The sequence below is a fragment of the Cervus elaphus genome, unplaced genomic scaffold, assembly GCF_910594005.1.
Source record: "Cervus elaphus unplaced genomic scaffold, mCerEla1.1, whole genome shotgun sequence".
Lineage (NCBI taxonomy): Eukaryota > Metazoa > Chordata > Mammalia > Artiodactyla > Cervidae > Cervus > Cervus elaphus.
The window spans coordinates 155,744-295,745 of NW_025316711.1; the positions used below are offsets into that span (position 1 = coordinate 155,744).

The following is a 140,002-nucleotide window of genomic DNA, read 5'->3' on the forward strand; positions in this document are numbered from 1 at the left end:
CGGTGTGAAAAATTTGAGGAGCAAAAAAAAAAAAAAACCAGGAGCATGAAAACGTGTGAAAAATGCGAGGAGCAAAAAAAAAAAAAAAAAGACCAGGAGCATGAAAAGGTGTGAAAAATGCGAGGAGCAAAAAAAAAAAAAAAAAAAAAGAGACCAGGAACATGAAAAGGTGTGAAAAATGCGAGGAGCAAAAAAAAAAAAAGAAAGACCAGGAGCATGAAAAGGTGTGAAAAATGCGGGGAGCAAAAAAAAAAAAAAGAAAGACCAGGAGCATGAAAAGGTTTGAAAAATGCGACGAGCATGAAAAGTTGTGAAAAAGGCGAGGAGAATGAAGAGGTGTGAAAAATGCGAGGAGCATGAAAAGGTGTGAAAAATTCGAGGAGCAAAAAAAAAAAAGAAAGACCAGGAGCATGAAAAGGTGTGAAAAATTCGAGGAGCAAAAAAAAAAATAAAGACCAGGAGCATGAAAATGTGTGAAAAATGCGAGGAGAAAAAAAAAAAAAAAAGACCAGGAGCATGAAAAGGTGTGAAAAATGCGACGAGCATGAAAAGTTGTGAAAAATGCGAGGAGCATGAAGAGGTGTGAAAAATGCGAGGAGCATGAAAAGGTGTGAAAAATTCGAGGAGCAAAAAAAAAAAAAAAAAAAAAAGACCAGGAACATGAAAAGGTGTGAAAAATGCGAGGAGCAAAAAAAAAAAAAGAAAGACCAGGAGCATGAAAAGGTGTGAAAAATGCGACGAGCATGAAAAGTTGTGAAAAATGCGAGGAGCATGAAACGGTGTGAAAAATTTGAGGAGCAAAAAAAAAAAAAAACCAGGAGCATGAAAAGGTGTGAAAAATGCGAGGAGCAAAAAAAAAAAAAAAAAAAAAAAAAGACCAGGAGCATGAAAAGGGGTGAAAAATGCGAGGAGCATGAAGAGGTGTGAAAAAGGCGAGGAGCAAAAAAAAAAAAAAAAAAAAAAAGACCAGGAGCATGAAAAGGTGTGAAAAATGCGAGGAGCAAAAAAAAAAAAAAAGACCAGCAGCATGAAAAGGTGTGAAAAATGCGAGGAGCAAAAAAAAAAAAAGAAAGACCAGGAGCATGAAAAGGTGTGAAAAATGCGACGAGCATGAAAAGCTGTGAAAAATGCGAGGAGCATGAAGAGGTGTGAAAAATGCGAGGAGCATGAAAAGGTGTGAAAAATTCGAGGAGCAAAAAAAAAAAAAAAAAAAGACCAGGAGCATGAAAAGGTGTGAGAAATGCGAGGAGCAAAAAAAAAAAAAAAGACCAGGAGCATGAAAAGGTGTGAAAAATTCGAGGAGCAAAAAAAAAAAAAAAAAAAAAGACCAGGAGCATGAAAAGGTGTGAGAAATGCGAGGAGCAAAAAAAAAAAAAAAGACCAGGAGCATGAAAAGGTGTGAAAAATTCGAGGAGCAAAAAAAAAAAAAAAAAAAAAGACCAGGAGCATGAAAAGGTGTGAGAAATGCGAGGAGCAAAAAAAAAAAAAAAGACCAGGAGCATGAAAAGGTGTGAAAAATGCGAGGAGCAAAAAAAAAAAAAAAAAAAAAAGAAAGACCAGGAGCATGAAAAGGTGTGAAAAATACGAGGAGCAAAAAAAAAAAAAAAAGAAAGAAAGAAAGACCAGGAGCATGAAACGGTGTGAAAAATGCGAGGAGCAAAAAAAAAAAAAAAAAAAAAGACCAGGAGCATGAAAAGGTGTGAAAAATGCGAGGAGCAAAAAAAAAAAAAAAGACCAGGAGCATGAAAAGGTGTGAAAAATGCGAGGAGCAAAAAAAAAAAAAAAAGAAAGACCAGGAGCATGAAAAGGTGTGAAAAATACGAGGAGCAAAAAAAAAAAAAAAAGAAAGACCAGGAGCATGAAAAGGTGTGAAAAATGCGACGATCATGAACAGTTGTGAAAAATGCGAGGAGCATGAAAAGGTGTGAAAAATGCGACGAGCATGAAAAGTTGTGAAAAATGCGAGGAGCATGAAGAGGTGTGAAAAATGCGAGGAGCATGAAAAGGTGTGAAAAATTCGAGGAGCAAAAAAAAAAAAAAAAAAGACCAGGAGCATGAAAAGGTGTGAAAAATTCGAGAGCAAAAAAAAAAAAAAAAAAAAAAGACCAGGAGCATGAAAAGTTGTGAAAAATGCGAGGAGAAAAAAAAAAAAAAAAGACCAGGAACATGAAAAGGTGTGAAAAATGCGAGGAGCAAAAAAAAAAAAAAAAAAAAGAAAGAAAGGAAGACCAGGAGCAAGAGACAGTGTGAAAAATGCGAGGAGAAAAAAAAAAAAAAAAAAAAGAAAGACCAGGAGCATGAAAAGGTGTGAAAAATGCGAGGAGCAAAAAAAAAAAAAGAAAGACCATTAGCATGAAAAGGTGTGAAAAATGCGAGGAGCAAAAAAAAAAAAAAAAAAAAAGACCAGGAGCATGAAAAGGTGTGAAAAATGCGAGGAGCATGAAAAGTTGTGAAAAATGCGAGGAGCATGAAACGGTGTGAAAAATTTGAGGAGCAAAAAAAAAAAAAAAACCAGGAGCATGAAAAGGTGTGAAAAATGCGAGGAGCAAAAAAAAAAAAAAAAAAAAGAGACCAGGAACATGAAAAGGTGTGAAAAATGCGAGGAGCAAAAAAAAAAAAAGAAAGACCAGGAGCATGAAAAGGTGTGAAAAATGCGGGGAGCAAAAAAAAAAAAAAGAAAGACCAGGAGCATGAAAAGGTTTGAAAAATGCGACGAGCATGAAAAGTTTTGAAAAATGCGAGGAGCCTGAAAAGGTGTGAAAAATGCGAGGAGCATGAAAAGGTGTGAAAAATGCGAGGAGCAAAAAAAAAAAAAGAAAGACCAGGAGCATGAAAAGGTGTGAAAAATGCGACGAGCATGAAAAGTTGTGAAAAATGCGAGGAGCATGAAGAGGTGTGAAAAATGCGAGGAGCATGAAAAGGTGTGAAAAATTCGAGGAGCAAAAAAAAAAAAAAAAAAAAGACCAGGAGCATGAAAAGGTGTGAGAAATGCGAGGAGCAAAAAAAAAAAAAAAGACCAGGAGCATGAAAAGGTGTGAAAAATGCGAGGAGCACAAAAAAAAAAAAATAAAGAAAGACCAGGAGCATGAAAAGGTGTGAAAAATGCGAGGAGCATCAAGAGGTGTGAAAAAGGCGAGGAGCAAAAAAAAAAAAAAAAAAAAAAGAGACCAGGAGCATGAAAAGGTGTGAAAAATGCGGGGAGAAAAAAAAAAAAAAAAAAAAAGACCAGGAGCATGAAAAGGTGTGAGAAATGCGAGGAGCAAAAAAAAAAAAAAAGACCAGGAGCATGAAAAAGTGTGAAAAATGCGAGGAGCAAAAAAAAAAAAAAAAAAAAAAAGAAAGACCAGGAGCAAGAAAAGGGGTGAAAAATACGAGGAGCAAAAAAAAAAAAAAAAGAAAGAAAGAAAGACCAGGAGCATGAAACGGTGTGAAAAATGCGAGGAGCAAAAAAAAAAAAAGAAAGACCAGGAGCATGAAAAGGTTTGAAAAATGCGACGAGCATGAAAAGTTTTGAAAAATGCGAGGAGCATGAAGAGGTGTGAAAAATGCGAGGAGCATGAAAAGGTGTGAAAAATTCGAGGAGCAAAAAAAAAAAAAAAAAAAAAGACCAGGAGCATGAAAAGGTGTGAGAAATGCGAGGAGCAAAAAAAAAAAAAAAGACCAGGAGCATGAAAAGGTGTGAAAAATTCGAGGAGCAAAAAAAAAAAAAAAAAAAAAGACCAGGAGCATGAAAAGGTGTGAGAAATGCGAGGAGCAAAAAAAAAAAAAAAGACCAGGAGCATGAAAAGGTGTGAAAAATTCGAGGAGCAAAAAAAAAAAAAAAAAAAAAGACCAGGAGCATGAAAAGGTGTGAGAAATGCGAGGAGCAAAAAAAAAAAAAAAAGACCAGGAGCATGAAAAGGTGTGAAAAATGCGAGGAGCAAAAAAAAAAAAAAAAAAAAAAGAAAGACCAGGAGCATGAAAAGGTGTGAAAAATACGAGGAGCAAAAAAAAAAAAAAAAGAAAGAAAGAAAGACCAGGAGCATGAAACGGTGTGAAAAATGCGAGGAGCAAAAAAAAAAAAAAAAAAAAAAGACCAGGAGCATGAAAAGGGGTGAAAAATGCGAGGAGCAAAAAAAAAAAAAAAGACCAGGAGAATGAAAAGGTGTGAAAAATGCGAGGAGCAAAAAAAAAAAAAAAAGAAAGACCAGGAGCATGAAAAGGTGTGAAAAATACGAGGAGCAAAAAAAAAAAAAAAAGAAAGACCAGGAGCATGAAAAGGTGTGAAAAATGCGACGATCATGAACAGTTGTGAAAAATGCGAGGAGCATGAAAAGGTGTGAAAAATGCGACGAGCATGAAAAGTTGTGAAAAATGCGAGGAGCATGAAGAGGTGTGAAAAATGCGAGGAGCATGAAAAGGTGTGAAAAATTCGAGGAGCAAAAAAAAAAAAAAAAAAGACCAGGAGCATGAAAAGGTGTGAAAAATTCGAGAGCAAAAAAAAAAAAAAAAAAAAAGACCAGGAGCATGAAAAGTTGTGAAAAATGCGAGGAGAAAAAAAAAAAAAAAAGACCAGGAACATGAAAAGGTGTGAAAAATGCGAGGAGCAAAAAAAAAAAAAAAAAAAAGAAAGAAAGGAAGACCAGGAGCATGAGACAGTGTGAAAAATGCGAGGAGAAAAAAAAAAAAAAAAAAAAGAAAGACCAGGAGCATGAAAAGGTGTGAAAAATGCGAGGAGCAAAAAAAAAAAAAGAAAGACCATTAGCATGAAAAGGTGTGAAAAATGCGAGGAGCAAAAAAAAAAAAAAAAAAAAAGACCAGGAGCATGAAAAGGTGTGAAAAATGCGAGGAGCATGAAAAGTTGTGAAAAATGCGAGGAGCATGAAACGGTGTGAAAAATTTGAGGAGCAAAAAAAAAAAAAAACCAGGAGCATGAAAAGGTGTGAAAAATGCGAGGAGCAAAAAAAAAAAAAAAAAAAAAGAGACCAGGAACATGAAAAGGTGTGAAAAATGCGAGGAGCAAAAAAAAAAAAAGAAAGACCAGGAGCATGAAAAGGTGTGAAAAATGCGGGGAGCAAAAAAAAAAAAAAGAAAGACCAGGAGCATGAAAAGGTTTGAAAAATGCGACGAGCATGAAAAGTTTTGAAAAATGCGAGGAGCCTGAAAAGGTGTGAAAAATGCGAGGAGCATGAAAAGGTGTGAAAAATGCGAGGAGCAAAAAAAAAAAAAGAAAGACCAGGAGCATGAAAAGGTGTGAAAAATGCGACGAGCATGAAAAGTTGTGAAAAATGCGAGGAGCATGAAGAGGTGTGAAAAATGCGAGGAGCATGAAAAGGTGTGAAAAATTCGAGGAGCAAAAAAAAAAAAAAAAAAAAGACCAGGAGCATGAAAAGGTGTGAGAAATGCGAGGAGCAAAAAAAAAAAAAAAGACCAGGAGCATGAAAAGGTGTGAAAAATGCGAGGAGCACAAAAAAAAAAAAATAAAGAAAGACCAGGAGCATGAAAAGGTGTGAAAAATGCGAGGAGCATCAAGAGGTGTGAAAAAGGCGAGGAGCAAAAAAAAAAAAAAAAAAAAAAAAAGACCAGGAGCATGAAAAGGTGTGAAAAAATCGAGGAGCAAAAAAAAAAAAAAAAAAAAGACCAGGAGCATGAAAAGGTGTGAGAAATGCGAGGAGCAAAAAAAAAAAAAAAAGACCAGGAGCATGAAAAGGTGTGAAAAATGCGAGGAGCAAAAAAAAAAAAAAAAAAAAAAAGAAAGACCAGGAGCATGAAAAGGTGTGAAAAATACGAGGAGCAAAAAAAAAAAAAAAAGAAAGAAAGAAAGACCAGGAGCATGAAACGGTGTGAAAAATGCGAGGAGCAAAAAAAAAAAAAGAAAGACCAGGAGCATGAAAAGGTGTGAAAAATGCGACGAGCATGAAAAGTTGTGAAAAATGCGAGGAGCATGAAGAGGTGTGAAAAATGCGAGGAGCAAAAAAAAAAAAAAAGACCAGGAGCATGAAAAGGTGTGAAAAATTCGAGGAGCAAAAAAAAAAAAAAAAAAAAGACCAGGAGCATGAAAAGGTGTGAGAAATGCGAGGAGAAAAAAAAAAAAAAAAAGACCAGGAGCATGAAAAGGTGTGAAAAATTCGAGGAGCAAAAAAAAAAAAAAAAAAAAAGACCAGGAGCATGAAAAGGTGTGAGAAATGCGAGGAGCAAAAAAAAAAAAAAAGACCAGGAGCATGAAAAGGTGTGAAAAATGCGAGGAGCAAAAAAAAAAAAAAAAAAAAAAGAAAGACCAGGAGCATGAAAAGGTGTGAAAAATACGAGGAGCAAAAAAAAAAAAAAAAGAAAGAAAGAAAGACCAGGAGCATGAAACGGTGTGAAAAATGCGAGGAGCAAAAAAAAAAAAAAAAAAAAGACCAGGAGCATGAAAAGGTGTGAAAAATGCGAGGAGCAAAAAAAAAAAAAAAGACCAGGAGCATGAAAAGGTGTGAAAAATGCGAGGAGCAAAAAAAAAAAAAAAAGAAAGACCAGGAGCATGAAAAGGTGTGAAAAATACGAGGAGCAAAAAAAAAAAAAAAAGAAAGACCAGGAGCATGAAAAGGTGTGAAAAAAGCGACGAGCATGAAAAGTTGTGAAAAATGCGAGGAGCATGAAAAGGTGTGAAAAATGCGACGAGCATGAAAAGTTGTGAAAAATGCGAGGAGCATGAAGAGGTGTGAAAAATGCGAGGAGCATGAAAAGGTGTGAAAAATTCGAGGAGCAAAAAAAAAAAAAAAAAAAGAACAGGAGCATGAAAAGGTGTGAAAAATTCGAGAGCAAAAAAAAAAAAAAAAAAAAAAGACCAGGAGCATGAAAAGGTGTGAAAAATGCGAGGAGAAAAAAAAAAAAAAGACCAGGAACATGAAAAGGTGTGAAAAATGCGAGGAGCAAAAAAAAAAAAAAAAAAAAGAAAGAAAGGAAGACCAGGAGCATGAGACAGTGTGAAAAATGCGAGGAGAAAAAAAAAAAAAAAAAAAAGAAAGACCAGGAGCATGAAAAGGTGTGAAAAATGCGAGGAGCAAAAAAAAAAAAAGAAAGACCATTAGCATGAAAAGGTGTGAAAAATGCGAGGAGCAAAAAAAAAAAAAAAAAAAAAGACCAGGAGCATGAAAAGGTGTGAAAAATGCGAGGAGCATGAAAAGTTGTGAAAAATGCGAGGAGCATGAAACGGTGTGAAAAATTTGAGGAGCAAAAAAAAAAAAAAACCGGGAGCATGAAAAGGTGTGAAAAATGCGAGGAGCAAAAAAAAAAAAAAAGACCAGGAGCATGAAAAGGTGTGAAAAATGCGAGGAGCAAAAAAAAAAAAAAAAAAAAAGAGACCAGGAACATGAAAAGGTGTGAAAAATGCGAGGAGTAAAAAAAAAAAAAAGAAAGACCAGGAGCATGAAAAGGTGTGAAAAATGCGGGGAGCAAAAAAAAAAAAAAGAAAGACCAGGAGCATGAAAAGGTTTGAAAAATGCGACGAGCATGAAAAGTTTTGAAAAATGCGAGGAGCCTGAAAAGGTGTGAAAAATGCGAGGAGCATGAAAAGGTGTGAAAAATGCGAGGAGCAAAAAAAAAAAAAGAAAGACCAGGAGCATGAAAAGGTGTGAAAAATGCGGGGAGCAAAAAAAAAAAAAAGAAAGACCAGGAGCATGAAAAGGTTTGAAAAATGCGACGAGCATGAAAAGTTTTGAAAAATGCGAGGAGCATGAAGAGGTGTGAAAAATGCGAGGAGCATGAAAAGGTGTGAAAAATTCGAGGAGCAAAAAAAAAAAAGAAACACCAGGAGCATGAAAAGGTGTGAAAAATTCGAGGAGCAAAAAAAAAAATAAAGACCAGGAGCATGAAAAGGTGTGAAAAATGCGAGGAGAAAAAAAAAAAAAAAAAGACCAGGAGCATGAGAAGGTGTGAAAAATGCGAGGAGCAAAAAAAAAAAAAAAAAAAAAGAAAGACCAGGAGCATGAAAAGGTGTGAAAAATTCGAGGAGCAAAAAAAAAAAAAAAAAAAAGACCAGGAGCATGAAAAGGTGTGAAAAATGCGAGGAGCAAAAAAAAAAAAAAAGACCAGGAGCATGAAAAGGTGTGAAAAATGAGAGGAGCAAAAAAAAAAAAGACCAGGAGCATGAAAAGGTGTGAAAAATGCGAGGAGCAAAAAAAAAAAAAAGAAGAAAAATACGAGGAGCATGAAAAGGTGTGAAAAATGTGAGGAGAAAAAAAAAAAAGAAAAATACGAGGAGCATGAAAAGGTGTGAAAAAAGCGAGGAGCATGAAAAGGTGAGAAAAATGCGAGGAGCAAAAAAAAATAAAAGATGATGAGCATGAAAAGGTGTAAAAAATGCGAGGAGCAAAAAAAAAAAAAAAAAAAAAAAGAAAGACCAGGAGCATGAAAAGGTGTGAAAAATACGAGGAGCAAAAAAAAAAAAAAAAGAAAGAAAGAAAGACCAGGAGCATGAAACGGTGTGAAAAATGCGAGGAGCAAAAAAAAAAAAAGAAAGACCAGGAGCATGAAAAGGTGTGAAAAATGCGACGAGCATGAAAAGTTGTGAAAAATGCGAGGAGCATGAAGAGGTGTGAAAAATGCGAGGAGCAAAAAAAAAAAAAAAGACCAGGAGCATGAAAAGGTGTGAAAAATTCGAGGAGCAAAAAAAAAAAAAAAAAAAAGACCAGGAGCATGAAAAGGTGTGAGAAATGCGAGGAGCAAAAAAAAAAAAAAAGACCAGGAGCATGAAAAGGTGTGAAAAATTCGAGGAGCAAAAAAAAAAAAAAAAAAAAGACCAGGAGCATGAAAAGGTGTGAGAAATGCGAGGAGCATGAAAAGTTGTGAAAAATGCGAGGAGCATGAAACGGTGTGAAAAATTTGAGGAGCAAAAAAAAAAAAAAACCAGGAGCATAAAAAGGTGTGAAAAATGCGAGGAGCAAAAAAAAAAAAAAAGACCAGGAGCATGAAAAGGTGTGAAAAATGCGAGGAGCAAAAAAAAAAAAAAAAAAAAAGACCAGGAGCATGAAAAGGTGTGAGAAATGCGAGGAGCAAAAAAAAAAAAAAAGACCAGGAGCATGAAAAGGTGTGAAAAATTCGAGGAGCAAAAAAAAAAAAAAAAAAAAGACCAGGAGCATGAAAAGGTGTGAGAAATGCGAGGAGCAAAAAAAAAAAAAAAGACCAGGAGCATGAAAAGGTGTGAAAAATGCGAGGAGCAAAAAAAAAAAAAAAGACCAGGAGCATGAAAAGGTGTGAAAAATGCGAGGAGCAAAAAAAAAAAAAAAAGAAAGACCAGGAGCATGAAAAGGTGTGAAAAATGCGACGATCATGAACAGTTGTGAAAAATGCGAGGAGCATGAAAAGGTGTGAAAAATGCGACGAGCATGAAAAGTTGTGAAAAATGCGAGGAGCATGAAGAGGTGTGAAAAATGCGAGGAGCATGAAAAGGTGTGAAAAATTCGAGGAGCAAAAAAAAAAAAAAAAAAGACCAGGAGCATGAAAAGGTGTGAAAAATTCGAGAGCAAAAAAAAAAAAAAAAAAAAAGACCAGGAGCATGAAAAGTTGTGAAAAATGCGAGGAGAAAAAAAAAAAAAAAAGACCAGGAACATGAAAAGGTGTGAAAAATGCGAGGAGCAAAAAAAAAAAAAAAAAAAAGAAAGAAAGGAAGACCAGGAGCATGAGACAGTGTGAAAAATGCGAGGAGAAAAAAAAAAAAAAAAAAAAGAAAGACCAGGAGCATGAAAAGGTGTGAAAAATGCGAGGAGCAAAAAAAAAAAAAGAAAGACCATTAGCATGAAAAGGTGTGAAAAATGCGAGGAGCAAAAAAAAAAAAAAAAAAAAAGACCAGGAGCATGAAAAGGTGTGAAAAATGCGAGGAGCATGAAAAGTTGTGAAAAATGCGAGGAGCATGAAACGGTGTGAAAAATTTGAGGAGCAAAAAAAAAAAAAAACCAGGAGCATGAAAAGGTGTGAAAAATGCGAGGAGCAAAAAAAAAAAAAAAAAAAAGAGACCAGGAACATGAAAAGGTGTGAAAAATGCGAGGAGCAAAAAAAAAAAAAGAAAGACCAGGAGCATGAAAAGGTGTGAAAAATGCGGGGAGCAAAAAAAAAAAAAAGAAAGACCAGGAGCATGAAAAGGTTTGAAAAATGCGACGAGCATGAAAAGTTTTGAAAAATGCGAGGAGCCTGAAAAGGTGTGAAAAATGCGAGGAGCATGAAAAGGTGTGAAAAATGCGAGGAGCAAAAAAAAAAAAAGAAAGACCAGGAGCATGAAAAGGTGTGAAAAATGCGACGAGCATGAAAAGTTGTGAAAAATGCGAGGAGCATGAAGAGGTGTGAAAAATGCGAGGAGCATGAAAAGGTGTGAAAAATTCGAGGAGCAAAAAAAAAAAAAAAAAAAAGACCAGGAGCATGAAAAGGTGTGAGAAATGCGAGGAGCAAAAAAAAAAAAAAAGACCAGGAGCATGAAAAGGTGTGAAAAATGCGAGGAGCACAAAAAAAAAAAAATAAAGAAAGACCAGGAGCATGAAAAGGTGTGAAAAATGCGAGGAGCATCAAGAGGTGTGAAAAAGGCGAGGAGCAAAAAAAAAAAAAAAAAAAAAAGAGACCAGGAGCATGAAAAGGTGTGAAAAATTCGAGGAGCAAAAAAAAAAAAAAAAAAAAGACCAGGAGCATGAAAAGGTGTGAGAAATGCGAGGAGCAAAAAAAAAAAAAAAGACCAGGAGCATGAAAAGGTGTGAAAAATGCGAGGAGCAAAAAAAAAAAAAAAAAAAAAAAGAAAGACCAGGAGCATGAAAAGGTGTGAAAAATACGAGGAGCAAAAAAAAAAAAAAAAGAAAGAAAGAAAGACCAGGAGCATGAAACGGTGTGAAAAATGCGAGGAGCAAAAAAAAAAAAAGAAAGACCAGGAGCATGAAAAGGTGTGAAAAATGCGACGAGCATGAAAAGTTGTGAAAAATGCGAGGAGCATGAAGAGGTGTGAAAAATGCGAGGAGCAAAAAAAAAAAAAAAAGACCAGGAGCATGAAAAGGTGTGAAAAAATCGAGGAGCAAAAAAAAAAAAAAAAAAAAGACCAGGAGCATGAAAAGGTGTGAGAAATGCGAGGAGCAAAAAAAAAAAAAAAGACCAGGAGCATGAAAAGGTGTGAAAAATTCGAGGAGCAAAAAAAAAAAAAAAAAAAAAAGACCAGGAGCATGAAAAGGTGTGAGAAATGCGAGGAGCAAAAAAAAAAAAAAAGACCAGGAGCATGAAAAGGTGTGAAAAATGCGAGGAGCAAAAAAAAAAAAAAAAAAAAAAAGAAAGACCAGGAGCAAGAAAAGGTGTGAAAAATACGAGGAGCAAAAAAAAAAAAAAAGAAAGAAAGAAAGACCAGGAGCATGAAACGGTGTGAAAAATGCGAGGAGCAAAAAAAAAAAAAAAAAAAAAGACCAGGAGCATGAAAAGGTGTGAAAAATGCGAGGAGCAAAAAAAAAAAAAAAGACCAGGAGCATGAAAAGGTGTGAAAAATGCGAGGAGCAAAAAAAAAAAAAAAAGAAAGACCAGGAGCATGAAAAGGTGTGAAAAATACGAGGAGCAAAAAAAAAAAAAAAAGAAAGACCAGGAGCATGAAAAGGTGTGAAAAATGCGACGAGCATGAAAAGTTGTGAAAAATGCGAGGAGCATGAAAAGGTGTGAAAAATGCGACGAGCATGAAAAGTTGTGAAAAATGCGAGGAGCATGAAGAGGTGTGAAAAATGCGAGGAGCATGAAAAGGTGTGAAAAATTCGAGGAGCAAAAAAAAAAAAAAAAAAGACCAGGAGCATGAAAAGGTGTGAAAAATTCGAGAGCAAAAAAAAAAAAAAAAAAAAAAGACCAGGAGCATGAAAAGTTGTGAAAAATGCGAGGAGAAAAAAAAAAAAAAGACCAGGAACATGAAAAGGTGTGAAAAATGCGAGGAGCAAAAAAAAAAAAAAAAAAAGAAAGAAAGGAAGACCAGGAGCATGAGACAGTGTGAAAAATGCGAGGAGAAAAAAAAAAAAAAAAAAAAGAAAGACCAGGAGCATGAAAAGGTGTGAAAAATGCGAGGAGCAAAAAAAAAAAAAGAAAGACCATTAGCATGAAAAGGTGTGAAAAATGCGAGGAGCAAAAAAAAAAAAAAAAAAAAAGACCAGGAGCATGAAAAGGTGTGAAAAATGCGAGGAGCATGAAAAGTTGTGAAAAATGCGAGGAGCATGAAACGGTGTGAAAAATTTGAGGAGCAAAAAAAAAAAAAAACCGGGAGCATGAAAAGGTGTGAAAAATGCGAGGAGCAAAAAAAAAAAAAAAGACCAGGAGCATGAAAAGGTGTGAAAAATGCGAGGAGCAAAAAAAAAAAAAAAAAAAAGAGACCAGGAACATGAAAAGGTGTGAAAAATGCGAGGAGCAAAAAAAAAAAAAGAAAGACCAGGAGCATGAAAAGGTGTGAAAAATGCGGGGAGCAAAAAAAAAAAAAAGAAAGACCAGGAGCATGAAAAGGTTTGAAAAATGCGACGAGCATGAAAAGTTTTGAAAAATGCGAGGAGCCTGAAAAGGTGTGAAAAATGCGAGGAGCATGAAAAGGTGTGAAAAATGCGAGGAGCAAAAAAAAAAAAAGAAAGACCAGGAGCATGAAAAGGTGTGAAAAATGCGGGGAGCAAAAAAAAAAAAAAGAAAGACCAGGAGCATGAAAAGGTTTGAAAAATGCGACGAGCATGAAAAGTTTTGAAAAATGCGAGGAGCATGAAGAGGTGTGAAAAATGCGAGGAGCATGAAAAGGTGTGAAAAATTCGAGGAGCAAAAAAAAAAAAGAAACACCAGGAGCATGAAAAGGTGTGAAAAATTCGAGGAGCAAAAAAAAAAATAAAGACCAGGAGCATGAAAAGGTGTGAAAAATGCGAGGAGAAAAAAAAAAAAAAAAAGACCAGGAGCATGAGAAGGTGTGAAAAATGCGAGGAGCAAAAAAAAAAAAAAAAAAAAAGAAAGACCAGGAGCATGAAAAGGTGTGAAAAATTCGAGGAGCAAAAAAAAAAAAAAAAAAAAGACCAGGAGCATGAAAAGGTGTGAAAAATGCGAGGAGCAAAAAAAAAAAAAAGACCAGGAGCATGAAAAGGTGTGAAAAATGAGAGGAGCAAAAAAAAAAAAAGACCAGGAGCATGAAAAGGTGTGAAAAATGCGAGGAGCAAAAAAAAAAAAAAGAAGAAAAATACGAGGAGCATGAAAAGGTGTGAAAAATGTGAGGAGAAAAAAAAAAAAGAAAAATACGAGGAGCATGAAAAGGTGTGAAAAAAGCGAGGAGCATGAAAAGGTGAGAAAAATGCGAGGAGCAAAAAAAAATAAAAGATGATGAGCATGAAAAGGTGTAAAAAATGCGAGGAGCAAAAAAAAAAAAAAAAAAAAAAAGAAAGACCAGGAGCATGAAAAGGTGTGAAAAATACGAGGAGCAAAAAAAAAAAAAAAAGAAAGAAAGAAAGACCAGGAGCATGAAACGGTGTGAAAAATGCGAGGAGCAAAAAAAAAAAAAGAAAGACCAGGAGCATGAAAAGGTGTGAAAAATGCGACGAGCATGAAAAGTTGTGAAAAATGCGAGGAGCATGAAGAGGTGTGAAAAATGCGAGGAGCAAAAAAAAAAAAAAAGACCAGGAGCATGAAAAGGTGTGAAAAATTCGAGGAGCAAAAAAAAAAAAAAAAAAAAGACCAGGAGCATGAAAAGGTGTGAAAAATGCGAGGAGCATGAAAAGTTGTGAAAAATGCGAGGAGCATGAAACGGTGTGAAAAATTTGAGGAGCAAAAAAAAAAAAAAAACCAGGAGCATAAAAAGGTGTGAAAAATGCGAGGAGCAAAAAAAAAAAAAAAGACCAGGAGCATGAAAAGGTGTGAAAAATGCGAGGAGCAAAAAAAAAAAAAAAAAAAAAAAAGAAAGACCAGGAGCATGAAAAGGTGTGAAAAATACGAGGAGCAAAAAAAAAAAAAAAAGAAAGAAAGAAAGACCAGGAGCATGAAACGGTGTGAAAAATGCGAGGAGCAAAAAAAAAAAAAGAAAGACCAGGAGCATGAAAAGGTGTGAAAAATGCGACGAGCATGAAAAGTTGTGAAAAATGCGAGGAGCATGAAGAGGTGTGAAAAATGCGAGGAGCAAAAAAAAAAAGAAAGACCAGGAGCATGAAAAGGTGTGAAAAATTCGAGGAGCAAAAAAAAAAAAAAAAAAAAGACCAGGAGCATGAAAAGGGGTGAAAAATGCGAGGAGCAAAAAAAAAAAAAAGACCAGGAGAATGAAAAGGGGTGAAAAATGAGAGGAGCAAAAAAAAAAAAAGACCAGGAGCATGAAAAGGTGTGAAAAATGCGAGGAGCAAAAAAAAAAAAAAGAAGAAAAATACGAGGAGCATGAAAAGGTGTGAAAAATGTGAGGAGAAAAAAAAAAAAGAAAAATACGAGGAGCATGAAAAGGTGTGAAAAAAGCGAGGAGCATGAAAAGGTGAGAAAAATGCGAGGAGCAAAAAAAAATAAAAGATGATGAGCATGAAAAGGTGTAAAAAATGCGAGGAGCAAAAAAAAAAAAAAAAAAAAAAAGAAAGACCAGGAGCATGAAAAGGTGTGAAAAATACGAGGAGCAAAAAAAAAAAAAAAAGAAAGAAAGAAAGACCAGGAGCATGAAACGGTGTGAAAAATGCGAGGAGCAAAAAAAAAAAAAGAAAGACCAGGAGCATGAAAAGGTGTGAAAAATGCGACGAGCATGAAAAGTTGTGAAAAATGCGAGGAGCATGAAGAGGTGTGAAAAATGCGAGGAGCAAAAAAAAAAAAAAAGACCAGGAGCATGAAAAGGTGTGAAAAATTCGAGGAGCAAAAAAAAAAAAAAAAAAAAGACCAGGAGCATGAAAAGGTGTGAGAAATGCGAGGAGCAAAAAAAAAAAAAAAGACCAGGAGCATGAAAAGGTGTGAAAAATTCGAGGAGCAAAAAAAAAAAAAAAAAAAAGACCAGGAGCATGAAAAGGTGTGAGAAATGCGAGGAGCATGAAAAGTTGTGAAAAATGCGAGGAGCATGAAACGGTGTGAAAAATTTGAGGAGCAAAAAAAAAAAAAAACCAGGAGCATAAAAAGGTGTGAAAAATGCGAGGAGCAAAAAAAAAAAAAAAGACCAGGAGCATGAAAAGGTGTGAAAAATGCGAGGAGCAAAAAAAAAAAAAAAAAAAAAAAGAAAGACCAGGAGCATGAAAAGGTGGGAAAAATACGAAGAGCAAAAAAAAAAAAAAAAGAAAGAAAGAAAGACCAGGAGCATGAAACGGTGTGAAAAATGCGAGGAGCAAAAAAAAAAAAAGAAAGACCAGGAGCATGAAAAGGTGTGAAAAATGCGACGAGCATGAAAAGTTGTGAAAAATGCGAGGAGCATGAAGAGGTGTGAAAAATGCGAGGAGCAAAAAAAAAAAAAAAGACCAGGAGCATGAAAAGGTGTGAAAAATTCGAGGAGCAAAAAAAAAAAAAAAAAAAAAGACCAGGAGCATGAAAAGGTGTGAGAAATGCGAGGAGCAAAAAAAAAAAAAAAGACCAGGAGCATGAAAAGGTGTGAAAAATTCGAGGAGCAAAAAAAAAAAAAAAAAAAGACCAGGAGCATGAAAAGGTGTGAGAAATGCGAGGAGCAAAAAAAAAAAAAAAGACCAGGAGCATGAAAAGGTGTGAAAAATTCGAGGAGCAAAAAAAAAAAAAAAAAAAAGACCAGGAGCATGAAAAGGTGTGAGAAATGCGAGGAGCAAAAAAAAAAAAAAAGACCAGGAGCATGAAAAGGTGTGAAAAATGCGAGGAGCAAAAAAAAAAAAAAAAAAAAAAGAAAGACCAGGAGCATGAAAAGGTGTGAAAAATACGAGGAGCAAAAAAAAAAAAAAAAGAAAGAAAGAAAGACCAGGAGCATGAAACGGTGTGAAAAATGCGAGGAGCAAAAAAAAAAAAAAAAAAAAGACCAGGAGCATGAAAAGGTGTGAAAAATGCGAGGAGCAAAAAAAAAAAAAAAGACCAGGAGCATGAAAAGGTGTGAAAAATGCGAGGAGCAAAAAAAAAAAAAAAAGAAAGACCAGGAGCATGAAAAGGTGTGAAAAATACGAGGAGCAAAAAAAAAAAAAAAAGAAAGACCAGGAGCATGAAAAGGTGTGAAAAATGCGACGATCATGAACAGTTGTGAAAAATGCGAGGAGCATGAAAAGGTGTGAAAAATGCGACGAGCATGAAAAGTTGTGAAAAATGCGAGGAGCATGAAGAGGTGTGAAAAATGCGAGGAGCATGAAAAGGTGTGAAAAATTCGAGGAGCAAAAAAAAAAAAAAAAAAGACCAGGAGCATGAAAAGGTGTGAAAAATTCGAGAGCAAAAAAAAAAAAAAAAAAAAAAGACCAGGAGCATGAAAAGTTGTGAAAAATGCGAGGAGAAAAAAAAAAAAAAAAGACCAGGAACATGAAAAGGTGTGAAAAATGCGAGGAGCAAAAAAAAAAAAAAAAAAAGAAAGAAAGGAAGACCAGGAGCATGAGACAGTGTGAAAAATGCGAGGAGAAAAAAAAAAAAAAAAAAAAGAAAGACCAGGAGCATGAAAAGGTGTGAAAAATGCGAGGAGCAAAAAAAAAAAAAAGAAAGACCATTAGCATGAAAAGGTGTGAAAAATGCGAGGAGCAAAAAAAAAAAAAAAAAAAAAGACCAGGAGCATGAAAAGGTGTGAAAAATGCGAGGAGCATGAAAAGTTGTGAAAAATGCGAGGAGCATGAAACGGTGTGAAAAATTTGAGGAGCAAAAAAAAAAAAAAACCAGGAGCATGAAAAGGTGTGAAAAATGCGAGGAGCAAAAAAAAAAAAAAAGACCAGGAGCATGAAAAGGTGTGAAAAATGCGAGGAGCAAAAAAAAAAAAAAAAAAAAAAGAGACCAGGAACATGAAAAGGTGTGAAAAATGCGAGGAGCAAAAAAAAAAAAAAAAAAAAAAAGAAAGACCAGGAGCATGAAAAGGTGTGAAAAATGCGAGGAGCATGAAAAGGTGTGAAAAATGCGAGGAGCAAAAAAAAAAAAAGATGATGAGCCTGAAAAGGTGTGAAAAATGCAAGGAGCATGAAAAGGTGTGAAAAATGCGAGGAACAAAAAAAAAAAAAGAAAAATACGAGGAGCATGAAAAGGTGTGAAAACTGCAAGGAGCATGAAAAGGTATGAAAAATTCGAGGTGCATGAAAAGGTGTGATAAATACGAGGAGCATGAAAAGGTGTGAAAAATGAGAGGAGCATGAAAAGGTGAGAAAAATTCGAGGAGCATGAAAAGGAGTGAAAAATGCGAGGACCATGAAAAGGTGTGAAAAATGCGAGGAGCATGAAAAGGTGTGAAAAATGTGAGGAGAAAAAAAAAAAAACAAAAATACGAGGAGCATGAAAATGTGTGAAAAAAGCGAGGAGCATGAAAAGGTGAGAAAAATGCGAGGAGCAAAAAAAAATAAAAGATGATGAGCATGAAAAGGTGTGAAAAATGCGAGGAGCAAAAAAAAAAAAAAAGACCAGGAGCATGAAAAGGTGTGAAAAATGCGAGGAGCAAAAAAAAAAAAAGAAAGACCAGGAGCATGAAAAGGTGTGAAAAATGCGACGAGCATGAAAAGTTGTGAAAAATGCGAGGAGCATGAAGAGGTGTGAAAAATGCGAGGAGCATGAAAAGGTGTGAAAAATTCAAGGAGAAAAAAAAAAAAAAAAAAGACCAGGAGCATGAAAAGGTGTGAAAAATGCGAGGAGCATGAAAAGGTGTGAAAAATGCGAGGAGCAAAAAAAAAAAAAAAAAAAAAAAGAAAGACCAGGAGCATGAAAAGGTGTGAAAAATGCGGGGAGCAAAAAAAAAAAAAAAGAAAGACCAGGAGCATGAAAAGGTGTGAAAAATGCGAGGAAAAAAAAAAAAAAAAGACCAGGAACATGAAAAGGTGTGAAAAATGCGAGGAGCAAAAAAAAAAAAAAGAAAGACCAGGAGCATGAAAAGGTGTGAAAAATGCGAGCAGCAAAAAAAAAAAAAGAAAGACCAGGAGCATGAAAAGGTGTGAAAAATTCGGGGAGCAAAAAAAAAAAAAAGAAAGACCAGGAGCATGAAAAGGTGTGAAAAATGCGACGAGCATGAAAAGTTGTGAAAAATGCGAGGAGCATGAAGAGGTGTGAAAAAAGCGAGGAGCATGAAAAGGTGTGAAAAATGCGAGGAGAAAAAAAAAAAAAAAGACCAGGAGCATGAAAAGGTGTGAAAAATGCGAGGAAAAAAAAAAAAAAAGACCAGGAGCATGAAAAGGTGTGAAAAATGCGAGGACCAAAAAAAAAAAAAAAAAAAAAAGACCAGGAACATGAAAAGGTGTGAAAAATGCGAGGAGCAAAAAAAAAAAAAGAAAGACCAGGAGCATGAAAAGGTGTGAAAAATGCGAGGAGCAAAAAAAAAAAAAAAAGACCATTAGCATGAAAAGGTGTGAAAAATGCGAGGAGCAAAAAAAAAAAAAGAAAAACCAGGAGCATGAAAAGGTGTGAAAAAAGGGAGGAGCAAAAAAAAAAAAAAAAAAAGAAAGACCAGGAGCATGAAAAGGTGTGAAAAATGCGGGGAGCAAAAAAAAAAAAAGAAAGACCAGGAGCATGAAAAGGTGTGAAAAATGCGACGAGCATGAAAAGTTGTGAAAAATGCGAGGAGCATGAAAAGGTGTGAAAAATGCGAGGAGCATGAAAAGGTGTGAAAAATTCGAGGAGCAAAAAAAAAAAAAAAAAAGACCAGGAGCATGAAAAGGTGTGAAAAATTCGAGGAGCAAAAAAAAAAAAAAAAAAAGACCAGGAGCATGAAAAGGTGTGAAAAATGCGAGGAGAAAAAAAAAAAAGACCAGGAACATGAAAAGGTGTGAAAACTGCGAGGAGCAAAAAAAAAAAAAAAAAAAGAAAGAAAGGAAGACCAGGAGCATGAAAAGGTGTGAAAAATGCGAGGAGCAAAAAAAAAAAAAAAAAAAAACCAGGAGCATGAAAAGGTGTGAAAAATGCAAGGAGCAAAAAAAAAAAAAAAAAAAACCAGGAACATGAAAAGGTGTGAAAAATGCGAGGAGCAAAAAAAAAAAAAAAAAGACCAGGAGCATGAAAAGGTGTGAAAAATGCGACGAGCATGAAAAGTTGTGAAAAATGCGAGGAGCATGAAACGGTGTGAAAAATTTGAGGAGCAAAAAAAAAAAAAAAACCAGGAGCATGAAAAGGTGTGAAAAATGCGAGGAGCAAAAAAAAAAAAAAAGACCAGGAGCATGAAAAGGTGTGAAAAATGCGAGGAGCAAAAAAAAAAAAAAAAAAAAGAGACCAGGAACATGAAAAGGTGTGAAAAATGCGAGGAGCAAAAAAAAAAAAAAAAAAAAGAGACCAGGAGCATGAAAAGGTGGGAAAAATGCGAGGAGCAAAAAAAAAAAAAGAAAGACCAGGAGCATGAAAAGGTGTGAAAAATGCGGGGAGCAAAAAAAAAAAAAAGAAAGACCAGGAGCATGAAAAGGTTTGAAAAATGCGACGAGCATGAAAAGTTGTGAAAAATGCGAGGAGCATGAAGAGGTGTGAAAAATGCGAGGAGCATGAAAAGGTGTGAAAAATTCGAGGAGCAAAAAAAAAAAAGAAACACCAGGAGCATGAAAAGGTGTGAAAAATTCGAGGAGCAAAAAAAAAAATAAAGACCAGGAGCATGAAAAGGTGTGAAAAATGCGAGGAGAAAAAAAAAAAAAAAAAGACCAGGAGCATGAGAAGGTGTGAAAAATGCGAGGAGCAAAAAAAAAAAAAAAAAAAAAAGAAAGACCAGGAGCATGAAAAGGTGTGAAAAATTCGAGGAGCAAAAAAAAAAAAAAAAAAAAGACCAGGAGCATGAAAAGGTGTGAAAAATGCGAGGAGAAAAAAAAAAAAAAAAGACCAGGAGCATGAGAAGGTGTGAAAAATGCGAGGAGCAAAAAAAAAAAAAAAAAAAAAAGAAAGACCAGGAGCATGAAAAGGTGTGAAAAATTCGAGGAGCAAAAAAAAAAAAAAAAAAAAGACCAGGAGCATGAAAAGGTGTGAAAAATGCGAGGAGCAAAAAAAAAAAAAAGACCAGGAGCATGAAAAGGTGTGAAAAATGCGAGGAGCAAAAAAAAAAAAAAAAGACCAGGAGCATGAAAAGGTGTGAAAAATGCGAGGAGCAAAAAAAAAAAAAAGAAGAAAAATACGAGGAGCATGAAAAGGTGTGAAAAATGTGAGGAGAAAAAAAAAAAGAAAAATACGAGGAGCATGAAAAGCTGTGAAAAAAGCGAGGAGCATGAAAAGGTGAGAAAAATGCGAGGAGCAAAAAAAAATAAAAGATGATGAGCATGAAAAGGTGTGAAAAATGCGAGGACCAAAAAAAAAAAAAAGACGAGGAGCATGAAAAGGTGTGAAAAATGCGAGGAGCATGAAAAGGTGTGAAAAATGCGAGGAGCAAAAAAAAAAAAAAGATGATGAGCCTGAAAAGGTGTGAAAAATGCAAGGAGCATGAAAATGTGTGAAAAATGCGAGGAACAAAAAAAAAAAAAGAAAAATACGAGGAGCATGAAAAGGTGTGAAAAATGCAAGGAGCATGAAAAGGTATGAAAAATTCGAGGTGCATGAAAAGGTGTGATAAATACGAGGAGCATGAAAAGGTGTGAAAAATGAGAGGAGCATGAAAAGGTGTGAAAAATTCGAGGAGCATGAATAGGAGTGAAAAATGCGAGGACCATGAAAAGGTGTGAAAAATGCGAGGAGCATGAAAAGGTGTGAAAAATGCGTGGATCATGAAAAGGTGTGAAAAATGCGAGGAGCATGAAAAGGTGTGAAAAATGGGAGGAGCATGAAAAGGTGTGAAAAATGCGAGGAGCATGAAAAGGTATGAAAAATGCGAGGAGCATGAAAAGGTGTGAAAAATGTGAGGAGCAAAAAAAAAAAAGACAAGGAGCTTGAAAAGGTGAAAAATGCGAGGAGCAAAAAAAAAAGACGAAGAGCATGAAAAGGTGTGTAAAATGCAAGGAGCATGAAAAGGTGTGAAAAATATGAGGAGAAAAAAAAAAAGCAAAAGACGAAGAGCATGAAAAGGTGTGAAAAATGCAAGGAGCATGATAAGGTGTAAAAAATGCGAGGAGCAAAAAAAAAATACAAGGAGCATGAAAAGGTGCAAAAATGCGAGGAGCATGAAAAGGTGTGAAAAATGCAAGGATCATGAAAAGGTGTGAAAAATGCGAGGACCAAAAAAAAAATACAAGGAGCATGAAAGGTGTGAAAAATGCAAGGAGCATGAAAAGGTGTGAAAAATGCGAGGAGCATGAAAAGGTGTCAAAAATGCGAGGAGAAAAAAAAAACGAGGAGCATGAAAAGGTGTGAAAAATGCAAGTAGCATGAAAAGGAGTGAAAAATGCGAGGAGCGTGAAAAGGTTTGAAAAATGCAAGGAGCATGAAAATGTGTGAAAAATGCGAGGAGCAAAAAAAAAAAATACAAGGAGCATGAAAAGGTGTAAAAATGCGAGGTGCATGAAAAGGTGTGAAAAATACGAGGAGCATGAAATGGTGTGAAAAATGCGAGGAGCATGAAAAGGTGTGAAAAATGCGAGGAGCATGAAAAGGTGTGAAAAATGCGAGGTGCATGAAAAGGTGTGAAAAATGCGAGGAGCATGAAAAGGTGTGAAAAATGTGAGGTGCATGAAAAGGTGTGAAAAATAGGAGGAGCATGAAAAAGTTTGAAAAGTGCGAGGAGCATGAAAAGGTGTGAAAAATGCAAGGAGCATGAAAAGGTGTGAAAAATGCGAGGTGCATGAAAAGGTGTGAAAAATGCGAGGAGCAAAAAAAAAAAAGTCGAGGAGCATGAAAAGGTGTGTAAAATGCAAGGAGCATGAAAATGTGTGAAAAATGCGAGGAGAAAAAAAAAGAGAGAAAAAGACGAGGAGCATGAAAAGGTGTGAAAAATGCGAGGAGCATGAAAAGGTGTGAAAAATGCGAGGAGCATGAAAAGGTGTGAAAAATGCGAGGAGCAAAAAAAAAAAAAGAAAAAGATGTGGAGCATGAAAAGGTGTGAAAAATGCGAGGAGCATGAAAATGTGTGAAAAATGCGAGGAACAGGAAAAGGTGTGAACAATATGAGGAGCATGAAAAGGTGTGAAAAATGTGAGAAGCAAAAAAAAAAAAAGTAAAAGACGAGGAGCATGAAAAGGTGTGAAAAATGCGAGGAGCATGAAAAGGTGTGAAAAATGCGAGGAGAATGAAAAGGTGTGAAAAATGCAAGGAGCATGAAAAGTTGTGAAAAATGAGAGGAGCAAAAAAAAACAAAAGACGAGGACCACGAAAAGGTGTGAAAAATGTGAGGAGCATGAAAAGGTGTGAAAAATGCGAGGAGCATGAAAAGGTGTGAAAAATGCTAGGAGCAAAAAAACAAAAAGACGAGGAGCATGAAAAGGTGTGAAAATTTCGAGGAGCATGAAAAGGTGTGAAAAATGCGAGGAGCATGAAAAGGTGTGAAAAATGTGAAGGCTCTTGGTCTCGGGTGGTGATTGCATTACTATCCTTTCAGGCACTCCCCAGGTCCGAGCCTCCCTCCCTGGGGTCCACTGTGAGCAGACACCACGACCATCTTCTTGGGGGTGGCGGTGGGGGATTCAGGGCCCAGAGAGGCCACCCCAGCTCCACCTCCACTGCACTCTGACATGTAAACATGGATGGGCTCCTGCAGGAAAAATCAGATGTGACCATGGAATTCTTTGAGTCTAGAGAGTGCTGTGGGCTGTGGAGATCATGGCAGCATGCTGGGCCCCTGGAACTTATTTCTGATTTTGCCAAGTGCTGGTGAGAAATGAAGAGACCAGCTCCTGCCCACTACTGCCGGGGGGCAAGTATATGTGGGGGACATACCCCAGCCTCTGCCCCTGAAACCTGAGTAGGCCAGATGGGTGCAAGGGTCCAGTGAAGCCGGATATTAACATGAATCAGCCATGGATTTACATGTATTCCGCATCCCGATCCCCCCTCCCACCTCCCTCTCTACCTGTCCCACTCCTTGTGTCCCCATGGACTGAAGCTCACCAAGCTCCTCTGCCCGTGGGATTCTCCAGGCAAGAATATTGGAGTGGGTTGAGATTGTTTTTATTTTTTCTTACTGATTTTTTAAGTTGCTAGTTCTCAGTTTGCTGTATGTTGGTTGCTTCTTATTGAAGCAACATCTTTTCTCTGTTGGTTACTTTTCTTATTGAATTGTTTTTGAAGCATAACACCACATAGTGACAGCATAGCTCAAATGTGTAGCTCCATGAATTCTCCAGAGTGCCTACGTCGGTGTCACCCACCCAGGTCAGAGCACTGCTGGGTCCTAAAGTCCCTTTGCACCCCTCCAAACACTGTCCACCATCTGACCAATTAAAGAGTGGACTCTGTTAATACCCTTTCTACCAGTGTATTGCCTTGCTTACCAGAGGGATGGGCCTCCTGGTTGTGGCATATTATTTTATTTGCTAATAATTTAAGGTTTTTTGCATCTGTCTTCATAGAGGAGAGTGGTCTATGGTCTGGTGATCTCCATTGTTTTTTTTTGCTGTTTATTGAGTTATGGTATTCATGTTGGGCTGGCTCTGTAACTACCTTTCAAATATGACTTTGTATTGATAATTAATCCCAGAAGCTGTGTTAGGGATAAGAAAAAGCAGCAAAGAAATGCCCGTTTAACTCTGGGCATCGAGTGAAGGATCCATCCCATAAGCAGAAGCCTGCAGCCTAGGGCAGGTCAGGCTAGGAGCTCAGGGACTAGGGATGTCCGAGAACAGAGTGACAGATGCATCCTGCCCATTGGCTCATGCACTGACTCGTCCCCAGGCAGAGGCCCAGAGCTTGGCCCATGGGATGGAGCCTGTGATTCTGACTTCATCACTACATCTGTGGTCCACTGGTCCAGCTGGGTAGGGCTCTGGAGGGATGGTGACCTGGTTACTGGACCCTTTTTCATCCCACCTCCCAGCAGGGCCTAGGGGAGGGGCAGGTAATGCATAGCCCCTCCCTGGAGCAGAATAGCCTAGAGACTCAGAGAGGCAGGGGATTGGCCCTGTCCCCAGCCCTGCCATCACAGGAGGTGTCACAGAGGAGGCTCACCTGGGGACATAGAAGGGACAGTGCTGATGGTGCCTAGGGCCTGGGTACATGTGAGGCTCAGAGAATGGGGTGCCCCAGAATTGCAATGGGAGGGGCCAGGGTCATGGGTTGGCCAGTGGGTAGGGACTTTGTGTGGCATGATGGGGTGGCCTCCCCAGGGTCTTCATCCTGCCTGTGTGATGACAGTCCTTCTGTGCAGGAGCACTGGGCCTCAGAGGTGGTGGGAAGCACAAGGCCTCTGTCCAATGCTCTGTGGTGCAAGAGGAGGAGGATTCAGAGGCTGGTGCTAGTCTATGGCCCAGGCTTTCCCTCAAGGAGTCCCACCAAGCAGAAGGCATGGCCAGGCAGCCTCAGTTTGGCAGCTGGGTTGTCTCATGCTCTGAGGGGATATGCCCAGGTCATGGGAAACATGGGGTACTAGGTGCAGTGTTCTCCAGCTTCCATCCCCTTAGATGGCATATGCACGTGAAGAGCTAGAACAATCCATGATCAGGGAAAGCCAGCTTGGACAGATGCCAGAAAACACAGGAAAAACCCAGCCCAACTCCGGAGGAGGAGAGCACAGAGGTAACCCCGTGCTGGCACCGCGAATCAGAGGGGAAACTGAGTTAGAGGGCAAGGCTCCGGGGCTGCCCACTGGGCACAGATTGCAGTGCTGCAGGCTGAATTTCTGGTTGGCTACACACAAAGGAATAAACTGTTCATCATCTCATTACAGGGAGGCATTCAGCTCAGCCCAGAGCCAGGGGAGTTAGCAGAACTAGGACATGGAGGGTAAAATAACAACCTGTGCTGGCTTGTGTTCATTATTTTTATTACTTCCATCCTTTCACACAGCACTGTCACTTGGACTTCAGGTGGCCCTGGAGCAGGCAGGGCAGACCAGCTCCCATGACATGGCTGAGGCCTGGGAGGTACAGGGGGCTTCCCCCACCCAAAGGTCCCCACCCTGGGTGGCTGGAGAGCGTTTTCTGACACTGCTCTTGTTTTTTGTTTGTTTAATAGAGTGTAATTGATTTACAATGTTTTGTTAGTTTTGGGTATACAGCAAAGTTATATAAACAATCAGTTATATGTATCTTTGTTTTAGACTTTTTTTCCCACGTAGATCATTACAGAGTGTTGAGTGGACTTCCCTGTGTTATATAGGAGTTCCTTATTAGTTATCTATGTTATATATAGTTGATTGGGATTGGTCTTCCCTGGTGGCTCAGATGGTAAAGAAACCGCTTACAATGCAGGAGACCTGGATTCGATCCCTGGGTTGGGAAGGTCCCCTGAAGGAGGGAATGGCAACCCACTCCAATATTCTTGGAGAATTCTATGGACAGAGGAGCCTGGCGAGCTATAGTCCGTGGGGCAGCAAAGAATTGGACATGACTGAATGATTAACACAAAGATGCAGATTGGGATTAACTGCTCTTGTTTTTAATCCTCTCCACATCCCAAATCTGGCTGCTGAAGGAGAGCACCTTGGAGAGCAACATGGACCCTGAACCTCCAGAGGACTTGCCCTGGAGGCCTGAGACAAGAGGTGACAGGAGGTGAATCCTACGAGAAGGAGGGTGTGTGGCCTCAGCTACCCCATCTCTGCCCCAACAGCCCCAGAAAACCCACAAACCTGGCTGGAGGAGTGGGTGCACCCTCCCTGTGTGGTAGAGCACAGGTGCTGAAGCTTCTTGCCCCTTGCCAGCTTCCACGGAACCCCTGGGAATCCCCAAGGGCTGGCACTCTTCATCTTCCCAGGCTGGAAGATCTCAGGAGGCTCCAGAGGAAAAAGCAGAGTCCCCAAATAGGCCCACACCCAGCAGTGGAGGCCTGAACAGAGCTCAGATTTCAGTCATGAGCGTGACGGTCTCTCTAGCTCCTGTCACCCGGGCCGGCTTTCTTGGGCCTATATCCTCTCATGGACCTTCCCAGCTACCTCCTGAGTAGTCAGGAACAAGGTCGCCTTTGAGGTTCCCGGCTTCCCCAAGGTCCTGCCACTAAGTGTGCTGGACCCCAAGGTCTCCCTCCCGCCCCACCCCAGTCCTCTCCATGACACTTCCCAGCACCTACTCGGGGTGGGACGGGCCTTCAGCACTTGTCCTGCATTTTCATCCTCATGGTGAGCCTGAGGGTGAGGTAGAACTGTTGCCCTGTTTTATAGATAAGTATACTGAGACCCTTGAGAGGTTGAAAGGGGTGGAGCATCAGGAAGTGTGGCCTCTGAGATTCCAAAGCCTTTAGACATCCCATGACACTATTTCTTTAAAAAGCAGACCCAACTGTGCTACCTCTCCACCCCAGACCTCTCAGTCCCCGAGGAGCGACTCTACACACTCACATGCACATGCATACATGCATGCACACACACACACACACACACACATACACACAGGCGCACGTGCCCGCACACACATACCTGCAGGGAAGCCCACCTTCTGCCCACCTGCAGCCGACCACTCCCCAGGCTCTGGGGAGCTAATTACGTCACAGGGAATTGCAGTGTGAGTCTCACATCACCAGGGGTGTCCCCAGTGCAGGGTCTGAGACAGAACACATGTGGCAGAGCTGCAGGCCAGGCCCAGCTGCAGCAGATGTCCGCTGCAGCTGGAGGGCCACCAGGCGTTGGGCCATGTGTGGCTGGTCAGGGTCAGGGCCTCGCCTGAGGGTCAGCACAGGCCTTCCAGCCAGTGCTGGCCCAGCTGCCGCTCTGCTCACTGGGGAGCGCCCCTCCAGGGCACGGGGTATGGGAGGCAGTGTTTCCTCGTCTGTACAGAGGGAAGAAGATCAGCACCATGACCCAGTGAACGGAGCCCATGCAGGTCAGGGCATCACACCGTGTACCCGGCTTGGAGGCAGAAGGAGTACTGCCCTCAGTAAGCTGACAGCCTGCGGGGCAGAGGGGGGCACTCTTGTGCCTGAAGCAGCAACCATTCAGAGCATGGGCCAGAGAGGTGAGTCCCCTACTTCTGTTAGCAGAGAGAAGGCCAACAGGTCAATAAGGAACATGCTTGCCAACTCTGACCAGCAGGTCCGTGAAGGGGGCAGATGGGCCAAGGGGACAGGGTTTGCTGGGAGGTGATTCACGCAGGATGGCTGGGAGTGCTCAGGAAGGACCTCTCCTGAGAAACGACAGTTGAGCTTGAGAGAGACAAAAAGCCAGACAGGTGAGGAGACAGGGAGCCCAACAGAAATATAAATGCAGGGACCTGAGGCTGGAAGGATGGATAGGTGGCAGCGTGGTCCCAGGGAAGTAAGTGGCTGAAGAAGGAGAGGAGTCAAGAGGCCATGAAGGGCCCTGAGGGCCATCAGAAAGGATGTGGAATTTATTCTGCTGGCAACAGGAAGCTGCTGGGAGGTTTGCATGAAGGAGTTTCAGGGTCTGACTGTCATTTGGAAAGCTCACTCTGGCTAATGCTTGTGTGAAGGAGGGTGTTGGGGGACCCGAGGGGAGCAGGGAGGCCAGTGAGAGGCGTCTGCTCTGGTCTAGGACCCAGATGCTGCTGCTATCCCCTCCCCCCTTTCCCCTGCCCTCTTCCCTCTGTGTCCCCTCCCTTTCCCTTTCTTCCCCCTCCCAACCCACCCCTCCCCGCAACTCACCACCCCCTGTGAGGAGGCCCAGGCCTGACCCCTCAGATAGGCTCTCAGCATCCGGGACTCTGCTCACCCCTATATGCTGACAAGACTAATACTTGACCCACAGGGGCTTCCTGGCAGGTGGGATCATCCACACCTCCAGTAAGTAGAATCTGGGCTCCCCCACCCCCACTCCCACCTGCTCAGCCCCACCCACTGGGCCACTCTAGGCCTGGCGGCTCAGTCTCCTCTCAGGAGGAAGGCAGTTGTACTCTCCTAATCCACAGATGTGCAGCCCTTTCATGATGAATTAGGCCAAGGATCCCTAATTGTCGGTAGTTGATTTTGGTTAAAATGGAAACACCTCCTGTGGTTTGCAGGCGGGAGCTGAAGTGGAGGTTGTGGGGTTGTTTGCATAGACATGGAAGGTTGATGCTTGAAATGGGTCCATGGGCGTGATAGCAATTTATAACTATGAGCTGGGCTGAGGGTGATTTAATTAAGGCCAAACCAGCCCCGTGTCACTGGAAGACAGTGCCGAGCCTGTCCTTCTTCTCTTTTCTCCAGGACAGGTAAGAACACAGTGTTGGAGTGCACCAGTGTTCCATCTGCTTGCAAAGCCAGGTTCCAGGACCTCATACCTAGACTGCATTCCAGCCATGGTGAGGGAGACGGGGACCCCCAGGGTGCTGCCCTGGGGAAGGTCCAGCATGCACAGCAAGCACCCAAGGGCCCCCCACGGGGCTGCTCAGCAGGCCCTCATTGGCAGCTGTGCAGGGCTGGGACTCACACCCCAGTCAGTGTGACTGTGACACCTTTGTCTGGTGCTGGGGGAGAGGCAACACCCTAGTGCGGCCACCTCAGAAGTGCTTGGGTGATGGCTGATGGGGAAGGAGATTCCTCTGGCCACAGGTGCCCCTGGCACCTTGAGACAGATCCCACAGAATAACTAGGATTGTTAGCTCAGAATGAAGGCTGCCAGCAGTTAACTCAGCCCTTTGACTGCGGGGGAACCCCTAGCAGATGCTGATAACAAAGACACAAAGGAGAGCAAAGGGCACAGTACACAAGATCCAGAAACAGACTAATACAGGGCACAACTGATGGAGCTGGCCGGGAGTCCCCAGTGGGGTCATTGACCACAGTCCCACCGAGAAGGAAGCCATGGTCTTGCCTGGTCTCTTTCTGTCCTGCCCCTCAGAGCATGGGGCCAAGCAGAGATTGGAAGGATCCCTGCACCTGTGTGTGGCTGCCTACCACCCCTCCTTTCTCAGGGAAGAAGGGTGGGGGAGAGGCTGGCCGCCTTACCCGCTCCTGGGCGCTGGGGACCAGAGGCGGAGGGTATAAGCTGTGTGCAAACATCCCGCCTTCTCCCCAGGATATTTTCTTTAATAAAATACCATGGAAATGTCAGCTAGTCTAAACAAATAGCCAGGCTTTACAGAGGACGAACAGCCTGCATAAAGCACCCCCAGGGCCCGCTTTCCGGGGTGGCTTTGCAAAACTGTGTGCCAGGAAGGAAGCTCAGAAGCCTTCGTGGTGGGGCAAGCCTTTAGGGCCCAGACAGGTGAGGTTTACAGGGTTCCCGGGGAGGAAGGGGCAGCCGGACTGGGGCCTGGTGTGGGGGTGACTGTCCCAGGTGGTCCTGAGGACCTGGGCTCCCATCAGACCAGGGATCCCTCCTGAGGACCCTCAGGCAAGGCTGCACCCTGTGGGCAAGGAGGTGGAGGAAGGGACTGACGGCAGAAGACCCTCAGGTTCAGTTCCTCCTCTCCCCCTACAGGAAGCCCCATCTTCCTGGCCCATTACACAGATCTCTTAGATGTTAGGGGAGGCACCCATGGAGTCTGATCCTGAGGGGCCTCCCAGGATGAGGTGAGCCTCCCTGCATCCACTGGACTAGGGGACCAGGAGGCCCAGAATGGAGGAGAGAACTTACAACAGAGCAGTTAAGTGATGGAGCCACCAGATCCCCACTCCTCATCTGTGGAGCAGGGCAGTGATTTCCACTGCATGTGCCATGAAGAGGAGGCAGACACAGGGCAGGGCACTCAGTCAGTGGAGGTTTGTTCCCCCCTCATGATCCCTCCACAGTGGGCACCAAGATGGGTGCTTCTCAAGGCCGAGGACACCATCCTCAGGCCTCCAGGAAGGGATCCAATGTAGCAGGTGATATTTTCCAAAACTGGCCACAAAAGTGCTCTTGTTCCACATGCTCTCTCAGAAATCTGCCACTCCCCTGCCAACAGGGAGTCCATTTCCTCTCCCTTTGAACTTGAGTTGGGTGCTGAGCATAGGAGGCTGGGCACCCACATTACCTGATCCACCTCTGGTCAGACAAAACCCGGCAGAGCCCTTGCCTGTTGGCGAGGCCTGACTCAGAAGACCAGGCCCCCTGACCGTTCTGTCCCTCCTACCCTTGGCCCCAGGACAAGACTGAACTTGAATTCCTTGGCCTAGAATTCCTTGACAGTCAGGAATACAGCCCCACCTGTCATGAACCCTTAGAGCCATGCCACTCACCATCCAAGTTCTGCTTCATTTAGTCCACGAAAGAATACCATGTTATCAGCCCTGTTGTTTTTCACATGAGAAAATGGAGGCTCCAAGATCGACTGACTCCCTTGTCTAATATGTCCCAGTTTGACCTTGGGAGAGGCACACTGGGGAGTGATTCAAAAGTCCCCACTTAGGATCACTTCCCGGTGCCCCCATGCCAGCCACCGCCCCACACTGCTGGGGAGAAGCAGCCACTTTCGGCCCCTGGTGCCCCCATCAATCAATATTTTTAATTACTTACATGATTGACTAATAAAATTCTCTACCAACTAATTGATTTTGTGGTCAAGCAAGAGCCTCTGTTTTTATTAAAAAGCTACTTAGATGAATTTTTTCCCCCACTGAAATGGGAGGCTGTATTTCTTTTGGTCATTTTGGAAGAAGAAAAATGGGAGGGGACAGCGACAGGAGGAGACCCAGAGGCCAGGAAGACTCCAGGCCCAAACCAAGAGGCCTTGGGATCCATGAATCGGCAACTGGCTCACTTCTGTGTCCTGCCAAACACCCAGAGGCTCCGCAGTGGGTCAGGTGCTGGCCAGAAGACCCCTCAGGCGCCTACTTTACCCAACTCAACTTGGCCAGAGCCATTTCTATTGTTTTTATAAGTAAACTATAAACTTTCCTCTGAATCTTAATGGAAGCATTGGCTTTTCAGTTATAAAGGTAACTCACGCTTGGTGCACAGATCAGAAAAGACAGGCTAATCTAGCAAAACAACAAAGTGATGAGAAGGCTCTCACCCTGGAGACTCAGCTGAAAAGGAAGTTGATGGAGATGCTGTGAGAAGAACTGAAGCACTGATCCCCACATTTCCAGGGGTCCAAAGCCCCAAGGAACCATCACCATAGAAACCACCCAGAGCCCAGGGTCCAGAGAAAGCTGCTTATGGTTACTGCATTAGCAGACTTCTGGTTTTTGATTTTTTGTTTTACTGCATTGATTTTCGACTGGCTTGGAGTTGTCCTGTGATGTGTTTATAAATGACTCCAGTGTGGCCTGTCCTGTAGAGGAGCCACTGCCTGTGACCTGTCCCTGTGGTACAGGCCAAGGTCACCATTCCTGGGCAGCATGCCAGGTGGGGCCAGGGGCTCAGCATGGGCAGCTAGGGTGAGTGAGCATGGAATGTTTTGTGAAGGAGTGGCAGTGAGTGGGCTGAGGCTGGGAGAAGGGCACTCACTCACGACGCTGGGCAGCACTTTCTGCCCCAGTCCTCAGACTCCTCGCCTGGTGTGGGGCTGCTTCTGCAAAGGGCTCCCAGGCCTGGCCACTGTCAGTTCTCCACTAGGAGAGGCACTGCAGACTGGGCTGTAGCAGCAGCTCAGCTCAGGCCCTTGGGCCTGCCTCTGCTCATTGCATCCACAGTCACAGTCATCCTCCTGTTCCTGACCTTTGTTGTTTTTGTTCAGTCACTCAGTCATGTCCCACTCTTTGCAACCCCATAGACTGCAGCATGCCAGGCCTCTCTGTCCTTCACTTTCTCCTGAGTTTGCTCAGACTCATGTCCATTGAGTCAATGATGCCATACAACAAGAGGATGAGATGGTTAGATGGTCCCTGACCTTACTCTGACTGCATCTTCCCTTAACTGCTACATACCTAGCAACCAGAATGGTGGATGGCACAGAGTGGGTGCTCAGTTACCACGTAACAGGTGAATGCTGAATAAATCTATTTTAACCATGGATACTTGTGATGGCAGTCAGATGGCCCTGCTGAGCTGGCCTTGGAGCCAGGAGACAATGACCTCCATGCCTGCCCTCTGAGGAAGGTCATGGCAGACAAACAGCATGGCAGGCAGTGTTGCCCCTCTGCCCCTTGCCAACCCAGTGTGCAGAGGCCACTTTTCCGTCCTCATGGACAGAAGCAGCAGCACCACAGAGGGGACAAGAGACTCTACACAGGCTGTCTGAAATGGGAGTCTGGTTCTCTCCAGGGGAAGCTGCTCGGGATCACCTAGAAGTCCAGCCCCACTGAACCAAAACCCAGGTGAACTGTCCTCCCCTGGGTGTAAAGTCCCGAGACGCACTTGGTAGCCATGAGGTTATCACTAGCCCACCACTGTGCCTAAAGGATCTAGATTATGTCTGGAACCTAACTTACTTTTTTTTGGCTATGGACATTGAATTTGAAAAAATAAAAAGCAGTATTTGTGATACACAGTACAGCAAAGGATGCTGAAAGGAGGTATGTCTGTATTTAGGTCCTTTGCCCATTTTAAATCAAATTTCTTTCATTTTTTCTTTTTTTTTTTTTGCTTTTGAGTTGTAAAAGTTTGTTGTATATTTTGGTTATTAACCCTGTAGCTGATACATAATTTACAAATATCCTAACTTACCTTTAAATTAAATAAGATACACTGGTTTTTCTTACACAAAAAAATAACATCTGCTCAAAGTAGAAAACAGATTTTTAAAAAGTCATAAAGGAGAAAAGCTCAGTTGTCCTCCTCCAGAGTGCTAATGACATATCAGAGATGCAGCAGCTCCAGAGGCAGCTGACCCCTCCTTCCTGAATCTCGGGATGTCTGAGGGATGCGCTCGCATCCAAGCTGTCATGCCCTCCACACTGCTGTCTGCCCTTGACGGGGTGAGTCACTCCCTCCTGGCAGCACTCCTCTCCCTGGCTGGGACCCGCAGAGCAGCAGCAGAATCCCGGCTCACACAGCTGGCTTGGAGTCTCACCTCACCTGCCACCCACCCTCCTTGGTTCCCTGGCTGGCCTCACCCTCTTGTCCTGATGTGTGGATTTTGGAATGTCCCAGGAGCCTCCATTCTTGGTAGCCTCCTCTCTTCCCCACTCCTTCCATGGTGAGCTCATTCAGGCAATGGCTTCATGCATCTGTGCACTGATGTCACCCACAAAGGTCACTCTGACGCTCTGGAAGGCACCTCCAGGGTAACTAGCAGCACTTGCACAGCTCTGCCTGGAACTCTCCCGCATAGCAGCAGGTGGCAACCTCGTCCTTCCAGTGCTCCATTCCAAAGCCTGGGAGCAGAGCCACCATGACTGTGCTGTTGTCCCCCATGGTCTATCAGCAAACCCGCCAGTCCCAGCCACAGTGGCCCTCAACTCAACCGTGGCAGATGCTCCTGACTGGTCTCCCCAAGCTGCATGGACACCCTGGGGCTCAGCAGCCCACCAAGCAGGTTGCCTTGGTCCCCACCAAAGCAGGGCCTGAGATAGGACTTGGGGTGGGAGTTGGTTGGGGAGGTGATGGCAGGAGGCAGGAGTAAGAGAGGAGAAAGTCCAATAGAAGGGTGGTCATCATGGGGACCGGGGGCTGCTGGGCCCCCCGAGAAGCTTTCAGAATCATCCACTAGGAGGATGTAAAGTTGGAACTCTGTCTATCCTCCCCTCACCTGTAAGGACTACTATAACTTTATCTCCCAGACCCCCACTCTGCCTTGGGAAGGCCCCAAGTTACTACTTTTCCTTTTGTAATCAACAAGTTCATCTGCTGCTGATCCTCGTCTGTATCAGTTATCATTACAATTGTTGCCAAATGATAATTTTTCTAAGTTCTATCTATACTTCTTAGCTGACATTCTACTGTGAAGGCTAGCCTTTCCTTTTTTCTTTACTAGGCTTCTCAGGTGGCTCAGATGGTAAAGAATCTGCATGTCATTGCAGGAGATGCAGGTTCAATCTCTGGATTGGAAAGCTCCCCTGAAAAAGGAAATGGCAATCCACTTCAGTATTTTTGCCTGGAGAATCCCATGGACAGAGGAGCCTAGCAAGCTACATAGGGTTGCAAAGAGTGGAACATGACTGAGCAAGCATGCAATCTCATAGGATGCATGGAGTTTTTTAATTCTAGTGGTTATAATTCATTTTTGTAATTACTTATTTTGATGCTCAAAATATCCCAGTTGGGTCAATGGGAGCCTTCAAGTTGGCTCCTGTGTCCCTTTGACACACCCCATCATAGTTTGATTACTTTCTTACCTTCTGTCACAGCAAGCTATTCTAAGCCCATTTAAAAAATTATGTATTTATCTGGCCATGCTGGGTCTTAGTTGTGGCATATGGGATCTAGTTCCCTGATCAGGGCTCAAACCCTGGCCCCCTGCATTGAGAGCACAGAGTCTTAGCCACTGGACCACCAGGGAAGTCCATCTAAGCCCATTTTTAAGTTCCCTGCCCCAACCCTGGAATCAATCATTTCTCCAAGGAGCCTTGGTTCCTGGTTCCTTTTAGTGGGGGCTGTATTTAGAAACCAAGATCAGGGAACTGCATGTTGTGATGGGGTGTTTGCAACATTTTTAAGTATTGAAAGTATCTACGATTAGCAAGGCATGGATGAGGAGCACTCTTGTCCTCAGTCAGTGGAAGAGGGCCTGGGACAGGAGTGAGAAAGGGCACTTGGCCATGCCTGTCATACCTGTTTGATGGTGATAGGTGTGCACATGCACACAAGTGTGCCATTTATAGGAACCCCTTTAACCCAAACTAGCACACAAGTACACGAAAGCAACACATTGGAAACAATCAGTGTCCATGGACACAAAGTTAACTAAGGAAATTGTAGTACTTCCTTCCTAAAATGAACCAAATTTAAGTCCATGAATTATTTTTGGAGAAGCAGAAATTTACAAAATGCCATGTATAGTCTGATTTTTTTTAAAATTTAAGATAAGAGATGTGCATCTTACAAAGGTGACTGTGTTTCTGTAGAGAAAACTAAAAGGACACACTCCAATCTCATAGGCAACATTATCCTTCTGAGTTATGGGGAAAGACCCTGGAGGTTGAAAACATAGGAGCAGAAAATCATACTTTGCATTTCACACACTTCTGAACTATGTTAAGGGTTTATAGCAGCCATGTATTTCCTTCACAATTGAAAAAAAAGCTGTAAGGACTTCCCTTCCCTGGTGGTACAGTGGATAAGGCAGGTAGATACCTGCCAATGCAGGAGTTCAATCCCTAGCCCAGGAAGATTCTGTATGCCTAGGAGCAACTAAGTCCATGCACCACAACTGTTGAACCAGTGTGCCTAGAGCCTGTGCTCAGCAACAAGAGAAGCCACCGAACTGAGAAGCCTTCACACCTCAACAAAGAGTAGCCTTGGTTTACTGAGACTAGAGAAAGCCCACACAGCAACAAAGCACATTAAAATAAGTAAATGAATAAAGAGAAAAATGCTCTAAGTGATAATAGGTGAAGAAGAGACAGCCAGCTCCCCATCCTATAAGACTCACCAGTATTACTGAATACTGCTGCTGCTGCTGCTGCTGCTGCTGCTAAGTCGCTTCAGTCATGTCCGACTCTGTGTGACCCCATAGACATCATCCCACCAGGCTTCTCTGTCCCTGGTATTCTCCAGGCAAGAACACTGGAATGGGTTGCCATTTCCTTCTCCAATGCTTGAAAGTGAAAAGTGAAAGTGAAGTCACTCAGTCCTGTCCAACTCTTAGCGACCCCATGGACTGCAGCCCACCAGGCTCCTCTGTCCATAGGATTTTCCAGGCAAGAGTACTGGACTGGGGTGCCATTGCCTTCACCATTACTGAATACTAAAGTAGCTTTAAAAATAAATGAAAAAGATGTTCATCAGAAGTGGGGTTAATCAACTTGGGAAATGGGAGAAGGAAGAGAAAAAATATTGACAGTGTTCACTCATACATGCCCTGGAGCAGAGGAGGGGTCTTGGCTGTCTGTGAAGTAGCCCCAAAGGCTGCCCCAGCCCGAGGCTGTCAAACATTTCAGATCGCAGTTCCTCCAGCTCTGATCCTGGCTCTCCACCCTCCTTTAGCAGGTAGCTGGCTTCCCCGGAGAAGTGCATGAAAGGAAGGAATGAGGCAGCCATGAAGCTCAGGACAAGAAGCCTCGATCAGGGCTATGCTGGTCTCCCCTGACTCTTAATTGTAGAGAGAGAGAGGGTGAGTATCACATGTGACTGTGAGGATGGATCCTGGAGCCAGACTTTCTGAATTCACATCTTGGCTCACTGCTTACTAACTTGAGCAAGTTCCCTCAACCTCTCTGTGCCTTAGTTTTGACACCTGTAAAACGTTCCCCACGGGATTGTTGGAAGATCAGATGAGCCAATATGCTAACTGCTTAGGATAGTTGTTGGCATGTAATGAATACTCAGAAATGTTATTTGTATTGTTATCATTCTTGGTGGTTACAGCGAACACACCCCTATCTCAAAATGTAGTGGGAATGCAGGTAGGGTTTCACTGTCACCTGTGATGCTGGCTGATACTTTGTCATAGTGGTGTGCATTAGCCAGCAGTGCTTTCAGCTGCAGAAATTCCAAACACAACAGCTTAGACAAATAAAGCTTGGTTTTACCTCAGATTACAAGAGGCCTGTGAGTTGACAGCTGCTGGCCTAGGTTCAACAGCTCAGCCATGTCAAGCCCTGTCTCCATAAGGACTTTGCCTCTTTTTCATGTGTTCTGCCTCAGTGTTACAACATGACTGCCACAACTCCTGGTGTCATATCCACCTGCAAGGCAGGAAAAAGGGAAATGGAGAGAAAATTAGAAATACCAGCCACCTATGGCTCTTTAATCAAGAAAACAAGTCCGCCCAGAACCCCCCAGCTGACTGCCAATTATATCTCATTTACTAGAACTGTATTATTTGACCACACTTAGTTCAAGACAGGCTGGGAATTTAATTAGCTTTCCAGCCGCAATTAGTGCAGATCATAAGGGAAAGGAAGGTAAGAATGACCTTGCCGAGTCTGCCACTATTTTCTTTATCCCATGAAAGGAATATCCGTGACCATGTTCAGTGAATCAGGAGTGGGTAGTGAAGTTCACCAAACGTTTTCTCAGCAGCAGAACCCTCTTCCGCTCTTGGGTTCCATCTAAATAGAGGCCCACCTGTTGTGAAACAAGAGGCAAATATTGAGCCATGGGGACCACCTGGGAGCCCACATTTTCTTGAGACAGCAAAGCTGAGAACCATGCAGACCAGGATCCGAGGCTTCCAAAGAACTCCTTTCCAACTTTCAAACCCAGACATCCTTCTGCCAGAAATGGCCATCACTACCAGCCTCAGACCGGTGAGGAAGCCAGAAGCAATCGGGTTGCTGAACCAAGCCCTTGGCAGCAAAGGCATCTCTGCTCATTTCCTCCCGGACTTGTTAACCTGTTTTCCATCTTCCGGGCTCTCAGGAGCACTGGGCAGGCCAGCTGGAGAGTAGGCGACTCCCATGTGTGACTGCCCTAGTTTTCCTTCATGTCCTCTGAGCAGGCCAGGCTGATGCTATCTAGTTCCTGAGACCCTGCAGTGAACTCAGCCCTCAGATACCGCCTCTTGATAACAGTTTCACCTTTTCCATCTCTTTTAACAAATACCAACTCCTGGCCAAAGCCCAAACTCCTGGCTGAAGACCAACTGCTGGCTGACAGCTCCTTGCTCCTTCCCAGAAGCAAACCTGGTCTGAGACGGCCTGGAGGGTGGGGCAGGGAGAAGCAGGCCAGGTGCCCAGGACTCCCTGCCTGCCCCAGGCAGCTCAGTGCCTTCTCTGGGCCCTGGTTCCCCACAGCAAAAGGAGTATATTAGATGCTTCCTGGGGTTGCTGCTCTCTGCATGCCTTCTGCAGGCTCCCCTGGCTCACCCATCATGGCACCTGGACTCTGCCGCTGTGCCAGCCACAGATTCTGTGACCAGCCACGGGCCACCTTCAGCAAAAGGGTCCTTGCCATGGTCCCAGGCCTCAGCGGAAAGGCAGCTCGTTATTTCTGAGTCTCTGGAAAGTGCACTTTGAACACATTTGCATCAATGCAGGACACAATATCTCCCCCAGGAGGCCAGAAAAGAAGGAAAATTCAATTTGTCAAGACATCCAGCCCTCGCATCCTGCTCTTCCTACCTGCTTTCTTGGCCCCTGAGAGGCAGCAAATCCTCTTGGGCCCAGACAAAGAGGAAGGGAAGCAGATGCTGTTTCAGACGGCATTTTTCCTCAGTTCAGTGGTAGGTTTATACTTTCACAGATACGATTTTGCACCACCCTCCCACCCATCACACAGAGCAACACTTCGACTTTCCAGGGCACTCTCCCCACCCCCCACCACTGGTGCCACCTGAGTCCCTCTCCCAGAAGGACACAAGGTCCCTCCCTGCCCACCTCCTGCTCCTGCTCTACAGCCTGTGAGGTGGTGTTCCCAGGCACGCCATTTGTCTGATGGAGAAACAGGCTTGGGAAGTCCAGCCCCACAGCGGGTGTCTGACCGGGGCTGGTCTTGCAGCCTGGCACACTCGGCATCCCCTGGCTGCACCCTCAGCTCAGACCCATGCCCCCTGAGTCTCTGTCCTTCCCCTCACTGGCACCTTGGAGCTCACTCAAAACGTCTTGGGTTGGTCTCTCCTCCCCTCTGTGAAGCTTATCAGCCCTTTTCTTTTTTTTCCCCAGCTTCTCACAAACCACATGAGACAAGGCTATAGATACAACATGAGATTAAAGGCTGAACCTCATCCAGGTCAGGAAATTCCGAAGGCAGTTGCCCAGTTTATCGCCAGCCCTGCTGATACCCCCAGGGTAACTAGTCTGCTAGTGAGGTGGGGGGCCGGGGGCAGGCATGAACTGCAGGGGCACCCGGGTCCTTGGAATTTCCCGAGGACCAGATGCCCTGACTCCCCACCAGCTCCCAGGGCTGTTGCCCTCTCCCTGTCTTGGGCCTGGTTCCCACTCCCTCCCTTGATGTTGTGTCCTGAGTGTGTCCCTCTGCAGACACACTGTGTCTGTTCCCACCAGATCCAAATATGCTTACTTCCTCGTCCTTCAGACAGGCCTCTGTTGGACTCACTCTACACTGACCGTCCCAGTTGCTAAGTCAGTGCTCAGCCTCAACTCTCGGTAACCCAGCACTTTGGTCCCATGCTGTCCTTGGCTGGACTACAAACTCCCTGCCTCACTCCCACCCCTTGGTCCTCTCCTCACCTACCCCCACGCTCACTCCTGTCCTGTGGCCTTAAATACTGTACACACTGCCTGACCCAACTGCCTGCTCAGCCCTCTGCCTCAAGGTCGGACAGGCATCTTGGGCCTGTGAACCCCAACCGCCAGGTTTCCCCAAACCTGCCCCCTACACCCCACCCCTTAGATGTAGGAACTCTTCCCTCACACCCTACGTCTATTATTATGGTCACCTTTCATGTAAACTGGGGACCTGACACCTCTGGCCATCTCCCTGCTACCCTCCACCTTCCCTTAAACCTATCACCCACCTGGACCCTGTTGAAATGTGCATTTGCTCAAAGTCTTAAAATCCCCCTTTGCCCAAGTTCAGGGTCAAAAAAAAAATGCTAGCGTGACATCCTTCCATCCATCTTTTTCCTGCCCCTGCCTCTTGCCCCTCTCACTCTATTCCAGCCACCCTTGTAACTGCCATCCAAAATCCAACTCTGCCCCTGGAATCCCAAGGCTCAGTCTCCCCCTTCTTCAAGTCTTCTCAAATAATTCCTTCCCTCCTATCCTATTTTAAACTGCATCACCTCCCTGGCACTCTCTATTCCCCTTTGTGTGAGTTAGCTATTGCTGAGTAACAAGTTAGCCCAAAACGTAGAAGCTTAAAGACAGTATTTGCATGTTTATCTTACAGTTTCTATGGGTCAGGAATATGGGTGTGGTCTTGTTATTCCTCTGGGTCTCTCATAACTTCAGGCAAGCTAGGTTGGGGTCCTTTCAGGGCTGGGTCTGCATAAGGCTGTCTTATGAGGCTGTGGGCAGTAATTGTCTCTTCCCAGGCTGCCCTCAGTCCCTGGCACATGGGCCCTCCTGTGCTGCTCAAAACATCAATGTGAGCAAGGGGAAAGGCAGGGCGTGCCAGTGAGACAGACTCACAGACGTTTGTTTGTTTTTTAATTAAGTAATTTGGCTGTGCCAAATCTTTAGTTGCAGCATGTGGGATCTAGTTCCAAAATCAGGGATTGAACCTGAGCCCCTTGCATTGGGAGTGCAGAGTCTTGGCCACTGGACTGCCAGGGAAGTCCCCTCACAGGCATTTGTAACCTAGTCTTGGTAGTGCCAGCCCATCACTCTGCCTTTCCTAGTCATTAAAAGAAAGTCCCAGGTCCAGTTCAAACTTGGAGGGAGGGAGCTGCACAAGAGTGTGAGAACTCAGAGGTGTGAAGACCTGAAGCCCTGTCTGAAACTGGCAGTCATACGGTTTCTGCTGGTTTGGCTTTCTCATATCCTTCCTTCCCATCTGACGTACTCTCCTGTTCATTATCTGTCTCCTTGAATGCCCTGCAAGCTCTTTGAAGGCCAAGCTTTTCTGGGTTGTTGAAGGCTGTGTCCACACTGTTGCAGCACATAGCCAGCATTGAATAGATCCTTATTGGGTTGGTGCTTCAGGAAGTTCCTGACAATACAGAATAATAACAGCCCTCCACTCTCAGTGACTGTCCTTAAATTTTCCCAAAGTCAGCCAGTGACAGGCACTGAAGGCTGATTTCTGTAAGGGTGAAAGAGGCTAGGGTGTGGGACCCCAGGGCTGGAGTGTGTTGACTACCATGGCCATGGCCAAGGAATGACAGTCCCTATGCCCTCCCTGAGACTCAGTCTCACCCTTGTGAAATGACACTCAGTCGCAGAGCCTGATCTCAGTTTCAAGAGCTCTTTAAAGGAGTGAGGCTAATTCATTCTTTGACATATGGATTTTCAAATATTTTAAAAATTCAAAAATCATAATTTGGTAAAAAATATTTTTGGGTGACAATTTAGGATTATCTACCAAAGCTTTAAATGCACACACTCCTTGATCCAGCAAGTGCAGAGCCTGTAATTGTTGATTTTTCACTATATTCACACATAAATGCAAAGATGGGTGTACAAAGATGTGCAATGAAACTTTGTTTATTGTAGCAAAAGAATAAGAATGATAAATGTCCTCAAGTGAGGGGCCAGATAATTAAACCTGAGCATGTCCACCTGTGGAATAGCACACAGCTATTGGGAAGGCCCAGGAACCCACATGTCCTGATGTGGATGCAACATCATCTCATTTACTGAGTTAATCAACAGCTATTTGAGCATCTACTATGTTCCAAGTATTATTCTAGGCACTAGGGACACAAAAGAGCAAACTCCCTGTTCTTGGAAGCTTACATTCATGTAAACCCATACATGCACGTGCAAAGCACACCAACAAATATAACCATGCAAACATAACAGGATTCTAAAGAAAGCCCAGTGGAGCAGGGAGAGCATGGGAGACTGCTTCTTAGAGCATGGCCACTGAGGAACATCTGAGCCAACATCTGGGCAAAGTGAAGGAGAGGTCAAGGGCAAGCATCTCCCAGATAGAAGGGACAGCCAGTGCAGAGTCCCCAGTACCAACAGGCTTGCTATATTTAAAGAAGAGCAGTCGTGGGGTGGGCGGGGCACTTCCCAAGTGGCTCAGTGGTAAAGACTCCGTCTGCCAATGCAGGAAACAAGGGATACAAGGGCTCTATCCCTAAGAGGCGACGAGCCCCTGGAGGAGGAAATGGCAACCAACTCAAGAATTCTGGCCTGAAGAATCCCCATGAACAAAGGAGCCTGGTGGGCTGCAGTCCATGGGGTCGCAAAGAGTTGGACACGACTGAGCAATTGAGCACACACCTACAACAGGCTGGAGAAGCCCAAGTGGAGTGAGAAGGAGGAGAAGAGGGAGGGGAGGAGGAGGCAGGGGGAGGCTGAGGTCAGGGAGGTGGGGTGAGCAGAGGTTGGTGGGTGAGCATCAGATGGGTGACAGCCACCCATCTGAGCTGGCTGTGGACTACTTACCCTTCAGGATGCAGGCTCAGGGGCAGGTGATCTGGTGCAGCTGCTGAGATTCCACCCTGGTGGGGTTGGGACCTCAGCTGCCTGCTCCATGCAACGGGCTGAGTTTTTCCCCAGCACCCCTCTGGGACTGTGGGAAGGGGATGAAACAATGGTGGGAGCCTGAGAAGGAGGCCACTGTGACAGCCTGGAGAGGACAGCAGCTTGGACCAACGCAGACGGATGAGATTCTGAGTATGTTCTGGAGACCCAGCAGAACATGCCGTTGGGTCAGATTCAAGGTATGAAAGAGAGAAGGGAATCACTTGTAACTCTTTGGTCTTTGTCCTGAGAAACTGAGTGAATATGAACCCTTTTACTAAGATGGGAATAAGTGAAGGACAAGCAAGATTTGGGGATGGGAAAAGTGGAAATTAAGAGTTTGTTTTTGGGAATTCCCTGGTAGTCTAGTGGTTAAGACACCATACTTTCAATGCTGAGGTCACTGGTTCAATCCCAGTTTGGGGAACTAAGATCCTGCAAACCACATGACACAGCCACAAAAAAAAAAAAAAAAAAAAGTTTACTTTTGATGCATTAAACCTGAGATGCCCTCTGGGGGCCATGCAGAGAGTCCATGGAGGGCAGGCAGCTTAGTGAGTGGACTTTAGTGGGGAGGAGAGGCTGGGAAGAGATGGGGGATGGAGGAGAGTGTTGGGGGTGGGGTGGACTGGGTTTCAAGCTGGGTCTGGATGCGGTCACTGAGGAGTCAGTGTGGGCTAAACTGACGGCCCAGGTTGGGGATCTTTTGTGAACACATCCATGTTTAGTAATGGAGACAAGGAAGGCACACAGATGAAGAAGAGGAGGAGGTGTATCCAGGAAGCCAAGTGAGGAGAGGCCTGGGGATGGGGGCGGAGGAGGGGGTGCGGGTGTGCAGGCAGGTGGAGGAGCAGTCCAGTGCTGCCAGGAGCTGAGTGTACGTGGACAGCAGAGGGTCACTTCTGGCCCATTGGGTGGAGGTCCTTCAGCTTTCAGGCTTAGACAAAGCCAGAGTCAGGGCAGGGCGGGGCCCACAGGGGTTGCAGGGGGCTGCAGGGACCACAGGGGCCAGAAAAGGAGGTGGTTACAAAGATAACACCTGTCAAGAGAGCCGAGGGAATTCCCTGGCAGTCCAGTGGTTCAAACTCCATGCTTCTACTGCAGGAGATACAGGTTCGATCTCTGGTTGGAGAACAAAGATCCTGCGAGCAATGAGGCCCCTCCTCCCCCCAGAAAAAGAGCCAAGGAATAAGGGATAGGCACAAGGTCTTGGAGTTTGGGTTTGAAGATGAGGAGCATTCCAGCATGTTCTGACAGGGAGTGATCCAGGAAGCCTGAGAAGTGGGTTCAAGCTGCAGCAAGACGATGCACAAGGCTCAGGAGCTGTGACTGAGTGGGTGGTGCAGACGGACTGGAAAAGGCTGAGTAGGTCCTTCTAAGAGATCTGGAGGCCCAGGGAGGTGGCTGTGAGGGCTGCGGAGGCACAGAAGACAGGGAGCGAGCAACCAGGGTGGCTGAGACCACTGTTGTGGAGAGAGGGTCCTGAACACAGACAGCCTCCCTCACCTCCTCCAGCCAGGCGAGGACTCGGGGGAGGCAGAAAACTGGGCCACCCAAGGTCGAGCTTTGCCGGGTGAATAGGAACATTTGGGGGGCAGTGTTGGGAAGAGGAAGAGAGATGTCCGTGGATTGTCCTTATCACACTCAGTTCCCAGAGCCCTCGCCCATACCCTGCTCTGTTTCACCCCCACCCTGGGGCAGGCACCACTTTGAACCCTTTCTGCACTGATGACAGGGGGTTTGCAGCTGAGGAAGGGCTCAGTAATTGGACAGAATCTCTGGGAGGGGCCATGGGGATTAGTGACAAGGAGAGAAATGCGGGGGTCAGACCAGGAGTGGAAGAGGCTCCAAGGAGCCCAGGACCCTCACTTTCTGAGGACTCAAGTGCTCCCTTTTCTTCCATTGACCTTGGAGATGGTTGCAGTCCCTTCTGAGTCTCAGATCCAATAGTTTGATCCAGAATTTGGAGGGAACTCCAACCAGGGGTAGGAACACACCCACCCCAGCCCTCTGGGGTCCTCATAGCAGCCCTGCCTAGCATCACAGCCACAGCCCACTCTGCCCCGTCTCAGAGACCCTGAGGTCCATGTCTTCCTTGACCTGTTCTGAGAATGAGCAGGAGGCCACAGGACCCTGTGTGTGCCCAGCACTGTGCTAGGCCTCATGGGGAAAGCAAGGGAAGGAGGAGAGGGTGTGCCCCTGGCATCCAGCACTCCTGAAGCTGAGCCCTTTGCTGCCTGTCGCTGCCAGGTGAGTGTCACCTGTGAACAGGTGCACAGGCCTCAGGTGGTGGTGCACACTCACCCATACCAGGCAGTGGAAGACCAGGGCATGGGCCTGGGTGCTGGGTGCAGACAGCTGTCTTTGCAGCCTGGCCAGCTCCTCCCTTGTGTTGGGGTCCAGGGGAGCCCAGCTCAGGGTTGTTTTGTCTCACACAGGTGTCACAAATGTAGAGTGCAAGCTTGAGCCTGCAACCTCCACTCTATGATTTGGCTGGGAGGAGCTGAGCACCCAGGGTCCCCCTCAGGTAGGTGGGAGGAAGCAGCCATGGTACAGGCCACCGGTCCCCCCCATGTGCCCTCGATCCAAGCATCTGCCCTGGCAGCATCATCTCATGCCGGCTGTTTTTCCTAATGGAATCACAGCTTGCCAGACAAAGCAACAACATTCATAAAATGCCCCAGGCATGACAAATCTTCCCTTTGAATGGGTCATTTGCTGAAGGAGATGCCACTGATGACTCATTCCATAGATCAGAGAGTCCTGGCATTACAGACAGCTGAAGCTGAGGAGTCTTGAGAGAGGATTATTGCTGGTCTTTGTGCCGATGGGCCTACGGAGCCAAAGGGGACACAGGTGTGGCCTGTTCAGTGTTAGCTCAGACTCACTTCAGGAGCAGTAGGGAGGCATTTTTGGACTCTGTCCCTAACTCCTGATGGTGGACCACATTGGGAACCTGCCCCCTTGACCCAGACTCCCCAGTGTGACCTCTGGACCAGGATGTCGCAGGCTGCAAATGACCACAGCAATATTTCTGTCCTGCCGGCTCTTCCAGAATCCTGCCACCACCACCCCCATCCAGAGATGGATTCTGTTTCCCCTCTCCTAGAAATTGGGCTGGACTTTGTGACTGCTATGATAAATAGAATGTGACGGAGGGATGCAGGGGGACTTTGGAGACAAGGATACAGAAGGTGATACGACTTTGACCGCCGTATTCTAAGGAAGCCCAGCTCCTACAGGGCTGTATGTCTGTGCCCTGGTGGACAGTTCCAGTGAAGGCAGAGGGTCTGGGCTAGCAACCAGCACCACACACAGTCATGTGAGGAAGTCCATGTGATTCTACATGACACAAGTCATGTGATTCCAGTCCTGCTGTGAGCCACCCTAAGCTAAGCGGAGTGCAGCAGAGACAAGATATGCCTGCTGAGGACTGCCCATGTTATAGACTCGTGAGCAAAAGAAATAACGGTGTTGTTTTAAGACAGTTTGGGGATGGCTTGTTATTGAGTAATAGACAGTGAGAATGCTGCCCTTGATGATCTCTTGGACTTCCCTGAATTTCTCTGACCCAGGGATGCAGCACCTGCTCTGTGGATGACCGACTGAGAATATGGGTGGACACAGAGTTCCTTGTCCTGGGGGAGCTCTAGTACATTTGGGTCAGTGAGAGCTACTCCAGAGGGTCTGCCATATGTGGGAGAGGAAGTGTCTCATTCCTGGAAGTGGTTTCTATTTATATTTTTTTAAGATTTTTTGATGTGGACCATTTAAAAAGTCTTTACTGAATTTGTTACAGCATTGAAAGTGGAAGTGTTAATCACTCAGTTGTGTCTGACTCTTTGCGACCCCATGGTGTAGCCTGCCAGGCTCCTCTGTCCATGGAATTCTCCAGGCAAGAATACTGGGGTGGGTTGCCGTTTCCTTCTACAGGGGATCTTCCCAACCCAGGGATCAAACCCAGGTCTCCTGCACTGCAGGCAAGTCCTTTACTGTCTGGAGCCACCAGGAAAGTTCATATTTACAACATTGCTTCTGTTTTATTTACTTATTTTGCTTCAAGGCATGTGGGAATCTTAACTCCCCGACCAGGGAGCAAACCCACACTCCTTACATTGGAAGGTGAATTTGTAACCACTGGACAACCAGGGAAGTCCCTGGGGGTTTCTGTTTAATGGGAAATGTCTTCTTGGTAGCAAAATGTTTGGTATTAGTTTTGATATTTGGTCATTTTCCCAAAGGTTGTGAGGTCTGTGAATCCCTCCTGTGATCTTAGAGCTGTGGCCTGCAGAGAAATTGCTTTTTTTAAGCCTCCACTGAAACCCAGTAGTGACAGAGCTGCTGTGAGAGCAAAAATGCACTAAGCAGTGTGAGTCAACAGGGTGTCAAACAATACACTGAAATTCCCTGGAATAAGTTTCACCAAATGGGGGTCTGTGATTTTGTTTAGAATTCATATTGTGTGATTACGCCTACAGCAGTAATGCCCACAAAGTCCTTTTCACTAGAACAACACTGACCTGTTTTTATGTGAAGGGACAAGCAAGCACTCAGTAGCCCATTGCTTCCATCTCTTTGGCTGGATGGAGGTGCCCTGTATGGGTCACCATGGGGTTCCTGATCAAGGTCACTGCCATCAGTGTGGACAGAAAACATCACTAAGACAGCGGGAAATGTGGGCTATAGTGTCCTCATCCATTTCACACTTCAGTGGCCCACACACATATCCAGCAATTCTCTGCCCTCTATCCCAGCAACCTGGGAACCCACATCCCAGGAGGGCCTCAGCTCCTGGAATGCACTGAGCAGACTTCCCCATCAGCATCCTCTCCTGAGTCTCTGACCGTTGATAAATACACCCCAGTTTGTGAATTCATAATGAAAACTAAAAGCATACAAATAATTGGAACTGGAGAAGGAAATGGCAACCCACTCCGGTATGATTGCCTGGAAAATCCCATGGACAGAACAGCCTGCAAGCTACTGTCCATGGGGTCACAAAGGGTCAGACACGACTAGTGACTAAACAACAGCAAAATCTGAAACACCAAAAGCACCCCCCCAAAAAAAGTAAAATTAATAGTGCTCTATGTTCATTACCAGGACCTTCTTTCCAGTCTGCATCAGTTTCCGGTGACTGCATGGCTTGTTATTATCTCACGGTTCTGGAGTCGGAAGTCTGAAATCATGGCTGGTTCCTTTGAGGGCTGTGATGGGAGGATCTTTCGACGGGCTCTCTCCTCAGCTTATGTCTCTTCACCTCACCTTCCCTCTGGGCCTGACTCTGTCCAAATTCCTTCTTTTTATAAGGACACCAGTGATATTGGATTGGGGCCCACCCCAGTGACCTCATTTTAACCTGATTACATCTGTAAAGACCCTGTTTCTGAATCAGATCACATTCTAAGCTAACAGAGTCAGGACTCTAATATATGGATCTGGGGGGACACCATTCAACTCCTGATACAATGAAAATCGTATTTGAGTTTATGTTTCTCCCTTTAGTAGGACTGAGGATGACTGCACAGTAGCCTAGACCAGCATCAGGGTGATTTGGCAGGCAGAGGGCAGAGGGCACTGCCCTCAGGCCAGGAGGCCAGCTTTACCCTGTGGCCTTGGCCAGTCTCAGTGGAACCTCAGTCTTTCTGTGATAAGGCTTAGACCGAGTGGTCCCTTTGGGCCTTTCTGTCCCTGAGATTGCTCAGGGTCACTTGTCCCTGGCTTTAGTTCACATGAGGCATGGAGGCCTGTGCTGGGCCCACTCAGTGTGGGTGTGAACAGAAGTGTGGCGGACACCGGGGCACTCAGCCAGGCTGCTCAGGGTGGATGTGCTAAGGAGACACCAGTAGGCCTCCCGGGGAAGGGCCAGGTTCTTGTGGGATCAAGAACAAGGAACCCTAGTTTCTCTTTCCCGCAGACTTTCCTCACTGCCAGCCCTACAGGAATTTCCCTTGAGGGCTGGATGGTCAGAGAAGAAGATGACACTCCTGAAGGGCAATGACTAGGCTTAATGCTAGAGCAGAGGGCTGGGCAGTGCATGATGAGAGGCTGGTGCCCCTTCCCCCAACAGCTGCTGCAACTCCAGAGTAGAGAGTGTGGCTGAGGGACCATGGGAGGCTTGGCAGGGAGGGGCTGAGGAGTAAGTAAACACTTTGTCTTCCTTGCTTTCACCTCTTCCGGGGCCTCAACATCAAGGGCCAGATGACAGGATATTCCTCTGCCCCCCGCTCCACCCCCCAGGGGCAGCCTGGCTGGCCCTGACACCGGCTGGTCCAACCCACTGCCCAGCCCCCGCCAAGTGTGGCTGGTGCACACTGGGGCAAAACTGAGCAGGCATAGCCCTCACCATGGAGGAGTGGAGATGATGCACATCTCACCTAGCACAGCAGGGAAGCCAGCCCTGTAGCTGCAGTGAGGCCCATCTGTTTCCGGGCACGAGCCCCAGCCTGGAGCTCCCTCAGGGAAGCACCCCAGGAATGCCCAACAAGGGCTTAAATCCAACAGCAGATCCTAAGTCTGGGACAGTGGGAATAAATAGTTGCTTAGGCAAGTTTCACCCTAAACCAAGACTTGGGGACAGTAATTCTTGCAGAGCAAAGATGGCTGTGTGATTGCTTACTGTCAGGAGGTTTGCCCAGGCTTCCAGGGTTGGGGTGCGGGTCCCACTGCTCTGGTCTTGGCAGCACCTGGCTCAGCCTGCCCTGCCCTCCTCTCCCTAGGCCGCCTCCTGTAGGCCTGGAGGAGCTGGGCATAGGGGTGAGGACCAGTGGGACCATGGCCCAGGCTTCCAGAAACACATGGGCCACGGGTCTGGAGCTCACCAGTGAGGCAGAGGAAGGGGAAGAAAGGACAGACAGCTCAAGTGGGTTGTTGCTCCTAGCAGCCTGCAGGGCTGCCCTGTGCCCCCTCAGTTCCCCTCCCCAGCCCTGCAGGCAAGCATGGCCGGGTGGCCCCATTTCTCACCCCTATCGATTATGCTGGCAGAGCCCTGCAGCACAGGATGTAAATCATCATCCTTGGGGTATTTAACCCAGGGAGGGTTAGCTGGAGGTGGCATCCCTTATAAATCCTGCATCTGATATTTTTATATTAATTCCTAGAGTAGCCAGATTACTTTTTATTCCACTGACTATTTATTCCACTGACTTCTTCATTGACTAGGAGACATTTCTGAACAGTGCGTATCTTGTGGAGCATCAGTCATTTAGTGGGGTGCTTCCTCTGGTTGCAAGTTTTTTCATTAATGTAAAAGGAATGAAAATTCCTTTGCTTCAAAGACTCGGTCTTTGGAAATAACAATGCACAGGCCAGCCAGAGTCACTGCTGCCAGCACCACCACTGCCATGTATATGCGCTGTCTGGAGGGGCCTGTGAGCCTCTGACTAAGGGGCAGAGTCCCCTGGCATCCTCTCTTTCCTCTTTTTCCCCAGTCCCCCTTGGCCATGCACAGGACCTGAATTAGCCTCTGTCAAGGGACCATGGCTTGGCAGAGACCAGGTCCCCGAGAGCCAAACACGTGGTCATCAGGATGATGGCAATAACCGTCTTGCTCTGAGGACCCAGTTGAAGACATGGGTGTTAGGGGAAGAAAGCTGTCTGCAAATACAGGTGTGTCCCTGCAGAGGAATGGAGCAGGCATGTTCTGGGTGATGGTGACAGCCCACTTGCTTTGCAGATGAGAGAATCATGTTTGCTGGAGACTCTCTGAAGCTCCACCCCATGCAAGAGTTGGATGGCAGTAGAATCCAGCCAAAACAAAGAGATGACCACCCTTTACCTGCACAGTGAGTGTGCTGGATCACCCAGTGGACTCAGTCGGGTCTGAGTCTCCCATGAGGGACCCAGCTGAAAAAAACGGGTGTTAGGAGGAGACAGCTGTCTGCAAACACAGGTGGGTCCCTGAAGAGGAGCAGAGAAGGTGAGTTCTGGGTGGGCTCCCAGCAAAGCCAGGGCCATGGGCATCAGCCAGGGGCAGATGGAGGCTGCAGAAAGGGAGGAGACACAGAGGAGGGGAGGCTCACTGGGAACAGGGCGTGCGAGCAGCAGAGTGAAGCAGGCACCTTCCATTTTGAGATCCTCACCTGTGTCTCTCCCATTGCACCATGCTCTGGGCAGCTGATCCCCACCCAGTGGGCCGGGTACCAGCGGCATCAGCAGCCCCAGGGATCTAGTCCCGAGGACAATGTGTCACCCTACCCCCACACCCAGAGTTAGAACCTGGGGGGCAGGCTCACAGTGTGTTTGACCAGCCTTGCACTAGAATTTGGAAACCAACAGTGAAGTGAGGGCAAGAAGCCCAGAGAAGGAACAGCTGGGTTTGCACCTCAGCAATCTGCCTGGAAAATGGGGCACTGCTCCCACCCAGGCGGGTGTTGTGACCCTGAATGAGTTAGAAGCTCCAGTCCAGGGCTGCCCCCATGTAGGTTCTCCACAGCCATGAGCCATTCCCACTGTGCTCACTCAAGGCCGGCCTCCTCTTCTAGGAGAGATGATTCAGGCCTCAGAGCTTTGCCTCCCAGGGAAACCTCACTCAGCTTTTCTTCCAGGGGTCAGACATGCATAATTCAACCTTTAGGATTTTGAGATTGCTGATAAATTACAGATACAAATGGGTAACCAGGCAAAGCCCCTCTGCAGCCTGGGTATCCACCTGGGAAATAAAACAGAGGTCACTCCCTCCTGCCCCCCACCATAGGCAAGGTCGCAGGAGCCCCCAAAGACGAAGGCTGCTTGCATTTGTGGGCAGCTGCTTCCAAGACAACCGTGAAGAAAACAAAAAAAGGTTGTGAATGGTGTTAGAGAATCAGCTGTATCCAAGCGTCTGGATCCTGTAAGGAAACAATTATGAGGCAGGAGCGAAGCTTTAGAAGATCATAGGTGCTTCATCCAAACTCTTCTCTTCCATCCCTGAGGTGGACTCCTGATGAGGGTCTGGGCAAGTCCCAGGAGCGAAGGAGGTAAGCTCGGGGCCCCGGGGCGGGGGTAGGGAGGAGAGCAGGCACCCAGGTGCCTGCTCAGTCCCGGCCTCTCTGCATCAGTCTCCCTGTTCATTCATTGCCTGACACAGCCATGGATGAAATGACTAGGACAGGGAGTGATCTGGCCATTTAGATAAATACATCTTGTAGACCAGCCATCAGGTTCCTGTGGGTAGGAGGGGGTGGGGGTTGGGGAGGGGAAGGAGAGTTGCTGTGAGTGAGGAGGATGCTTCTAAGCTTCTGAATCAGCTTTCCACGAGACCCCAGGGATCTGGGGCAAAGAGAGGGTCTGAGACAGGCCTCTGAGGGCCATTGCTAGGGGGTGGGAGATGGAGGGGCGGAGTGGGAGGGCAGAATTATCCACAGACGTGGAAAAGCCGAGGTTCAGTTTCTCAGTTACAGCAGTTTCTCAGTTATAGGAGTGGTTGAAAATGTGGTTCCGGGTGTCCTCAGAAGTCACCTAAGGGAAACGAGGGGCCCTCCCTGAAATCAGTGTGGAGTCTTGGTGTATTGATTGATTAGAACCTTTCTCCTGCCCCCGGGAGATGTCCTGTGTGGAGAACAGCACAGACACAGTGGTCCCTTCTCTCCCATCCCCCACCACCTGAGTGCTCATCTCACAGCTGTACTAGGAGGTGGACTGCTGTGCCCACAAAGTTCACATGGGCTTCCTTTCAGTTCCATCCATGTGGTTTCCGTGAGCCAGGTCCTAGGCCTTCCTGTGTGCCCCCAGCCCACCCACACCCACGTGTGGTGGAAAGACAAGCCCAAGTTCTGCCTGGCTCAGCCAGGGGGCCTCCCTGTGTGGCTGAGTCACAGCACAGACAATCTGTGGTGAGTTCTTCCATGGTAGCCTCATTCAAGGACAGGTTACAATTCGCAGAGGTTGCAACTGCATCCACCCCTCACAATGCAGCCCCTGTCTTGGGGGGCAGGGCAAGGGCTGAGCAGCACACACAGGGTAGTAGAAGCAGCCCCACCAGTGGCTACTTGGTGTCCGGGCTGGAGCTGGGCAGAGAGCAGCCGCAGGGCTCCCTGGAGGTCCTGGGACAGAGCCCGGGATGGGCAGGTAGGGGCCTGTCTCTAAGCCAGAAGGGAGAAGCTTCCAGACATGATTGCATCTGACCTTCTCCTCATGTCTCCTTTCTCTGGCATAGGGCCTGCAGTGAGCCCAGCTCCTTCGTATTCCTGGGCTTCAGCGTGGGGGAACTTTGTAAAGTTTCCAACCCACAGAAAATTGCCAACCTCTGTAGGCTTGAGGGGGACCCACGATCTCCACACAGAGCCCTTCTCATTCCTGTGGACCTCTGTGGAGAGAGGAATTGGGGGTGGGGAGTGGGAGAGCTGCTCTGAGTGAGGAGGGTGCTTCTATGCTTCTAAATCAGCTTCCTGAGAGACCCTCACCCCCAACCCTGCTGGCCTGGAGCACTGAGGTCTTCAGAACCTTCCAGAACCTTCCTCAGTTGAGCAATCCCAGCCCAGGGCCAATCCCCAGGGAACCTGGAGAAAGAGAAGCTCCCCTTGTTGAGGATCCCTGTATCCTTCTGTTTAAAGGGCCAGAGGGAGGAGAAGGATTCTGAGCTTTTAAGAGAAGGTCTCTCAACAAAACACTTCCTGATGCTCATCTGACACTAAAAACCTATTCAAGTCATAAACTTCTCCTGTGGAACACGTCTCAAGAATGTATTTATCTAAAGGGCATCTGTGTTTGGTCTCAAACTCAAATGCTCCAAATGTCAGGCCCTGAATGATTTATTTGGGGCCTCCTGTTCCCTCCCTGTGAATTGTCTTCCGGCTCCAGCCCTGCTCCTGTCACCCTTTCCACTGATGTTTACAGACTCAACAGGCTTCTGTTCACACCAAGGAGGCAGCCCAGAGGGAGTTGGGGGCAGAGGGGTGTGAGTGTGCACCGGTAAGGACTGATGCTGTCACAGCAGATGGCCCTGCCCTACCTCCTGCCTCCTGAATGCACCTTGTGCCTCTGCCCAGGCTGTCTTCTTAGCTTCCAGGGCCATTCCTCACAGCAGGTCATCCAACTAGCACCCTGAGTCCTCATCATGTCCCCATGGAGAGGGCCGGGAGATAAATCCAGCACAGTTAAACCAGGAAGCAGGACTTCCCTGGCTGTGCAGTGGTTAAGACTCCATGCTCCCGATGTAGGGGATATGGGTTTGATCCCTAGTTGGGGAACTAAGCTCGCACATGCTGCAGGGCATGGCCAAAACAACAACAAAAACAAAAACAAAACAGGAAGCACACTGCGTGTGTGTGTGTGTGTGTGCTCAGTTGCTTCAGTCGGGTACAACTCTTTGCGACCCCATGGACTGTAGCCTGCCAGTCTGCTCTGTCTGTGAGATTCTCCAGGCAAGGTTGCTGGGGTGGGTTGCCATATCCTCCTCCAAAGATCTTCCCAACCCAGGGATCAAACCCACGTCTCCTGCGACTGCTGCAACGCAGGCAGATTCTTTACCACTGAGCCACCAGGGAAACCCAGGAAGCATACTGGGTTCCCTTCAAATTGTTTAGATGGAGCATCTGAGTATTGGCTAGGGAGAGTGGTATCTTGGAGCCCAGACTTCTGAGTGACAATTAAGAGTTGAACAACAGAGGGGGCCAGAGGCAGGCAGGAAGACAGAAGGAACAGCCAGTGGAGGTCAGTGGCCACAGAACACGTAGGGAGTCTGAGACCATTGGAGGCAGGGTGGCTCGGGAGCAGAGGGAGGTAGGCCCTGGAGAGGGGCTAGATGCTGAGCTCCCAGCCCCAGCAAGCAAGCCCTTGGGTCTCAGGCTGCTGCACAGAGTCCCCTGACAGCCCTTCATCACAACATATTAACATGCATGAGCTCATCAGCCCCTTTCCAAAGAGGCCCCTGAGAACAGGGCCCTCCAACGCCCACTCTGCCTACAGGAGGCAGGGGTTTCAGTAGACGTGGTCAGGCTTGGTGCTGGGTCTGCAGGGGAACAGAAGATTCCCCAGGACGAGAGAGAGTGTGCCCAGGGGGAACCCCAGCAAGACTGCTGCTGTTGAGGGTGGGGGTGGGGGCTCTGGCACTTTCAATCCACCAGGAAACAGAGTGGAAGCTGCTGGATCAGACAGCCCACTGGGACTCAGCAGGCTCTGGTTTCTCTGCTCTCCCCACAGCGGGGGAGGTTTGGGCTAGGAGCCTGCCCAGCCCCCCAGGAGCCCCAGGGTAAAGCCGGGAAGGTGTTTCTTAGAGCATCAATGCCCAATAAGTACATAGCCATGTATGACTACTTAATTTTACATTATTGTAAATTCAGTTCCTGAGTCGCACCATCCATATCTCAAGTGCTCCACAGCCACACTTGGCTAGTGGCCCTCACATTGGATGGAACAGAGGAGGAAGTTACCACCATCACAGAACATTCTGTGGACAGCACTGGGGATGAAGGCCAGGCTGGCCAGCTTCTCAGCAAACAGGGGTGCTGAGGGGTGCCCACCTGGGCTGGGTGAGGTGTCTACAGCAGAGCTGGGAGCTACCTCCCAACCATGCACCTAGGTTCAGATAGCCACCTTTAGGGAGGTGTTAGAGAGGAAGCAATGGTGGCACCCTAGATCTACCCGAGACAGCACTCCCCACCTCCCCTGGCCACCTGGGGCTGCTGCCATCACTGAACAAGGTCTTTAGGAGCACTTCCTGGATTGGGGTGGGGAGAACGGGGGTCAGTCAGTGCCCTGCTGCTCGCGGGCTTGTCTGTAAGCACAGGTGGCTGGGGGAGCCACACAGGTTATGCCCTCCCACAGGCAGGTGGCCAGCCCCCCTCCCCCTCCTTTCCAGGGATGGCGGCACCCCCACACACACACTGCCTCAGCACCCGCAGGCCTGAGATGGATGTAGAAGCAGCACACCGTGCCTGGAGCTGCACCCACCCCATCCTGGGCAAGGAGGCCTCAGAAGCCATTACAGGACATTAAGTCAATGGACTTCCTATTTGTCAGCACACCAAGAACACAGCAGACATTTTCCACTCCTAAAGATTGCCTGGGTCAGAGCATTCACTCTGCCAATCCTGCAGGCTGTAACCCTCTCAGAGACCAGAACTGCACCTTCTAGAGGGGTGAGGTGAGGCTGCCAAGGAGGTGCTTCATGGGGAGACAAAGACCCCTTATCCCTGCTGGGGCAACAGAGGAAACCCCAAGGCCCACCCTGTCACTTCCCCCACTCCCTGTGGGCAGCACCATCCCCAGAGCTCTGTCTTCTTTGCCCAAAGTCAACTCCCCGGGACATCCGCCCTGACAGACACCCTGCCCCATGCCCCTCCCCATCTGGGGTCACTTGTGAATGCTCTGTGTGTCTGTACCTTATGTGTTGGTGATTGTCCTTGAGAAGCACCCCAAAGGAAGGGTCTTGGCTTAGCTCACTGTAGTTTGAAAAGGGTGCTGGGAAAATAGTGCCCAGCAAGTATTTATTAAATAGATGAACTTTTCAAGAAGAGTAAATGGTAAATGTGCAGATCAGGTGAAATACAGACTCGGATGTGAATTTTTGAGCAAAAACAAGGCTCAACTTCATGCTTGTTGATCATTTTAGGTTACATGACCAGGGAGGGACATTCAAGGCCCCTCCTTGTAGACCCTGGCTAAGCAACCCTGCCACAAGGCAGACCTCCCTGGCTTTGTGATTCTGCCCACCTGAACATGACAGGTAGCATATGCTACCTGTCACCAGTTTTGTTTTGTTTTTCCACTGTGGGCCACAGAACAAATCGAGAGGCATCATCCATCTTACCTGAAGGTTTTGTCATTTCAGTCTGGAAACTGGAGAATTCATAAATAGGTTTTGTGATGGTAAAGGTAAGCTTAATTTTTCATTCACCTCTAGCTAATAACTGATGGAGAGGTTCGCCTTTGCTTCTAGAAGCAAAAGGGAAAAGAAAAGGCTTCCCAGTGACAGGATAATTTGTCAGAAAGTTATGAACGAGCACAAGCAGGACTGTATAGGAAGTGTGTATTGAATGATATGACATACTGGCTTCTAATTGCTGCTGCCTTTCTGATCAATAATACATGTTTTCAAAAAACCTTCTGTTTGCATTTACACAATGGGCTGTAACTACTGCAAAGGATCCATTAAGACCTATTTTAAAAAGTGCATTCGTAAAAACTTGTCTAAATCTGCATTACAAGGCAGATTATGAAACTGCCCTGGGAGATGTTTTTTCTAAAGAGCATTCAGGTCATACCTGTTGGACTGGCCAATTCGAGCTCCCTGTTACTGCTATGGCTTGCTTGTAAGCTAGGTCAGTCCTTCTCTTTGGTGTCCTTGAGGCAAGAGGCAGGCACTGCCAGGCCTGAGGCCCCATTAGGTTCCAGTGGTCTCCAGCCAGTGGTACCCTTGGGCTGGGGACTTGATGTGAGCAAAGCCCCCAAAGCCTGGGTGAGGTATGAGCAGAAATCAACCCACCACTCCCGAATGTGTAATTACATGCTCAGATAAGTGCTGCGGTGGCAAAGAGGACTCTGGGGTTCTAGGGCTCTCTCTCCTTCCACTGAGAAAGCTGTAGGTCCTGTGGGGAGGGCTGGAGACAGGCATTGGCTCCTGCAGGCTGGTATCATTGGCTGCCAGCCCCATGCAGGTGTGACTTGTTACCTGTGCAGGTGGGAAGCCAGAGCTGGGGCAGCAGACAGCCCGTTTTAGGGGTCACCTGTGTTCTGTGCTACCTGAGCTAGGTCCACCGACCACTCTTGCCTCAGCTCAGCTTCCACAGCTGACGGGAACCAGTGATAACAAGGACAGCTCCTGCCCATTGCCTCGGATTCACCTGTCCTCAGGCATCTAAAGGGAGAGAGCTCTGCTTTCCTGAGGCCCAGAGATGTTGCAAACATGCTGAGGTCACACAGACCAGAGAGAGATGGCTTCGATACAACTCAGAGCCTACCTGCAACCTTCACACCAGGTCACTGCCCCCAGCCTAACATCCAGACAGCACCTTGGACTTTAGAGGACCCCTGGAAGAAGAGCCAAAAAAAAAAAAAAAGCTCATTTTCTAGACAACCAGAAACAGTGCTGATTCTGTCAAAGCTTCATTTGGGTTCAGCCTCACAGCACTGCCAGGTAGTTACTGTATTATTACTCCCATGTTCTAGTACATGATGAAGACCCCAAGGCCCCAGTGATGCAGCTAGCCTGGTTCTTGTGCTGTGGGGAGGAATGGAGAAGAGATTCTTCCAGAGAAGAGGGAGGGAAGCAGGCGAGGGAGGAAAAGGAAGAACAGAGGAAGGAAGGGAAAAGAGCAAGGTGGGGCCAGAAATTCAGAGGAGAAAAACAACTCCATTGGGGTGGCCCATGGAAGGGTGACTGGGGCAAAGAGTTGATGTCAGGCCTCCTGGTGGAGATGGGCCTTGTCTGGGACTCATGGGGGTCTCATAGATATGCAGGACCCAAGGCCAGAAAGCCCAACGCTTCACCTCTGCCCTCTCCTAGATGATTATCTGGTCAGGTCTCTGGGCATACACATGGGGGCGAGTGTACATCCGTGTCCTGCACATGACACAGGTATATGCTCATGCATACATGTGTACATACACAGACGGGGATAAAACTACACATAGGAGGCTCCCTGGACTTTTTTCTAAGAAGAAGGCAATACCCCCACCATAGTCTTAGATGTCCTCTCAAGACCCCCAAGGGTGGTGGTGGGGAAGGAGTGGAAGGGCCTGAGGGGATCAGGCAGGAGCACAGTGTCCAATGGGCCCTTGAGGTGGTCACCCAGAGCACGACTGGACATCCGGCCTGACCAGTGTCAGCCAAGGCTTGGCTGGGGCAGTTCCACAAGGGTGGGGCCAGTTGGAAAGAATGCACCAGGCCACCCCCCTTCATTCTGCATCCTCCTGTCACAGAAGTCTGTGTGTAACAAAGAAGTCTCTCTTGGGATCTCCCTTCCTAACTCAGGTCCCTTCGCTGTGCACAGGCCTGAGCAGCTCAGCCTTGGTGGTTACTATTAGCACCAGAGGTAGCTCGCCCACACCCAGGGGAATCCGCCACAGCCAACTCCAGCCCCAGATGTCCAAGAGCCTGAAGCCCTGGGAGGGTGAGGCAGGCAACATAAGGTCTGGTGGCCGCAGGGTGGCTCTCCTGAGCTGATAGCACTGTGCCCTGGCCTTCTGCCAACAGGCTGGCTTGGACATCTCAGGGGGCAGAGCCCCCAGCCAGCCTGTCTCGGCAGCTCCTCCTCCTCATGGCGAGTGACTTCACTTTGACTTCATATCTGCAGTGATGTGCACAGCTCTTACTCAGCTCTGAGCTCAGCCAGGCAGGAGGGCGCAGCTCTGTGCACAGCAGGAAGAAAAGACCCTGAAATAGGGGCACCTCAGGCCTAGGGACCTGGGATCCTCCCACCCCAAGCTCCCATGTGCATCCCATTCCTCTGTGCCCTGGTGGGGGCCAGACCTCAAAAGGCAGCTGGGAGGTGGGAGGAGAACAGTGGACTTTTCCCACAGGAGCCTAGTACTCACCTCCCCCCTCACCCCAGGACCTCCCATGTTAGGGACCCAGAGTCTTCCCTCTTTAGTATCAGATGTGTTTATAGGCATCATTTCTTGGTGCAAAAATTAAATTCTTTTGGGCTCCAGTTCCTTCTTGTTACTTGCTCTGCTACCCTGTCAGCCCCACATCCTAAGAACTCTAATGTGTGGTGGGGGGGAAAGGGTATTACCCTCCAAGCATTCCGTTAACGCTGGCTCCAGGTCTCTTTGAAAGGTGTGCCCGGTCAGATCCCTGTTTTCATTGGCTGGACCAGTCCTAAAGAGGGGTTCACAAACTAACGCTAGGACACCCCCAGAGGGACTACAGAAGCCACTCACCAGGCGCACCCCTGGAGTGCACAGAAGGCGCCGGCTCAGGGTCCCTCGCGGGGGCTCTTCCCCTCCTCCCACCTTCGGCCGCCAGAGAGGCCGCGCACCCACCGCACCTCCCCCCTCCGCGAAATGGCGGAGGATGCGCCCGTGCCCGGAGCCTGGAGGCGGGGCACCTGCCTGGTCTGCAGGTCCCTTCCGGCTCACTCCCAGCCAGTCCGCCCAGAATCCGCATCCCCGCCTGGTTTCCCTGCCCTCTCTGGGCGGCAGGGAAGGTCGAAGCGCAGAGACAGCGAGAGGGCGCACAGGCTGAGGAAGAGTGACTGTGCGTGCGGAGATGCACGGCTTGGGGCTGCGGCTGCCAGGCCGGTACCCGGACCCCGCACCTCGCCCCTACTCGTGCCCCGCCCGGCCTGCACCCCGCGTCCGGCTCTGGTCTACTAACCCTCGCCCTGGGGTAAGCGCACCAGGGATCGCCTGGGGAGGTACCCGGCGCCCCGCCTTTACTTCCGCACCCTGGCCCCGCCCCCCCGCCACTCCGCCCCCCCCCACCACGCCGCCCTCACTGCCCCGCCCCGCCCCTGCTCTCGCCTCGTGCGCAGCCCGCGCCCTCCCCTCCTCAGTCATGTGCTCCGAGCCCCGAGCACAGCTGCGGAGAGTGCCCTGGAGCCCGCGCCCGACGCTCGGTGCCCGCAGTGTTCACTGCGTCCTCCGCTCCAGGACGGGCGGTGCTGAGCGCCGCACCCCGCTGCTGAGCCCCCCAGCCCAAGGAAGCGTCCCTCTCGCCGCAGCCGCAGCGTGCATCGGCGATGGCGAAGGCGACGGCCAGCGCCGTGGGGCTGAGGTTGCTGCTTCTGCTGCTGCCCCTGCTCGGGGAAGGTGAGTTCTGTCGAGGACTGGTGCCCGCAGCGGCCGGGGTGAAGTTGGAGCCGTGCGGTGGAGTGGACGCGTTTGAAAATGCCTTTCTGTTCACGGCGGGCAGCGGGCCAGGCAGTTACTGGCCACTTGGGCTCCACTGGGAGTGGGGTGGTGTGGCGGGCAGCGCGCCTCGGGCCCCAGGCTGGGTGGGTCTCGGCCGGAGCCGGACACGGGCCAGGCGCCTGTGCCCAGGGCCCGAGTCGCAGCCACGCTCGCCTGCCTGGTTGCGCCTCGGGCCACAGCAGCGTCTCGGGGCGAACCAAGCGGATCTTGTTGGCGTTTTGGTGCAGGTAGGGGAGGACGGGTAAGGTAGCCCTAAAAAGCCTGCCACTGGGGCAGGAGGAGTTGTGTTTCTGTAAACGATTGCTCCATTTTGGTTTCCTTGTCACACTCCACGTCGGTGCGTTTCTCCTCCAGCTCTGATATCCTCTCTCAGGTGAGAGCGGAGGGGATCTGATCTTTTTAAAACGGTTGCTTTTCCTTGTGAGTTTTTGCCACCCTACTTCTTAAAAATCCCCCAAGCCTGTGGTTTTTAGGGAGGCTGCCCTCGAGGGCCCGCTCAGGCTGGCCCAGCGCCACCGGCCCTGGCTCCAGTCCCACCCACTTCTTTAGAGTCCCCTGTTGCTGCCCCACAGGGGTACCTGAAGGTGCAGCCTTTGGCACCGTTTGACGGTTTGGGGCCAACATGCACCAAGCGCTTTTACCATCCTGGAGTGGAGTAGGGCTGTGTGTTGTCAGCATCAGTGCTGGGAGGATTCGAAGTGGCTTTGCAGAGGCTGGTCACTGCCCCCACCTCCAAAACTCTCAACAGATGAATGAACCCCAAGGCTGTGGAATCTGCTTCTTACCCCCTGCCCCCCGTGGCCACGAATTTTAGTTTCTCTCAAATTGTCCCTGATTTCTTTTTCTTAAATACTTATATGTATGTACTAAATTTCCCTCTGAGAGTAGCCCCCACCACCCTTCCCCACCTTTCCCTTCAGCCTTTGGGAATACAAGAGGCAGTGAGTGGTTCCCTGCTTCTGGCCCTGGGTCCTGCACAGACGGTGGGTTCACAGGCCTGCCCAAGGTTTCATTTGTATGACTGGATCCTAAACTCAAGAGTCAGATACTTACACTAGGATGGGCCCCCAGCCCATCACAGGAAAGGCAGGGGAGAAATCCTTCCCATGCCCCGGGGAAGAATGGGGGAAGCATTGGGAGTCTGGGGTCAGGGTGCTGTGAGGCGGAAACAGACAGAAGAAGGATGAAGACTCCGCAGAAGTAAACACAGACAAGGCCTTCAGAAGATCTCTTGTAACTCTGCGTTGCAACTTTGTAGTAATGGGCGGGTGGTCAGGTGAGAGGCCGAAGCCAGGGTGGACTTGGTGGCCTCAGAACCTAGAAGAGGACTTCCCATGCCTCTCCTGTGCTTAGCCAAGGTGTCCAGCTGAGGCTAGGAGGACTGGACTGGGAGCGGGGCTGCTAGCATGGACCTGTGACACTTGGTAGGAATGCAAGTGGCTTTTTCACAGCCTGGACTTAAGGAGTTGGGTGGTGGGAGAAAGGCCCTCCAATCCAGGGAAAGCAGGTCTCCTGCCCCACCCACTCTTCCAACAGGATGAGTAAGAAACTGATTGACGACACTGAGAGTGGAGAGGTGGCCCCGCGGTACTCAGGAGGAGACAGCTGGGCGTTTGGAGAGGCCTGCGGGCACACTACTCAGAGTGGCAGTTCTGGAGCTCTCTCAGTGTGGCGCTCCAGACTGCCGCAAGTGAGCCAGGGCCACTGCTCCGGGACTCACCCAGGCTGGGAGTAGCCCGGCCTCAGGGCGGCCCCTTGTGGATGCAGCCCTTCAGTGGCCGTGCCTCTTACCTGGGGTATGGGCTGGGTCTCTAGGGGATGAAAGCCCTCCCTGCTGGCCTAGACCTACCTCCCCCAGACCGGAAGCTCTCTTCTGTGCTGGATGACTGATGAGAGGCAGGGTAGGGAGGCAACCAGATGGAGCGGCAGTGGCCTGGACCCCAGTGTTGGGGAAGGAAAGCACTGCCTCAGGGCTGGCAGGGATGGGCTAGAGGGCTCAGGGGTGCTCAGACCAAGGTCATAGGACATCACCAGACCCCTAGTGTGTGCCCCTCTCCATGTGTACACACTCTCATTGTGTAAGAATTCACACGCCTTCAGAAAAAGGCGCCATCCCAGACACAGACTCCCAGAGTAGGGCAGTACTCCTCACCCACACTCTGGTATCTGTGTGAGGGCACACATGGGCACACACACACACTCTTGAATCCATGCTCACACACTCTCATGCTCACTCTTGGTGATCACCGAGACACCACTGCCCTTTCTCAAGGATATGTGATCATGAGGCCTGTGGACACACTCACACCCATGCTCGGCCCCTCACACTACACCCTTATCTGGGAAACCCAGCCCCCCTCCCTGCTACTCCCACACATTGCGACCCCTGCGTGTATACACAGGGACACCTGCTCCTCCCTATTCACACTCAGGGGGCACAGCCTGTCCACCTGGGGCATCCTGGACCCATCTAGAAGTTGTTCTCAGAAGAGTGTGTGGCGTTTTACTGCTCCAGTGCAGGTACAGATGTCCCCGTGGCATGGATGAAGAGACTGATTCCCAGCTTCCAGGGCTCTCCCTGAATGTCTCAGGCTGACTGCTCACCCAGCACCTTCTCCCTGCTCTTCCTCATGAGGCCTCGCACCTCCCATCTTCCTGGCCTGGCTTCTGGGTTCCTGTTTTGCTCAGTACCTCTGCCCACAAGGAGAGACCTGCCCCCTGTGCCTGCACGCCCCTGGGGCCTCTCACTCCCAGTACTGGCCATGACTTCCAGCCTGCTCTCCAGGCTGTGGGCCCTGCCCCTCTGCAGTTGGACCTGGGTGTGCCACTTTTGCTGGGACCAGCAGGTGCCAGCGCAGCCCCTCAGCCAGGAAGACTGCTCTGCCGACCTCTTTGTTTCTCTTTCTGCCCCTTCCCTCTCTGGCCAGGGACGAGTGGTGGTGTGCTTCATCAGGCTCACCTGGGTCCCCCTAAGCCCTTCTGGCCTCTGAGAGCTGCCTGCGCTCCACACTGACTGTCCTGGGCCCTAGCAGAGTCCAGCCTTCTGAGGGAGCAAGGGGCTGGGTCAGCTGGTAGGCTCCTAAGAGTAGGGTCTGCAAGCAGAGAGCAAATGGGGAAGTTTATTGAGACCATTGCAAAATTGCCTTTATTCTGCAGAATTGCATTAAGGATGGCTAAGTAAATCACTGTTTCCTTGGTGGTGTGAAGAAAATGGGATTCTTTTACCTAATGGGGTGCTAATGGCCTTTTAGCCAGGGGAGGAGAAAACAAATGAAAAATTATGGGATCTGTTAACCTGAAGTATGGGGTGCCAAGCGGAAGTGGGGGGGGGGCAGGAAACTGCTGCCTTGCCTGAGGGCTTCTCCCCCTGTGACCCAAAAGAGGTGCCCTCTGCCTATTGGTCTTAACTGGATAAGGTGATGCCAGCAACAGCCACCCCAGGGGGCCCACAGCATGCTGATCCTGTGCTCAGCACCGCCTGTCTGCTACTCACTGTATCCTCCTGAAACCCTGAGGGATGTGGCCTTGTATTCCCATTTCATAGGTAAGAAAACTGAGGCTCCCACAGCCCGTGTACCTGAGCCCGTGAAGAGGACTTCATGACTCTGTGGCCCTGGTCCTCTGGTTTTCAGCAAGCCCCTCCTCTGGGCCAGCGGTGGTGGGGACCTGCAACAGGGCTCAGGAGGAGTCCGGGGATGGGTGTGGGGAAGGTGGCCCTGAGTCTGCTCACCCACTGGTCACCCTCTGGTGGGGTGCTCCAGGGGCCCGAGGGACAGCCTGGCCTGGGTCTGGGACGGAAGTGTGCTGCCATGCTCCCCAACACCTGAGTCAGGAGCCCGCAGGACTCTGGCTGATTCTCAGATGGGACTGCTACTGTAGCTGATGTCTGGGAGTCCTACAGGTCCAGGAACTGCCTCCAGGTGGGATCCTGTCATAACTGGCCCCAGGGGAGGGAGCGTGCTAGTGGTGTAGGCTGAGAGTGTGACCCTTGTACCCGCCTCTGCCTGGGGACCTAGAACCTGACAGAAGCCACTGTGCTGAGGAGTGGGGGAGGGCAGGGGCTGGGCTTCAGGGCACATGGGTATGACTGTGTCTCCTTACCTGGACTCCAGGACATTCTGGGAGAAGAAAGTGCCCACTGGGCTCCCCAGGAAAGAGGCAGAGCTGGAGAAGTGCCCCCCAACAGCGGTATTGCTTCCTTCTATCCTGAAGAAGTGGCTAGTCTCCACTCTGGAGACCCACCCCCTTCCTGTGGATGTGGGGGAGGACACTTCCTCCTGTGGGGGTTGTGTTCAGGCTCCAGTCCCTCATCTTCTCCTCTTCATTTCTTTCTCTTCTTCCTCCTGGTTTCTGCAATTGTTTTTCTGAGAGAGTGACTTAATAGTAACAATAACAGTACTGGTGAGCAGCCCACATACACGCTCCGAGGGACCACCTGCCACCCAGGCAGCTTCTCCAGGACTAGGGGTGCACCCGGGGAGAATGCAGAAGGTGACTTTGACCTCAGAGCTATCTCCATGTAGGAGAAATGGGCAGTAAAGGAAGCGCCAAGCTGTCATTTATCTCAAATGTGTGTGTGTGATATCAAATGGAAGTGCATGGCAGAAGGCAGGCTGTGGGGCCGGGTGGAAGCAGGGATGGTGGGCTGCCAGGCAGGAAAGGGGCCCTTCTGGGCTTGGGCCACAGGGTGTGAAGGCGGTGGAGGACATCCCCCTCCCTCCCTCCCTCCTGCCTTCTCACTTGCTTCCCCTGGGTCTTCAAGGGCAGAGTGCTATGCTTTATGGGTGGGCATGCTTCAGCTCCTGGAAGACTGGGGGGTTGGTGTGACTCAGAGAGATCACCCAGGGCCATGACCTGGGTAGTCTCAGAGGGGCTTGAAGGGGTATGAAGACTCAGGCCTCCAGAGCCCACACGGCTTTCCCTCCCTACCCCAGAGCAGCGGACTGGCAGCGCAGGTCCCCCTCCCTGACCCCCGTGTTCCCATGCTCAAGGGAGGCTGTGGCTCCCAAGACAGAGCTCCGCCATACCTGAGAGGACCTGAGGGTATTGTCCTCTTTGGGCTGAAGCCCTGGGAGCCCCTGTGGACGGGGCCCACTTCCTGCCTGGCTTCACCTCCCAATCCTCCCACCATCCGCCTTCCCAAGCTCTGGACCAGACGAGACCTGGGCTTCCATCAAGCTCTGGCCTCACAGCTGGGTAATTGTGGGAGCCCCTGGCACCTGTCCCTGAGGCTGGAGCCTGAAAGCCAGTGGCCCTATCAGCTGTCCACTGCAAGACCCTGGGCAAGGTAGGGTGGGGCGAGAGAGAGCAGGGAGGTAGAACTGATACCCCCTAGAAAGCGTGGTTGTGGGTGTGATGACGCCAGCAGGAGCTTGGGGAAGGCAGATCAGGCACCACCTGGGCCCTCAAGGAGAGCAGGTGGCCAGCCCTGAGCAAACACCTCTGTTTGCTTTTGCCTGGTGAGCGGCTCCACAGAGTATAGCAGCCAAGGCACCACTGTAGAAAGGTCACCTGTGCACCTGGACAGGTGTGTGCCCACCTGTTGGTCCGGCCGATGCAGGCTCTCCATGACATCAAGGATACCTAGTGGGACTGGGGGCCTCTGTGGCAGGCAGGGATCAGTTCTGGGACCCACTCAGGGAAGACACCCCTGCCCCTGCAGACCCACGTCCTGGGGGCCCCAGCCCACTGCCCCCAGATTCAGGTACTGGGACTTTACTTTATCCCCATCTTAAGCCTTCACTCTTCTGACCTGGGAGCTACTGTCTGGGTTCCACAGGGCCCTGGGCTCCAGAGAAGTATCTAAGGGGCAGGGTGGCCGGGAGAGGGAGGCAGAGCTCCAAGCTGTGCCCTGATTACCAGCTCTGACTGCCCTGTGATTGAAGAAACAATTTGGCTTCTGAAACAGTCAGAACCTCTCTGGTGAGATAATGGACATCAGAACTGGTTCTAGTCCCCCATTCCTGCCTATGGGATTGCCAGAAAACTCCAGTGGTTCTTAGTCTTAGCAAAAGGGGGAAAGAAACCATGTAAGTTCCTAAGCTTTAATTAACAAAAAAAAAAAAAAAAAGGAAAAGAAAAACTATAAGTTCCTAAGCTTTAACTAACAGCCTGGAAAATGCTTGGGAAGATATATGTTCTGTGTGCCAGAACCTGAGAGTGAGACAGGTGTGGGGGTGGGGGGCGATCTGGGGTGCACAGCGTGGTGGTGGGAGTCCGAGTGGAGGGAAAGAGTTTATGGAGTTTCTTTCTCAAGTTTTTCTACCCCTGAAACAGTCAAAGACACAGATACGGTGAAACAGGGAAAGACCCAGAAGCTGGGGGGCTGGTTCAGAGTGTGCTTTCTCCTTCCCTCCTCCCCTATCCTGCCTTTCCAGCATTGCCCATGGTGCATCTGATGCTCTTTTTTTTTCTTTCTGGGAAGGAGAAAGGATGGAATCAGCACTCCATTCCGCCACCTCTTGGCCATGACATGGGTGCAAGGTGACCGTGTACTCTGTGCTGTGAGCACATGCTTTGCCACTGGGTTGAGCCTCCTCATCAGATTGGCACCTGCAGGGGATCTTTACAGGAGATCACACATGTGACTCCACAGAGCCTTGAGAAGTTTCCGCTGGGACCCTCTTGAATCTTCTTCTGCAGCCACCTATCCCCTGTACCTATGTGAGCAGGAAAGACTATGAACTTGGGGGTGACAGAAACCCCCAGTCTCAACGTCTCAACACTGTTCATTTGTCTCCTGCTCCCCGCCCCCTGCCCTTGGCAGCCACTCCACACCTGACTGTGTGCACAAGAGGGGCCCAGAGCTCTGAGGAGTCGGGTTTCTAGGGCCCTGGGCTCTTTGCCCATTTCCACAGGCTGGAATCCCATCACAGGGTCCTTTTCTCTGCAAGAGAAGCCAGTGTGCAGAGGAGAGCATGGTGGTTTGGTGGGATGCACACTGGGGCACCTGTGCAGGCTCCTGGGGTCTGCTCTGGACTTGTGCCCCTGCCTCTTCCAGGGTGGTCTCTCCTGCGGAGATGGGGGGAAGAACAGGGTGGTAAACAATTAAAATTCACTTCTTTTGAGGTATGAAATTCACATAACAAAATTAGAGTGAACAGTTGAGTGGGATTTAGTACATTCACAGCATTGCATATTCATCACCCCTGTGTAGTTCCAGAACATTATTGTTAACCCCCCAAAGAAAACCCCATACCCATTAGGCAGTGCGCCTAGTCCCCCCACACTAGCCCCTGGTAACTGCCACTCTGCACCTGTCTCTATGGGCTTGTCTATTTTGGATATTTAAAATAAATTGACCTTTCATTTGTATCAGGCTCCTTTTACTTGGTTGGAGGTATATCCGTGTTGTAGCATGTATTGGTATTTCATTCCTTTTTAAGGGTGAGTAATATTACATTGCATGTATTGGGTTGGCCAGGAAGTTTGTTTGGGTTTATGAACTTTAGGGCCAATGCAACATGTATCACATTTATTTATTCATTCATCTCTTGGTGGACATTTGGGTTGTTTACATCTTTTGACTTTTGTGAATAATGCTGCTGTGGATATTTTTGTGTGAGTATCTGTTTGAATCCCTGTTTTCAGTTCTCTTAGGTGTTTATTTTGGAGTAGAATTGCTGGGTCATGTGATAATTTCAACTTTTCTGAGGAACTGCCAAGCTCTTTTCTGAGGAACTGCCAAGCTATTTTCTGATAACAACTGAAACATTTTACAATTTTACCAGCTGTGTGTGAGAGTTCTAGTTTTACCACATCCTCACCAACACATGTTAGTTTCTGTTTATATTTTTAAATTGTATCAATTTTCTTGGATACAAGCAGTGTCCTCACCTATGGTTTTGATTTGCTTTTTCTTAATTATCAGTGATGCTGAGAGTCTTTTTACTTCCTTCTCGGCCATTTGTATCTTTTTTGGGGAAGCAACTATTTTGCCCCTGTTTCAATTGGGTGGACCTTCTTTTGTTGTTGAGTTTACTTTGCTTTATCAAATTTCCACCAGGTGTTCCCACCTGCTCAGGGTGGGAAGATCTTGACTAGGGGGTTATCAGGAAGCCTTTGTGGGCCCAAGGAGGTCTCATTCAGGAGTCAGGGAGGAGGCGGCTCCTTGCCAGGCTGTCCTGTGGATGCTTCTGGGACTTTGTATGCTTCCCTTTTTCTTCCTCTTCCCACACAGTATCTGGAAGATTTTTGCTCTTTATTCGGACTCCTGGTTATTTATTGCGGGTTGGCAAGTGCTTGGTTTGGAAATGAAGGGTAAGGCTGGAAAGGAGGAAGCAGGTTGGAGACATGGTCTTCCTGACCTTCCAGAGTCAGTCAGCATCCTCTCTCCCTGCCTTCTGGGACCTTCTTGGTTTTCCAGAAGGTCCTGGCTGGGGGAGCTCTGAGCTCTGTGGTAGAACTGAGTGTAAGGGAGAACTAGTGTGTAAAGACACCACACCAGTATGAGGCAGAAACACACATCCTCCCAGCAGCCTGGGTCACCCTTGTACCAGAACTCGTCTGCTGGTGGTCAGCCCCTGCGTGATCCCTTCACAGCCCGAGGCTGGGGCCGCAGCCTGTGACCCAGCAGACACTGACCAGGACCCCAGTGCATTCCCTCTCGCCTGTCCCTCTGCCCTCCTCTTTCCTGGGACCATCCTGCATCACTGCATCTGATTTGCCTCAGTGGCAGACCTGGGTCCAGTGTCCTCTCCTTGACTTTGTGATGAAGGTCAAAAGAGCACAGGGACCATACCCAGGTTAGACTGAACTCCTCCAAAGGGAAGAATTACCCTTGGCAATTTCCACGCCCCCACCCCCCGGCAAGACTCTCAAGGGAGGTGCCAAGAGACCCCGAGACTCCAAGGCTTCCTCCTTGGGAAGCTGCCCCTAGGACTCTGGACACTGGGCTGAATGAATTCAGTTAGTCTCACTCTAAGGGTCAGAATGTTAGTCTGCTTTTATTTTTTCATTTGTTTTGTTCGTTGAATAAATGCTGCTGACGACAAGTTGTCTTTAATAAACCACAAGTTCTTTGCAAAAAAAAAAAAAAAAGAGAGAGGGAGAAAAGAGGAGAAGTGGCTCTGGCTCCCACCAGTAGGTGCTTGGTCCCAGCAGCCCTTCCAGGGAGGGTCCCTGTCCCTGTTCACAGCTGGGAACAGACGCAGAGAGGCTGAGCACTGAGTGGGCCATGCAGGAAGACAGAGAAGGAGCGTGGCCTGGGCCTGGCTCTGCACTTGTCTCTCTGCTTTCACGAGTCACACTGAAATCTCTCCTTTGTATCTAGACTCACTTCTGAAGGTGAAATGTGTGTGTGTACGTGCATGCATGTGCACGTGTGCACGCACACATGCTCAGTTGTATCCTACTCTTTGCAACCACATGGACTCTAGCCCTCCAGGCTCCTCTGTCCATGGGATTCTCCAGGCAAGAATACTGGCGTGGGTTGCCATTTCCTCCTCCAGGGGATCTTCCCAACCCAGGTATCGAATAGTAGGATCTAACAGCAGCAAAGAAAAGGACCCCTCAAGGCTCAGTCCTGTGTCCAGGGGGCATGGGCACATCAGGCCCCCAGCATCCCCAGGTACCTGCACACTCAGCAGCCTTGACCATGTCTGTCCCTGTTGGACAGCGCTGGCCGAGCAAACTCCCCCCTGTTCATGCCTTCCTGGGCCTTTGCTCTGTTTCACTGAGATATGAAAGAGCAAATTTCCACGAGGAGACTTTTAAGGGCACCTGCATTTTTGAGGAGACTGAAGAAGACTATGGAGGATTATTTAGGTTGCATTTTCCACCTGGTCAGCAAGCAGGTGGATGGGTGGCCTGGAGTCCCAGGTCATGGTGCCCTGGCTTTTCCACATGTGTGTGCACAGCCGTCACCGAGCAGAGGAGCCTGGTGGCCATGTATACCTAAGAGTAGAACCCTTAAGTCCTGGCTCACTCACTCTGTACAGCCTTGGGCAAGGTAGCCTCTCTCTGCCTTGGTTTCCTTGCTCTAAGACAGGAACCAGAAGTTGTCCTTACCTCTGGCAGTTGTCGTGTCCATTAGTAGGGTGATGCACGTGAAGCATTTGGAATAGAGCCTCTCGGGAAGAATGCATTGGCTTGCCAAAAAGTTCGTTTGGGTTTTTCTGTAATATCATGCATTAAAAACTCAAACGACCTTTTTGGCCAACCCAATAAAGAAGTCTCACTCTTGCTGAGTTAAATCCAACTCTTTGCAACGCCATAGACTGTAGCCCATCAGACTCCTCTGTCCATGGGATTCTCCAGGCAAGAATACTGGAGTAGGTTGCCATTTCCTCCTCCAGGGGATCTTCCCGAGCCAAGGATCGAACCTGTGTCTCCTGCATCGCAGGCAGATTCTTTACCTGATGAACCTTCGGGGAAGCCCTTGCTGGTTAATGGTAAACCTGGGCTGGGCGAGACCGGTGCTGGGGGGAGGGGCAGAAAGGGGCAGGACCATGGCTGTTCAAGGAGGTCCAATGAGGTGACACATTTGTTGAGATCTGAGTCATAATGCCCTGCTGGGTGAGAGGGGGACAGTTGCTGGGCAGCAGCAGCAGAGTCAAAGCCTGGGATGTCCTGGCCAGTCGCCAGGGCTGACCTGACCAGGCCGGGGCTGATACACCTGCCGTTGGCTGGGGTTACAAAGCACAGGAACCCCAGAGCCAAGGGAGCCTGGTGACCTGCAGAACAGTCATCATCAGGCCACTTGGGTGGCCAGTCTTTTTCCAGTCAGGCTTTGCCCTGGGTAAAGAAATTAATTGTAACCTAATTCGCAGTTTCCTTTGCATAGAAGCTGGAAGGAACTGCTAGTGAGGCTGGTGAGTAACTCAGTGGCAGCTGGGAAATCACATTTGGGCATGAGTGTCCATCATCTGAGTGAAGCTGTTGCAGCTGGTCCGGGTGGTTGGGGATGTGGGTGGTGGCCACGGGTGCCTGCTAGGTGCAGCCTGGCCCTCAGGCCTCTGGGAACAGAAGGTTGGGGCCTGGGCACAAGGGAGGAATTTGGGCTGCTGGCTCCATGCAGCTGGGCTGCAGATCTCGTCTGCACACCTCACTACCCCAAACTTCAGCCACACCCTGACCCCTTCCTGCCCATCAGCAGAGGACTACGTAGATGGCATGGCAGAGGAGGGGGTTGTCAGGAGACCTAGGCCTGGTTGCAGTTCCATTCTGAGAGCAAGAAGTGAATTCTCTTCCTCAGAATTGGGAAACAGACGGGGAGACTGAGGTCTACAGTAAGAGCTCGGGTAAGGTGGGCAAGTCAGAGCTTTTCACGTGTGGAGGAATGTACCTGTACGTACAGGTCTGTGGTGCCTCTGAGGCAAGGCCTGGTCCTCGGGTTTCTCCTCCTCTCTCCAGGCCACCAGCCACCCTGTCCAGGCAGGGCCCACGCAGACAGGTGTGTGGGGAGACACAGTACCCCTGCATGTGATCGCCTGCCCTGCCCACCGTGGACCACACGATGAGGCTCAGTCTGAAGGGATGATGGAGGGAAAGCCTGCAGAGCTGGGCTATGTGTGAAGTCCCTGACCAGACAGGCAGGCAGGTGCCTGGGCTCTGCACTAGACAGAATCCTCAGGAGCGTGGAGAGCCCCAGGCATCCAGGGTGTGCCAGGGTGGCTGCTCACTCCTCCTTGTGTGCCAGGCCTTTGTGCCAGCTGGCCTTTGTTGTGTGCCCAGTCCGGGCCAGGAAGGCCACTCAGCCTTGTGGCCACAGTGGCACACAGGCTGTCCACTGAGGGCTGCTGGCAGCATTTGGGAAGAGGGAATTTAAGACTGGAATTGAGGCTGCTCTCATGGTGATTAGTGTCCTCACTGGGCACCAAGTAAAGTAGCTAGCCCTGGCTTGTATTCACCACCCATGTATGCACTTAGCTGTTCAGCTTTGGGTACACCTGCACAGGCCAGAGTTTTCTTGATGATTTTGTAGAGAGGCTTCAGTTCCCAGCATGAGGACTGGGGCAAGCTGTCATATTCCCTGCAAGGAGGCACTGGCTTGTGACATCTAAGCTGAGCCCAGGACCCGTGAACAGAGGTGGCTGGCTCTCAAAGGGCCACCCAGGCCTTCCCTTCTCGCCTGCTCTGTGCCAGGCATCAGGCAAGGTTCTGGGAATGCAGCAGTGAACAGGACAGGCCCGGGCTGGCTTTGTGGGTCTTTCCAGTCCAGCTTTCTTCCCACATCTTATGTGGGTCAAACCTGGCAAAGCTGCTTCATTTGGAAGCCTCTGGATGCCTAGCAGAGTGATGATGGTGGCGATGGTTGGAGGGTGGAGTGATGGTGGGTGGTGATGGTGTAGGCATGGTCAGCAGTAGTGGTGAAGCTGGTGGGTGAAGGTGTGAGGTGATGGTTGTGGGGAGGGTGGTGATGGTGTCAGTAGTGGTTAGGGTGTGGGGATGATAATATAGTGGGGGGCTGGAGTTCAGGTGAAGTTAGTGATGGTGGTGGTGATGCTGTGTAGGTGAGGGGGGTGAAGGTGATGGTGCTTGTCGGGAGAGTGGTGATCATGGTAGTGGTAATGGTGTAGCTGGGGGTGGTGATTGTGGTTGGGTAATGGTGGTGATGGTGGTGATGGTTTTATGGCCACACACAGGAGGTACTGAGCATACCATCAGCCCCATTTATGGCCAAAGTGGGGCTGGCCTGCAGGGCCCTCTCTGCGCTCATAGGCACTGGTTCTCCTGACCTGTGCTTTTTTCCTAAAAAGCCAAAATTACATTACAATCCCTTGCAAAACCAGCCTCCATCTGGGACAAAAAATGGAGATCGTGGGGTGTGTGGAGCATCCTACAGGGTGACCCTGCCTGAGAGTGCACATGTGTGTGTGTGCATGTGTATGTCATTCTGCCTAATGTCTCCCAGTTGGCAGTGTTCCTCAGTTACCAGGCCATCATTTCCTGAGCCGTGGTCAGTGATTTTGTTCTTAGGTGTCCTCAGGGTTTCTTTGCTCAATGCCAACTCTGGCCTCACCCAGGCAGGTCGTGCACTAGAGAGTGCTGTGTGCCCCACGTGAGCCTCATGGGGTGGGGAGGGGCATCCGTGAGGCTCCATTGCACTCATCCTGCCACTGGCCACCCACCTGTGGCTCCCTGTGCCTGTCAGACCAAGCCAGGGGGTCTTGACCAAGGTGATATCACCCATCTCTCTGATACCCTGCCCCCTCTCCTATCCCAAAGTCTCACTGTTTTCCAAATGTGCCCAGCTGTTAACCTCCCGCCCACCTTCCCCCCGCCACTCTGTGCTTAAAACCATTTATGTATTAGTTTGTTCCTTCCTGGATTCCTTTGTTGTTTCACTCACTAGTTTGTTGTTTCAGACAGATTGTGACATGATCTGACTGACCCTGGCTGCTCTGGGGCAAGTGGCCTATGGGGTCAAGAGTGGTCTCAAGGAGGGACTTCCCTGGTGGTCCAGTGACTAAGACTCTGTGCTCCCAAAGCAGGGGGCCTGGCTTCAGTCCTGGTCCAGGAACTTAAATCTTGCATGCCACAACTAAGATCCAGTACAGCCAAAAAAAAAAAAAAAAAAGAGTGGGCTCAGGGAGGCTAGGTGGTCCTCTAAGCTGAACTGAGATGAGGGAGAGGATGGAGCGAGTTGGTACGGATGTCTCTGGTACTTGGGTGGAGGTCAGGGCTGGTGAACGTGGCATTCCTTGGCCCAGAGGCAGCCATTCGAGCTGTGGGACTGGCTGCCATTTGCTTAAGGATGCTCTGGAGAGAACACCTAGAAGATAAGCTGAGACGGAGGAAACCCACATGGGGGTGAGCAGGCTGGCTCATCAGAATGAAATAGGAAAGCACCAAACACAGGAGGTCCTGAAGCAACCAGAGAGAAGAGAGAACCAAGAAGGGAATCATCAGAATTGAGTACAGACCTCTCAGAAGCAGGACAGCAGAATCACGCTTTTGAAGGACAGAATAACTGTCCTGTAGAAGTCTCAGGGCTTCCCAAGTGGGCTTCCCAGTTGGCACAGTTGATAAAGGGTCTGCTTGCCAATGCAGGAGATGCAGATTCAATCCCTGGGTCGGGAAAATCCCCTGGAGGAGAAAATGGCAACTCCCTCCAGATATTCTTGCCTGGAAAATTCCATGGACAGAGGAGCCTGGCAGGCTACAGTCCATGGGGTCACAAAAGAGTTGGACATGACTGAACACTCACACACACAGAATTCTCTGCCCAGCAGAAGTGCCTTTCAAGAATAAGGTAAAAGTGTTTTAAAAAGAGGGGCAAGGGAAACAAAGACCCAGATTCATGTTTCTGTGAGTGTATGAGGTGGAAGGGGCGTGTGGGAGGGGCAGCACTGTTGCTAAACGTCCAGTTAAGTTGGCCACAGGTTCATGAGTGTTTGTTGCAGAACACTATTTTGACATAAATGTTCTGCAAAATATACTGCTTGTACATGTCAAATATTCAACTAGAATAAAGAGAAAATGTGAACAGGATATGAGAGGAGGGGCATGGGGTGGACGAGGAGAGGATAATGGTGCCAAAAGTTGCTGTCTGGGCGGTGGGGCTAGGGGGACCCTCCACAGGGACAGCTGGCCCTCAGGGAGAGGGGCAGTCCCTGGGGAGGAGTCCATGAGGTCTGCTTCCTGTTCCTGCAGAAGTGATGGCATTAGGAAACCACCGTCTGTTAAGGAGATTGTGCTGGGCCATAATAAAGCTGTCATCTGCAGGATCTGGTGCTCGTCACAGGCAGGAGCAGGGCTGCCCGGTGAGTGGATTCTGCGGGAAGGTACTGCCTTGCACACACATGTGGGCACTATTGTCACCCCACTCAGTTCTTAGATCAGACCATCTTGCCATGTGTTTTTTTCTTGAGAGCCCCAAATTCTGGCTTTTACATTGCAGTCCTAGGACATTGGTTGTCTGGGGCCTTGTGTGGGATGACCACGGTGACTGCCACTCACTCTAGTCAAGGGTGCCCAGTTAGGAAGCACCTGCCTGGATCTGGGTTGGTATGGTCAGACTGGCAGCACATCCTCAGTCGAGGGTAGCAAGGAGGTCAAAGGAACCTCAGGGGAGTTGTGCATGGCCTCTCATGGCCAGGGCTGACCAGGGGGCACTGGTGAGGTGAGCCTGCAGTTAGGACTGGGTAGGCTCGGTATGTCTCACTAAATGAGCAAGAAGATGGGGGAGGTGGGGGTGGGTCTGCAACAGTGTGAGAGAATGTGCATGTGACATGCTAAGTGTAAGAGAGATGTGTGTATCAGTCTGGGTCCAATCCAGAGACACCCACACAGCGACTGGACCAGAGGAGGTTAACATAAGAGTTGATCGGCAGTGATGAGTGTAAGAGAGCTGTGGGCCACCCTGAGGCAGAGGGCAGGAGCTTGGGGAAGGGGCTCCCTCCCCAGAGTGGGGTCACAGCTCACTGCATATTGAGAAGTTGGCTGGGTTGCAGGGGCCAGGACTGGTCTGCAGCCTCGGGGGCCAGCGGGAGGTGACCCTCCAGTACACGGGGGAGCTGAGGCTGGTGCACAAAGGCTGGTGATGGGTGCATCTGGGGGCTATGGGAGGTGATCGCGGGGCAAGGGCGTGGGCTACATTGGCGCCAAGGGGCTGCGTGCATTTGGCATGGACTGAGGCAGAGCATGCAGGATGTCCCCACAATGTGCTGCAGAAGTGAGGGATGACAACCAGAAACCCTCGTCCACCTGCGTGGTTCTCCACCGCACAGGAGGGCACTCACAGCTTCTGTGTGGGTCTGAGAATGTGTACGAGTATGACCAGTGTTCATGTGTGAGTGTTCACACAGGGCTGAGCTTGTGGACAGTTGAATGAGTGAAAGTGAAGTAGAGACTTGGGCCTGCTTCTCTCTGCATACAAATGTGAGTAAATGACACATCCAGCCAGGTGTCTGCCTTTCCAGGATACAAAAAGGCTGGTGACTGCGTGTGCCGAATGAGACCATCCATGCCTGGTGGCTCTGCTTGTAAAGATGCTGGAGGAGGCCCTCCTTGGAACAGGACAGCCCGCTGTCCCCACTGAGTGTTAGTTGCACATCTTCTCCTGCAGGGGTGGGGCAGGGTGGGAGCATATGGGGCCTTGGGCCCACATGCCTGTCTCTGTTTCCATCTGCTGCATACCTGTGCATACACATTCATGCATATACACACACATGCCATGAAGGGGGCCTGGGGTCTCTGCAAATGCGAGCAGCAGCCAGGACCTTTGGCAGGTATGTCATGAGCAGTGTGGGACCCATCCCCACTCCTGTGAGAGCAAAGCCCAGCTCCTCACCCTCTGGTGTGATGCCAGGGCAACTTGAGGGGCCAGAACCCCACGTGGTGCTGGCAACATCTGTCGAGGCAGAAACGTGGGACTAGGTGTTGGGGGAGGACCCTGTCACCCAGCAGCATTCGGGGTGGAAGGTGTGGGTGGGGCAGGTTTTACAAGTCCTGCTGTGTCGACCTGCCCCAAGTTCCAGGGGAGACTCTCATCAGAGGTTGGTCAAAAAGCCCTTCCTGGCAAAACGGTGCCAGCAGGGAGGGGTGGTCAGCTGGCAAGGCCTGGGGCTTCCTGGTGGGGCCAGCATCTGCCTTGCTCCTGAGTCCCATCGCCGCTTTGTTAGTCATCGTCCAAACCCCAAGATGCCCACCCTCCAGCTGTTTGACCATGGGAAGTCTTCTCACCTCCCAGCCTCCGTGTTCTTACCTATTTAATGGGGCAGTGAAGAGGTTTGCCCAGTGATTATAAATCGGAAGTGTGAACTTCATACCGCGTGTACCTGTGCAAAGGTGAGGCCTATACCAGCTCCTCCTCTCCCCAGCCTGCCCTTCTCTTGTTCACAGTCAGAGAAAGTGAGGCCCAGAGGAGGCTAGAACGTTACAGAGGCTGCACAGACCCAGGAAACTGGACACCTCTGATGGCCCTTTCCGGGCTCTTCTCCTTCACCCTCTGGGGTTGGCCCCATCATCTGTAGGGCCCACCATAGAATGCAGATTGTTCTAGAATTATGAATTATTTTAGGACAATGACAGGAGAGCATTAAACCAAGTATGGGGAACTGTGGTCTCCCCAGGCTACACCCCCCTGAGGCCAGCCCTGCACCCACACCCTCGTTCCCTACCTTGGACCATGTGTTTTTCCATCTAAACGTGTCTGTGACAAGGAGGAGCATTAAGGCGGCCATGCCCTGAGTAGGGACCACCTGGGAAGCATTTTAAGTGCATTTAAGACTGTTTCTGCTCACAATCATCGCCCAACCCACAAATCACTTTTGGCAGCAACAGACCAGGCCCCACATGGATCCTGTAGGACCTGGCTCGGAGATGAGAGCAGGCAGTGCTCTCATCCTGCACGTGAAGTCTGTGTGGTGGTGACTGGACCAGCTCGGAGGTGGGGGCTCCCTGGAGCTCAAGGCACCTCCCAGCCCCTGGACCATTGAATGTACATGTGCTCAAGGGGGCCCCAGGGGAGGAGCCCTATTCTGGATCTGCTCCTCACTACCTGGTAGGTGGAGTGAGCATCTCGCCCCCGCTTAGAAGACCGATCTGCAAGCCCTACCCCCCATGGGTGGCTCCCAGGGCTGCCAGTTCTTGCACAGCTGACCGAGGCCACAGGGATTATATCCTGAGAGAATAAGAAGGCAAAAGTCGCGATATTCTGCTGATGTGGGTGCAGGCGTCCCACACCATCCTTGACAGTACTCCGGAGACCAGAATGCAGACCTCACTTCTCCACGGAGAGCTCTGGCACACCAAGGAGAGCTGGTGGCCAGGCAGGCTGGCAGACACAGGCTGCCCTTGGCTGTGTGCCATCTGGGGGACCCACCCACACCCACCCTGGGCTTCCCCCCTCCCCACCAACTGAGTCTCCTGCAGCTCTGGGGTTGGGGCCCTGAAGGCAGCATCTCAGATCGCTAGTGGTTGGCGCTCACCTTTCTGCCAGGATGAGGAGGAGGCTGGCAGCACAGAGCCCCCTTCCCATCCAGCATGGTGTCACAAGCCTGGACTGCCACCAGGTCACCACCCTGTCAAGCCACTGGGAAATCTCTCATTCTCTTTGTGGCCAGAAAGTCAACCTTCCCGAAAGATGGTGCACCCTCCGGGGCTGCTTTCTACTGCAGGCCAGTGTCCCTGACTTGCGGTCACCGCCCAGGACTTGGGGTGGGGGTGGAGGGTGGGCACAGTAACCGTGGGTTCTGGACCATGTGACATGGGGTTGAGCAGGCCGGTGAGGGCTATGCTGCTGGAAAGACAGCCCTCCAAATCCCAATCCCCTGGCTGGCTGCACATGTGCCCTCGAGCATACAAACAACTTTCTTTCTGTCCTGCCCAGGTGTCTGTTTGCAAAGCAGTGATCCCATCAGCAGCTCCATCTGGGGCTGCGAAGAAAATGCAGGGTCACCATGTGCCACGGGGCCTGGCCTCGTGCTGTGTGAGTCCACCTGGCCGTGCTCACCCCACTCTGCACCTTTGAGAGGCGGGGTGGGTGAATGCGGTGGGCCGGGTCCTCTGGAGAAGGTGGCAGTGGAGGGAAAAGCAAGCCACTCCTCTTGCTGTCCGCAGGGCTGTGAGCATCAGCTTCTGCGCTCCTTCCCCAGCCCCCCACAGCCCACCCCAGAGCTCCCCCTAGACTCTTTGACTTGCAACCTTCATGGAGTGTTGGAGGGAAAGGAAGCTGGGCTGCTGCTTATGAATCAGGCACTTGTTTTGGGGCAGCAGGGCTGTGTCTGGTGTTGACCCCCACTTTGAATCTGCCTTCCCAGACCCGGCCTTACTGGGGCAGGACAGGGGGCCACCGTGGGCTCGGAGCCCTTCTGATTTCTGTGAGGAGTGCAGACCCAGGTTTATTACTCTGCCAGGCAGTGCAGTGGGGCTTCAGTGCACTACAGGTGGGGAGCAGCTGCCCCTTCCCTCTCGTTGGCTGAGGAAACACCACAGGGACCCTCCTGCCTTTGTCACAAGAGCAGTATGAGCAGTGCTGTAGGGTCCTCTTTGGGACCCCGAACTGTGTACTTCTCAGGAAGCGTGAGCCAGTGGAGTGCATCCTAGCTGTGCAGGAGGATCTGTCAGCTGTGGCCTGTCACTCTGCCCAGCTTGCAAAAGGCCTGCTCCGAGCTAGTGCCATTGGCTGCCTTTTCACAGAAGCATCAAGGCCAGTCTTGAGGCCATTTGGGGCTGACACAGTTCTCTGAGCTGCCAGCCATCCCTGCTAGGGTTGGCTACTAAATCCCGAAGAAATGAACACTCTGAGTGTATCTGAGAGGCAGTCCATGTCCTCGTGGCCAGTTGGGAGGCTGTGGGACAGGAGGGTGGCATCCAGCCATGTGTGGGTGGCTCCTGTCGTGGTCTCTACCAGTGAGACCCCCGGCAAGGGAAGTCAGGTCTCAGTGCTCCCTCCCCAGAGTTCCCCAGAGTGACTTCTTCCTAGGGCTCCTGGAGCTGCCACCCCCTTGGATGGCAGGCAGCATGATGCTCTGGGTGGATCCCTTCCCCCAAGAGGTGGCAGGGCAGGAAGGCCACACGCAGAGCCTGACTTGGGCACAGGGCCAGCTCCTTGGAGTTCAGCTGCCCTTCCCAGTACCTCACCTGCAGAGACCCAGTGATTCTGGGTCCCACTCCAGGGACAGCACTCCTAGGGAGCAGTTTTCCGAAGGTCTAATAAGTCAGCTCCGTACCTGCAGCCCCCTCCTTCCATCTCTGTCTTTAGTGCCGGGTGTGCAGTAGCCTTTGACTACTGGCCAGAGCATCTCTCCCCTCCATCCTCTCTGCCTTACTTACCTTTGTCCTTAGCCCCATTTGTCTTTTCCCTCCTTCCCTCTCTCTCCCTCTGTTTCTCTTCCTGTTCCCTCCCTCTCCTGCTGGCTCCGTGGTCCAGCCTGTTTGGCAGGGCAGCACCCACACTGGGTGGGTGGGACCCAATCAATGCACACTTCAAGTTGGCATTCCCAGCCGGGTTGCCTTTGAAGTCATCCTTGGGAAGCCTGGCACAGTGCTGGCAACCTTCCAGTTTTCTTCTGTTTCACCACTTTGGGATCCAAAAGGTCTTCACCAGTTCTCCTCACCTGACTCTAGTTGGCTCTTGATTGTTTCCCACACACAAGTGTGTCTTCAAGGACCCAGGCAGCCCCAGGGTATCTTCCACTGGTGTGGAGTGGACCAACCACTCATCTTGGTGGCTGCAAGAGAAGCAGAATGTAGGTGGAAACAAATTGATTGAAAAGAGAAATCGCTCACACACAAGTACAATGTTTCTCATGTTTGCTTTGTGTGTTAGTATTTTTTATGCTTTGTAGAGAATATTGGCAGGTTTTCAGTTTTTTTTTAAAGCATCACCTGCCCATTTATCCATCTTTTTAAAATTTCTTACTATTTAAAAATAACTGTTTATGATGCAAAATGTTGAACATACACCAAGTCAAGAGAGTAGTAGGATGAGTGCCCCATTGGTTCACCCAGCGTGGCCATGGTCAGCATCCCTCTTCCTCATGGCATTTACAGCTCTACCCACAGCCTCTCAGTGATAAATTTAGGCCACAATTACATACGTTGAAATGCACAAATCTTGGCTGTATGTTGTTGACAAATGGATGTCCCTGTGTGACCCACACCCCATCAAGATATGAAACATGTATGTTTCCCAGAATATGCCCCCTGCTTTTCCAGTCTATTACCTCCCCTACCCCCAGCTGGTACCCAGTTTGATTTCTGTCACCTAAAATCAGTCTGGAACGGTGCCATGTGATTCTTTTGTGCTGCTTCTTCCACTTAGCAGGATGTCTATGAGATGTGTCCAGGCTGTCGTGTGTATCAATAGTTTGTGCCCCATCCTAACTGCATAGGGTTCCATGGTGTGATGGACTGAGGTTTGTTATCTGATAACCTGCTGGAACACATCTGGGTTCTTCCCAGTTCTTGGCTCTGTGAATAACCCCAGCATTTGTGAACAAGTCACTTGACGGACATATGTTTTCATTTTTCTCAGATAAATGGAGTGGAATTTTTCGGTACTATGGTAGGAGCATGTTTGACTTTAGATGAAGATTTTGTTACTTACAGGGGCTTCCCAGGTGGAACTAGTGGTAAAGAACCCACCTGCCAGTGCAGGAGGTGTAAGTGATGCAGGTTCAATCCTTGAGTCGGTAAGATCTCTTAGAGGAGGGCATGGCAACCCACTCCAGTATTCTTGTCTGGAGGATTCCAAGGACAGAGGAGACTGGAGGGCTATAGTGCATAGGGTTACAAAGAGTTGGACACGACTGAAGTGACTTAGCATGCACGAATGTTGTTACTTATAAAGTGCTCTAGTTCATCTTTGGGGACCCCTGCCTGCTCTGCTTGTCTGGCAGCGTCTTGTACACTTCAAAACTCTGGCTCCAGGTGATTTGCTCAGAAGCTTGGGTGAAAGCCGAGTGGTTTACGTGCTTATCTATCTCAGGTAATCGAGGATGATATTGCAACTGTTTATGCTTCCTCACTTCCTCCTTTTTCTGTTTTAAAGCAGTGTATTTGCAGCTAGTGCTTAGCTATACAGATAACTGTGTGTTGATGTTCTTAGGAATACAGATGAGAAAGACCTAAGTTTTCTTTTTTGGCCCACAAGGAAGCTATTACTAAAATGTGAAGTTAGGCCGCTGGGAAAGGTGATCTGCCTGGGAGGGCTGCTGGGCTCTGCACCGTGGTCGTCCCTCAGTCCCTCCTTCCCTCACGTGTTTCCCTGCCTCCCACAGCCCCGCTGGGACTCTACTTCTCCAGGGACGCTTACTGGGAGAAGCTATACGTGGACCAGCCGGCCGGCACGCCCCTGCTCTATGTCCATGCCCTGCAGGACGTGCCAGAGGAGATGCCCAGCTTCCGCCTGGGCTAGCACCTCTACAGCGCCTACCACACGCGGCTGCACGAGAATGACTGGGTCCGCATCCAGGAGGACACGGGGCTTCTCTACCTTAACCAGAGCCTGGACCACAGCTCCTGGGAGAAGCTCAACATCCGCAGTAAGGGGGCGGCCCTGACCCCACCCCCACATGCCTCATTACCCACCCCGCCCTGCCCTCACCTGGTCCTTCCTTAGAGCCCATCACACAGCTCCTACGACTCCTGCTGTGTAAGAGTGGAGCAAGTGAGATGGGGCTGGCCTGTCCTCTTTGTCCAGCCCGTGAGGGAGCCAGGATGAGCTTGAGGACCACTGATGACCCTCAGGCCTCCTGAGGCTGTTGGGATTTTGGAGAACTTATGTGGAGGACTTGAGGGGCTCTCTCCATGCTGGCTCCAAATGTCTTCCAGTTGGATTAACAGAGATGTGGGGTTGTGAGAGAAGAGTTAAGAAAGGCTAGAGACATCCCAAGATCTTGATTTAGTGGATGATCTGGAACTTGGTGGAGAAGCAGCTGTTTGCACAGAAAGCCCACCTTACCATCAGCAGCAGGCTGCTCTTGGCACCTGGTGAGGACTGGGGCCTGGTGCCGGGGAGGAAAGTGGAGCAGGAGGAAGGCCTGGACGGCTTCTCAGAGCAGGGGTCCAAGCTGGAGTGAAGGCCATGTGTGACCCTGGTACTGGGAGGAGGTTGTTTGTGGAGCAGAGTTCTGCCTTGTGGCACCAAATGGTGATCACAACCCCACCTCTTGCTCTATAGACATGGCCTCCCTGGGCCCTCACGCCAGCTCTGAGCTCCTGTGAGTGCTGAGAGGCAGACACTCTGCTGTGAACAGTACTGCCAGAGTGAAATTTGCCAAGGGTCTGAGTTTCATAGGAGGCCTGTTCTGTTCGTGATTGGAGAGCAGCCTCATGCACCTGCCAGCTCTAGTCAGGAGAGAAATCACAGTAATTAGAACAGAGAAAGTTTATACGGAGAATTATTAACCACAGCAGGGGACTGGAGCAACAGAGGACAGGCTAGTAAGAAGCAGAGAACTGATGAATATGGGAGGAGTAGATGTAGCGGGGGGACACTTACCTAGAGCTAAGATAGAAGGCCCAGGAAGAGCCCCCGCCCCAGCTGAGATCCAGATGGGTTGGACGGGGGTTGCTATGGTGCCTCCATGATGGAATTTGCCAGAAATCCCCTCTCTAGGTGCTGGGGAAGTCTGTGTCTCTGCAGGGGTGGCATGGAATTCCCTGGGGGTCCCGTGGTTAGGACTCTGAGCTTTCATTGTTGAGGTCTTGGGTTCAGTCCCTGGTCAGGGAACTAAGATCCCACAAGCAGCAACACTGGCAAAAATAGAATAGAATAAGTGTTTTATTTATTTTTAATTGAGGGATAATTACAGTATTGTGTTGGCTTCTGCCATACATCACAATGAATCAGCCATAGGTATACATATGTCCCCTCCCTCTTGAACCTCTCTCCCCCCTCCCACCCAATTCCACCCCTGTAGTGTTTTTAAAAGTGAGAAAAGAAAGAAAGTGGTTGGGGTAGTGGGTGAGGGAGGGAAGGGAGGTCACCTGAGGTGCCAAGAGCCTGCCTTGGGGAAGCACTCCATCTTAGACCCAGGGTTCAGCGCACCTCTCTGAGGAAGGGTATTTGAACTGAGATTTGGAATAATCAGAGAGATGGACCTGTGAGGCACCCCCCAGGATGAGGGAGCAGAGCCATAGGGCCCTGAGGCTGCCAGATCCCAAGTCCAGGGCCGTAGGGGGCAAGCAGGAGGTAGGGGGCAGGGCGGGGTTCCCAGCAGAGCCCCGCTAGCCTTGGTGAGGACTAGGCTTTGCACCAGCCCGGAGCTCCTGCCCTCTCCCCATTCAGATCCCAGCTGGGCAGGTGTGGCTGACACCCTGGCGGGGCCTGACTTGTCTCTGCAGAGGGCGGCTTCCTGCTGCTTACCATCTACCTGCGGGTCTTCCTGTCACCCACATCCCTACGTGAGGGCGAGTGCCAGTGGCCAGGCTGTGCCCGAGTGTACTTCTCCATCATCAATGCCTCCTTCCCAGCTTGCGGCGCCCTCAAGCCCCGGGAGCTCTGCTTCCCTGAGTCAGGCCTGTCCTTCCGCATCCGGGAGAACAGGCCCCCTGGCACCTTCCACCAGTTCTGCCTGCTGCCCGTGCAGTTCCTCTGCCCCAACGTCAGTGTGGCCTACAGGCTCCTGGGAGGTGAGTGCCAGCCGCATGGAGCCTTCCTCGATGCCTGCCGAGTGCCAGGCATGGCCCTGCAGTTCCTCTACATGAGCCGTCCAAGTTGACTACACCACCCCATCATCCATTCATTCAGAGGTCCACGTGTATCTCATGTATGCTGGCCACAGGCCAGGCATGGTTCTAGGGACCAGGGATGAAACAGTGAACAAGTTCAGGCCCAAATCCTGCCTGTCTGGACCTTCAATGCCTGGGGCAGGTGGAGACCACACAGGCGCTAAGGACGTTGGGTGGCCTCTGAAGGGACCAGGTGGGAGGTAATGCTGAGAAGGCACGGACTGGTGGAGACCACTGTCCTAAATCAGGTGGCTGGAGCAAGGTAAAGGAGGGTGCCCAGCAAGCAGGGCGAGCTCATTCAAAAGTGCGGAGGGGGAGGTGCGGCTGGAGGGGAGGGCAGAGGCTGCTGAGGGCAGAAAAATGCAAGGGAGGGGGCAGGACTTCCTGATGAGGGGACTAGGGAGCCATAGAAGGTGTTTTCAGGAGTGGGGGGAGGGTGTCATTGACAGGATATAACTTACTTTAAAAGGTTAGTCGGGCTGATGTGTTCGAAATGATTTGGGGCGAGTGGTTTGGAGGAAGCAGGAAAACTATGAAGAGGCAGGAGACATCCTTGAGTGAGAGGATGAGGACTGGGGTTGAGGGTGAAAGCCTTTAGGCCACAAGAAGCAGGCAGATTCTGGGCATGTTTTTGCAGGAAGATCCAGCAAGATTTTCTGGGGAGTTGAATGTGGGGTGTTGAGAGATTCACAAGGGGACCAAGCATGGTTCCAGGATTCCGCCTGAGCCACTGTAAGGACAGTGGACCTTGTCACAAGATAGTCCTACCACACGATGGCCCTGGGGAAGCCACATGGATATGGGGTAGGGGAAGGGCACTGGATCCGAGTGGAGATGAGAGAAGGCAACTGAGCCGCTGTGTGTGAGGTGCCATTGGACAGTTTAAAGGGGACTTAAAGGGGACACTTTTATGCTGGATGGCTGGTAAGTGAAGCCTGGATTCCCCCCAGGTTGATGGCACCCACACATGGTCATAACGTTAAAGGAGCACTCAGTAGTGTAAGGAAAGTAGTCACTCACACTTCCACATCCCTTCATTTATCCTGCCACAGGGATGGATGTCTTTGTACAAAATTGTCCCCAAAGCATATGGTTTAGTGTGCTGCCTTTTTCGCTTAAAAAGAAAAGCCATTTTTGTAACCATAAGCAATACAGGGAAATGTGTAGTTCACATGTAATATGTGGCTCTGATGTGATTTTCCACCAAGTGGAGTTGACAGCCCTCCTGAGGTTGGCTATGGGGTGGTCACTGTTGACCTTCAAGCGTTCAGCTTTTCCCCCTTTCTGGGTCCTTTCTGGAGGATGAATTCGAGGACAGGCTTGGGTTGAAGAGTATATTGTTATTACTGGTCCTCCCCTCACCAGGTTGCAGTTAGTCATTGAACTTACAGCAGTGTCTGGCGATGAACACACACAGCATCTCATCTTCTGGGGCTTCCCTGGTGGCTCAGCTGATAGAAAATCTACCTGCAGTGTGGGAGACCTGGGTTCAATCCCTGGGTTGGGAAGACCCCCTTGGAAAAGGGAACGGCTACCCACTCCAATATTCTGGCCTACAGAATTCCATGAACTGTATAGTCCATGGGGTCGCAGAGTCAGACATGACTGAGCAACTCTCACTTCACTTCATCTTCTGGCGAGGAAGCTGAAGAACAGAGACAGAACCATCAGCCTCAGGCCACGCAGCCTGCAGGTGTATAGGGCAGGGATCCAAACCAGGCAGTCAGAAATATTTGTGTGTTAACATGAAATTACACCAGATGTCCCCAATGTTGGTTTTCAAGTGGTGGAATTGTGGCTTTTTTCTCACATTCTCTAAAATGAGCATGTCTTGCTTCCACAGTTAAGAAAATTCCTGACAGTTTTTCAGATACCAGCAAACGCTAGGAGCTGGATCTCTGGGCCTGCAGCGTGACTGGTGCCAGCCCTCGCCACAGAGGAGGCAGGCAGGGTGTGTGAAGGGGTGTGCCCTCCTAGGTGATTGGGTTGAGGACCTGAGGCAGACCTCCTGGTCCCTGCTCTTCCCTATCAGCACCAGTGCAGGCTGCAGGCACAGTGATGCTCAGAGCATAATCTCCACTGCAAACTGTGCTTGGAGGCTGTGCTCCACTGTGGAAGCTGAAGAGGGGCCACGGCCCAGGCCCAGCATGCACCCCAGCTCTGTCTCCTCTTGCACACTGCTCCCTGTGGGGCCCTGAGGAAGGCAGCTCACCCTCCCCTCAGCTCAGGGTCATCCTGGGGTTGCTGGTCTGTTTGGTGCTCAGGTGAGAGTCTGCCTTTCCGCTGCGATCCGGACAGCCTGGAGGTGAGCACGCGCTGGACCCTGGACCGTGAGCAGCGGGAGAAGTATGAGCTGGTGGCCGCGTGCACGGTTCGCATGGGCATGCGCGAGGAGGAGGTGATGGTGCCCTTCCCTGTGACCGTGTACGACGAGGACGACTCTGCGCCCACCTTCTTCGGGGGCGTCGACAGTGCCAGCGCGGTGGTGGAGTTCAAGCGGAAGGAGGTGCCTATGCGTTTGTCTGGTGCTTCTCTAGTGTCTGTCATCTCTTTGTTGTGCATCTGGGTCTCTCCATTCGTCATTTGTTCCTCGGTCTATTCAGCTGTCCATCTAGCCATCCAGACATGTGGCTGACCATCACTGTGGTTATTCGTCTTTCATTTGTCCATCAGTCTGTCTGTTGGGGTTTTGTTGGTTTCCAGGACAGCTGAGGAGGAGAGAGGACCAGCCCCGCTGGCCCCGAGCTGACCTCTGCCCTGGGAAGCGGGTGAGGGGAGGGGTTGGGGTGCCGGTGGGGTTGAGGGTAAGGGTGCCCAGCCTCTGACTCAACCATCAGGGCTCGCATCAGAGGGGCACAACTGTGGTACTGCAGAGGCGGGGCACACTGCCCCAAGGAGACGGAGAGGACATCTGCCAGGAGGGTGTTCCCTTCTTCGGGCTGTCAGCCCCTCAAGGGAGGGCCAGTGAGTTCAGGGAGGGTACCCCGGAGTGGAGGAAGACAGGCCAGTGGATCCGGCAGGGGTGTCCCTGCGCCGCCCCTCCCATCGGGGCCCCGCCTTCCTCTTGCCTGTGCAGGCGGAGCGTGACTGCCACCTGCTGGGCCCTGGGCTGTCCTGCAGCCGGCAGGCTGGCGGGAGCAAGGGGAGGGTCGGGGTCGGATATGCTGTGGTTGCCTGCTTCTCTGGACACCCAGGGAGCAGGTTTGGTGGATGGATGGGCAAGAGGAAAGCACATGGAGTAGGGAAATGTCCCATGAGCCTGGCGGGGCAGCTCCATGGTAACACTGTGGAGCTTGGCCAGGAGTGAGAGCAGAGATGACATGTGGCTTTACTCAGAACCCCCCTCATGACCCCATCTAGCCTGGGGTACAGAAGAAGCTGTAGGAGAGCATTCTGGTGGACACTGTGCTTAGGTCCCAGCTCTGTCATCTGTCACTGCATGACATTGAGCTAACTTCTCCACTGTGCGGGGCCCAGCTTCCTGGAAGGAGAGTGGGGGTGCCCACTCTGCACTGTGGGGACCTGAATGAGGTCTTCCACAGAGCACCAGGGCATCTGTTCTAACCCATAATCATGGGAAGTCTGGAGATGCCATTGCACCTGTTGCAGAGGTGAGGTGCAGTGGCCCAGGAAGGGTGACAAGCAGGCTGGCTGGGGGCCCCTTGCAGCTTGAACCCTGGTCAGGCTGTCCCTGGAGCCAGCTCTGACCGCACACACCTGATCCACCTGCAGGGCACATGCCCTCCTATGGGCTCTGGCTTTCGGGGCCCTGACTGGCCCCCATATTCTTTGCAGGGCACAGTGGTAGCCACATTACGTGTCTTCGATGCAGACGTGGTGCCAGCCTCTGGGGAGCTCCTGAGACGGTACACGAACACGCTGCTCTCTGGGGATGCCAAGGCCCTCCGGACCTTCCGAGTGGAGCACATGCCCAATGAGACCTTGGCCCAGGCCAACGGCAGCTTTGTGCGGGCAACCGTGCATGACTACAGTAAGAGGGGACCAGTGTGGCCTGACAGGGCCCCCTGGGGAACTGGCGACCTGCTTTCCTTGGGCAGGGCAGCACCCTGCACAAGTAGACACCTGTCCTGGCCCTCTCAGCCCCAGGTGGCCACCCCTTCCAACCCTCTTCCCAGCCTTTGTCTCTGCTGGGCTCACCTTGGCCACCTTGGTGGGTGTTTACAGGCTGTCCTTTCTCGCTGAACTGCCCCAAGGCCAAGGCTGACCCTGGCAGGACCCCCACCACACTACCCTGTGCTGACCACGCCAGGGCTCACCGCAACCTCCTAGGTGCCCAAGTGCCCAGGGATCCTTAACCACCCCCCCCCCCCAGCAACTCTCCACTAACAGGAGTTGATGTCCAGTAGCAGCTCTGTGCCCTCAAATTGGAGGGTTCTGGGATGACTGTCCTGTCTGACTTCTGAAATGTGCCCACCCTCAGGGCTAAGCACCACGTGCCCCCAGGGCTCACCTGCAGGATTGGGTGTCCTCATCAGTTGCCAAACCTCCCCACCTCCCTCGCCTGCTCTCCTGCCTATGTTTTGTAGGATCACCTTTCAAATATGCCACTTGTGCTTGGATCCTTGTTTGGAGGCCTGCTTCTGGGGAACCCAGGATCACTGGTGCCTTTACCCCTTTCTGCCTGACCTAATCCTATTTCCTGTCTTCTTCCTCACCAAGCTCTGATGACCTCTATTCTGTGCAAGGGAAAATGTCATCCTTGCCCCTGCACACTCACTCTGTATGCCATGTGCACCCAGAGATCCTCGCCTCCTTTGTACTCCACTAAATGGGGATCTTAGCCTTGGCACACGGTGACTGCTCAGGAGTGTGGAAGCTCCTGGGTGCTTGAGGCCTGTGGAATCTGAGGGTCCATAGGAGGCTGGTACTGTTGCGAGAAGTTCTCAGGGGCCAGGACGGTCTTTCTGGGACCTTGCTGGTGGTGGTGGTGGGTCTTTACCTGTGTGTCCTTGCCCTGACATGCATCTTTCTTATACACATGCACACACACACACACCTCACTGAGGTTACCTCCCAGCTGAGGAGGGTCTTCTGGGCTCAGCTCAGCACAGTGACTCACATTTAAAATATTTCAACCTTAGTGCCTACAGCCAGGTCTGTTGTCTGTGTACCGTGTGGGTAGAAGTACCTGTTGTCACACGTATGCCCATGTGTCCAGGGAATGCTTTGCAGGGGAGATGTGCAGCATCGTGGGGCAGTGGTCTCCACCCTGGGCAGGGCCCCTACCTATCATCACATGCCTCCACCTGCAGGGCTGGTTCTCAACCAGAGCCTCCCCATCTCGGAGAGCTGGGCTGTGCAGCTGGCCGTGCTGGTCAACGACTCAGACTTCCAGGGCCTGGGGGAGGGTGTCGTCCTCCTCCACTTCAATGTGTCCGTGCTGCCCATCAGCCTGAGCCTGCCCAGTGCCTACTCCTTCTCCGTGAGCCGGCGGGCCCACCGCTTTGCCCAGGTGAGCTCCTGGCCTCTTGCCAGCCTGGGGAGGGGAATGGAGGAGCAGGGACTCCCAGGATGGGGTCACATGGGGGACACCACCTCCCTGAGCACACAGAGTGGCCCTGGGGAGCAACAGGCACAAAGCCAAGGAGGCTAAGGCCGTGGGAGAAAGGAGTGGGGCTGGTGGGCTTTGTGGGCCCCTCTTTGCCCTCTCCCTTCTCAGCATGTTTACATTTTTTACTAATGAAAGAGCAGTGCCAGTTAAATCTATGCTGACTTGGAAAGACATTCCTGGTGAATGAAGTGGGAAAAGTAGTTTGCAGAAGTATTGGTCTTAGGTGGCTCCATATGTTCAAAACCAAGTCTTCATTGCCAGAAATTTCCAAGTGTGCAAACATAGGCATTAGTGGAGACCTCTGCAAGGAAAGACAGGAAGTGCTTCTATTTCCTACTTTCCTGCAAGTCTGTTTGCTAGAGCTTATTTTGCATTTGTCATCAGAAAATAGTGATTAGAAGTAGAAAAAAAGGGAAGTGGTAAGAATTCATCAAAAGGATATAAGGGATAGATAAGAGTGATCTCTTTTCCTCATATCAGCCAGTGTTTAACGTTTTGGTGCAATTCTTTCTAGAATGTTTCTCTGAAGCACTTTTTAAAGTTTACTTGCAGTTATGGCAGGCATGACTTAACATACTGCATTCTCCTAATGGCATAGCTGTGGCCATGTGCCCTTTAGAATATCCCATTTAGGGTCATCTCCTAATTAGGACAGTGGCTTTGCCAGTTTCTGTGGTTGGTTCCCATGCCACCTCCGCTCCTGGCAGCCACTTAGGACCCAGCACAAGAAGAGCCACATCCTTGGACGTGGCCAGGCCACCCCACTTGCCACCCCCGCCAGGCCTTTCCTGGAAGCAGAGGGCAAGGCTGGTGAGAGGTGACGAAGCAGGGGGCCCTGAGGGGTGTCCAGGGGGGCTGAGGCAGGCATAGGCATTGCCAGGGGTGTGTCAGCAGAGCCAGGCAGTGGGGAGGGTGATGAGGGCTGAGTGGGAGTGGGGTCTGAGAGGGCGGGCCCTGCCAGCCTCTGCAACACCGCCCACCCCTGACGACTAAGTCTTTCCCTGTGCCTGGACTCACGAGGGTGCAGAGACCCGAGTCTTGGCCCAGCCTTACACACACTGCTGTCTCTCACCAGCCCCCCCTTAGTATTCATGATTATAAATTGAAGGTGGTGATCTCAGGCAATTTTGAGGATCACAGGAGAAAGTGGAAGTGAACCTGCTCTGTACAAGGAAGTGCTCGGAGCCTAGGAGGTGGTTTTGTTGTGGTATGAGGAGTGGGCTTGGTGGAGCCTGGCTCTGCCCTGGGCCTGAGCAAGGCTGAGCAAGGGCCTGGCCTGTGGCTGCAAGCAGGGGGCCCTGTGCCATCACTGCCGCCAGGCCCGCAGCCCTCGACCTTGACTGGTCAGAGCTTCTGATCTCAAGCCCCAGCAGCCCTAACTCCACCTTGGGTGGTGAGGGAGGGAAAAGGAGAGTTCAGGCCCCAGTGACCACTGTGGCCATGAGGCATCCCTGGAGAAGTATCCCTTCTCTCCCAGGGGTTCCGGCCCAAGTCTCGGAGGAGGCTCCAGGACCTGGGTGGGACAGTAACCCTGCTGTGTGAATTATGGCCCGGGTGCTGTGCTCTGGCTGACCAGGCAGGTGACCCAGGCAGGACACTGAGGATGGACCCTAGTGGTGCCCAGAGCACGACGGCCCCTGCCCAGAGGGGAGGGAGGTGTGTGGGAGGCATCCAGGCTGCCTCTGTGCCCAAATGAGGGAGCAAGTGAGGGGTGAGCCGGGCAAGCCAGCAAGCGCCTCCCTGGAGGGCCAGTCCCTAAACCAAAGCCCGGCACCCTGTGTTCTTTTCACCTCCGGCTCCCAGGAGCAGGGATGAAGGGTGGTGTCACGGTCTGCGCAGGGCCAGGCCAGGCCAGGCAGGCAGATGGGTCTGCAGATTCCAGGGGCATGGAGGATGGGGAGATTGGGGGCCACCATCTCTGGGCTGAGTGGGAAACTGTCCTGGGACTCAGCTGGCATGGAGCCCCTCCAGCCACTGTCCCAGGTGGTCTACTCACCTGGCTAAGGGTTCCGTGATCCCATGCCTAGATTGGGAAAGTCTGCGTGGAAAACTGCCAGGAGTTCAGCGGCATCCAAGTGCAGTACAGGCTGCAGCCCTCCAGCGCCAACTGCAGCGCCCTGGGGATGGTCACCTCAGCTGAGGACACCTCGGGGACCCTGTTCGTGAATGACACGGAGGCCTTGCAGCGGCCCGAGTGTTCCCAGCTCCAGTACACAGTGGTGGCCACCGAGAAACCAACCCACCAGCAAGCCCAGGCCCTGCTGCTCGTTACCGTGGAAGGGATGTGTGAGTGCCCGGCTGCGGGAAGGGTCAGGGTGGATGGGGCGTGGCAGAGCCTCGGGCTGTTCCTGCAGAAGGGTGCCGTCCTATACCCCGTCACTGACCAGTGGGCTTTCTTGAGCCTCCTTCTCTGTAAGATGAGAAAACAGCGCACAGCTGCACTGGAAGGATGATGGGGGAGGTATGACACAGTTTAGTCCAGTGTGACAGCATTGTGGGTGGCCGCTGCTGCCCATCGCCTCTGTCAGCAGGACCTACCTGTGCACTTGTTTTAGGGCTGCCAGGTACAATATAGGACCCAGGTTGAGTGTGAATTTCAGGTAAACAACAAGCAATTATTGTGGTGTAAGTACATCTCGTGCAGCCTTTGCAGTGAATTAGAAGACAAACTCCCCTATGTCCCTGTGATATTAGGGCCATATTTACACAAAGCAGGTATTCACTGTTCTCTGAAGTTCAAGTTTAATTGGGTGTCCTGCGTGTCCCTGGATGAGTCTGGCCACCTCCCATCCCCACTCCATACTCAGCCCCTTAGCTGCCCCTGCTGTGTGACTATGATGCCACCCCTCCCCCAGCAGCCCCCTCACTACCCTGCGCCCCCAGAGTTTAGTGACTGCCTCCCCTCTGGGCTCAACTCGGGACAGCTCCAGCCAGTGCTGCCTGCACCCATGGGTGCCCATGGCAGGCTGGCCCCCCATGACTGCTTTCTGCCACCCCTAGACATGCCTGAAGAGCCTGGCTGCCCCCTGTCCTGCGTGGTCAGCAAGAGGCAGCCCGAATGTGAGGAATGCGGTGGCCTGGGCTCTCTGACAGGCAGGTGCGAGTGGAGACAGGGAGATGGCAAAGGTAGGCCCTGGGCAGAGCCAGGCGGTGGGGAGTGTGATGGGGGCTGAGGGGGAGTAGGGTCTGTGCATGCAGGCCCTGCCAGCCTCTGTGACACCCCCCACCCCTGCCCATCTAGTCCTCCCCTGCGCTTGGTCCCTGCCGTGGCTCCTGATGCCAGGAGAGGGTGGTCACGAGCGCAGGGAACAGAGAACCTTCCAACTGTTTATCACCGATGGGATCACAGGTGCCTGAGACTGAGCTCGCTCTGGACTTGAGAAGGTCGGGGCCAAAGTTGAGATGTGTGTGTTTTCTTTTTACTTTATTCTAAAATTCTGAATTTCTGTATTGGTGCCTAAACCAGATGGTAATTAACATGTATATATCCATTTCTCTACCCATATACACATAAATACATGTGCAGTTGTGAATGTGAAATTGAAAGTGTTAGTCGCTCACTCGTGTCTGACTCTTTGGGACTCTGTGGACTGTAGCCCACCAGGCTCCTCTGTCCATGGAATTCTCTGACAAGAATACTGGAGTGGTAGCCATTTCCTTCTCCAGGGACTGTCCCAAGCCAGAGATCAAACTCAGGTCTCCAGCATTACAGGCAGACGCTTTACTATCTGAGCCACTATATTCACCCAATGCCTTCTCTTTTTTTTTAACTTTTTATGTTATATTGGAGCATAGTTGATGAACAATGTTGTGTCAGTTTCCAGTGTACAGCATAGTGATTCAGGTATACATATACGTGTATATATTCTTTTTCGAATCCTTTTTCCGTTGAGGTTTTTATAGCATATTGAGCAGAGTTCCATGTGCTATACAGTAGGTTCTGGTTGGTTATTTTAAATATAGTGTGTATACATGTGTATCCCAAACTCCCTGACTATCCCTTCTCCCCACTCTTCCCCCATTCACCCAATGCTTTTAAACACATAGTTCACAGACACTTTTCGAAGATCTCTTGGTAATATTACTGTGCATCCAAGAAGTGGAGGAATTAAGGTAGACTACACTGTTGACATGTCATTTATGGTTGGCTTTACTTCATGAAAACACAAACCTTAAAATAATTCAAAATATCCAAAGTGGTCTTCAGAGAGGCTCTACCCAGGAGGTCCCAGCCCAGGGGACATGGACCCAAATAGGAGGGACCTGAGCAGCCTTGGGTGTGGACAGTAACTGGCTGCCAGCTGGGCCCACCAATCTGAGGGTCCCACCCACAGTGCAGCCTAGAGAGGGTCCCAGCCTCATCTGGTCTCTTCTGGCCTCTCTGATGTGAGCCTGGCACAGCTCTGGGACTGCCTGGCTCCTCTGGCCCCCACCATCCTGGCTGCCCTGTACCTCAGGGATGCCCTGCTGGTAGGGCTCTGTGTGTGGTTCTTCTCTGCTCAGATCTCAGTTTGCTCTTCCTTGCAGGGGATGGGGTGGGGTACAGGGTTGACCTGGAAGGCCCTGGGGTGTGACCCTCCTGGCTCTGCAGTCTGAACAGGGCAGCTGCTCCCTTGTGGTCATAACTGCCCACTCTGTGTTGTAGGGATAACCAGGAACTTCTCCACCTGCTCCCCCAGCATCAGGACCTGCCCCGATGGACACTGTGATGCCGTGGAGAGCAGAGACCCCAACATCTGCCCCCAGGACTGCCTCCGTAAGCAGCCCGATGAGCCTGCACCGTGACTCTGAGCGAGCAGGAGCCTGATTGGGTGGGGGGAGTAACAAGCTAAAGGGGCTTGGACTCTCACCTGCATTTCAGCCAGACCAGCCAAGCTTCTGGGTTTTGCGTGCTGAGCCCTTTCCTAACATTTTTTTTTAATAAAGGCGCTCCTCCCCCCAAATTAGAGCTTGCTGGCTTGACCCACACCCTTCCAGTGTTGCTCTAGCCAACTCATGGGGCACGACTCCCTGTCCCCCGTTTTGCTGACTGCCAGCTGCCCCCTCTGCCCCTTTTCTGCTTCTGAAAAGTAACCAAGTGTGGACCTTGACCTGGGCCCAGGGCAGCCTGTGGGTTCCTCCTCTCACCTGCTGCAGCCAGGGAGCTGGTTTGGGGGCTCATCATGCTGCAACTGGGGCTTCCCAGATGGCGCTAGTGGTAAAGAAACCCACCTGCCAATGTAGGAGATGCGCAGGTTTGATCTCTGGATTGGGAAGATCCCCTGAAGAAGGGCCTGGTGACCCACTCCAGTATTTTTGCCTGGAGAATCTCATGGACAGAGGAGCTTGGTGGGCTACAGTCCACAGTGTTGCAAAGAGTCGACCTGACTGAAGCGACTTAGCACACATGCATGCATGCTGAGGCTCTTGCCTGGGGTGACCTAGACTTCTGATCTCACTGTGCTCCCTGGGCGTGAGAGTGCTGACATCAGGTGGGGAGGGGCCTCTCATGATCCTGTCTGGTGGTCCTGGCTGGCCAGGTCCCCCTGGAGGCTGAGAGTGGGCTGCTGAGTGGGTGGTGTCTGTCCTCAGGGGGCGGCAGCATCATTGGTGGGCACGAACCTGGGGAGCGCCGGGGGATTAAAGCTGGCTTCGGTATCTGCAACTGCTTCCCTGAGAAGAAGAAGTGCTTCTGCGAGCCGGAGGATAGCCAAGGTGCATTGGGGGTGGGGGGGTGGGGGGCACAGCTGGCCGGGATCCCCACACCTCCCTGAGCCTCCAGGAAGCAAGGGAGAAGATTGCAGGAAGGAAGAGAAACCTAGGAGATCTTCCTCCTTCCCTGGGGTCTTGGTTCCCCCATGTGTGCAGACAAGGAGCTGGCACAAGGCTACTAAGACTGCCTTGTGGCCCGAAGTTCCTTTTTTTTTTTTTTTTTTTTGGCAAGGCTTATGGGATCTTAGGTGCCCAACCAGGGATTGAATCTTGGCCACAGCCGTGAAAGCTCCTTGTCCTAACTGCTGGACCACCAAAGAATTCCCTGGCCTCAAGTTCTATAATAAAGATTGGGCTGGAAAACTAGTTATTCCACCAAATAGCTCAGCATCTCCTCAGACTGTGCCTGTGTAGAGCCTTTCCTGGGCCTGTGGCATTGGCCAGCTGGGTCCCCCCTCCCAGCACCCTCCAGGTGCTTCTTCTAGAACAGGGGGGCCCCACTGAACACATGGGGAGCTTTTCTGGCATTTGGGTGGTCATTGCATGGCCCAGATCCTGGGCCACTTGTCTTTCCTCTCCACTATATATTGAACATGAAGAAAATACAGAAGATATTAGGAATGCAGGAGAAGAACTTCTCCCACCCCCCGGGCCCCTGGGCCTCTGGCTTCAGTGCAACGTTCCAGGGTGGGGGAGGTGCAGGGGTGCACAACCTCTGGTGTGTGACCTCAGGCAGGATGTTTATAAATGCTCATTCCTTCCAGAAAAGGGCAATAATAGTCTCTTGTAGCAAAAACATACAGAACAGTACCTGCCATGGGTCAGGAGTGTTGGCAGGCAGCTCACAGTCGGTCACAGCAGCCACTTCCTGGCTGTCACAGGTGTGGCTCTGTTGGGTATTGGGGGTCCCCCTTGTGGGGTGTCTACTCTCACAGCCCCTACTCGCCTGCAGACACCCTGCGTGATGACCTCTGCTGCACAGTGATCACGGCAGCTGTGGTCTTCTCCATCGTATCTGTGCTGCTGTCTGTGCTGCTGTCCACCTTCTGCATCCACCGCTACCGCAAGAATGCCCACAAGCCGCCCATTGCCTCGGCTGAGATGACCTTCTGTCGACCCGCCCAAGCTTTTCCGGTCAGCTACTCCTCATCTGGTGCCTGCCGGCCCTCTCTGGACTCCATGGAGAACCAGGTCTCAGTGGACACCTTCAAGATCCCGGTGAGGTTCTCCATGTGGCAGCAGGGCCAGGGAGGCAGCCCTTCCAGGTAGCCATGTGGGTAGCCTCTGGTCTAGGGCAGCTGGGGAAGGAGGGGGGGGCAGAAGGGGCAGGGCCCTTGGGGTTGTTGCATCCTTGCCTGCCAGGAGGACCTCGTGAGCTTCCAGCTGTCTTCTAACCTCCACCGAGATGTCTTTCAGGGAGGGCAGAAGGCAGGGGTGGGGCAGAGAGCGTGAATCAGTGTGGAAAAGGATGGGTGTGGATTTAAATGACTGAGATCTGGGCCATTAGGCTCCAAGGAGAGGGCAGGCCATGCTGTACCCACCTAAGATATCTCCTACGGAGGCCCCAAGTGCTGGAGGATGCAGCCTTGGGGGAGGCCCTGAGGAGGAGTGTGTGGGTTTTATTCTCAGAAGGTAGGACCACCCTAGGGCTGGAGGCTGATGTTCTGCCTTCATTTCCACGGGTCGCTCTGCTGGGGAGTCTGTTGGGTAGGAGCCCCATGATGAAACACTGTCCCCATCCAGGCGAGAGAGACTGGCAGGTGGGGGGCCTGGCCGCAGCCAGGAGGGGATTCTGTCTGTGGCTTGGAGAGTGGGGTTGCTGAGAGGCCTCTCAGGCACCATCAGGGGAGCCTGGCCCCAGGACTCTGTGACTGGCCTGCCAAGAGGGGAGAATCAGCCCAAGCCTCCTCCTCCATGGCATGGTCTGGGCCTGCAGTTAGTGTGGGAGGCTCAGACACCACCTCCTGCCCGGCCAGGCTGCTCCTCCGCCTGTCTGCCCTCCAGTGTTTTTGCTGAGGAGACTGAAATACTATGGGGACTGGGGGCTGGAGACCTCCCACCTGCTGAGTGTTTGGAACCAGCAAAGTCAGGAAGGAGGCCTCTGTGGCCACCACATCTGGGAATGGCCCTCGTGGCCCAGGGACGAGCCATTTGATTCCCTTATATGCCCTGACGGTTTGTGCTGAGACACACAATGAGAGAGGTTCTTCTGTGGGGGGGGGCGGGGCACGGACCACTTTCAGCCTCTAGCCCAGAGTGCAGAGAAGCCAGAGCTGGGCCAGAGGCCCAGGACCACACTGACCAGCTCTGAGGTCTTAGACACATTATTCGACCCTTTGGCCTTAGTTCTGTCTTACATAACGTGGGGAGGACACTTTGGGGTTTTAGCACTTTTAAAGAGAAACAAATGAGAGATATCCCCTCTTAGCCCAGTCTTTATGTGCAGTCAGCTGTTATCCAGTGCAGTGTGGACACCAGGGTGGTGGTGACTCTGTTGTCACCTTTGAGCCTGACTATGGATTCTTGGTAGAGGAGGAAATGGCAACCCACTCCAGTATTCTTGACTGGAGAATCTCATGGACAGAGGAGCCTGGCTACAGTCCATGGGAGTCAGACACGACTGCCTCTTTTGCAACTTAAAGAACAAACAACATGGGTTATTGGGGAAGCTGAGACACCAGGACACCTGGGGAGCTGGCTGGAAGGCGCCCCTGGCCGTGGTGCTTAGAGGAGCCTGCCTCTGCTCCCAGACGTAAGAACACAGGGTTCTGGTCCCTGGGGGGGGGGGGCAGTGGGTCACCAGTGTGTGTCTGTGGGTTAGGCGAGCCTGCCAGGCACATCATAAGCAGCCCATGGAGCCATGCCCACACCCAGCCACAGCAAGACTTGGGGACCTGGGCATCCAGTGCTGACGGGAAGGCAGGTTCCAGACAGGCTTCAGCATCCCCAGAGTTCAGGTCTTCGAGCCAGTCTTGGGGTCTGGGAAGACCCCACCCCAGAGGGGTCTTCAGTGGGCATGGTGTGTTGGGAAGGCCGGTGTGTGCAAGTTCTGGCCAGTGGCTGGGCTGTGGGAGGAGCAGACTCTTCCACACATTGTCAGGGAGGGATGGGGGGGTACCTGAGGGGCACAGTGGTAACTTTCTAGAGGCTGCCACACCAGGAAGGTGTTCTTGACACCCCATCCTGTAGCTGGGAGTGCAGGGCTGGTAGGCAACTGGGGCCACAGCTGCCACTTGAGTTCTCTTGGAAGTCCTGGAGCCTGGGCCACTGTCAGTGCCTGGTGTCCAAAACAGAGGTGGTGCCATGAGGCTTGGGCCTGAGTCCCAGGGAAGAGGCTGTGGTCCCCCTGTGAGCACCTGTGGGTGCTGAGTAAACCCTGACTCTCTCACTGGAGATACCAGGCCCTGGGCCTGAGGTGGCCCAGGGCATCTATAGTAGATGGAGGCCAGTGAGGGTATGAGCATACGGAGTCCAGCCAGTCTGTGGCAACACCTGCCTTCCTGTGGGGGGACGCATCTTGTCATGGCACCTCAGGGCCTGACTGTGGGGTCTTGCCCTTGGACATGGTGACTGTCACCTGTCACTTCAGGTGACAGTCGGCCGTCTGCACATGGAGCTTGTCCGCCGGCTCTTGCCTTCTTCCTTTCTTCTTACCTTCGCCATCTCTCTTCCCTCTCTTTTTCCTTCAAACCCAATGTAGGAGGATCCCAAGTGGGAATTCCCACGGAAGAACTTGGTGCTTGGAAAAACTCTGGGAGAAGGTGAATTTGGAAAAGTGGTCAAGGCCACAGCCTTTCGGCTGAAAGGCAAAGCAGGGTACACGACTGTGGCTGTGAAGATGCTGAAAGGTACGTGCCCAGGCAGTACACAGGGGGCTCTGCCACTCACACCTGCGGGGGCCCCAGTGGGTGGATGAAGCCCTTATGACAGCCAGGACTCTGGCAATCAGCCTGCTGCCTCCTGAAGAACCAATACGCCTCCCCTGCTCTTCTTGAGTGGCTGCAGTCTAGGGACCTCCACCATGGATGATGTGGGCTGGTGTGGTCCCTGGAGAAGCAGGGTAAGACATTCCTCCCTTGAAAGCTTTCAGAGCCATGTTGCTTGTGTATCAATGTTGGGTAAAGATCCGAGTTTAAATTAAAAGCCCTTAAGTTCAAAACCGACAGCTCTCCCCACCTCAGTCTGCCCCATTAATTTCTTTCGCCAAGCGTCCACTGAGGTCCTGGTGAAGAGACCACCTGTAAGGACTGGCCCCTGTCCCCCAGGTCCCTGCCTTTCCCAGTCCCCATCCCCCCCAGCCCTTAGTGGGCCAGCACTGCCCCAGTCTTAGCACATGCTGGGTATCCTCACTGCTGCTTCTCAGCAGGGACTGGGTAGACAGTCCTCTGCCATGGCTGAGTTCTGCCTCAGCTTGACCAACTGAGGGCCCAGTGGCCATGTGATGGGCACATTTTAGGCTGATGCACTCTGATGTTCAGCAGTCGGGGAGCCATGCAGTGCCGGGTACTTTTGTGTACTTACCCAGGCCCTCAGACTGGGGTTGCCCCTTGTCTATGAGACCCCAGGCCCTAAGAGGGCACAGTGAGACTGGCCCTGGGTCACTCATGTGTGGTCCAAAGGGTTCCAATGCCCCATCTTGCAGCTGTCTTCTCATTTCCAGACAAGTCTACAGCCAGAGGCAGTGGCACAACTGGGCAGTGGGATGTGGGGCCATGACCCAGGAGGACAGTTGGCCAGGAGACCTCCACACCCAAGCTCCTGAGCACAACTATCTCTGCCCTTGGAAAACACACACTCAGCATGGCAAGACGACTTCTGTGAAGTCTCATGGCCTTCACCTTTCTCCAGGGCCTCACCCCCCTTTGCCAAGTGCTTGGTTGGCAGGTGTTTGGGGACACCAGGGAGTCCCTTTACCTCCCCAGAAGGGTTAATGAAGGGTTAACGCCACTGTCTTTGAGAGATGGTGATTGCAGGGAAATAATGCCATTTGCATGCATAGCCCAGCCCAGAAGGCTTTCCATGGAAAGACTCTGCTCACATGGAAGTGCGCTCCTCTGGTTCTTACTCCCTGTAGGCAATTGAGGCCGCTGTTGACCCTCCCATGGGCTGAGAGTAGCTCCAAGCAGTGAGGTCCTGGCAGGCCTCAGTCTGAACCTGAGTAGGATGTCTGGGAAGGAGACAAGTCTGTGTAGACCCCTCGTTTGCGCCTGTGACCCAGCATGGTGGTAGCAGGGACTTTGTGACCTGCTTTGTTTCTGTGCATTTCAGAGAATGCCTCCCCAAGCGAGCTGTGGGACCTGCTATCAGAGTTCAACCTCCTGAAGCAGGTCAACCACCCGCAAGTCATCAAGCTGTACGGGGCCTGCAGCCAGGATGGTAAGACCAGCCGGGGACTAGCAGCTGCTGGGCACAAGCCAGGGGCTCTGGGCTGCTCCATTCTGCATTCTCCCTCATCCCCATCCTTTTCTTCTCTGGCACCTGTCCTCTCTCTTCCTGGAAGCATGGTTTCTCTGGCTCTTGCCTGAAACTTGTGTGTCAGTGGACCATGAGGGCTGCCACAGGAGTGTTCCCTGGGGTCTCTGGCGACATCCTGGTTGTCAGCACCCTGCCCCAGGTTGAGCCCTTAAGACAGGGAAGTCCAGAGATGAGCAGTGTCTCCTGGGCACCTACTAGATATGCGATAACCTCCAGGTGATCTCAACCCCACCCCAGCCTGGGGTGGCAAAGGCAATGGCAGATCATTTTTCACATAAGAGCATTTTGCTCTATTAGTCTTCCAAAACTGCTTTGCCACCCTGGGGGCCTCCCACTTTGTGTGTGTGTGTGTGTCTGTGTGTGTGTGCATGTGCGCGTGGGTGCATGTGTATTTCGGGTGTGAGGGAGATGGGAGGCCGACAGGGAGAGAGCAGCAGGGGCACCAGTAGCACTCAGGGCCGGGCCTCGGGGAGGACTGTGGCCTGAGAGCAGGCAGGGCAGGGAGAGGGTGGCCAGGGGCAGTCCAGAACCTCTGCCTCCATCAGCTGTCCCCAGGCCATACTGTGGCAAGACCAGGGGTACAGAAAGTTCCTGACATCCGAGCAGCAGTGGTTATCTCCCAGGGCAGCTTCAAATGCAGTGACTGCTTGCCCTGGACACCCAGGAAAGAGGTTGTGGTCAACTGTCCAGGCAGCTGGCTTTGGAATCCAAAGCCCCTGCAAGATGGAGGAGCTTCCCAAGTGGCACTAGTGATAAAGAACCTGCCTGCCAATGCAGGAGATGTAAAAGACTTGGGTTCAATCCCTGAGTCAGGAAGATCCCTTGGAGGGGGACATGACAACCTACTCCACTCTTCTTGCCTGGAAAATCCCATGGACAGAGGAGCTTGGCAGGCTACAGTCTATAGGGTCACAAAGAGTCAGACATGACTGAAGTAACATAGTGCTGCAAGGTGGAGAGCAGAGTGATGGGAGAGTGAGCTGAGGCTTGAGTCCTCAGGCTGCTGGAAGCGATTGCCCCGTGCTGGCCCAACTTCTGCCTGCCCAGGGTCACCTAAGCAGCCAGCCCACGTACCTACTGCTCTGCCCCTAGGGCCACTGCTCCTCATCTTGGAGTATGCCAAGTACGGCTCCCTGCGGGGCTTCCTCCGAGAGAGCCGCAAGGCGGGACCTGGCTACGTGGGCAGCGGGGGCAGCCGCAACTCCAGTTACCTGGACAACCTGGAGGAGCAGGCCCTGACCATGGGCGACCTTGTCTCCTTTGCCTGGCAGATCTCACAAGGGATCCAGTACCTGGCTGAGATGAAGGTGCGTGCCGCCCCAGCCCCGCGCCCCCTCCGCCAGCGATTGGCCCGGGGTTCAGGGGTCCCTGCTGTTGTCTTTTCCACAGCTTGTCCATCGGGACTTGGCAGCCAGAAACATCCTGGTAGCCGAGGGCCACAGGATGAAAATCTCAGATTTTGGTCTGTCCCGAGATGTTTATGAAGAGGATTCCTACGTGAAGAGGAGCAAGGTACCAGGCTCTGGGGTGTGATGGCCTGAGGGCAGAGGGCATGGTCAGGGAGCCCACAGGGTGGGGACAGATTTTGATCTGAGGAAGATAAAGCGGGTTTTTAGAGTGCAAACTTCCAGTCCTCATCCCCGAACTCTTTCCTAGTCCTGGGTCCCCAGAGACCCAGAGTAGGACTCAGTCTTGAGCCTGTTCCTTCTCTTCCTCACAGCCACACGTGCTGTTTTGGAGCTCCCTGCTGGGAGTGGGGTTCCTGCAGCTTCTCTCACTTTTCATCACTATCACTTCTAAAGGTCACCCACCACTGCAGAAATAACAATCTTCTTGTCTGCAGTTGCTCCTCTCACTGCTGCAGAGTGAAGGTCACTGTTTTACTTTCTGTGTAACTTTAGTCCTTTGCTTGGGGAAAAGAAATGAATTAAACCCAAGCTTGCTAGTCATTCTTTACAGAAAGGATTGAACCACTTTACAGCAGGGTATGCTCCTGGTCCAAGGGCCTAGGAACGGCTGACTAAGTGAGTTTGGAAGGCAATCAGGAGGATCCTGGAGACAAAGTCCAGAGTTACAGTGTAGAGATTTGGGAAGCTTTTTCCAAGTCACTAAAACAGGTGGTTCGGGGACCTTCTTGGGAAACCTGGTTCCCTGGTATGGTCCCCTTCCCTGTGACATTGGTCTTGACTTTCTTGGTGCTGCTATCCTCCCAACCCCTTTCTAGTAGCCTCCCTGTGACAGACTAGACAGGGAAGATCACAGGCCCCCTCAAGACACACAGCTAAGCTGGCATTCAGAACAGATGCTGCTCAAAAAGAAAAACACAGAAAGCCACGACATACACTTCAGCTTTGCTCTGAGGGGCGAGTGAAGCCCAGGTGCTCCTGGGGCTGTGAGGATGACATTTGATTTCTTGTGGGGTTTCTGTTGTGACAGCACATCTTAGAAGTGCTGAAGGGGAAGTGGAGAGGGGTGCTCCCTACCCCGTGGAGGGGGCTGGATGGAACTTCCTGTTGATGCACTGGTCCTCGGGAAGGCCCTGTGTCACCCAGCAAGGAAGCACAAGGTGCCCAAGCTCGGCCCCTGAGAGCACAGCCTGCAGGTTGCATTGTTAGAAACACACACCCTCGAAGCAGTCACACTTCATGTAGGGTATGAATCCTAAATAGTACTTTAAAAAAAAAAAAAGAAGTACAATAAATGCATTAAAATCCAAAGCAAATGCCTTTTTTTTAATTGATTGTGCCTTGATGCTGACCTGTTTGTTGTTGTTTAATCGATCAGTCGTGTCTGACTCTTTGCGACCCATGGACTGTAGCCCAGCAGGATCCTCTGTCTATGGAATTCCCCAGGCAAGAATACTGGAGTGGGTTGCCATTTCCTCCTCCAGGGTATCTTCCTGACCCATGGATCAAACCCGCATCTCCTGCACTGCAGGTGGATTCTTTACCACTGAGCCACCAGGAAAGCCCGCTGATCTATTTGTACCAAAAAGCTATTTCTTAAGTTGCATTAGAAAGGATTTGTTAGGTTGAACTCCAGCCTCTCCATGGTGGAGGACAGTCTTTTAGAGGATGCTAAAAGGGCCCTGGGATAAAATAAGGGAAAAATCAGACTCAAGACACTCACATTGATTTCTTCGCTCAGAGCTTCTTAGAAAGGCCTTTAGTGTGTTCATTTGTGTCAGAAATTCCCAAGATGGAAACACTGGATGTTGGCTTCCCAGACCCCTTCACCCTCAGAAATCAGGGGAGATCTTGATGGAAGTGCTTCCAGCCTACCCACTGGGCAGCACCCAGGGTGCAGTGCCCCTGATCTCCCGAGAAGTGACCACAGTGGGGCCTGGCTTGCACTTAGCATCAATTCCTTGGGATGTGGTGCATGACCAGCACACCTTGTATAGCTGTGGGCAGGCCGACTGACTCCCTCGGGGGTCTCAGCCAAGCCTAGGAAGGCGGGGCTAGGACTCCAGCCCCTGTGAGGCTGGGCTGCTGGCCTCTACCCAGGAACACACTGGAGTCATTACTCAGTGTTCCCTAAGAGCTGAAAGAGCCTGAGATGTGTCCCCCACACACACCAGTTCCTAGGATCTCAGAGCAACGTTAATGCCTTTCTTTCACTCCTTCCTTAGGGTCGGATCCCAGTCAAGTGGATGGCCATTGAGTCCCTCTTTGATCATATCTACACCACCCAGAGTGATGTGTGAGTCTGGGTGTTGCCTTCCTGGGGTGGAGGTTACATGTATGCACCTGTCTGGGCAGCTCTGCTGGGGAACAGAGTTGCCCTGAGTCCCTGTCAGCTCATTCCAGCCGTCCAGAGTGACCTCCCCAAACTGGGGGGCTGTGGATGGGGAAGCTTTGTGTACTCACACAGCAAATGGCAAAGGCCCAGGCAGTAGTTCTGAGTGCCACGGTGGAATGCATGAGGATGTGAGCCATAGCTGCAGCCCCCTTGCCTCCCCCACCTCCCCTGCCCTCTCTTTGGACATCTCAGTGACACACAGTCCCAGCTGAACAGTTCCCTCTCTGTGAGCCTGAGTGTGAGCGGGCTTCAAGCAGGTCCCTGGAGACTGGTCCCCACCCAGAGACAGGTTTAGGGTGGAGTGACCTTGAATGGGTTTCCGGTACCCAAACTGCTCCAAGACCAAAACTCAAGTCTTCCAAGTCCAACTGCATTCTCAATTGTTTTGAAAACCACAACAGACTTGTTTCCAAATGTTCTGCTGTAAACAGCCTTGCATGTTTTAAATAAAGTAGGCTGTGAAAAGGCAATTCTTAAACAGTTTTAACAGCTGTGTTCTGATTACCAAGTGGACTGTAAAACAACTGGAAATGCAGGGGAAAGCATAATGAGACTAAAAGTCAATGGGGCCCCACCATCCCAAAATAACTACGGCCAGCACTCACAGGCCTTGCCTAGAGTTGTCCGTGGCATGCAGGCATTCTTTATTACTGTAAACGGGCTTGTGTGATAATGCTGTTTTGTGATGATTTTGTCCCCACTTGACAGTAAATTTTCCCTCACAGTTGATATTTTCCCATTGCAGTGTTTTTTCCTTTTAACATCTTATGAAAATTTCCAGGCACACAGAAAAGGTGAAGGGGTTTTGCAGAGTGCCCTGGTGCCCTGTGGCCTCAGTTTGACCTGCTTTTCACTGTGCTCATTTGCATTCCCTGTGCCGTCTCTGATGCTACAGAGCTTCACCTCAGGGGTCAGCCACCTGCCCTTTTTGGATATGGGGGCTGAGCTTGGGCAGCAGCTTGCCAGGGGGTTGGGGCAGGGCAGGCAGACACCTGGTCCCGCCTCCATTCCACTTCCATCTGTCTGGTCAGCCTAGGCTGAAACTGTGGGCACTTGGACCACTCTCTGTACAGGGAACTCGGGTCCTGTTGCTGCTCAGGGGGAGGATATCTGGGGCGCTGAGGATGCCACAGACTCAGTGCAGTCGCTCATTGGCCCTCTGGTTCTGCAGGTGGTCCTTTGGTGTCCTGCTGTGGGAGATTGTGACCCTGGGCGGCAACCCCTACCCTGGGATTCCTCCAGAGCGGCTCTTCAACCTTCTGAAGACAGGCTATCGGATGGAGAGGCCAGACAACTGCAGCGAGGAGATGTGAGCATGCTTTCTCTGGTCCAGCCTCCCCAGCCACTGACACTCCAGGTTTTGGAGGGGTGGGGTCATGCACACTCATCCTTTCCCACTGCTGGGCAGCCCTGGGTGCCAGCCCTAGGCGAGCTGGGCAGCTGGAAGCAACGGGCTAAGACAAAGGCACAGATGACAGAGAACCACCCTTGGGCATGATGGCAGATGCTGGGGACCCAGATTCCACTGGGGGCTGGGTGGGCCTCCTGGGGGGACTTACAAGCTGAGGGGGAGCAGGACCCCAGGAGAGGTGGTGGAAGGATGAGGGAGCAGCTTCAGTCTAAGGCTAGAGACCTGTCCCAGGATGCTTGGGGAGGGGCAGGTAATTCAGAATGGCCCCAGGGGTACATACAGGGGAGCGCCCAAGTGGAGACACCAAGGCAGACAAAGAGCAGGCAGATGGCACCTGGACTTCAGCTCGAGGGCACCAGAATCTTCTCATCAAATGGTGGTTCCATCAGATGATCCTTGGAGAACAGGTTGAGAACACATGAGAAGGGGGTCGTCCATAGTTAGACACACACTGGTCCATTCATTCTACAAAGTCTGTCATGCACCTGCCATGTGCCTGGCTCAGGGCTGTGGGAGTGCAAGGGTGAGTAGGTGCTGCCTCCCTGGGCACCCTAGACTGGCAGGCACAGGCCCAGCACTCACCCACAAGGTGGCCCCTGCAGCCCTGCCAGAGCCCCAGGGGAGGGAGGGAGGGAGGTGCAAGACAGAGTGTGCTTGGCAGGTTTTTGTGTTCATACACAGTTCATCCTTCATAAGAGTTTTAAGGACTGGCATTTCTGCGTTAGCTGCCATAACAAGCATGGCTGGACCACAGCGCCAGACACTGTGAGCCCCTGCTGACCCATCATACCCTGGCCCAACTCAGAGAAGGATGTCAGTGACACAGGAACAGCTTTGGGATTTTGGACCAGAGCCTCTGGGGCCCAGGTGCACTGTACTGGGTGTGGTGGTTGTGACTGGGCAATCCTTGCTGGATTGTCACCACCCACCTGTTTGTCTCACCAGGTACAGTCTAATGCTGCAGTGCTGGAAGCGGGAACCAGACAAGAGGCCAGTGTTTGCCAACATCAGCAAAGACCTAGATATCTAAGATGATGGTTAAGAGCAGAGTGAGTACCCGGAGCCAATCCCTGGTGCCACTTCCCTCACCCCAGTTCATGGAATTCCCAATACAAAGGCAGAGTGCGGCTGTGCAGAGTGAGATGGTCATGTCGTCTCCTGGTAGGGGGCAGGGCAGACTGGGGGCAGGGGGCGGGGCGGGCACGAACCTTTATCCTTAATCCAGGCCTCTTGGACTTCTTGAAATTAGGGAGAAACCAGGATTTTTACCTTGACACTTAGGAAGAGCCCTCCACAGACAGGGGTGGGAAGAAGATATGCCAAAGCCAAACAAAATTATTTTCAATAATGGAACTTGAGGAAGTAAAGTTGGAATGAATGTGTCCTAAATTCAGATTCTATGAAGGGTCTGGCTAGGGGTGGGAAGTGAAGGGAGCAGTGGAAACTGTGACAAATAGTAACCTACCAGCTGGCTCTGAAGGACCTGTTACCATAGACAATGTAACCTGTAGGAATAAGAGTGCCAGCATGCCAGGGCTTTTTAAGGGATGTTTATGTTTCCCAGTTTTTATAGCAATTTCCAAAAGCTCAGTGTGGGCCAAACAACATATCTGTGTGCCTCCAGTTTACAACTCTAGGTGATAGAGGAAATCAACACAGTTTTCACTAATATTGATTGGGCAATGGGCTGCCTCCTGTATTCTGCCTTAGATGCTGGGGATGCAAGTAAAGAAAATAGACACAGACCTTGCTTGCCCTCTGGTGGTTTCATCCTTAAATTGACACAGTTACTGAAAGTTGTCATTTCTCCAAACATGGAAGGCAAGATGCATGGACTGGGCCCCTTGGAATAAAACCCAACCTTGGTGTATCGTTTGGGCACATCCTATGATTTGCCCTAAACAGAGGTAATAGCTGATGCCTACAAACAGCTTTCCTAGAACAGTGCTGAGAACCAGCCAGAAACACACTGGAAGCATTCTTGACACCTTTAACCAGGGCAGTGGAAGTAGCCGGTCCTCACAAATCATCCTGCTTGGGAGCTGAAGCCTCTAGCAGCATCTTATGCAAAACCCACACCGATGACTCAGATTTCTTTGTCCTGACTTGATATTGGAGATGGCAGGAGTGCCTGGAGGGAAGCCAGAAAGTGTGGAGCAGATGGGGAATGTGTCTTGGCCTTCCCACATGAGTCACGGGACTGCAATCCCAGAGCCTCAGGTTTTATAAAAAGGCCTGTTCTCCAGTGCTGGGCCTGGTGCCCCTAGCGCTGCAGAGAGAGGACCAGAACAATGAGGGAACACATTTCTGCCTCCAAGAGGTGATTTTCTGTGATGAGGACCAGAGGCTGGGGGAACTCATGCTGACAGACCTGGCCAGGGGCTCAGATCTGGCGAGAGGTTGATAGGTGCGGGGTGGGACTCGGCTGGGGCTTCTGCTATCAGGCAGGGCGGGGGTGGGGAGGGGTGGGCATGTCCAGCAATGACCTGCTCCAGGAGTGACCAGGTCTCTCTCCCTTCCAGGACTACTTGGACCTGGCCGTGTCCACCCCATCCGACTCACTGTTGTATGATGATGGCCTGTCAGAGGAGGAGACACCCCTGGGGGACTGTAATAATGTTCCCCTCCCTCGCACCCTCCCCTCCACATGGATTGAAAACAAACTCTATGGTAGAATTTCACATGCATTTACTAGATTCTCGCCACGTTGTTCCTGCTCTCTGCACTGTCCTTACTCTCTGTAATGCTTTTTAAGAGTGTTTCTGGTTTGAATGAAACCAAAGTCTGCTCTGAACCTTTTTGTTTGTAAATGTCTGACTTTGCATCCATTTACATTTAGGCATTTTTTTTAAAACTATGTTTTTTTTAAAGGATGTGAAAATATGTGTGATGATCACATTGCCCAGCAGCTTAAGATGATAGAGGAGAGGGCGGGGCAGAACTCTCAGGGGATTTTTTTTTTTTGGCTCCTCGCATTTTTCACACCTTTTCATGCTCCTCGCATTTTTCACACCTTTTCATGCTCCTCGTGTTTTTCTTGTTTTTTTTTTTTTTTTGCTCCTCGCATTTTTCACACCTTTTCATGCTCCTCCCATTTTTCACACATTTTCATGCTCCTCGTCTTTTTTTTTTTTTTTTTGCTCCTCGTATTTTTCTCCCCTTTTCCTGCTCCTGGGATTTTTCACACTTTTCTTGCTCCTCGTATTTTCACACTTTTGATGCTCCTGTTATTTTTCACACTTTTCTGCTCCTCGTATTTTTCTGTTTTTTTTTTTTTTTTTGCTCTTCGTATTTTTCTCCCCTTTTCCTGCTCCTGGGATTTTTCACACTTTTCTTGCTCCTCGTATTTCCACACTTTTGATCCTCCTCTTATTTTCCCCCCTTGTCTGCTCCTCGTATTTTTCTTTTTTTTTGCTCCTCGTATTGTTCTCCCCTTTTTCTTCTCCTCGTGTTTTTCCCACTTTTCTTGCTCCTCGTATTTCCACACTTTTGATCCTCCTCTTATTTTCCCCCCTTTTCTGCTCCTCGTATTTTTCTTTTTTTTTTTTTTTTTTTTGCTCCTCGTATTCTTCTCCCTTTTTTCTTCGCCTCGGGTTTTTCAAACGTTTCTTGTTCCTCGTATTTCCACACTTTTGATCCTCCTCTTATTTTTCCCCCTTTTCTGCTCCTCGTATTTTTCTTTTTTTTTTTTTTCGCTCCTCGTATTGTTCTCCCCTTTTTCTTCTCCTCGTGTTTTTCCCACTTTTCTTGCTCCTCGTATTTCCACACTTTTGATCCTCCTCTTATTTTCCCCCCTTGTCTGCTCCTCGTATTTTTCTTTTTCTTTTTGCTCCTCGTATTGTTCTCCCCTTTTTCTTCTCCTCGTGTTTTTCCCACTTTTCTTGCTCCTCGTATTTCCACACTTTTGATCCTCCTCTTATTTTCCCCCCTTGTCTGCTCCTCGTATTTTTCTTTTTCTTTTTTTTTTTTTTGCTCCTCGTATTCTTCTCCCTTTTTTCTTCGCCTCGGGTTTTTCAAACGTTTCTTGTTCCTCGTATTTCCACACTTTTGATCCTCCTCTTATTTTTCCCCCTTTTCTGCTCCTCGTATTTTTCTTTTTTTTTTTTTTCGCTCCTCGTATTGTTCTCCCCTTTTGCGTCTCCTCGTGTTTTTCCCACTTTTCTTGCTCCTCGTATTTCCACACTTTTGATCCTCCTCTTATTTTCCCCCCTTGTCTGCTCCTCGTATTTTTCTTTTTCTTTTTGCTCCTCGTATTGTTCTCCCCTTTTTCTTCTCCTCGTGTTTTTCCCACTTTTCGTGCTCCTCGTATTTCCACACTTTTGATCCTCCTCTTATTTTTCCCCCTTGTCTGCTCCTCGAATTTTTCTTTTCTTTTCTTTTTTTCCTCCTCGTATTGTTCTCCCCTTTTTCTTCTCCTCGTGTTTTTCCCACTTTTCTTGCTCCTCGTATTTCCACACTTTTGATCCTCCTCTTATTTTTCCCCCTTGTCTGCTCCTTGAATTTTTCTTTTTTTTTTTGCTCCTCGTATTGTTCTCCCCTTTTTCTTCTCCTCGTGTTTTTCCCACTTTTCTTGCTCCTCGTATCTCCACACTTTTGATCCTCCTCTTATTTTCCCCCATTGTCTGCTCCTCGTATTTTTTTTTTTTTTCTTGCTCCTCGTATTCTTCTCCCCTGTTTCTTCACCTCGGGTTTTTCACACTTCTCTTACTCCACGTAGTGCCACACTTTTGATCCTCCTCTGATTTTCGCCCCTTGTGTTCTCCTCGTTTTTGTATTTTGCTTTTTTTTTCTTGCTCCTCGTATTCTTCTCCCCTGTTTGTTCGCCTCAGGTTTTTCACACTTCTCTTACTCCACGTAGTGGCATACTGTTGATCCTCCTCTGATTTTCGCCCCTTCTGTTCTCCTCGTTTTTGTATTTTGCTTATTTTTTCTTGCTCCTCGTATTCTTCTCCCCTGTTTCTTCGCCTCGGGTTTTTCACACTTCTCTTACTCCACGTAGTGCCACACTTTTGATCCTCCTCTGATTTTCGCCCCTTGTGTTCTCCTCGTTTTTGTATTTTGCTTTTTTTTTCTTGCTCCTCGTATTCTTCTCCCCTGTTTCTTCACATCAGCATTTTCACACTTCTCTTACTCCACGTAGTGCCACACTTTTGATCCTCCTCTGATTTTCGCCCCTTGTGTTCTCCTCGTTTTTGTATTTTGCTTTTTTTTTCTTGCTCCTCGTATTCTTCTCCCCTGTTTCTTCGCCTCGCGTTTTTCACACTTCTCTTGCTCCTCGTAGTGCCATACTGTTGATCCTCCTCTGATTTTCGCCCCTTCTGTTCTCCTCGTTTTTGTATTTTGCTTTTTTTTTCTTGCTCCTCATATTCTTCTCCCCTGTTTCTTCACATCAGCATTTTCACACTTCTCTTACTCCACGTAGTGCCACACTTTTGATCCTCCTCTGATTTTCGCCCCTTGTGTTCTCCTCGTTTTTGTATTTTGCTTTTTTTTTCTTGCTCCTCGTATTCTTCTCCCCTGTTTCTTCGCCTCGGGTTTTTCACACGTCTCTTACTCCACGTAGTGCCGCACTTTTGATCCTCCTCTGATTTTCGCCCCTTGTGTTCTCCTCGTTTTTGTATTTTGCTTTTTTTTCTTGCTCCTCGTATTCTTCTCCCCTGTTTCTTCGCATCAGCATTTTCACACTTCTCTTACTCCACGTAGTGCCACACTTTTGATCCTCCTCTGATTTTCGCCCCTTGTGTTCTCCTCGTTTTTGTATTTTGCTTTTTTTTCTTGCTCCTCGTATTCTTCTCCCCTGTTTCTTCGCCTCGGGTTTTTCACACTTCTCTTACTCCACGTAGTGGCATACTGTTGATCCTCCTCTGATTTTCGCCCCTTGTGTTCTCCTCGTTTTTGTATTATGCTTATTTTTTCTTGCTCCTCGTATTCTTCTCCCCTGTTTCTTCGCCTCGGGTTTTTCACACTTCTCTTACTCCACGTAATGCCACACTTTTGATCCTCCTCTGATTTTCGCCCCTTGTGTTCTCCTCGTTTTTGTATTTTGCTTTTTTTTTCTTGCTCCTCGTATTCTTCTCCCCTGTTTCTTCACATCAGCATTTTCACACTTCTCTTACTCCACGTAGGGCCACAGTTTTGATCCTCCTCTGATTTTCGCCCCTTGTGTTCTCCTCGTTTTTGTATTTTGCTTTTTTTTTCTTGCTCCTCGTATTCTTCTCCCCTGTTTCTTCGCATCAGCATTTTCACACTTCTCTTACTCCACGTAGTGGCATACTGTTGATCCTCCTCTGATTTTCGCCCCTTGTGTTCTCCTCGTTTTTGTATTTTGCTTTTTTTTTCTTGCTCCTCGTATTCTTCTCCCCTGTTTCTTCGCCTCGGGTTTTTCACACTTCTCTTACTCCACGTAGTGGCATACTGTTGATCCTCCTCTGATTTTCGCCCCTTGTGTTCTCCTCGTTTTTGTATTTTGCTTTTTTTTTCTTGCTGCTCGTATTCTTCTCCCCTGTTTCTTCGCCTCGGGTTTTTCACACTTCTCTTACTCCACGTAGTGCCACACTTTTGATCCTCCTCTGATTTTCGCCCCTTGTGTTCTCCTCGTTTTTGTATTTTGCTTTTTTTTTCTTGCTCCTCGTATTCTTCTCCCGTGTTTCTTCGCCTCGGGTTTTTCACACTTCTCTTACTCCACGTAGTGGCATACTGTTGATCCTCCTCTGATTTTCGCCCCTTGTGTTCTCCTTGTTTTTGTATTTTGCTTTTTTTTTCTTGCTCCTCGTATTCTTCTCCCCTGTTTCTTCACCTCAGGTTTTTCACACTTCTCTTACTCCACGTAGTGGCATACTGTTGATCCTCCTCTGATTTTCGCCCCTTGTGTTCTCCTCGTTTTTGTATTTTGCTTTTTTTTTCTTGCTCCTCGTATTCTTCTCCCCTGTTTCTTCGCCTCGGGTTTTTCACACTTCTCTTACTCCACGTAGTGGCATACTGTTGATCCTCCTCTGATTTTCGCCCCTTGTGTTCTCCTCGTTTTTGTATTTTGCTTTTCTTTTCTTGCTCCTCGTATTCTTCTCCCCTGTTTCTTCGCCTCGGTTTTTTCACACTTCTCTTACTCCACGTAGCGGCATACTGTGGATCCTCCTCTGATTTTCGCCCCTTGTGTTCTCCTCGTTTTTGTATTTTGCTTTTTTTTTCTTGCTCCTCGTATTCTTCTCCCCTGTTTCTTTGCATCAGCATTTTCACACTTCTCTTACTCCACGTAGTGGCATACTGTTGATCCTCCTCTGATTTTCGCCCCTTGTGTTCTCCTCGTTTTTGTATTTTGCTTTTTTTTTCTTGCTCCTCGTACTCTTCTCCCCTGTTTCTTCGCCTCGGGTTTTTCACACTTCTCTTACTCCACGTAGTGGCATACTGTTGATCCTCCTCTGATTTTCGCCCCTTGTGTTCTCCTCGTTTTTGTATTTTGCTTTTTTTTTCTTGCTCCTCGTATTCTTCTCCCCTGTTTCTTCGCCTCGGGTTTTTCACACTTCTCTTACTCCACGTAGTGGCATACTGTGGATCCTCCTCTGATTTTCGCCCCTTGTGTTCTCCTCGTTTTTGTATTTTGCTTTTTTTTTCTTGCTCCTCGTATTCTTCTCCCCTGTTTCTTCGCCTCGGGTTTTTCACACTTCTCTTACTCCACGTAGTGGCATACTGTGGATCCTCCTCTGATTTTCGCCCCTTGTGTTCTCCTCGTTTTTGTATTTTGCTTTTTTTTTTCTTGCTCCTCGTATTCTTCTCCCCTGTTTCTTCGCCTCGGGTTTTTCACACTTCTCTTACTCCACGTAGTGGCATACTGTGGATCCTCCTCTGATTTTCGCCCCTTGTGTTCTCCTCGTTTTTGTATTTTGCTTTTTTTTTCTTGCTCCTCGTATTCTTCTCCCCTGTTTCTTCGCCTCGGGTTTTTCACACTTCTCTTACTCCACGTAGCGGCATACTGTGGATCCTCCTCTGATTTTCGCCCCTTGTGTTCTCCTCGTTTTTGTATTTTACTTTTTTTTTCTTGCTCCTCGTATTCTTCTCCCCTGTTTCTTCGCCTCGGGTTTTTCACACTTCTCTTACTCCACGTAGTGCCACACTTTTGATCCTCCTCTGATTTTCGCCCCTTGTGTTCTCCTTGTTTTTGTATTTTGCTTTTTTTTTCTTGCTCCTCGTATTCTTCTCCCCTGTTTCTTCGCCTCAGGTTTTTCACACTTCTCTTACTCCACGTAGTGGCATACTGTTGATCCTCCTCTGATTTTCGCCCCTTGTGTTCTCCTCGTTTTTGTATTTTGCTTTTTTTTTCTTGCTCCTCGTATTCTTCTCCCCTGTTTCTTCGCCTCGGGTTTTTCACACTTCTCTTACTCCACGTAGTGGCATACTGTTGATCCTCCTCTGATTTTCGCCCCTTGTGTTCTCCTCGTTTTTGTATTTTGCTTTTTTTTTCTTGCTCCTCGTATTCTTCTCCCCTGTTTCTTCGCCTCGGGTTTTTCACACTTCTCTTACTCCACGTAGTGGCATACTGTGGATCCTCCTCTGATTTTCGCCCCTTGTGTTCTCCTCGTTTTTGTATTTTGCTTTTTTTTTCTTGCTCCTCGTATTCTTCTCCCCTGTTTCTTCGCCTCGGGTTTTTCACACTTCTCTTACTCCACGTAGTGGCATACTGTGGATCCTCCTCTGATTTTTGCCCCTTGTGTTCTCCTCGTTTTTGTATTTTGCTTTTTTTTTCTTGCTCCTCGTATTCTTCTCCCCTGTTTCTTCGCCTCGGGTTTTTCACACTTCTCTTACTCCACGTAGTGGCATACTGTGGATCCTCCTCTGATTTTCGCCCCTTGTGTTCTCCTCGTTTTTGTATTTTGCTTTTTTTTTCTTGCTCCTCGTATTCTTCTCCCCTGTTTCTTCGCCTCGGGTTTTTCACACTTCTCTTACTCCACGTAGCGGCATACTGTGGATCCTCCTCTGATTTTCGCCCCTTGTGTTCTCCTCGTTTTTGTATTTTGCTTTTTTTTTCTTGCTCCTCGTATTCTTCTCCCCTGTTTCTTTGCCTCGGTTTTTTCACACTTCTCTTACTCCACGTAGTGGCATACTGTGGATCCTCCTCTGATTTTCGCCCCTTGTGTTCTCCTCGTTTTTGTATTTTGCTTTTTTTTTCTTGCTCCTCGTATTCTTCTCCCCTGTTTCTTCGCCTCGGGTTTTTCACACTTCTCTTACTCCACGTAGTGGCATACTGTTGATCCTCCTCTGATTTTCGCCCCTTGTGTTCTCCTCGTTTTTGTATTTTGCTTTTTTTTTCTTGCTCCTCGTACTCTTCTCCCCTGTTTCTTCGCCTCGGGTTTTTCACACTTCTCTTACTCCACGTAGTGGCATACTGTTGATCCTCCTCTGATTTTCGCCCCTTGTGTTCTCCTCGTTTTTGTATTTTGCTTTTTTTTTCTTGCTCCTCGTATTCTTCTCCCCTGTTTCTTCTCCTCGGGTTTTTCACACTTCTCTTACTCCACGTAGTGGCATACTGTTGATCCTCCTCTGATTTTCGCCCCTTGTGTTCTCCTCGTTTTTGTATTTTGCTTTTTTTTTCTTGCTCCTCGTATTCTTCTCCCCTGTTTCTTCGCCTCAGGTTTTTCACACTTCTCTTACTCCACGTAGTGGCATACTGTTGATCCTCCTCTGATTTTCGCCCCTTGTGTTCTCCTCGTTTTTGTATTTTGCTTTTTTTTTCTTGCTCCTCGTATTCTTCTCCCCTGTTTCTTCGCCTCGGGTTTTTCACACTTCTCTTACTCCACGTAGTGGCATACTGTGGATCCTCCTCTGATTTTCGCCCCTTGTGTTCTCCTCGTTTTTGTATTTTGCTTTTTTTTTCTTGCTCCTCGTATTCTTCTCCCCTGTTTCTTCGCCTCGGGTTTTTCACACTTCTCTTACTCCACGTAGTGGCATACTGTTGATCCTCCTCTGATTTTCGCCCCTTGTGTTCTCCTCGTTTTTGTATTTTGCTTTTTTTTTCTTGCTCCTCGTATTCTTCTCCCCTGTTTCTTAGCCTCGGGTTTTTCACACTTCTCTTACTCCACGTAGTGGCATACTGTTGATCCTCCTCTGATTTTCGCCCCTTGTGTTCTCCTCGTTTTTGTATTTTGCTTTTTTTTTCTTGCTCCTCGTATTCTTCTCCCCTGTTTCTTCGCGTCGGGTTTCTCACACTTCTCTTACTCCACGTAGTGGCATACTGTTGATCCTCCTCTGATTTTCGCCCCTTGTGTTCTCCTCGTTTTTGTATTTTGCTTTTTTTTTCTTGATGCTCGTATTCTTCTCCCCTGTTTCTTCGCCTCGGGTTTTTCACACTTCTCTTACTCCACGTAGTGGCATACTGTTGATCCTCCTCTGATTTTCGCCCCTTGTGTTCTCCTCGTTTTTGTATTTTGCTTTTTTTTTCTTGCTCCTCGTATTCTTCTCCCCTGTTTCTTCGCATCAGCATTTTCACACTTCTCTTGCTCCACGTAGTGGCGTAATGTTGATCCTCCTCTGATTTTCGCGCCTTGTGTTCTCCTCGTTTTTGTATTTTGCTTTTTTTTTCTTGCTCCTCGTATTCTTCTCCCCTGTTTCTTCGCCTCGGGTTTTTCACACTTCTCTTACTCCACGTAGTGGCATACTGTGGATCCTCCTCTGATTTTCGCCCCTTGTGTTCTCCTCGTTTTTGTATTTTGCTTTTTTTTTCTTGCTCCTCGTATTCTTCTCCCCTGTTTCTTCGCCTCGGGTTTTTCACACTTCTCTTACTCCACGTAGTGGCATACTGTTGATCCTCCTCTGATTTTCGCCCCTTGTGTTCTCCTCGTTTTTGTATTTTGCTTTTTTTTTCTTGCTCCTCGTATTCTTCTCCCCTGTTTCTTCGCATCAGCATTTTCACACTTCTCTTACTCCACGTAGTGGCATACTGTTGATCCTCCTCTGATTTTCGCCCCTTGTGTTCTCCTCGTTTTTGTATTTTACTTTTTTTTTCTTGCTCCTCGTACTCTTCTCCCCTGTTTCTTCGCCTCGGGTTTTTCACACTTCTCTTACTCCACGTAGTGGCATACTGTGGATCCTCCTCTGATTTTCGCCCCTTGTGTTCTCCTCGTTTTTGTATTTTGCTTTTTTTTTCTTGCTCCTCGTATTCTTCTCCCCTGTTTCTTCGCATCAGCATTTTCACACTTCTCTTGCTCCACGTAGTGGCGTAATGTTGATCCTCCTCTGATTTTCGCCCCTTGTGTTCTCCTCGTTTTTGTATTTTGCTTTTTTTTTCTTGCTCCTCGTACTCTTCTCCCCTGTTTCTTCGCCTCGGGTTTTTCACACTTCTCTTACTCCACGTAGTGGCATACTGTGGATCCTCCTCTGATTTTCGCCCCTTGTGTTCTCCTCGTTTTTGTATTTTGCTTTTTTTTTCTTGCTCCTCGTATTCTTCTCCCCTGTTTCTTCGCCTCGGGTTTTTCACACTTCTCTTACTCCACGTAGCGGCATACTGTGGATCCTCCTCTGATTTTCGCCCCTTGTGTTCTCCTCGTTTTTGTATTTTGCTTTTTTTTTCTTGCTCCTCGTATTCTTCTCCCCTGTTTCTTCGCCTCGGTTTTTTCACACTTCTCTTACTCCACGTAGCGGCATACTGTTGATCCTCCTCTGATTTTCGCCCCTTGTGTTCTCCTCGTTTTTGTATTTTGCTTTTTTTTTCTTGCTCCTCGTATTCTTCTCCCCTGTTTCTTCGCATCAGCATTTTCACACTTCTCTTACTCCACGTAGTGGCCTACTGTTGATCCTCCTCTGATTTTCGCCCCTTGTGTTCTCCTCGTTTTTGTATTTTGCTTTTTTTTTCTTGCTCCTCGTATTCTTCTCCCCTGTTTCTTCGCCTCGGGTTTTTCACACTTCTCTTACTCCACGTAGTGGCATACTGTTGATCCTCCTCTGATTTTCGCCCCTTGTGTTCTCCTCGTTTTTGTATTTTGCTTTTTTTTTCTTGCTCCTCGTATTCTTCTCCCCTGTTTCTTCGCCTCGGGTTTTTCACACTTCTCTTACTCCACGTAGTGGCATACTGTTGATCCTCCTCTGATTTTCGCCCCTTGTGTTCTCCTCGTTTTTGTATTTTGCTTTTTTTTTCTTGCTCCTCGTATTCTTCTCCCCTGTTTCTTCGCATCAGCATTTTCACACTTCTCTTACTCCACGTAGTGGCATACTGTTGATCCTCCTCTGATTTTCGCCCCTTGTGTTCTCCTCGTTTTTGTATTTTGCTTTTTTTTTCTTGCTCCTCGTATTCTTCTCCCCTGTTTCTTCGCCTCGGGTTTTTCAAACTTCTCTTACTCCACGTAGTGGCATACTGTTGATCCTCCTCTGATTTTCGCCCCTTGTGTTCTCCTCGTTTTTGTATTTTGCTTTTTTTTTCTTGCTGCTCGTATTCTTCTCCCCTGTTTCTTCGCATCAGCATTTTCACACTTCTCTTACTCCACGTAGTGCCACACTTTTGATCCTCCTCTGATTTTCGCCCCTTGTGTTCTCCTCGTTTTTGTATTTTGCTTTTTTTTTCTTGCTCCTCGTATTCTTCTCCCCTGTTTCTTCGCCTCGGGTTTTTCACACTTCTCTTACTCCACGTAGTGCCACACTTTTGATCCTCCTCTGATTTTCGCCCCTTGTGTTCTCCTTGTTTTTGTATTTTGCTTTTTTTTTCTTGCTCCTCGTATTCTTCTCTCCTGTTTCTTCGCCTCGGGTTTTTCACACTTCTCTTACTCCACGTAGTGGCATACTGTGGATCCTCCTCTGATTTTCGCCCCTTGTGTTCTCCTCGTTTTTGTATTTTGCTTTTTTTTTCTTGCTCCTCGTATTCTTCTCCCCTGTTTCTTCGCCTCGGGTTTTTCACACTTCTCTTACTCCACGTAGTGGCATACTGTGGATCCTCCTCTGATTTTCGCCCCTTGTGTTCTCCTCGTTTTTGTATTTTGCTTTTTTTTTCTTGCTCCTCGTATTCTTCTCCCCTGTTTCTTCGCCTCGGGTTTTTCACACTTCTCTTACTCCACGTAGCGGCATACTGTGGATCCTCCTCTGATTTTCGCCCCTTGTGTTCTCCTCGTTTTTGTATTTTGCTTTTTTTTTCTTGCTCCTCGTATTCTTCTCCCCTGTTACTTTGCCTCGGTTTTTTCACACTTCTCTTACTCCACGTAGTGGCATACTGTGGATCCTCCTCTGATTTTCGCCCCTTGTGTTCTCCTCGTTTTTGTATTTTGCTTTTTTTTTCTTGCTCCTCGTATTCTTCTCCCCTGTTTCTTCGCATCAGCATTTTCACACTTCTCTTACTCCACGTAGTGGCATACTGTTGATCCTCCTCTGATTTTCGCCCCTTGTGTTCTCCTCGTTTTTGTATTTTGCTTTTTTTTTTTGCTCCTCGTATTCTTCTCCCCTGTTTCTTCGCATCAGCATTTTCACACTTCTCTTACTCCACGTAGTGGCGTACTGTTGATCCTCCTCTGATTTTCGCCCCTTGTGTTCTCCTCGTTTTTGTATTTTGCTTTTTTTTTCTTGCTCCTCGTATTCTTCTCCCCTGTTTCTTCGCCTCGGGTTTTTCACACTTCTCTTACTCCACGTAGTGGCATACTGTTGATCCTCCTCTGATTTTCGCCCCTTGTGTTCTCCTCGTTTTTGTATTTTGCTTTTTTTTTCTTGCTCCTCGTATTCTTCTCCCCTGTTTCTTCGCCTCGGGTTTTTCACACTTCTCTTACTCCACGTAGTGGCATACTGTTGATCCTCCTCTGATTTTCGCCCCTTGTGTTCTCCTCGTTTTTGTTTTTTGCTTTTTTTTTCTTGCTCCTCGTATTCTTCTCCCCTGTTTCTTCGCATCAGCATTTTCACACTTCTCTTGCTCCACGTAGTGGCGTAATGTTGATCCTCCTCTGATTTTCGCCCCTTGTGTTCTCCTCGTTTTTGTATTTTGCTTTTTTTTTCTTGCTCCTCGTTTTCTTCTCCCCTGTTTCTTCGCATCAGCATTTTCACACTTCTCTTGCTCCACGTAGTGGCGTAATGTTGATCCTCCTCTGATTTTCGCCCCTTGTGTTCTCCTCGTTTTTGTATTTTGCTTTTTTTTTCTTGCTCCTCGTATTCTTCTCCCCTGTTTCTTCGCCTCGGGTTTTTCACACTTCTCTTACTCCACGTAGGGGCATACTGTTGATCCTCCTCTGATTTTCGCCCCTTGTGTTCTCCTCGTTTTTGTATTTTGCTTTTTTTTTCTTGCTCCTCGTATTCTTCTCCCCTGTTTCTTCGCCTCGGGTTTTTCACACTTCTCTTACTCCACGTAGTGGCATACTGTTGATCCTCCTCTGATTTTCGCCCCTTGTGTTCTCCTCGTTTTTGTATTTTGCTTTTTTTTTCTTGCTCCTCGTATTCTTCTCCCCTGTTTCTTCGCATCAGCATTTTCACACTTCTCTTGCTCCACGTAGTGGCGTAATGTTGATCCTCCTCTGATTTTCGCCCCTTGTGTTCTCCTCGTTTTTGTATTTTGCTTTTTTTTTCTTGCTCCTCGTATTCTTCTCCCCTGTTTCTTCGCCTCGGGTTTTTCACACTTCTCTTACTCCACGTAGTGGCATACTGTTGATCCTCCTCTGATTTTCGCCCCTTGTGTTCTCCTCGTTTTTGTATTTTGCTTTTTTTTTCTTGCTCCTCGTATTCTTCTCCCCTGTTTCTTCGCCTCGGGTTTTTCACACTTCTCTTACTCCACGTAGTGGCATACTGTTGATCCTCCTCTGATTTTCGCCCCTTGTGTTCTCCTCGTTTTTGTATTTTGCTTTTTTTTTCTTGCTCCTCGTATTCTTCTCCCCTGTTTCTTCGCCTCGGGTTTTTCACACTTCTCTTACTCCACGTAGTGGCATGCTGTGGATCCTCCTCTGATTTTCGCCCCTTGTGTTCTCCTCGTTTTTGTATTTTGCTTTTTTTTTCTTGCTCCTCGTATTCTTCTCCCCTGTTTCTTCGCCTCGGGTTTTTCACACTTCTCTTACTCCACGTAGTGGCATGCTGTGGATCCTCCTCTGATTTTCGCCCCTTGTGTTCTCCTCGTTTTTGTATTTTGCTTTTTTTTTCTTGCTCCTCGTATTCTTCTCCCCTGTTTCTTCGCCTCGGGTTTTTCACACTTCTCTTACTCCACGTAGCGGCATACTGTGGATCCTCCTCTGATTTTCGCCCCTTGTGTTCTCCTCGTTTTTGTATTTTGCTTTTTTTTTCTTGCTCCTCGTATTCTTCTCCCCTGTTTCTTCGCCTCGGTTTTTTCACACTTCTCTTACTCCACGTAGTGGCATACTGTGGATCCTCCTCTGATTTTCGCCCCTTGTGTTCTCCTCGTTTTTGTATTTTGCTTTTTTTTTCTTGCTCCTCGTATTCTTCTCCCCTGTTTCTTCGCATCAACATTTTCACACTTCTCTTACTCCACGTAGTGGCATACTGTTGATCCTCCTCTGATTTTCGCCCCTTGTGTTCTCCTCGTTTTTGTATTTTGCTTTTTTTTTCTTGCTCCTCGTACTCTTCTCCCCTGTTTCTTCGCCTCGGGTTTTTCACACTTCTCTTACTCCACGTAGTGGCATACTGTTGATCCTCCTCTGATTTTCACCCCTTGTGTTCTCCTCGTTTTTGTATTTTGCTTTTTTTTTCTTGCTCCTCGTATTCTTCTCCCCTGTTTCTTCGCATCAGCATTTTCACACTTCTCTTACTCCACGTAGTGGCATACTGTTGATCCTCCTCTGATTTTCGCCCCTTGTGTTCTCCTCGTTTTTGTATTTTGCTTTTTTTTTCTTGCTGCTCGTATTCTTCTCCCCTGTTTCTTCGCCTCGGGTTTTTCACACTTCTCTTACTCCACGTAGTGCCACACTTTTGATCCTCCTCTGATTTTCGCCCCTTGTGTTCTCCTCGTTTTTGTATTTTGCTTTTTTTTTCTTGCTCCTCGTATTCTTCTCCCCTGTTTCTTCGCCTCGGGTTTTTCACACTTCTCTTACTCCACGTAGTGCCACACTTTTGATCCTCCTCTGATTTTCGCCCCTTGTGTTCTCCTTGTTTTTGTATTTTGCTTTTTTTTTCTTGCTCCTCGTATTCTTCTCCCCTGTTTCTTCGCCTCGGGTTTTTCACACTTCTCTTACTCCACGTAGTGGCATACTGTGGATCCTCCTCTGATTTTCGCCCCTTGTGTTCTCCTCGTTTTTGTATTTTGCTTTTTTTTTCTTGCTCCTCGTATTCTTCTCCCCTGTTTCTTCGCCTCGGGTTTTTCACACTTCTCTTACTCCACGTAGTGGCATACTGTGGATCCTCCTCTGATTTTCGCCCCTTGTGTTCTCCTCGTTTTTGTATTTTGCTTTTTTTTTCTTGCTCCTCGTATTCTTCTCCCCTGTTTCTTCGCCTCGGGTTTTTCACACTTCTCTTACTCCACGTAGCGGCATACTGTGGATCCTCCTCTGATTTTCGCCCCTTGTGTTCTCCTCGTTTTTGTATTTTGCTTTTTTTTTCTTGCTCCTCGTATTCTTCTCCCCTGTTACTTCGCCTCGGTTTTTTCACACTTCTCTTACTCCACGTAGTGGCATACTGTGGATCCTCCTCTGATTTTCGCCCCTTGTGTTCTCCTCGTTTTTGTATTTTGCTTTTTTTTTCTTGCTCCTCGTATTCTTCTCCCCTGTTTCTTCGCATCAGCATTTTCACACTTCTCTTACTCCACGTAGTGGCATACTGTTGATCCTCCTCTGATTTTCGCCCCTTGTTTTCTCCTCGTTTTTGTATTTTGCTTTTTTTTTCTTGCTCCTCGTACTCTTCTCCCCTGTTTCTTCGCATCAGCATTTTCACACTTCTCTTACTCCACGTAGTGGCATACTGTTGATCCTCCTCTGATTTTCGCCCCTTGTGTTCTCCTCGTTTTTGTATTTTGCTTTTTTTTTCTTGCTCCTCGTATTCTTCTCCCCTGTTTCTTCGCCTCGGGTTTTTCACACTTCTCTTACTCCACGTAGTGGCATACTGTTGATCCTCCTCTGATTTTCGCCCCTTGTGTTCTCCTCGTTTTTGTATTTTGCTTTTTTTTTCTTGCTCCTCGTATTCTTCTCCCCTGTTTCTTCGCCTCGGGTTTTTCACACTTCTCTTACTCCACGTAGTGGCATACTGTTGATCCTCCTCTGATTTTCGCCCCTTGTGTTCTCCTCGTTTTTGTATTTTGCTTTTTTTTTCTTGCTCCTCGTATTCTTCTCCCCTGTTTCTTCGCATCAGCATTTTCACACTTCTCTTGCTCCACGTAGTGGCGTAATGTTGATCCTCCTCTGATTTTCGCCCCTTGTGTTCTCCTCGTTTTTGTATTTTGCTTTTTTTTTCTTGCTCCTCGTATTCTTCTCCCCTGTTTCTTCGCCTCGGGTTTTTCACACTTCTCTTACTCCACGTAGTGGCATACTGTTGATCCTCCTCTGATTTTCGCCCCTTGTGTTCTCCTCGTTTTTGTATTTTGCTTTTTTTTTCTTGCTCCTCGTATTCTTCTCCCCTGTTTCTTCGCCTCGGGTTTTTCACACTTCTCTTACTCCACGTAGTGGCATACTGTTGATCCTCCTCTGATTTTCGCCCCTTGTGTTCTCCTCGTTTTTGTATTTTGCTTTTTTTTTCTTGCTCCTCGTATTCTTCTCCCCTGTTTCTTCGCCTCGGGTTTTTCACACTTCTCTTACTCCACGTAGTGGCATGCTGTGGATCCTCCTCTGATTTTCGCCCCTTGTGTTCTCCTCGTTTTTGTATTTTGCTTTTTTTTTCTTGCTCCTCGTATTCTTCTCCCCTGTTTCTTCGCCTCGGGTTTTTCACACTTCTCTTACTCCACGTAGTGGCATGCTGTGGATCCTCCTCTGATTTTCGCCCCTTGTGTTCTCCTCGTTTTTGTATTTTGCTTTTTTTTTCTTGCTCCTCGTATTCTTCTCCCCTGTTTCTTCGCCTCGGGTTTTTCACACTTCTCTTACTCCACGTAGCGGCATACTGTGGATCCTCCTCTGATTTTCGCCCCTTGTGTTCTCCTCGTTTTTGTATTTTGCTTTTTTTTTCTTGCTCCTCGTATTCTTCTCCCCTGTTTCTTCGCCTCGGTTTTTTCACACTTCTCTTACTCCACGTAGCGGCATACTGTGGATCCTCCTCTGATTTTCGCCCCTTGTGTTCTCCTCGTTTTTGTATTTTGCTTTTTTTTTCTTGCTCCTCGTATTCTTCTCCCCTGTTTCTTCGCCTCGGGTTTTTCACACTTCTCTTACTCCACGTAGTGGCATACTGTTGATCCTCCTCTGATTTTCGCCCCTTGTGTTCTCCTCGTTTTTGTATTTTGCTTTTTTTTTCTTGCTCCTCGTACTCTTCTCCCCTGTTTCTTCGCCTCGGGTTTTTCACACTTCTCTTACTCCACGTAGTGGCATACTGTTGATCCTCCTCTGATTTTCACCCCTTGTGTTCTCCTCGTTTTTGTATTTTGCTTTTTTTTTCTTGCTCCTCGTATTCTTCTCCCCTGTTTCTTCGCATCAGCATTTTCACACTTCTCTTACTCCACGTAGTGGCATACTGTTGATCCTCCTCTGATTTTCGCCCCTTGTGTTCTCCTCGTTTTTGTATTTTGCTTTTTTTTTCTTGCTGCTCGTATTCTTCTCCCCTGTTTCTTCGCCTCGGGTTTTTCACACTTCTCTTACTCCACGTAGTGCCACACTTTTGATCCTCCTCTGATTTTCGCCCCTTGTGTTCTCCTCGTTTTTGTATTTTGCTTTTTTTTTCTTGCTCCTCGTATTCTTCTCCCCTGTTTCTTCGCCTCGGGTTTTTCACACTTCTCTTACTCCACGTAGTGCCACACTTTTGATCCTCCTCTGATTTTCGCCCCTTGTGTTCTCCTTGTTTTTGTATTTTGCTTTTTTTTTCTTGCTCCTCGTATTCTTCTCCCCTGTTTCTTCGCCTCGGGTTTTTCACACTTCTCTTACTCCACGTAGTGGCATACTGTGGATCCTCCTCTGATTTTCGCCCCTTGTGTTCTCCTCGTTTTTGTATTTTGCTTTTTTTTTCTTGCTCCTCGTATTCTTCTCCCCTGTTTCTTCGCCTCGGGTTTTTCACACTTCTCTTACTCCACGTAGTGGCATACTGTGGATCCTCCTCTGATTTTCGCCCCTTGTGTTCTCCTCGTTTTTGTATTTTGCTTTTTTTTTCTTGCTCCTCGTATTCTTCTCCCCTGTTTCTTCGCCTCGGGTTTTTCACACTTCTCTTACTCCACGTAGCGGCATACTGTGGATCCTCCTCTGATTTTCGCCCCTTGTGTTCTCCTCGTTTTTGTATTTTGCTTTTTTTTTCTTGCTCCTCGTATTCTTCTCCCCTGTTACTTCGCCTCGGTTTTTTCACACTTCTCTTACTCCACGTAGTGGCATACTGTGGATCCTCCTCTGATTTTCGCCCCTTGTGTTCTCCTCGTTTTTGTATTTTGCTTTTTTTTTCTTGCTCCTCGTATTCTTCTCCCCTGTTTCTTCGCATCAGCATTTTCACACTTCTCTTACTCCACGTAGTGGCATACTGTTGATCCTCCTCTGATTTTCGCCCCTTGTGTTCTCCTCGTTTTTGTATTTTGCTTTTTTTTTCTTGCTCCTCGTACTCTTCTCCCCTGTTTCTTCGCCTCAGGTTTTTCACACTTCTCTTACTCCACGTAGTGGCATACTGTTGATCCTCCTCTGATTTTCGCCCCTTGTGTTCTCCTCGTTTTTGTATTTTGCTTTTTTTTTCTTGCTCCTCGTATTCTTCTCCCCTGTTTCTTCGCCTCGGGTTTTTCACACTTCTCTTACTCCACGTAGTGGCATACTGTTGATCCTCCTCTGATTTTCGCCCCTTGTGTTCTCCTCGTTTTTGTATTTTGCTTTTTTTTTCTTGCTCCTCGTATTCTTCTCCCCTGTTTCTTCGCCTCGGGTTTTTCACACTTCTCTTACTCCATGTAGTGGCATACTGTGGATCCTCCTCTGATTTTCGCCCCTTGTGTTCTCCTCGTTTTTGTATTTTGCTTTTTTTTTCTTGCTCCTCGTATTCTTCTCCCCTGTTTCTTCGCATCAGCATTTTCACACTTCTCTTACTCCACGTAGTGGCATACTGTTGATCCTCCTCTGATTTTCGCCCCTTGTGTTCTCCTCGTTTTTGTATTTTGCTTTTTTTTTCTTGCTCCTCGTATTCTTCTCCCCTGTTTCTTCGCCTCGGGTTTTTCACATTTCTCTTACTCCACGTAGTGGCATACTGTTGATCCTCCTCTGATTTTCGCCCCTTGTGTTCTCCTCGTTTTTGTATTTTGCTTTTTTTTTCTTGCTCCTCGTATTCTTCTCCCCTGTTTCTTCGGCTCGGGTTTTTCACACTTCTCTTACTCCACGTAGTGGCATACTGTTGATCCTCCTCTGATTTTCGCCCCTTGTGTTCTCCTCGTTTTTGTATTTTGCTTTTTTTTTCTTGCTCCTCGTATTCTTCTCCCCTGTTTCTTCGCATCAGCATTTTCACACTTCTCTTGCTCCACGTAGTGGCGTAATGTTGATCCTCCTCTGATTTTCGCCCCTTGTGTTCTCCTCGTTTTTGTATTTTGCTTTTTTTTTCTTGCTCCTCGTATTCTTCTCCCCTGTTTCTTCGCCTCGGGTTTTTCACACTTCTCTTACTCCACGTAGTGGCATACTGTTGATCCTCCTCTGATTTTCGCCCCTTGTGTTCTCCTCGTTTTTGTATTTTGCTTTTTTTTTCTTGCTCCTCGTATTCTTCTCCCCTGTTTCTTCGCCTCGGGTTTTTCACACTTCTCTTACTCCACGTAGTGGCATACTGTTGATCCTCCTCTGATTTTCGCCCCTTGTGTTCTCCTCGTTTTTGTATTTTGCTTTTTTTTTCTTGCTCCTCGTATTCTTCTCCCCTGTTTCTTCGCCTCGGGTTTTTCACACTTCTCTTACTCCACGTAGTGGCATACTGTGGATCCTCCTCTGATTTTCGCCCCTTGTGTTCTCCTCGTTTTTGTATTTTGCTTTTTTTTTCTTGCTCCTCGTATTCTTCTCCCCTGTTTCTTCGCCTCGGGTTTTTCACACTTCTCTTACTCCACGTAGTGGCATACTGTTGATCCTCCTCTGATTTTCGCCCCTTGTGTTCTCCTCGTTTTTGTATTTTGCTTTTTTTTTCTTGCTCCTCGTATTCTTCTCCCCTGTTTCTTCGCCTCGGGTTTTTCACAATTCTCTTACTCCACGTAGTGGCATACTGTGGATCCTCCTCTGATTTTCGCCCCTTGTGTTCTCCTCGTTTTTGTATTTTGCTTTTTTTTCTTGCTCCTCGTATTCTTCTCCCCTGTTTCTTCGCCTCGGGTTTTTCACACTTCTCTTACTCCACGTAGTGGCATACTGTTGATCCTCCTCTGATTTTCGCCCCTTGTGTTCTCCTCGTTTTTGTATTTTGCTTTTTTTTTCTTGCTCCTCGTATTTTTCTCCCCTGTTTCTTCACCTCGGGTTTTTCACACTTCTCTTACTCCACGTAGTGGCATACTGTTGATCCTCCTCTGATTTTCGCCCCTTGTGTTCTCCTCGTTTTTGTATTTTGCTTTTTTTTTTCTTGCTCCTCGTGTTCTTCTCCCCTGTTTCTTCGCCTCGGGTTTTTCACACTTCTCTTACTCCACGTAGTGCCACACTTTTGATCCTCCTCTGATTTTCGCCCCTTGTGTTCTCCTCGTTTTTGTATTTTGCTTTTTTTTTCTTGCTCCTCGTATTCTTCTCCCCTGTTTCTTCGCCTCGGGTTTTTCACACTTCTCTTACTCCACGTAGTGCCACACTTTTGATCCTCCTCTGATTTTCGCCCCTTGTGTTCTCCTTGTTTTTGTATTTTGCTTTTTTTTTCTTGCTCCTCGTATTCTTCTCCCCTGTTTCTTCGCCTCGGGTTTTTCACACTTCTCTTACTCCACGTAGTGGCATACTGTTGATCCTCCTCTGATTTTCGCCCCTTGTGTTCTCCTCGTTTTTGTATTTTGCTTTTTTTTTCTTGCTCCTCGTATTCTTCTCCCCTGTTTCTTCGCCTCGGGTTTTTCACACTTCTCTTACTCCACGTAGTGGCATACTGTGGATCCTCCTCTGATTTTCGCCCCTTGTGTTCTCCTCGTTTTTGTATTTTGCTTTTTTTTTCTTGCTCCTCGTATTCTTCTCCCCTGTTTCTTCGCCTCGGGTTTTTCACACTTCTCTTACTCCACGTAGCGGCATACTGTGGATCCTCCTCTGATTTTCGCCCCTTGTGTTCTCCTCGTTTTTGTATTTTGCTTTTTTTTTCTTGCTCCTCGTATTCTTCTCCCCTGTTTCTTCGCCTCGGGTTTTTTAAACTTCTCTTACTCCACGTAGTGGCATACTGTTGATCCTCCTCTGATTTTCGCCCCTTGTGTTCTCCTCGTTTTTGTATTTTGCTTTTTTTTTCTTGCTCCTCGTATTCTTCTCCCCTGTTTCTTCGCATCAGCATTTTCACACTTCTCTTACTCCACGTAGTGCCACACTTTTGATCCTCCTCTGATTTTCGCCCCTTGTGTTCTCCTCGTTTTTGTATTTTGCTTTTTTTTTCTTGCTCCTCGTATTCTTCTCCCCTGTTTCTTCGCCTCGGGTTTTTCACACTTCTCTTACTCCACGTAGTGCCACACTTTTGATCCTCCTCTGATTTTCGCCCCTTGTGTTCTCCTTGTTTTTGTATTTTGCTTTTTTTTTCTTGCTCCTCGTATTCTTCTCTCCTGTTTCTTCGCCTCGGGTTTTTGACACTTCTCTTACTCCACGTAGTGGCATACTGTGGATCCTCCTCTGATTTTCGCCCCTTGTGTTCTCCTCGTTTTTGTATTTTGCTTTTTTTTTCTTGCTCCTCGTATTCTTCTCCCCTGTTTCTTCGCCTCGGGTTTTTCACACTTCTCTTACTCCACGTAGTGGCATACTGTGGATCCTCCTCTGATTTTCGCCCCTTGTGTTCTCCTCGTTTTTGTATTTTGCTTTTTTTTTCTTGCTCCTCGTATTCTTCTCCCCTGTTTCTTCGCCTCGGGTTTTTCACACTTCTCTTACTCCACGTAGCGGCATACTGTGGATCCTCCTCTGATTTTCGCCCCTTGTGTTCTCCTCGTTTTTGTATTTTGCTTTTTTTTTCTTGCTCCTCGTATTCTTCTCCCCTGTTACTTTGCCTCGGTTTTTTCACACTTCTCTTACTCCACGTAGTGGCATACTGTGGATCCTCCTCTGATTTTCGCCCCTTGTGTTCTCCTCGTTTTTGTATTTTGCTTTTTTTTTCTTGCTCCTCGTATTCTTCTCCCCTGTTTCTTCGCATCAGCATTTTCACACTTCTCTTACTCCACGTAGTGGCATACTGTTGATCCTCCTCTGATTTTCGCCCCTTGTGTTCTCCTCGTTTTTGTATTTTGCTTTTTTTTTTTGCTCCTCGTATTCTTTTCCCCTGTTTCTTCGCATCAGCATTTTCACACTTCTCTTACTCCACGTAGTGGCGTACTGTTGATCCTCCTCTGATTTTCGCCCCTTGTGTTCTCCTCGTTTTTGTATTTTGCTTTTTTTTTCTTGCTCCTCGTATTCTTCTCCCCTGTTTCTTCGCCTCGGGTTTTTCACACTTCTCTTACTCCACGTAGTGGCATACTGTGGATCCTCCTCTGATTTTCGCCCCTTGTGTTCTCCTCGTTTTTGTATTTTGCTTTTTTTTTCTTGCTCCTCGTATTCTTCTCCCCTGTTTCTTCGCCTCGGGTTTTTCACACTTCTCTTACTCCACGTAGTGGCATACTGTTGATCCTCCTCTGATTTTCGCCCCTTGTGTTCTCCTCGTTTTTGTATTTTGCTTTTTTTTTCTTGCTCCTCGTATTCTTCTCCCCTGTTTCTTCGCATCAGCATTTTCACACTTCTCTTGCTCCACGTAGTGGCGTAATGTTGATCCTCCTCTGATTTTCGCCCCTTGTGTTCTCCTCGTTTTTGTATTTTGCTTTTTTTTTCTTGCTCCTCGTATTCTTCTCCCCTGTTTCTTCGCATCGGCATTTTCACACTTCTCTTGCTCCACGTAGTGGCGTAATGTTGATCCTCCTCTGATTTTCGCCCCTTGTGTTCTCCTCGTTTTTGTATTTTGCTTTTTTTTTCTTGCTCCTCGTATTCTTCTCCCCTGTTTCTTCGCCTCGGGTTTTTCACACTTCTCTTACTCCACGTAGTGGCATACTGTTGATCCTCCTCTGATTTTCGCCCCTTGTGTTCTCCTCGTTTTTGTATTTTGCTTTTTTTTTCTTGCTCCTCGTATTCTTCTCCCCTGTTTCTTCGCCTCGGGTTTTTCACACTTCTCTTACTCCACGTAGTGGCATGCTGTGGATCCTCCTCTGATTTTCGCCCCTTGTGTTCTCCTCGTTTTTGTATTTTGCTTTTTTTTTCTTGCTCCTCGTATTCTTCTCCCCTGTTTCTTCGCCTCGGGTTTTTCACACTTCTCTTACTCCACGTAGTGGCATGCTGTGGATCCTCCTCTGATTTTCGCCCCTTGTGTTCTCCTCGTTTTTGTATTTTGCTTTTTTTTTCTTGCTCCTCGTATTCTTCTCCCCTGTTTCTTCGCATCAACATTTTCACACTTCTCTTACTCCACGTAGTGGCATACTGTTGATCCTCCTCTGATTTTCGCCCCTTGTGTTCTCCTCGTTTTTGTATTTTGCTTTTTTTTTCTTGCTCCTCGTATTCTTCTCCCCTGTTTCTTCGCCTCGGGTTTTTCACACTTCTCTTACTCCACGTAGTGGCATACTGTTGATCCTCCTCTGATTTTCACCCCTTGTGTTCTCCTCGTTTTTGTATTTTGCTTTTTTTTTCTTGCTCCTCGTATTCTTCTCCCCTGTTTCTTCGCATCAGCATTTTCACACTTCTCTTACTCCACGTAGTGGCATACTGTTGATCCTCCTCTGATTTTCGCCCCTTGTGTTCTCCTCGTTTTTGTATTTTGCTTTTTTTTTCTTGCTGCTCGTATTCTTCTCCCCTGTTTCTTCGCCTCGGGTTTTTCACACTTCTCTTACTCCACGTAGTGCCACACTTTTGATCCTCCTCTGATTTTCGCCCCTTGTGTTCTCCTCGTTTTTGTATTTTGCTTTTTTTTTCTTGCTCCTCGTATTCTTCTCCCCTGTTTCTTCGCCTCGGGTTTTTCACACTTCTCTTACTCCACGTAGTGCCACACTTTTGATCCTCCTCTGATTTTCGCCCCTTGTGTTCTCCTTGTTTTTGTATTTTGCTTTTTTTTTCTTGCTCCTCGTATTCTTCTCCCCTGTTTCTTCGCCTCGGGTTTTTCACACTTCTCTTACTCCACGTAGTGGCATACTGTGGATCCTCCTCTGATTTTCGCCCCTTGTGTTCTCCTCGTTTTTGTATTTTGCTTTTTTTTTCTTGCTCCTCGTATTCTTCTCCCCTGTTTCTTCGCCTCGGGTTTTTCACACTTCTCTTACTCCACGTAGCGGCATACTGTGGATCCTCCTCTGATTTTCGCCCCTTGTGTTCTCCTCGTTTTTGTATTTTGCTTTTTTTTTCTTGCTCCTCGTATTCTTCTCCCCTGTTACTTCGCCTCGGTTTTTTCACACTTCTCTTACTCCACGTAGTGGCATACTGTGGATCCTCCTCTGATTTTCGCCCCTTGTGTTCTCCTCGTTTTTGTATTTTGCTTTTTTTTTCTTGCTCCTCGTATTCTTCTCCCCTGTTTCTTCGCATCAGCATTTTCACACTTCTCTTACTCCACGTAGTGGCATACTGTTGATCCTCCTCTGATTTTCGCCCCTTGTGTTCTCCTCGTTTTTGTATTTTGCTTTTTTTTTCTTGCTCCTCGTACTCTTCTCCCCTGTTTCTTCGCATCAGCATTTTCACACTTCTCTTACTCCACGTAGTGGCATACTGTTGATCCTCCTCTGATTTTCGCCCCTTGTGTTCTCCTCGTTTTTGTATTTTGCTTTTTTTTTCTTGCTCCTCGTATTCTTCTCCCCTGTTTCTTCGCCTCGGGTTTTTCACACTTCTCTTACTCCACGTAGTGGCATACTGTTGATCCTCCTCTGATTTTCGCCCCTTGTGTTCTCCTCGTTTTTGTATTTTGCTTTTTTTTTCTTGCTCCTCGTATTCTTCTCCCCTGTTTCTTCGCCTCGGGTTTTTCACACTTCTCTTACTCCACGTAGTGGCATACTGTTGATCCTCCTCTGATTTTCGCCCCTTGTGTTCTCCTCGTTTTTGTATTTTGCTTTTTTTTTCTTGCTCCTCGTATTCTTCTCCCCTGTTTCTTCGCCTCGGGTTTTTCACACTTCTCTTACTCCACGTAGTGGCATACTGTTGATCCTCCTCTGATTTTCGCCCCTTGTGTTCTCCTCGTTTTTGTATTTTGCTTTTTTTTTCTTGCTCCTCGTATTCTTCTCCCCTGTTTCTTCGCCTCGGGTTTTTCACACTTCTCTTACTCCACGTAGTGGCATGCTGTGGATCCTCCTCTGATTTTCGCCCCTTGTGTTCTCCTCGTTTTTGTATTTTGCTTTTTTTTTCTTGCTCCTCGTATTCTTCTCCCCTGTTTCTTCGCCTCGGGTTTTTCACACTTCTCTTACTCCACGTAGTGGCATGCTGTGGATCCTCCTCTGATTTTCGCCCCTTGTGTTCTCCTCGTTTTTGTATTTTGCTTTTTTTTTCTTGCTCCTCGTATTCTTCTCCCCTGTTTCTTCGCCTCGGGTTTTTCACACTTCTCTTACTCCACGTAGCGGCATACTGTGGATCCTCCTCTGATTTTCGCCCCTTGTGTTCTCCTCGTTTTTGTATTTTGCTTTTTTTTTCTTGCTCCTCGTATTCTTCTCCCCTGTTTCTTCGCCTCGGTTTTTTCACACTTCTCTTACTCCACGTAGCGGCATACTGTGGATCCTCCTCTGATTTTCGCCCCTTGTGTTCTCCTCGTTTTTGTATTTTGCTTTTTTTTTCTTGCTCCTCGTATTCTTCTCCCCTGTTTCTTCGCCTCGGGTTTTTCACACTTCTCTTACTCCACGTAGTGGCATACTGTTGATCCTCCTCTGATTTTCGCCCCTTGTGTTCTCCTCGTTTTTGTATTTTGCTTTTTTTTTCTTGCTCCTCGTACTCTTCTCCCCTGTTTCTTCGCCTCGGGTTTTTCACACTTCTCTTACTCCACGTAGTGGCATACTGTTGATCCTCCTCTGATTTTCACCCCTTGTGTTCTCCTCGTTTTTGTATTTTGCTTTTTTTTTCTTGCTCCTCGTATTCTTCTCCCCTGTTTCTTCGCATCAGCATTTTCACACTTCTCTTACTCCACGTAGTGGCATACTGTTGATCCTCCTCTGATTTTCGCCCCTTGTGTTCTCCTCGTTTTTGTATTTTGCTTTTTTTTTCTTGCTGCTCGTATTCTTCTCCCCTGTTTCTTCGCCTCGGGTTTTTCACACTTCTCTTACTCCACGTAGTGCCACACTTTTGATCCTCCTCTGATTTTCGCCCCTTGTGTTCTCCTCGTTTTTGTATTTTGCTTTTTTTTTCTTGCTCCTCGTATTCTTCTCCCCTGTTTCTTCGCCTCGGGTTTTTCACACTTCTCTTACTCCACGTAGTGCCACACTTTTGATCCTCCTCTGATTTTCGCCCCTTGTGTTCTCCTTGTTTTTGTATTTTGCTTTTTTTTTCTTGCTCCTCGTATTCTTCTCCCCTGTTTCTTCGCCTCGGGTTTTTCACACTTCTCTTACTCCACGTAGTGGCATACTGTGGATCCTCCTCTGATTTTCGCCCCTTGTGTTCTCCTCGTTTTTGTATTTTGCTTTTTTTTTCTTGCTCCTCGTATTCTTCTCCCCTGTTTCTTCGCCTCGGGTTTTTCACACTTCTCTTACTCCACGTAGTGGCATACTGTGGATCCTCCTCTGATTTTCGCCCCTTGTGTTCTCCTCGTTTTTGTATTTTGCTTTTTTTTTCTTGCTCCTCGTATTCTTCTCCCCTGTTTCTTCGCCTCGGGTTTTTCACACTTCTCTTACTCCACGTAGCGGCATACTGTGGATCCTCCTCTGATTTTCGCCCCTTGTGTTCTCCTCGTTTTTGTATTTTGCTTTTTTTTTCTTGCTCCTCGTATTCTTCTCCCCTGTTACTTCGCCTCGGTTTTTTCACACTTCTCTTACTCCACGTAGTGGCATACTGTGGATCCTCCTCTGATTTTCGCCCCTTGTGTTCTCCTCGTTTTTGTATTTTGCTTTTTTTTTCTTGCTCCTCGTATTCTTCTCCCCTGTTTCTTCGCATCAGCATTTTCACACTTCTCTTACTCCACGTAGTGGCATACTGTTGATCCTCCTCTGATTTTCGCCCCTTGTGTTCTCCTCGTTTTTGTATTTTGCTTTTTTTTTCTTGCTCCTCGTACTCTTCTCCCCTGTTTCTTCGCCTCGGGTTTTTCACACTTCTCTTACTCCACGTAGTGGCATACTGTTGATCCTCCTCTGATTTTCGCCCCTTGTGTTCTCCTCGTTTTTGTATTTTGCTTTTTTTTTCTTGCTCCTCGTATTCTTCTCCCCTGTTTCTTCGCCTCGGGTTTTTCACACTTCTCTTACTCCACGTAGTGGCATACTGTTGATCCTCCTCTGATTTTCGCCCCTTGTGTTCTCCTCGTTTTTGTATTTTGCTTTTTTTTTCTTGCTCCTCGTATTCTTCTCCCCTGTTTCTTCGCCTCGGGTTTTTCACACTTCTCTTACTCCATGTAGTGGCATACTGTGGATCCTCCTCTGATTTTCGCCCCTTGTGTTCTCCTCGTTTTTGTATTTTGCTTTTTTTTTCTTGCTCCTCGTATTCTTCTCCCCTGTTTCTTCGCATCAGCATTTTCACACTTCTCTTACTCCACGTAGTGGCATACTGTTGATCCTCCTCTGATTTTCGCCACTTGTGTTCTCCTCGTTTTTGTATTTTGCTTTTTTTTTCTTGCTCCTCGTATTCTTCTCCCCTGTTTCTTCGCCTCGGGTTTTTCACATTTCTCTTACTCCACGTAGTGGCATACTGTTGATCCTCCTCTGATTTTCGCCCCTTGTGTTCTCCTCGTTTTTGTATTTTGCTTTTTTTTTCTTGCTCCTCGTATTCTTCTCCCCTGTTTCTTCGGCTCGGGTTTTTCACACTTCTCTTACTCCACGTAGTGGCATACTGTTGATCCTCCTCTGATTTTCGCCCCTTGTGTTCTCCTCGTTTTTGTATTTTGCTTTTTTTTTCTTGCTCCTCGTATTCTTCTCCCCTGTTTCTTCGCATCAGCATTTTCACACTTCTCTTGCTCCACGTAGTGGCGTAATGTTGATCCTCCTCTGATTTTCGCCCCTTGTGTTCTCCTCGTTTTTGTATTTTGCTTTTTTTTTCTTGCTCCTCGTATTCTTCTCCCCTGTTTCTTCGCCTCGGGTTTTTCACACTTCTCTTACTCCACGTAGTGGCATACTGTTGATCCTCCTCTGATTTTCGCCCCTTGTGTTCTCCTCGTTTTTGTATTTTGCTTTTTTTTTCTTGCTCCTCGTATTCTTCTCCCCTGTTTCTTCGCCTCGGGTTTTTCACACTTCTCTTACTCCACGTAGTGGCATACTGTTGATCCTCCTCTGATTTTCGCCCCTTGTGTTCTCCTCGTTTTTGTATTTTGCTTTTTTTTTCTTGCTCCTCGTATTCTTCTCCCCTGTTTCTTCGCCTCGGGTTTTTCACACTTCTCTTACTCCACGTAGTGGCATACTGTGGATCCTCCTCTGATTTTCGCCCCTTGTGTTCTCCTCGTTTTTGTATTTTGCTTTTTTTTTCTTGCTCCTCGTATTCTTCTCCCCTGTTTCTTCGCCTCGGGTTTTTCACACTTCTCTTACTCCACGTAGTGGCATACTGTGGATCCTCCTCTGATTTTCGCCCCTTGTGTTCTCCTCGTTTTTGTATTTTGCTTTTTTTTTCTTGCTCCTCGTATTCTTCTCCCCTGTTTCTTCGCCTCGGGTTTTTCACAATTCTCTTACTCCACGTAGTGGCATACTGTGGATCCTCCTCTGATTTTCGCCCCTTGTGTTCTCCTCGTTTTTGTATTTTGCTTTTTTTTTCTTGCTCCTCGTATTCTTCTCCCCTGTTTCTTCGCCTCGGGTTTTTCACACTTCTCTTACTCCACGTAGCGGCATACTGTTGATCCTCCTCTGATTTTCGCCCCTTGTGTTCTCCTCGTTTTTGTATTTTGCTTTTTTTTTCTTGCTCCTCGTACTTTTCTCCCCTGTTTCTTCACCTCGGGTTTTTCACACTTCTCTTACTCCACGTAGTGGCATACTGTTGATCCTCCTCTGATTTTCGCCCCTTGTGTTCTCCTCGTTTTTGTATTTTGCTTTTTTTTTTCTTGCTCCTCGTGTTCTTCTCCCCTGTTTCTTCGCCTCGGGTTTTTCACACTTCTCTTACTCCACGTAGTGCCACACTTTTGATCCTCCTCTGATTTTCGCCCCTTGTGTTCTCCTCGTTTTTGTATTTTGCTTTTTTTTTCTTGCTCCTCGTATTCTTCTCCCCTGTTTCTTCGCCTCGGGTTTTTCACACTTCTCTTACTCCACGTAGTGCCACACTTTTGATCCTCCTCTGATTTTCGCCCCTTGTGTTCTCCTTGTTTTTGTATTTTGCTTTTTTTTTCTTGCTCCTCGTATTCTTCTCCCCTGTTTCTTCGCCTCGGGTTTTTCACACTTCTCTTACTCCACGTAGTGGCATACTGTGGATCCTCCTCTGATTTTCGCCCCTTGTGTTCTCCTCGTTTTTGTATTTTGCTTTTTTTTTCTTGCTCCTCGTATTCTTCTCCCCTGTTTCTTCGCCTCGGGTTTTTCACACTTCTCTTACTCCACGTAGTGGCATACTGTGGATCCTCCTCTGATTTTCGCCCCTTGTGTTCTCCTCGTTTTTGTATTTTGCTTTTTTTTTCTTGCTCCTCGTATTCTTCTCCCCTGTTTCTTCGCCTCGGGTTTTTCACACTTCTCTTACTCCACGTAGCGGCATACTGTGGATCCTCCTCTGATTTTCGCCCCTTGTGTTCTCCTCGTTTTTGTATTTTGCTTTTTTTTTCTTGCTCCTCGTATTCTTCTCCCCTGTTTCTTCGCCTCGGGTTTTTCAAACTTCTCTTACTCCACGTAGTGGCATACTGTTGATCCTCCTCTGATTTTCGCCCCTTGTGTTCTCCTCGTTTTTGTATTTTGCTTTTTTTTTCTTGCTGCTCGTATTCTTCTCCCCTGTTTCTTCGCATCAGCATTTTCACACTTCTCTTACTCCACGTAGTGCCACACTTTTGATCCTCCTCTGATTTTCGCCCCTTGTGTTCTCCTCGTTTTTGTATTTTGCTTTTTTTTTCTTGCTCCTCGTATTCTTCTCCCCTGTTTCTTCGCCTCGGGTTTTTCACACTTCTCTTACTCCACGTAGTGCCACACTTTTGATCCTCCTCTGATTTTCGCCCCTTGTGTTCTCCTTGTTTTTGTATTTTGCTTTTTTTTTCTTGCTCCTCGTATTCTTCTCTCCTGTTTCTTCGCCTCGGGTTTTTGACACTTCTCTTACTCCACGTAGTGGCATACTGTGGATCCTCCTCTGATTTTCGCCCCTTGTGTTCTCCTCGTTTTTGTATTTTGCTTTTTTTTTCTTGCTCCTCGTATTCTTCTCCCCTGTTTCTTCGCCTCGGGTTTTTCACACTTCTCTTACTCCACGTAGTGGCATACTGTGGATCCTCCTCTGATTTTCGCCCCTTGTGTTCTCCTCGTTTTTGTATTTTGCTTTTTTTTTCTTGCTCCTCGTATTCTTCTCCCCTGTTTCTTCGCCTCGGGTTTTTCACACTTCTCTTACTCCACGTAGCGGCATACTGTGGATCCTCCTCTGATTTTCGCCCCTTGTGTTCTCCTCGTTTTTGTATTTTGCTTTTTTTTTCTTGCTCCTCGTATTCTTCTCCCCTGTTACTTTGCCTCGGTTTTTTCACACTTCTCTTACTCCACGTAGTGGCATACTGTGGATCCTCCTCTGATTTTCGCCCCTTGTGTTCTCCTCGTTTTTGTATTTTGCTTTTTTTTTCTTGCTCCTCGTATTCTTCTCCCCTGTTTCTTCGCATCAGCATTTTCACACTTCTCTTACTCCACGTAGTGGCATACTGTTGATCCTCCTCTGATTTTCGCCCCTTGTGTTCTCCTCGTTTTTGTATTTTGCTTTTTTTTTTTGCTCCTCGTATTCTTCTCCCCTGTTTCTTCGCATCAGCATTTTCACACTTCTCTTACTCCACGTAGTGGCATACTGTTGATCCTCCTCTGATTTTCGCCCCTTGTGTTCTCCTCGTTTTTGTATTTTGCTTTTTTTTTCTTGCTCCTCGTATTCTTCTCCCCTGTTTCTTCGCCTCGGGTTTTTCACACTTCTCTTACTCCACGTAGTGGCATACTGTGGATCCTCCTCTGATTTTCGCCCCTTGTGTTCTCCTCGTTTTTGTATTTTGCTTTTTTTTTCTTGCTCCTCGTATTCTTCTCCCCTGTTTCTTCGCCTCGGGTTTTTCACACTTCTCTTACTCCACGTAGTGGCATACTGTTGATCCTCCTCTGATTTTCGCCCCTTGTGTTCTCCTCGTTTTTGTATTTTGCTTTTTTTTTCTTGCTCCTCGTATTCTTCTCCCCTGTTTCTTCGCATCAGCATTTTCACACTTCTCTTGCTCCACGTAGTGGCGTAATGTTGATCCTCCTCTGATTTTCGCCCCTTGTGTTCTCCTCGTTTTTGTATTTTGCTTTTTTTTTCTTGCTCCTCGTATTCTTCTCCCCTGTTTCTTCGCATCAGCATTTTCACACTTCTCTTGCTCCACGTAGTGGCGTAATGTTGATCCTCCTCTGATTTTCGCCCCTTGTGTTCTCCTCGTTTTTGTATTTTGCTTTTTTTTTCTTGCTCCTCGTATTCTTCTCCCCTGTTTCTTCGCCTCGGGTTTTTCACACTTCTCTTACTCCACGTAGGGGCATACTGTTGATCCTCCTCTGATTTTCGCCCCTTGTGTTCTCCTCGTTTTTGTATTTTGCTTTTTTTTTCTTGCTCCTCGTATTCTTCTCCCCTGTTTCTTCGCCTCGGGTTTTTCACACTTCTCTTACTCCACGTAGTGGCATACTGTTGATCCTCCTCTGATTTTCGCCCCTTGTGTTCTCCTCGTTTTTGTATTTTGCTTTTTTTTTCTTGCTCCTCGTATTCTTCTCCCCTGTTTCTTCGCATCAGCATTTTCACACTTCTCTTGCTCCACGTAGTGGCGTAATGTTGATCCTCCTCTGATTTTCGCCCCTTGTGTTCTCCTCGTTTTTGTATTTTGCTTTTTTTTTCTTGCTCCTCGTATTCTTCTCCCCTGTTTCTTCGCCTCGGGTTTTTCACACTTCTCTTACTCCACGTAGTGGCATACTGTTGATCCTCCTCTGATTTTCGCCCCTTGTGTTCTCCTCGTTTTTGTATTTTGCTTTTTTTTTCTTGCTCCTCGTATTCTTCTCCCCTGTTTCTTCGCCTCGGGTTTTTCACACTTCTCTTACTCCACGTAGTGGCATACTGTTGATCCTCCTCTGATTTTCGCCCCTTGTGTTCTCCTCGTTTTTGTATTTTGCTTTTTTTTTCTTGCTCCTCGTATTCTTCTCCCCTGTTTCTTCGCCTCGGGTTTTTCACACTTCTCTTACTCCACGTAGTGGCATGCTGTGGATCCTCCTCTGATTTTCGCCCCTTGTGTTCTCCTCGTTTTTGTATTTTGCTTTTTTTTTCTTGCTCCTCGTATTCTTCTCCCCTGTTTCTTCGCCTCGGGTTTTTCACACTTCTCTTACTCCACGTAGTGGCATGCTGTGGATCCTCCTCTGATTTTCGCCCCTTGTGTTCTCCTCGTTTTTGTATTTTGCTTTTTTTTTCTTGCTCCTCGTATTCTTCTCCCCTGTTTCTTCGCCTCGGGTTTTTCACACTTCTCTTACTCCACGTAGCGGCATACTGTGGATCCTTCTCTGATTTTCGCCCCTTGTGTTCTCCTCGTTTTTGTATTTTGCTTTTTTTTTCTTGCTCCTCGTATTCTTCTCCCCTGTTTCTTCGCCTCGGTTTTTTCACACTTCTCTTACTCCACGTAGTGGCATACTGTGGATCCTCCTCTGATTTTCGCCCCTTGTGTTCTCCTCGTTTTTGTATTTTGCTTTTTTTTTCTTGCTCCTCGTATTCTTCTCCCCTGTTTCTTCGCATCAACATTTTCACACTTCTCTTACTCCACGT

The 140,002-nt window shown here is 48.7% G+C and overlaps 1 protein-coding gene, 1 long non-coding RNA gene and 1 other non-coding gene across 3 annotated transcripts; 2 read left to right on the top strand and 1 right to left on the bottom strand.

The window, feature by feature from the left end:
* Positions 1 to 35,813: 35,813 nt before the first annotated feature.
* LOC122691312 lies at positions 35,814 to 59,279 on the bottom strand. The gene is made up of 6 exons (XR_006340387.1): positions 59,213 to 59,279; positions 58,629 to 58,714; positions 56,853 to 56,922; positions 36,852 to 37,003; positions 36,466 to 36,621; positions 35,814 to 35,931 (listed from the first exon to the last, which is right to left on the bottom strand). It is a non-coding gene; the product is annotated as an uncharacterized LOC122691312 (long non-coding RNA).
* TRNAE-UUC lies at positions 42,328 to 42,400 on the top strand. The gene has a single exon. It is a non-coding gene; the product is annotated as a tRNA-Glu (tRNA).
* A 169-nt stretch (positions 59,280 to 59,448) lies between the features above and the next one.
* Positions 59,449 to 108,636, top strand: LOC122691311 (proto-oncogene tyrosine-protein kinase receptor Ret-like). Its single transcript, XM_043897934.1, is given in 20 exon segments — positions 59,449 to 59,646; positions 81,417 to 81,680; positions 83,485 to 83,772; positions 86,136 to 86,377; positions 87,667 to 87,862; positions 89,145 to 89,344; positions 91,471 to 91,729; positions 92,444 to 92,569; positions 94,089 to 94,199; positions 95,015 to 95,137; positions 96,087 to 96,352; positions 98,835 to 98,982; positions 100,403 to 100,510; positions 101,702 to 101,916; positions 101,999 to 102,121; positions 104,241 to 104,311; positions 105,582 to 105,719; positions 106,767 to 106,845; positions 106,847 to 106,870; positions 108,344 to 108,636. Coding segments are annotated over 20 exon segments (3,273 nt in total). The 5' UTR covers positions 59,449 to 59,576; the 3' UTR covers positions 108,566 to 108,636.
* The last annotated feature ends 31,366 nt before the right edge of the window (positions 108,637 to 140,002 follow it).